This window comes from Ictidomys tridecemlineatus, chromosome 4 (genome assembly GCF_052094955.1).
Source record: "Ictidomys tridecemlineatus isolate mIctTri1 chromosome 4, mIctTri1.hap1, whole genome shotgun sequence".
Taxonomy (NCBI): Eukaryota; Metazoa; Chordata; class Mammalia; order Rodentia; family Sciuridae; genus Ictidomys; species Ictidomys tridecemlineatus.
The window spans coordinates 15,347,038-15,478,209 of record NC_135480.1 but is presented as its reverse complement, the minus strand read 5'-3'; the positions used below and the strand labels follow the sequence as shown (position 1 = coordinate 15,478,209).

Below are 131,172 nucleotides of genomic sequence, written 5' to 3'. Positions count from 1 at the left end.
ATCTTAATGGAGACAGCCCTTGCCCTAAACTAGGTCTCACCTAAACCTCTTCAAGCAATTTTTTTTCTGTTTCCTTATTTTGACATAAAAGGAAAATACAATTTTTCAAAAACATAAAATGGGATTTTCTATTTGCTGTACATTACAATCATTGTTAGAGCAAAGAACAATTGTTTCTTAAGACTAACGCAAATACTGGTGAATTATTGGTCCCACACAACTTCAAATATCGAATTGTGTTTGTCCAATTGTGTCTCAAGGTTTGTTTGGGACTATAGACTCATAGGTACCACACAGCTGGGAAATATCCTAACATTTTAAAAATAAAATTCTAGAAAATAATCAAGAATACTCTATTGCCATAAACTATATTTCTCAGTGATTGATCGGTCAGTATCACCATGTGCTTTAAGCAATTATATTTAGAGAATAAAATTATAAACACAAGATTCTCAGCAATGTTTATTAATATGGGGTATCATTCCTGAATGTCCAGGAAGTGGACCTCAATTCCTTCATATATAAAATAGGATATTTGTTGGATAAGACTGTCATCTATCTATCAGTATTATATACCATCATCTCTTTAATTTCTGAAAATAAATTTGCTATAAATCTGTAAACTTTATCCTGAAATGATCTTTATTTTTACTGTTTGGATTTATATGGTTAATCTTAAGGACACTAATGCAATTTTGAAAAATGTTATCATATCCCTGTAGGTTCAAATGATGTCATAAACACTATCTTCTGTCATGTTACCATTTTCTCAAGGGCATGTTTCCCTTTAACTTTCATAGCCCAGTTAGAAAGCATGAGGATTATAAAATGGCAAAGGGAAACCAGTTTCATAATGAAAGGAATTCATCACCTTTCATCATAATCTGAAATGCTCCTTGGACACCATCTCCTCTCTTACCTCTTTCTATACCTTCACAGTACACTGACTTCTCTAGCTTGCTTGACCTTGCAAAGTTTCAGCTCATTGAAATCATAGGCTAACGAGGGTTTTTCAACAAGTGTTTCACAGTGTATCCCTATGCAAATACTGACTTATGAATCTAGTCATGCCACCAGACTGAACATGGCCATGAATCCAGCCCTTTGTAGAGGTGCCCCAAACGTCTTCCCACACTCTGATCATGACTATCACTCTTTACAATGCTCTCCATCTCCCTATTTTGTAAAAAATATCAGAAAAAGAATCAGGAAACATTTGTTCTAATTCTTCAACTTCAGTTTCATGATAGTAAGGTATAGAAGTACTAATACTCTCTCATAATACATAATATTGTGCACATAAACCTTTCATCTAACAAAGTTAAATACGCAGATCAAAGTACTCCTTCTCCCTGGACTGCACAGTTCTGGAGTAAGTGTAGCTGTTTAAAGAAGTGCCACCAACAAACATGTCTCCTCATGCATTTTATGGAGCTCATACATATGTCCAGTAGATTTCCTGAGGCTCAGAATTGTGTCTAGGCGTCATCAGTTCTCCTGTTTCTCAGCCAGATCTAGTCATTCACTTGTTCAACTGGCATCTGTTTCTTACCTAATATATCCCAGAACTTGAGGATAAAATAAACTGAATCTTCCTTAAATTCTCTCAGTCCCCAAAGTAGCCATCACTTTAAAGTGTGTGTGCTTTGTAGTTACAGCAGAATTATATGCATAGCACTTCTCAGAACATTGGAGGACAACCACTTATTACGCTTGGAAGCACTTAAATACAGGGCACTTCAGCTTTTGTCTATTTTAATATCTGAGGAAGAGCACTTTTGAGAGTGAAAGATGTCACTTATTCTAGGACAACTGGCAAAACCAAAAGCTGCCTTGAGCAAGAGGGACAATTGGCCTCAGTCAAGTGACCATGGGTAGCCCTCATGGCAACCCTATGATGCAGACATCACCGACTCCCATTTACAGGCCAGAAAATCGTGTTGGGTTACTCTGGGTATTATTTATACATGTGACGATTCCTTTGGGAGGAGACCAGACCCTTATAAAACATAAGTTTGTATTTCGTAAGTGGATTAGTGAATTGGGGGACATAGAGGGGAATATAAATAAGAAAAAGCATTGAGTTCAGTGTGGCTTGACTTTGAATAAGTATACGGAAGGGAATGACTAGGACAAGACTGAAAATTGAGATGTCATATGTGGATACCATTCATAGTGTTAATTTCACTGTGGTTTATGGTCCAGTCACCTAAAGCCAATTCTGGTGAATAATTACTGTGCACACAAATCCTCCATCTAACAGAGTTAAATACGAAGATCAAAATACTCCTTTTGAAGCTTCTCCCTGGACTGCACAGTTCTGGAGTAAGTGTAGCTGTTTAAAGAAGTGTCACCAACAAACATTTCTTCTCACTGTACTCTTCACAGACACTCCTAAGTGTCTATTATGAGCTAGCTTTTGAGATGGGGAAACTAAATTCACTTTATATAATATTTAGCTACTTATTCATATATATATCTCACACACATGAGATAAGATGCTGTAAATTAAAGGATTTTTCTACGCAAAAGAGAACGTTTTCTTACCAGCTCAAGAGATTGGAGAATGGGAGTCTAAGGAGTGTTATTTAAGCTGGTCCATAAAGAAAGAGTTTGGACAACCTGAGTCAAGGAGCTGAGACCATCAAGGAATCATGGAGGGCAGAAGGAAGAGAATTGACAGAGATAGAAGGCAGGAAGAGGTAGGGGTCATTTAAGAAATAGCTTTACAGGAGAGTCTGGAGGGTGATTGGGAACAGGGAGGAGAAACTTATGGGATGGCTTATGGAATATAAACTTGAGAGACAAGCAAAGGACTTTGGTAATTGTTAGCTTCTAGGGGTAACTGTGGGACACATCAGGATTCTTAGACCTTAATGATCCCAGGAATCCTCTATAAGGCATACAGGCAAGAAAGTTACCCTAAATTCTTCCTTTGGGAGGAGACCAGACCCTGAGCCAAATGCAAGAGCTTTATGCAGCCCCATTAAGAAAAGCACCTGATCTATGCCATTAAACCTGATTCGATAGCCAGAGGCTTCACAGATTTACCAGCAGAGCGGCTATGTTGCTTTGCTGATGGATATGTGACAGCATTCCAGGGCCCCTGGAGGCATGTTCCCTGGAATCCAGAAGAGATGACATCCTGCTCTCCAAGGAATATATTCCACGATTTCACTTTGGTGCCAGATGATTGAGCTGCACTCCAGCTTCAGCACTAAACCCTCCCACTGGGCACCCTATGCAAATGGCCTAGATATACACTTTAGTTTTTGAACACTTTATGTCTTTCCCCTGTACATTCTTCCTCTTTTTGGTATTCCCTACCTCCTCTGTTTCCCTTTTTAATTTTTGGTCCATATTTCAAAGACAGGTCAGGTCTCCATCCTCCACAGATCTTTCCTCATCTCCCAAGAGAATGTGCTATCCTTCTAGTAAGCTACCATAATATTTTGCCTATGATTCTCTCTCTCTTTTTTTTTTTAAAACTTGAACAAGAATATATTCCTTAAATTTACTTAAAAGACTAGAGCTAGTATATGGTAAAAACATTTGTAATATTTAGAGTTATGTAACATAAAAAATGATAGCTCTCATTTAAATTAGCATAGGTGATTCACTGCAAAGGTAAAAATACATGCAAGAACCTCCCAATGAAGTCAGGTGAAGTGGGGTGATTCAGCATGTGAACATAAAGGATTGCACTTGCAGGAAACGGGGCATGGCTATGGTATGCAAAGGATACATAGCTAATGCTAATCACGGAATGTGGCGCTAGAGAAATCGCACATTTACTTTTAGAGTATATCATTTGCATTAAGACTAAACAGTTTTCAAATACCCACCTGTATATTGTTTCTGACACATCATTTTGGTATTCATGTGACAGCATTTGAAACATGTAGTTACCAGACAGAGTATGTGGCCAAGGGATAAAAGATCTAGATTATTTATCACCAGTGGCCTTAGTTGCATTTTCATCATGATTCATCTACTGTCAACAACTCGTTAATGAAATGAACCAGTCTGAGGGAGTTACAGACTGCAAAATTCACTTAAGTATAAGAATAAGAGCATCTAGGCTGGTTCCACAGTTTAGCTATTGTGAATTGTGCTGCTATAAACATTGATGTTGCTGTGTTCATGTAGTATGCTGCTTTAAGTCCTTTGATTATAAACCAAAGAGTGGGATAGCTGGGTCAAATGGTGATTCCATTCCCCGTTTTCCAAGGAATCGCCATACTACTTTCCAGATTGGCTGCACCAATTCGCAGTCCCATCAACAATGTATGAGTGTGCCATTCTCCCCATATCTTTGCCAACATTTATTGCTGTTTTTATTCTTAATAGCTGCCATTCTAACTGGAGTGAGATGAAATCTTAAGTAGTTTTGATTTCCATTTCTCTAGTTGCTAGAGATGTTGAACATTTTTTAATATATCTGTTGATATTATCTTCTGAGAAGAATCTAGATGCCCTTTATTGGTGAATGGATAAAGAAAATATAGTATATATACACAATAGAATACTATACAGCATTAAAAGAGAATAAAATCATGGCATTTGCAGGTAAATAGATGGAATTGGAAAATATAATGCTAAGTCAAGTTAGCCTATCCCAAAAAACCAAATGCCAAATGTTTTCTCTAATATAAGGGTACTGATTCATAATGGGGTTGAGGGAGAGCATGGGAGGATTTGAAAAACTCTATATAGATCAAAGGGGAGGGAGGTAAGGAGGGAGAATTGTGGTAAGTAAAGACAGTGGAATGAAATGGACATCATTGCCCTAAGTACATGTATGAAGACATGAATGTTGTGACTCTACTTTGTATACAACCAGAGATATGAAAATTAGCAATGTATATGTATAATATGAATTATAATTCTGCTGTAATATTTAACAAATTAGAATAAAAAATAATTTTAAAAAATGAAGTATAGGAATAAGTAACAGAAAAGCTTACCCTGAGCTGCTACCTTTTTGTCTAATGCTGTGTGTACTAGAATATGATGCTAATGCACAGACTTGTAGCATATATGATAGAAAAAATCAACTAAATTAAAGTATATTCTGCTTGGCTTCAGAGAAATTTGTTGTGACTTATATCTGAGTTCAACTTATTAATAGTCTAAAAGAAAATGTTGCCAAGTTCCAGTCTAAAGAATTAGTCTGCAGGTTTGCTAAATATTTTTTTTTAATCTATAATAATCCCCACTTTCAGGATAATCCTAAATACCTTGACATTTCATAGCTGCATATTTTCTAAATTTACATAAATGTACAAAATTGTTTAAAAAAATAATCATACCTGGGCAATATAATCTAACAGTAATGCCTAAAATATAAATATATTACAGTTCTTTAAAATAAAATTGTATTACATAGCTTATTGCTTTGAGATTTTACTCATCTTGCCAAAATAAAAGTTTGCTAAAGCACAAGTATATGGTTTAGCAATTTTCTCTTAAAATGAACTGAGTAAAATATGATAATAATGAGTTTTTCATTATTTACTCTTAAAACAAACTAAGTAAAATATGAGAATAATGGGGAATGTAAGTGAAAGGAAGAGTATCATTCCTGCTTGATTTCCTCATTTAAACATGTGCCAATAGACAGAAATATTTCTGGGAACTCTATATGATTATTATATCTTTCCATATATGTTATGGTTTTAAATAGTTAATAATATGGGTAAAAATGATATCATTTTTAAAAACTTGTCTGATTTTTATTTCTAAAACTACATTAAATATGAGCTTTAACAAATAAGTGTCTTGTAAGGTATACAAACTTTGTTAACCTTTAATTTCACAATAAGAGCTGGGTCACTGGGTAACTTCAGGTAGTAAAAGCACTTTTCAAAGCTGAAGTGAAATGAACTAGTTAGAGAACAGGCATAAAGATATATGACTCTCTTTTAACACATTGTATTTTTCCTGTGACACAAGGTAATTTCTTTTATCTCCCTAAAAACATAAATTGTATGAGATCACACACACACACACACACACACACACACACACACATATATATCCCATATTTTTTATCAAGTATTAAACATAGGTTGAATGAAAAATCATCATCTGATATTTTATAGCTCAAGAACAGGGAAAGTAACAAGTCTTTTATTCAAAGAATATGAACTCACATACCTATCATGTAAGCCTATCTGTTCTTTTTTACTTCAATGTAAACCTGCATACTTGGTTTTGTGAACACAATTTTGAAGAAAATATTAACTTTGAGAATATTACAGTATAATGTACTTCCATTGATAGTCCAAATTAAAATTAAAATAATAAATTTTTCTTCAAGTAATTATCTGGGAAAATGTAAAGAATTCAAAGACCTAAAGAAACATCAGAGCATTCCTTCAGAAACCCTTTTCCATATATTCCATATGGTTCCCCAGCTCCCTAAGTGCATCATAAGGAGAGTATACACAAGTTTCCCTCTCCCTATAGGATAAAGGTTTAGACTGAAAATATAAGGTGACATATACTACTTTATATGCTTACTAACTTCCAAGGCAGCATAGAAATGATTCCCCATCATCCCAAAGGACAATACCCAGTTTATCTTAGGCACATCTCACAAAGAAACAACAGGAATCCAATGAGTTTTTGATTATCTAAAACATATGATAATTATCTAAAGCATAGAATAATATCTGAAGACATGATGCATGTATTACTATTTTTACAAAAACCACCATAGAAATCCAAAAATCAATACATGAGAAAAGTTTCAGGGTAGTGAAGGAGATCATACTTAGGGTTCACAACAGATGTGGTGTTAGGGAGTATACTCTTTTTTATCTTCCTCATCATTCATGTCAGCAATGTCTTAGGGAAAAATGACCCTCATTTCTCTGATCTGTGCGTATTCTAAGGTCCACACACCCAGGTAGCTTTTCCCTGGAGTTCTGCTATTCCTGGATCTCTAGTATTCCTCTGTTTTTGCTCCCTAAATCCTGAAAACCTGCATCTCTGAAGACAAAAGTGTCTCCTGTGCTGACAGCCTGGTTCAGTTCTTCTTCTCTGCTAGACTGGTCCATGGGGAATGTTACCTGTTAACCACCATGAATTATTTCCACTATGTGACCATTTTGAATCTCTTATTTATTCCTCCACTATGTTCCCAAAGTTATAAACTAGTATTGTTTCAGCTTCATACTTCGATGACTTTGTACACTCTACTGTCATCACCAGTGAGACATTGACTCTGAATTACCATGTTAAAAATATCATTGATTTCTTGGGTTATCTTCGCCCATTTGTAAAATTGGCCTATGATATGAAGGAGAGTACTAATCTGTACAGAATTTTAGACTCATCTCCAACATATCACTCCCACCATACTGACTCTATCCTTTACTCATCCATCACTGCATCCATCTAGAACATGGGTTCCACCAAGGGCCACCTGAAGGCCTTCTCCACCCATACATCTCATCTAAAATCTGTGACCTTGTACTATGATTTATTTCTTTTCATTACTTCCAAATGCACACTAGCAGTGCCCCAGACAAAGTGGTGTTGGTATTCTGTACTGTGGTGATCCCTTGAGTAACAAATAAAGATGGACTGGGGTTTGTGGCTTAGTGGTAGAGTGCTTGCCTTGCAGGTGTGAGACCCTGGGTTCGGTCCTCAGCACCACACAAAAAATAAATGAATAAAATAAAGGTATTGTGTCCAACTACAACTAAAAAAATAAATATTTTTAAAAAAAGAACTAAAGATGGTACTTGGGTATGGTGCCTCATGCCTATAATCCCAGTGACTGGATGGGTCAACATAGGAGCATCAAAATTTTGAGACCAGCCTCAGTAACTTGGTGAGAACCACAGCAACTTAGGGAGATATCGTCTCGAAATAGAAAATAAAAAGGACTGAGACTGAGGATATAGCTAAGTGGTAAAGCACCCCTAGTTCAATCCCAGGAGAAAGAAAGAGAGAGAGAGAGAGAGAGAGAGAGAGAGAGAGAGAGAGAGAGAGAGAGAGAGAGAGAGAGAGAAGGAGGGAGAGGGAGGGAAGAAGGGAGGAAGGGAGGAAATAAAGACGTCAAAGATGGCCTGAGGAAATGTTAGATAAAACAAAGTTTTCTTTAATAAAAATATTTGGGGAAATGATTTTAAAAAACATTATCAATTGTCACTGTTATTAACCTGTAGTCTCAGAAATTGATAAAATCAGATAACAAGAAATAATCATTGTTTAAGGTGAGAACCCCAGTCTGGTTTTCTTTTTTTAAGATAGTTTCAAAGAATTTTAATATATTTTAAAATTAATGATGCTGTGACATTAATAAAAAAGGATATGTATGCCAGTGTGTATTTTTTACTTTTTAAGCTTTATCAAAATATATTTCACAAATAAAAAATATGTACATTTAAGATCAAGAACATGATTTGATACATGTATACACAGTGAAGTTATGACCATCACAAGTTAATTAACTACTCTTCACCTCAGTTCCATTTTTGTGTGAGTGTCTGTGTTGTAAAAACTTTTAAAATCTACTCAGCAAATTTCAAAAATTTAATGCAGTATATTTAGTAATAGTCATCATGCTATACATTAGATTCTGAGAACTTATTCATCTTGTGTAACTTAAATTTTGTACTCTTTGAATAACATCTCATAATTCTCCCCATCTTTTCCTAGCCCCTGTAACCACCATTATAAACTTTGTTCTTTGTGATATTGACTCTTATATTTCACCTATATTTAAGAGAATGCTGTATTTGTCTTTTTTGAGTCTGGATTATTTTACATACCTCTAGGACAATCCATGTAGTGGCAAATGGTATGATTTACATTTTAGAAGTCTGAATTTTACATATATATATATATATATATATATATATATATATATATATATATCTACATATTTCAGATGCATGTACATATATATATATATATATATATATATATATAGTGTGTGTGTGTGTGTGTGTGTGTGTGTGTGTATACACAATACTTAGAAAGGGATTGCTGGATGGTAGTTCTATTTTTACATTTTGTTACTTATTTAATTAGTTATGGCACCGGGAATTAAATCCAGAAGTGCAAACTACCACTGAGCTGTACCTCTAGATTATTTCAAATTTTATTGTGAGTCAGGTTCTTTCTAAGTTTCCAGGCTGGCCTTGAACTTGTAAGCCTTCTATCTCAGCCTCAGGAAGTGTCATCATACCTCATTTGATTTTTACTACTTTAAGGAGAATTTGTAACTTATTTCATAATGACTATACTATTTTACACTTCTGTGAACACTGTACAAGCCTTCCCTCTTCTCCACAATTTTGCCAATGCTTATTATTGTTTTGGTGTATGGCAAGAACCATTTTAACAGCTATGATGTGATACCTGACTGTGATTTTAATTTGCATTTCCCTATTTTTAGTAATGTTGAGAGCATTTTTTCCTGTTTCCCATTTATATATCTTATTTTGGAAAAGTGCCAATTTAGGTCTGTTTTAGTAATTTTTTGTTCCTGTGACCAAATACTGACCAAACAACTTGAAGATGGAAAGGTCTATTTTGGCCCACAATTTCTGACTTTTAAGTCCATGGTCGGGGGGGCTCCATTGCTCTAGGCCTGAGGTGCAGTTGAACGCGATAACAGAAGTACTTAGCAAGACAAGATGGCCAGGTCTTGACAGCCAGGGAGCCAACAGGGAGAAAGAAAGGGTCGAGGAGAAGATATAGCCCCCAAGGGAACACCCCTAATGATCTACTTCCTCTACTATGTCTCATCTCTCAATAACATTCAGATTTCTAAATCAAAAAAAATTGGCTAATCCACTACATTACAGCCCTCATGATTTAGTATTTCCTAAATGTCTGACCTCAAAACTTTGAAGCACTGGGACCAAGCCATTCAATCTGAGCCTTTGGGGAACATTCCATATCTTAAGCACAACAAGATTTTTTGTTTATATTTTACTCACATTATTGATTCCAATTGTTAATTTTCTTTGTTCTCCCTGTGTGTGTGTGTATGCTTTTGAAATGTTTGCATTCTTTACACATTTTCATATTAACATCTTATCAGATGTGTTTCTTTCATTCCTTAGGTTGTCTATTCATCTATTCAGTTAGGTATGAGATGTAGATGTGTGTGTGTGTGTGTGTGTGTGTGTGTGTGTATATAAATCCCAGTTATGTGAGGATTTTTTGAAATTAAAATATGTACATAGTTTTAATTTTCACCTTATAATTAATATATATATTTCATATTGATAATATTATTTAAATACTATTTGAACTTAGATATCTCTTTATTTCACCTGTCTGTGTGTGTATTTATATATATATATATATATATATATATATATATATATATATATATATATATATGCACTAATTAAAAAATAAAAATAAGGAGAAAAAGAACTGTAGAATAGAGAAAAGGGAACATGGGCATGGAGGAAGAGAGGAAAAGGGAAAGTCTGGGGGACTTCATTGGAAGAATTTTATTACAAGCTTGTATATTTATGTCAGAATAACCCAAATATTATGTACAACTAGAATGCACTAAAAATGCTTTTTTAAAAAAAATTGTGTCTTCAAACACTGCCACATTCTGAGGATCTAGATATTAGCATATTAATATGATATTAAGAAGGAATGATTCAGCCCATGATTCCAAAGATGACAAGAGTTTCCTCACGGTAGAGACAAGGAAAAGTAGCACCGAGGAAGAGAAGATCACAGGAGGAGGGAAAAATTATGTACCATAGAATAAATTCAAGGTAGTCTAATTAGTATAATTGTAGAATTTCTATCATCAGGTACACTTAATGATTATATTGTGACTTAGATCCGTGGTGTCAACTTTTAATAAAAGGTTACCCAATTCATCAGACCCTAATTAAAATGTCGTCAGCAAATTCCAGATGGACTCGAATTGAGTCTTTGGAGACTGAGGACACGTTCCCTACCTCTATGTAGGAGGATTCTCAAAGGGCTGTTGAGGAAAGGCATGTATAGGCTCCGACCAGGCCATGACTAGCCACCAGAGGACATGGAAAGGAGTGTCACTTTTAGGAACTGACCAAAGTAAACAACTTGGGTGAGGTTCAGAACCAGTTTGGCCTTGGTAACTTCAGCGGCCACTATAAGGCAATGCAGTCTTGCTTGATCTAAATGAATCATTGCTCTCTCTCTCTCTCTCTCTCTCTCTCTCTCTCTCTCTCTCTCTCTCTCTCTCTCTCTCTCGTCAGATTCTACCCCGTGCTATTCTGCGCTCATGTAAATATAAAATTCAATCCGAGTAGTTTCGTCAGACGATGCAGTTTTCACTTGGGTAGCGGAGAAATTTAGAGGACAAAACCGGCCATACTTTCAACTCTCATTGATGTTCTGCTCTGTCTTCCAGACTTCTAGTGTACAAAGTTTCATTTCTTCTCATTTTTCAGGTTTCAGAGGTCATATTATTTCCATAAAATTTTTAATTCTCCTGAGAGAACTGCTATGTGGTAAGATGCCGCTCAATGATCCATTCTATGTAGGAGACTTTAACATGAAAAGCTCTGACGTATCTTAGGCCTATCATTTCACATTTCCATTTCAATTGGCAACTTCTCTCAAATTCTGTATGGATTTGAGGTCTTGAGAATGCATCTTCTCTTTCATTTACTCTTCCTTCTTAGCAGTGATAACAGTACACTGTGCTAGTAAACTCAAATGACCAGTAGTTTTATAACCTGAATGCTTTGAACTAGGTTAAAAGTAGACAATACGTTAGACAAAAATAATTTCAAGATATAAGTAAAATTCCCCCATTTATTTATTGTAGAAAGATTTACTAAGGGTCTCTTTTCATTGAAACAGTTCTATATGCTGGGTTATAGCAGAATGCAAAATAAAACTCTTTTTAGGATATTGCATTGTGGTCAGGAAAAAAAATCAATTCAATTACTTAGGAGATGACTATATAATCAGTGGGGTGGCGGTGATAGAGAAATATGAACAAAGAAAATAAGATGGAAACTGTTGGTTGAAAGTGATTGAGGCACATAAAATAGTTATCAGAATGGGCTTTGGTTAGAAAATGACATGAAAAACACTTGAAGTAGGGGGATGAGCCACGCATGTATCTGGATGTTTCAGGCAGAAGAAACAAATGGTCAGTAATCTTTGATACTACAGCAGAATGTCATGTTGGTGAAATTTTGAGAAAGTCAATAAGGCTGGAACAAAGCAAAAGAGGAATGAGGGTCAGAATATTGCAACTTGCAGAGTAAAGCCATGAATGACTTCATGGCCATTGTAAAAAAAAAATTGATTTGTACTTAAAATAAATTGGGAGTTTCACATGTTTTAAATCCAAGAGTCATATTACCTGTTCCCTCCCTTGTACTTTTAAGTATCCTTCTAGATGCTCTATTGAAATAGACTATAGGAAAATAAGGGTGTAGACAAGTTAGAAGCTATTGACTCCTTGAAAAGATGATGTTGGTTTAGACCAGGGTGGCAGCAGTGCAGGTGGTTAAAAGAGAACAAATTAGGATAGGACTCAAAGATAGGAACACAGGTATTTGCTGGGTTATTCAGAGCTAACAGGAAATAAAGGAAATAGGTTGATTCCCAATTCAAGAAATAAACAAATCTGTTTTGGAAGTGAAGATTGGAAGTCCATCTTTAAGCATGCTAAATTAATCAACTCTTTTTATAGATTGTTAGCACTATACATAAACATGGCTATCTTTGAATCTTAGAATTTTTAACCTGGGAATCATGTGCACAAAATACAAAAAAAAAATTGGGTTTGTGAATATTTTCATATTTGTGTATACATGCAGACCTATATATAAATGTTATACATATGTGTTTACATGTATATAGAGAATTATTATTATTTTTATAATACCCTCAAAAGAGATGCATGATTCCCAAAACTTCAAATCTATTTATTATTTGCAGATAAAGAACTTAGGGAATGTGCACAAGCTTAAAGTTTATTATTTTAGGTGAGAAAGAATGAGAATAAAAATATCAAAATGAAAAGAATGCAGTCATCTTGATACTCTCACTTCAACCAAAATGATTATATTATCCCATATAAGAGAAGATATATGTGCATATGAATTTTCTTAATCTGCTCTGCCACACAATATTGCAACATGAGATGGTCTATTCTTTTCTTACAGAGTCTATAACAGATGTTAACAAATTGGAATCATAGAAAGTCTGTGCTTCCGAAAGGAACAACAACAATAAAACTTATATGTGTTCCTTGAAGGAGATCGACTGTTCCAAAATTACCCATGTAATTAGCACTAGAACTACACCCAAATTACATTTAAACATGATGATCAACTCTTCTCATAGAATGTTAGCACTCTACATAAACTGTCACCAGTCAATGGACTTTGTACTCCTCAGAATGTCACTTCTTTGTCAAATTACAAAAATATGTGCAATCCCATCTGTTCATTTTTGCACCTACTCTCTTTGCCTCTAGGATCATATCCAAAGACAAATATCAAGGACAAATATCAAGGACCTCCCATCTATGTTTATTCTAAGTGGCTATAATTAAAGTTTTTATATTTATGTTTTCAGTCCATTTCAAGTAGTAGGAAATATGGGTCCAATTTCATTCTTTTGCAGGAGTTATACATATATACATATCAAAGAAACTCTTCTTTTCGTGCTGTGTACTCTTGGTCACATTATCAAGAATTAATGGCATTTCTGGGCTCTTAATGATTCTGCTTCTATACAAGTCATGTTCTGTTTTAACGACTATAGCTTTGGAAGAGTTTGAAATCAGGAAGCAGGATACCTCCAGTTTATTTCTTTCTTAAGTTGGATCTAGCTATATGAGATTTTTTAGCTTACATAAACCATGAGATTTTTTTTCCTATTTCCACTAAACATGGCATTGTAACATGGATGAACATATAGAATATTATCTAAGTGAAATAAGTCTGATGGAGAAAAACAAGTTTAACCTTAACTGTGGAATCATAGAGACAGAGAGTAGACTGGTGGCTACCAGAAGCTGGAAAGTATCAAGGTGGTAAGGTGGTCAAAAAGCACAGCATTTCAGCTACAAATAAATAAATAAGTGCTGGAGATCAAATGCACAGCACACTGGCTATACTTACTAATACTGAATTGCATACTTGTAATGTGCTAATATGAATTTTAAAGGTACTCATCACAATAAAAGTAGGCAAACTGTGCGAACCAAAAAAATTACAGGAGTGTAGAAAACAAAATTAATAAATTTGTAAAATTTAGCAGGACTCTCTGAATGACACCAAGACCTGGTTTATATTGCCTCTTTGTAGAAGCCTGACCTTATTTCCTTTCCCCAGATAATTAACTTGCAAAAATTATGCAATTATTATCCTTTCCTTTGGAATAAATAGCTCCTATTATATTTTTTTTCAAGCTTCTGGACTTGATGCATCTTATCCATATAATACTTGAAAATTTCTAACATTTTTAGAGGTAAAAATTGTAAGTTGAGAACTTATTAACAATATCATGTATTGGAATCAGAACTGAAACCCATATAGAACTGTATTTATTCAATTCTGCCTGCACCAGACCTGTCTGTTTTCACCTGGTCTTCCTCATGGCTGTGGGGAGCTCTTAGCTCAAATGGGTGCTGGATCATATAGAATGGCCCCACTCCCATTTCTATGGGCTAAACTCATGTAGCTTGGATAAAACAAAGAACATGACCAGATGTCGTTTTACCCAGCGAGCCAACCTGGAATTGTTTACATGGTGGTGGCTGGATTCCAAAAGTGACAGTCACGAATAGCCTCTTGAGACCTAGGTTTGTAATCTCTGTGGATCTGCCCACAGCAACCTATTGATGAGAATAGGCAACGGAAAATTCAAGAAGTGGAAAAAAAAAAAAGGAAAGCAAAAGAAAGAAAAGAAAAACAGATTCACCTTGGAAATCAAAGAACTCTTTTTTGTTTGTTTGTTTGTTTGTTTGTTTGTTTTGTACCACATAGGTACATAAGTTAGTTATTTTAAAAATATAATGTGATCTCTTTATCATGCACACAGAAGTCAGAGCCATGAATAAAATATCAAGACTTCTTTTTTTTTTTTTCTTTTCTTTTTTTTTTTTTAATTGGTTGTTCAAAACATTACAGAGCTCAAGACATATCATCTTTCATACATTCGACTCAATTGGGTTTTGAACTCCCCAAATACATAATACAGACTCACTTCTGTTACATACTCACATTTTTACATAATGGCATATTAGTGACTGTTGTATTCTGCTACCTTTCCTATCCCCTACTATCCCCCCTCCCCTCCCCTCCCCTCCCAACATCCCTCTCTACCTCCTCTGCTGTTGTTCAATTCTCTCCCCTTTTTTCCCCCCACCCCCTTGCCCCTCATAACCTCTTATTATTTTGTGTATCACTGAAGGTCTCCTACCATTTCCATATGTTTTCCCTTCTCTCTTCCTTTCTCTCCCCCCATTCGTCTTAGTTTACTGTTAGTCTTTTCCTCATGCTCTTCCTTCCTGTTCTATTCTTAGTGGCTCTCTTTATATCAAAGAAGACATTTGACATTTGTTTTTTAGGGCTTGGCTAGCTTCACTTAGCATAATCTGCTCTAATGCCATCCATTTCCCTGCAAATTCTATGATTTTGTCGTTTCTTAGTGCTGCATAATACTCCATTGTGTATAGCTGCCACAATTTTTTTATCCACTCATCTATTGAAGGGCATCTAGGTTGGTTCCACAGTCTAGCTATTGTGAATTGTGCTGCTATAATCATTGATGTGGCCGTATCCGTATAGTGTGCTCTTTTAAGGTCCTCAGGGAATAGTCCAAGAAGGGCAATAGCTGGGTCAAATGGTGGATCCATTCCCAGCTTTCCCAGGAATCTCCATACTGCTTTCCAAATTGGCCTCACCATTTTGCAGTCCCACCAGCAGTGAACAAGTGTGCCCTTTTCCCCACATCCTCGCCAACACTTATTGTTGTTTGACTTCATAATGGCTGCCAATCTTACAGGAGTGAAATGGTATCTTAGGGTGGTTTTGATTTGCATTTCTCTGATTGCTAGAGATGTTGAGCATTTTCTCATGTGCTTGTGGATTGATTGTATGTCCTCCTCTGAGAAGTGTCTGTTCAGGTCCTTGGCCCATTTGTTGATTGGATTATTTGTTATCTTATTGTTTAATTTTTTGAGTTCTTTGTACATTCTGGATATTAGGGCTCTGTCTGAGGTGTGAGGGGTAAAAATTTGTTCCCAGGATGTAGGCTCTCTATTTACCTCTTTTACTGTTTCTCTTGCTGAGAAAAAACTTTTTAGTTTAAGTAGGTCCCATTTGTTTATTCTTGTCATTAACTCTTGGGCTACGGGCGTTCTATTAAGGAATTTGGAGCCCGACCCCACAATATGTAGATCGTAGCCAACTTTTCCTTCTATCAGACGCAGTGTCTCTGTTTTTATATCTAGCTCCTTGATCCATTTTGAGTTAACTTTTGTGGCTGGCGAGAGAAAGGGATTCAATTTCATTTTGTTGCATATGGATTTCCAATTTTCCCAGCACCATTTGTTGAAGATGCTATCCTTCCTCCATTGCATGTTTTTAGCCCCTTTATCAAATATAAGATAGTTGTAACTTTGTGGATTAGTCTCTGTGTCCTCTATTCTGTACCATTGGTCCACCTGCCTGTTTTGGTACCAGTACCATGCTGTTTTTGTTACTATTGCTTTGTAGTACAGTTTGAGCTCTGGTATCGCTATACCTCCAGATTCACACTTCCTGCTTAGAATTGCTTTTGCTATTCTGGGTCTTTTGTTTTTCCATATGAATTTCATGATTGCTTTATCTATTTCTACAAGAAATGTCTTTGGGATTCTGATTGGCATCGCATTAAACCTGTAGAGAACTTTGGGTAATATCGCCATTTTGATGATGTTAGTTCTGCCTATCCATGAACAGGGTACATTTTTCCATCTTCTGAGATCTTCTTCTATCTCTCTCTTTAGGGTTCTGTAGTTTTCATTGTATAAATCTTTCACCTCTTGTTAGGTTGATTCCCAAGTATCTTATTTTCTTTGAGGATATTGTGAATGGAGTGGTTTTCCTTATTTCCATTTCAGAGGTTTTGTTGCTGATATACAGGAATGCCTTTGATTTGTGCGTGTTGATTTTATATCCTGCCACTTTGCTGAATTCATTTATTAAGTCTAGCAGCTTCTTTGTAGATCCTTTTGGGTCTGTTAAGTAAATTATCATGTCATCTGCAAATAGCGATAATTTAATTTCTTCTTTTCCTATTTTTATGCCTTTAATTTCTTTTGTCTAATTGCTCTGGCTAGTACTTCGAGAACTAAATTGAATAGAAGTGGTGATAGAGGACATCCCTGTCTTGTTCCAGATTTTAGAGGGAATGCCTTCAGTTTTTCTCCGTTTAGGATGATGCTAGCCTGAGGTTTAGCATATATAGCTTTTACAATGTTGAGGTAAGTTCCTGATATCCCTAGTTTTTCTAATGTTTTGAACATAAAGGGATGTTGTATTTTGTCAAATGCTTTTTCTGCATCTATCGAGATGATCATATGGTTCTTGTCTTTAAGCCTATTGATGTGGTGAATAGCATGTATTGATTTCCGTATATTGAACCAGCCTTGCATCCCAGGGATGAATCCTACTTGATCATGGTGCACAAGTTTTCTGATATGTTTTTGTATTCGATTCGCCAGAATTTTATTGAGAATTTTTGCATCCAAGTTCATTAGAGATATTGGTCTGTAGTTTTCTTTCTTTGAAGTGTCTTTGTCTGGTTTTGGGATCAGGGTGATGTTGGCCTCATAGAATGAATTTGGAAGAGCTCCTTCTTTTTCTATTTCTTGAAATAGTTTGAAAAGTATTGGTATTAGTTCTTCTTTGAAGGTTTTGTAGAACTCCGCTGTATATCCATCAGGTCCAGGGCTTTTCTTGGTTGGTAGACTTTGGATGGCTTCTTCTATTTCTTCCTTTGTTATTGGTCTGTTTAAATTGTGTGTGTCTTCCTGTCTCAATCTGGGCAAATCATATGCCTTAAGAAATTTATCGATATCCTCGCTATCTTCTATTTTATTAGAATATAGGGTTTCAAAATACTTTCTAATTATCTTCTGTATTTCTGTAGTGTCTGTTGTGGTATTGCCTTTTTCATCCCGTATATTAGTAATTTGAGTTCTCTCTCTTCTTCTTTTTGTTAGCATAGCTAAGGGCTTGTCTATCTTATTTATTTTTTCAAAGAACCAACTTTTAGTTTTATCAATTTTTTCAATGGTTTTTTTTGTTTCAATTTCGTTTATTTCTGCTCTAATTTTAATTATTTCTTGTCTTCTACTACAATTGCTGTTGTTTTGTTCTTCCTTTTCTAGGTTTTTGAGGTGTAGTGTGAGTTCATTTATTTGTTGGTTTTTTCTTTTTTTGATGAAAGAACTCCAGGATATGAATTTCCCTCTTAAAACTGCTTTCATTGTGTCCCATAGATTCCGGTATGTTGTGTCTGTATTATCATTTGACTCTAAGAATTTTTTTATCTCTTCCTTTATGTCTTCTGTAACCCATTGATCATTCAATAACATATTGTTCATTTTCCATGTGGTGTAGGATTTTTCCTTCCTTTTATTATCATTGATTTCCAATTTCATTCCATTATGGTCAGATATGGTGCATGGTATTATCTCCACACTTTTATATTTACTAAGATTTGCCTTATGGCATAATATATGGTCTATTTTTGAGTAGGATCCATGTGCTGCTGAGAAGAACGTGTATCCACTTGATGATGGTTGGTATATTCTATATATGTCAGTTAGGTCTAGGTTATTGATTGTGCTGTTGAGTTCTATAGTTTCTTTATTCAGCTTTTGTCTAGAGGATCTGTCTAATGGCGAGAGCGGTGTGTTGAAGTCACCCGTAATTATTGTGTTATGGTCTATTTGACTCTTGAACTTGAGGAGCGTTTGTTTTATGTAGATTGCAGCTCCATTGTTTGGTGCATACAAATTGATAATTGTTATGTCTTGTTGGTGGATGGTCCCTTTTAACAGTATATAGTGTCCTTCTTTATCCTTCTTAATTAACTTAGGTTTGAAGTTGATTTTATTTGATATGAGTATGGCCACTCCTGCTTGCTTCCGAGGGCCATGTGAGTGGTATGATTTTTCCCAACCTTTTACCTTCAGCCTGTGTATGTCTTTTCCTATCATATGAGTCTCCTGAAGGCAGCATATTGTTGGATTTGTTTTTTTGATCCAGGTTGCTAGCCTATGTCTCTTGATTGGTGAGTTTAGGCCATTAACATTTAAAGTTACAATTGAGATATGATTTGTACTTCCAGTCATGCTTCTTTATTTATTTATTTTAGTTTGGCTAGTTTTACTTTTTTGGTTATTTTCCTCCTCCTTTACTGAGATACCTCTTGTTGTTAGTTTTGGGCACTATTTTTCAATTCCTCTTCTTGTAGTATATTGCTCAGAATGCTTTGCAGTGCTGGTTTTCTTGCTGCAAATTCTTTTAGCTTTTGTTTATCGTGAAATTTTTTAATTTCAAATCTGAAGCTCAATTTTGCTGGATACAGTATTCTTGGTTGAAATCCATTATTTTTCAGCGTTTGAAATACATTGTTCCAGGATCTTCTCGCTTTCAAAGTCTGTGCTGAGAAATCAGTCGTTAACCTAATTGGTTTACCCCTGAATGTAATCTGTCTCTTTTCTCTGGTAGCTTTTAATATTCTCTCCTTGTCCTGTATGTTGGCTATCTTCATAATTATGTGTCTTGGAGTTGGTCTATTATAGTTTTGAATGTTTGGGGTCCTGTAGGCTTCCAGGATTTGGCAATCCATTCCATCTTTCATCTCTGGGAAGTTTTCTACAATTATTTCATTTAATATGCTGTCCATTCCTTTGGTTTGAATCTCTGTGCCTTCTTCTATCCCGATGACTCTCAAATTTGGTTTTTTAATGACATCCCATATCTCTTGAATAGATTGCTCATGGGATTTAAGCATCTTTTCTGTGTTGACTATACTCTTTTCAAGTTGATAAACCTTGTCTTCATTATCTGATGTTCTGACTTCTACTTGATCAAGTCTATTTGTAATATTCTCGTTTGAGTTTTTAATTTGGTTTATAGTCTCCTGCAATTCTAGGATTATAGTTTGATTCTTTTTTAAGATCTCTATCTCCTGGTAGAGCTCGTTCTTTGCCATTTGAATTTGTTTGTTTAATTCATTTTCAAAATATATTTTTATTGCTTGGACTTGCTGTCTCATGTCTTCTCTAATATTCCTTTCCATTTGAGTTAGGTATGCCTTGAGTTCTTTCCCTATCCCTGCTTCTGATGTTTCTATGTCCTCTTGTAGAATTAAGTTGTCTTGCATTGTTTGTACTCCTTTTTTCCCTTGTTTTCTCATGTTGTCCCCGTTGCTTTCCAGCTCTATTTGATTGTCGTGTTTCTACTCTCTTCTATAGATTTGTTTTGGTTCTGTATTACTCTGATGCCTCTCCTTAGTGTTGTTAAACTATGCCTGCTGACGTGGATTCCACTGTGAAGGAAGATCTGACGTCCGAGCTCCAGTGACGACACTACTTTGCTATGACCGGCCCCAGTTCCTTGCCTGGGTATCCTGATGAGGTGGTGTGACTGGACTGTCTCTGTTTGATTTCAGCTCCCAGTCGCGGCAGGCAGGTGGTCTCTAGCCGCCCAGTATCACAGGCCGAGGGCGGGTGATCGGTCACCTGCGGCCGGGTGTTCTCCTACCGCCCAGCTATGTGGGCAGTGGGTGAACTGTCGCCGGCGGGCCTGCAATTTCCAGCTGCCCAGTCTCGAGGGCCTTGCCTCTAGCCTCCTGGTTTCTCCTGCTAGCCTTCTGTAGCCGCAGGGCAGGCCGCACGAATCAGTGGGCCTGGATCTCTGGGGTCCCACAGTTGGCAATTGGGATCCCAGGCACTCTGTCCTTTGGATTTTTCCTGCTTGCCCCTTCCCCAGCTCTAGCTAGACAGGTTCCCTTTTGGCTGCAGATGGGTAGGGGGGGTTGCAGGTCAGGTGCCTCTAGTTCCCCCCTAGTCTTTATGCAGGCTCACTCTGATTCTCCCTCCCCCGGCAAGCCTAGGAGAGAATTTATGCGAGTTCCCGATGTATGGGGGATGGGCTGAGTGCCACACACCTGTTTTGTTGTTGAGATCTGTCGGAGAATGGCGGTGGATATATCAGCTGTTCAAGATGCTGACTGCTGATTCCCTTGGTGGAGTGTCCGCTGTGGGGGATGGGACTGTACCGCTTCCTTCCCCGTCTAAACTCCCGTACTCCAAATATCAAGACTTCTAATGGAGTGTTCTCAAGTTTCACCTAATTTTGTTTATACACTCTAAGACCTAATTGCTTTGGTGTAAAAAAGAAGATATGAAATATTCATTACCAAATATATATTTTGAAATATTCTTATCTGTGGCCTTCCCTAGTGTTTTGAAGATAAAATGTATGCAAACAGAATATCCCCTTTAGGGAGAGTTTTAGACTACTGACCTTAATTCCTCTCTTCAAGGAAAAGTTACATTGGGTACATTCTTTCCTAACTCTACATAGAGTTCTTAAATGTTTTTTTATAATTTTATAAAATGTTTTATATAATTTTATGTCACTTGGAAGAAAATTAAAAACAAAGATCTCCCAAGTAAGATATCTTTCTAAACTTTTTAATAAGTAAAGGGATGCATATTAAGAGACCCATAGCATTGCCTTGGGTAGAAGAAAATAGGAGAAAAGAATTGTACAATTCTGAGTGATCAATGGCTTAATGTTAGGAGCACATTTCTCAATTAAGAAATTTATGGGTAATTATGAGCTTGCTACTCATCAGTTCTGTGACTCAGACTTGCTACTTAAATACTTAAATACTTCAACTGTAACAAGATCATCATAAAATCACTTTCCTTATAGTGTTAAGGGGGAGAAAAACTGGTTAAAAGTAGGACCTGAGTAGTAACTTGCACAGAGTTCCTAATATGAATTTCTAATTGCAGTGTAGCAGCAGGAAGAGTACAATATATCAGTATTCCTATAAATACCATCACACTACTTGGTACATAAGATAAGATCTTTTTGTTGAGTTATGAGTAAAAGCTGAAATTTGCCAAATATATACTGTGCACCAAACATTCAGCTGGGTGGTCTCTTATGAATCTTTGCACAATCAGACAGCTTGCCAGGAAGCTATTCGTAATCTTTGTGAGCTTATTTCTTCTCACTTGTTTAATAAGGGAATGGTCCTGCATCAAACCCATAATAAATGGAAGCACTAATTTTAAAATAGGATCTGACTATAATCCCAATTGTTTTCCAAAGTCACAGATCAAAGTCATATAATTCTAAACAGAACAACAACAACAAAAAGATCAATGTCTACTCCCTAATAATTGATGGCTTAATTGATTAATCGATGCACTGTTTTCTGTTCTTCCCATATTCTGATATTCAGGTTTTCCCCTTTGTGGACATGGAAGTGGGAAACCGCACCGTCCTGACTGAATTCATCTTGCTGGGCCTCTCTGCAGAACCCCGGTGGCAGCTGATTCTATTTGCAATATTTCTGACACTCTATTTGCTAACCTTCTCAGGGAACATGAGCCTGGTCATCTTAATCAGGATAGATTCCAAGCTGCATACACCTATGTACTTTTTCATTGGCAGTCTGTCTCTTTTGGATTTCTGGTACACCTTTGTATATACTCCTAAACTCTTGGCCAACTGTATCTCAGAAGACAGGCGCATTTCCTTGGCTGGATGTGGGGCTCAGTTTTTCTTTTCCTGTTTTGCAGCCTACACTGAGTGCTATCTCCTTGCAGCCATGGCGTATGACCGCCATGTAGCAATTTGCAATCCATTGCTTTATTCATTCGGGTATCATGTCCTCTTCTCTCTGCATGGGTCTTGTTGCTGGCTCTTACATAGGAGGGGTTTTAAATGCCGCAGCCCATACTGCCAATACTTTCCGGCTGAGTTTCTGTGGCAAAAATATCATTGATCACATTTTCTGTGATGTTCTACCCTTGATAAAAATTTCCTGTTCAGATACTAGAGCAGCTGTGATCATTCTGTCCAGTATGGTTGGCTTCACTGTCCTCTCCTGCCTTCTTGCCATCCTCATTTCATATTTCAACATACTCCTGGCCATCCTGAGGATCCGCTCAGCCTCAGGAAGATTTAAAGCATTTTCTACCTGTGGTTCCCACCTGGTCTCGGTCATGCTCTTCTATGGCTCCTTGCTCTTTGTTTATTCGAGGCCTACTTCCAGCAACTCCCAGGAGTCAGACAAAGTGGCTGCCCTGTTCTACACCATCATCAACCCATTGCTCAACCCTCTCATCTACAGCCTGAGAAATAAAGATGTCAAAGAGGCCTTCAAGAAAGCAATAGTGTCCATTCGATCACAGGCATGAAGGTTGTTTTTAACTATTTTATTATAGTTTACAATTTATTGACTATAGGCATTTATTTGTTTGATTGATTTTTTTTCTTTGTTTTGTTTTGTTGTGTGGTATGGGGTATTGAATCCAAGGATTCATACATAAATGACAGGCAAGTGCTATGCCACTGAGCTGTGCTATTATTTTGTAGCTGTGCTACATAAATAGACCCCCTCTTTTATTTATTTTTTTTTTTGAGATAAGTTCTCCTCAGTAAATTGCCTGGAATGACCCTGAACTTGTGATCATTTTGCATCAATCTTCCAAGTAACTGAGATGGCAAGTCATGTGCCACTGCAGCCAAAAGACTTAGAAATACATTAATACACATTTCTATATTTCCTTTGTAATTGACAATTTATACTTGTAACAGTGAAACACTGAACAAAGCCCTCTTTTATGATTATCATTACTTTTGTGATATACATTTTCTAAGTCTGTAATATTGAATAGTTCAAACGTCTGCATCTTTGTCCATTATATTTTTTATAATTTTTTTGCTCTTGATTTTCTTTGGGACATTTTGGAAAGAGAAGAAAATAATTTAAGGATTTTTTTTTTGCATATAGTCTGAGTTTTAAGTTTTAGGCAAGACGATATTATTGATAAGCAAATGATACAAAATGCCAAGATTTCTGGAACTTTACTTCAGATTTACAAATATTAATTTTTTAAGTTGTCCCCTCCAAATTTCCTCCAAAGGACCTCATTGAATACATAGAATATATTTGTGTAAACTTCTTACTTCCAACATTAACATCATACTTGTCAAAGTGTTTAGTGTTATTTAAATTTAATAGAAATTCACAATGAAACATGTATTTTGGGGGATCTGGTATCAATTTAAGAGAGTCGTATCTCTGCAAAGGAAGTGAGTATTCCATAGTACTCTCTCCCTGGGGGTCACAAAATGTAAGCCAAAGAGGGGAAAATAACATCAATCATTGACTGGAACAAAATCAAACCATCAGATTAGCAAGCACCTCACTAGTCCTAGAAACAATGATCATTTTCCTCCAACTGAAAATTTTGTGTAGAAAGTGACATTTCCATATTAATCACATGGCAGGTGTTCAGTTGATGTTTTGTTCAATATACTTGTAACAATGAAATATTGAACAAATGGTTTTAATACCATTGCAATTTAGGGATTCTCAATTATATTTTATATGAGCAGTTTACAGTTTAGAGGTTAGAAATTTATAGCTATTGAGTAAAAAAAATATAGTATTAAGTAAAAAGCATGCTGCTAAGTATTAGAAATGTTTTAAAACAGGTTCTAGAACATCAGTGAAACATGTTTAATTAAATACTTATTAAATTCTTATTTATTTCTGATCTTCCAATGTTTATCTTATTTGCATTCATGTTATTACTAGGGTCTTGGTAATATTATTTAAACACACATCTGGAGTTTAGAAAACTTTCACAGATATAAAATAAACTTAATATACTCTTATGCCAGACCAGGATACAGTGTGTGTGTGTGTGTGTGTGTGTGTGTGTGTGTGTGTGTGTGTGTATGTATAGATAGATAGATTCTTGTTTGAAGTATAGATGTTAGTTGCTTCTCACAAAAGGATTGAGGTAGGTATTTTTATAGGGGTATATAAGTGTGTGTATGTACACATATGTGCATGCATATATTATACACCATTGGAACAGGTTAACATTACTTGGAAATGCACTAAGTAGCAATTTTCTTATTAGTTCAAAATAGTTTACACAGCACAGGCAGAGTTCACATAAATACTTTCTTTTTTTGGTATACTATCTAAATCAAAAATCTTGGAATTATGCCATTGGACCTCATCTCTACTGATTACTGTGCGTTAAAACAAGTACCAATGCACCTTTTTTCCAAGTTATATATTAACATGCATGACAACCAGTGTGTATCAGGCCTTCCTCCTCTGTGTGGAGCTCCTGCATGCTCTAGGTCTACTTGAATAAGTTTCTGTTTCTACAAAATTATTTCCCTACTGCTGAAGTGGATATATACAAGAACATATTTATGCTTTATAAACATGCATTGATTAATATTCTCTTATTTTAAAATATTAAACAAAATTAAATGAAACATTCATATTTCCCTTTACATTTTATCACTAATTGTGTTTATTCTCCAATAAAATTGTACCTTCCCATTAATGTGTATTCATAGACTTTTATTGTTCAAGTTGTTGTACTGCCCCATAAATGTATTTTGTTATAACAACTGTGTTTTCATGCTTGAAATGTCACAACTTGAATGTAGAAGTTCTTGTAACTTTATCACTACAAAATAAAGAGACTTCCTCAGAGTTATGTCATGTCTAACAAAAATCATTATTGTGAGGGACTGGGGTTGTGGCTCAGGGGTAGAGTGCTCACCTAGCACGTCCAAGACTCTGGGTTCAATCCTTACCACCACATAAAAATAAATAAAATAAAGGTATTGTGTACATCTACAATTAAAAAATAAATACTTTAAAAAATCATTATTGTGACTTACTTATTCCTCTATGGAGAAATATATAAAAGAGATATAGATTAGAAGGATCACACCTGCTCCGTCTAGTTTGCATGAACTTAATGGTGAGTGCCTGTGTACCTGTGTGTTAATGCTTCTGGGGGAGAAATGTACATATAAAAATGATTAAGATATTATGTTAACAGAGTGGAAAGTAATAAATGTCATGTAATTCATCATAGCAAAATACTAGCAATTAGTTGAATGTATTTGTACTTAATTCTAGGAATTAATTACAAAGGGAATATTGTATGTGTATCAGACAAACAAATCTTTTATGTCAATCAAAGTGGGCTCTTCTATATTTTTACAAAAGTAGAAAAGTATTTGGGGCTTATAAGTACTTTTTGTTTGTTTTCTTGTCTGATTGTTTGATGGTTCGACTGCTTTAAGTCTCAAGTAACATAATATTCAATTCAAATGCTATATTCCATATCCAAATTTTATCTCCTAAATTGTCCTACTCTTCCTATTTTAAGTCATGTGGAAGCATGACTTAAAATAACTTGTAAAGAATTCTAGATCATGAAAATTTTGTCTTTACTTATCCCCAGAAAGAAATGATTTAGTTTTTATTTATGTAGTTTATTCAGAGCCTCTTTCACATCCTTATTCTTCAGGATTCAATATGGGAAACACCACAAAACGATTGTGTAAAATACAGAATGATGGTGTCCATATCCAAAGAATATCTAGATGCGGGGTGAGTGTAGACGTAGAGGGTGGAGCCATAGTACAAGGTCACTCAGACTAGGAGGGAGGAGCAGGTGGAGAAGGCCCTAAGGTGGCTGGCCCTGGGAGCAGCGGATTCACAGATGGTGGGGCTGATGAAGAAGAGATAGGAGGCCAGGATGAATTCACTGGGAGTCATGACTTGGAGGCCAGGAACAGGACCAACACAGACTGAGAGCCATCCTTCCTGCCACAGGCCAGCTGTGCCATGGTGGGATATTACAGAAGAAGTCAACAGCGGCATTGTCCCTATAGAAAAAAATCCAGGGCAAAACTGTCTTCGCTGATGATGAAGGCTTTGGTAAAGCCAAGAAACCAGGCAGCTATAAAAATGCACATAGCTTTATAGACATGACGTGAGAATAACACAATAGCTTTGAGATGGCTACATAGTCTTCATAAGCTATGGCAGCCAGCAAAGGAGATGCTTCAGGGATGCAGGCCACTGAGATCTTTGGATAGGATAATAAGAGATCTAAGAGAAGCAGATTTCCAGTAAAAAATCAAAAAAATTCATAGGTGGAGCTGGGAGTCATTACAGATCAGCACCTCAGCACCATAAGGGAGGTGTTTCTTGTTACAGTCAAAATGTACATGGCAAAACACATCACAAAGAGGACCAGCCACTTCTCAGGATCCATCATGAAAGCCCAGCAGGATGAACTCAGTCCTGTGTGATACCCTCTCTCCATGACTACAAGGAATGTCACCCAAGAGGAAAAAAACAAGGGTTCAGGTTGAATCATATTGCTAAATACATGAAAAGTATCCTCATTAAATAAAGTCTCAGAAAGGGTGATGAACAAAAATGTGTATTTATTTAGGAAAGTCTAACTGAATGCAAGAGAAAGGTAATAATTAAAAGAATTGATGGTATTTCAAATATAGTGATTATAGTTTATTACATTATGTCAGTGTCTGCTTTGCATTGCTGTGATCAAAATACCTGACAAGAACAACTTAGAGGAGGAAACATTTATTTTAGCTCATAGTTTCAGTGGTTCAGTCCATGGCTGGCCAGCTCCATTGTTCTGGGATGGAAGTGAGGCACAGCATCATGGCATCAGGGCATGATAGAGAATCACTGCTTATGGTGGCCTGGACACCAAGAGAGAAAGGGACCACAGGGGAGAAGAACCCATCTGGGAATTGACTCCATTGATCCATCTTCTCCAGCCACACTCTACCTACATACATTATGACCTCGGCTGTTCATTCTAACTAGGAGGGACTGATCAGATCACAGCTCTCATAATCCAATCATTGCGGCATCCCTGTTTGATACAGGAGCTTTTGGGGGGACACCACATAGCCAAACCATACACTGTCACATATGAATATTTTATAAATATATGGAGATACAACCTACCTTTCACAAAATAGGTTTTATTTAATTATCAACTGACTCTATAAATTAAGTATCACAGTTCTCATTATAGAGTAGAAAATAGGTATGGATCAGTTAATTATTTTCCCCAAAGTAAAGACAGAAATAAATACTGGTATGAATTGAACTGACAGCTATTGGATCAAAAAGTTTGTGACTTTCCTTCCCACCATGGGAACCTCAAAACCTTTGTGTACCTGTTCTTCTATACTATTATCACTTTAGACACGCATCACTTATCCTTAGTTCTCTAAATATAAATTTTTCAACAAGATTATATTTACATGTATCAATGACTCATCACCTAATTTTGAAGTAATAAAAAATTTCATGTTCACTAATGTGAAAATTTTGTCTAATGAGATAATTTAAATAAGGCATAATACTGGTTAAAAGTATATTGTCAACTTTCTACATTATGTATCACAATAATACTTAATGAGCATTTAGTACATGTCAGGCACTCCACTTATTGTTGTAAAGGTGCCTTCTCACTGACCCTTCAAAGTAATCTTGTAAAGTAACTGTGTTTGTTCTAATTTTACAAATGAATTTTTTGAGACACAGAAGTGATTGTGCATACCTTGTTCAAAGTGACAGTTGGCAGCTGGCAAAGGCATGATTCAAAACCAGTTCTCCCTGTGGTCCTCATCTGTACCCAGATCTGCATGTCTGCCTAGAATTACTATTTTTAGACACTCTGTTAGAACTAAGGTATGTGGAAACTAGAAATAGAACCACTAGAAATATGACCCAGCTAGCCCTCTCATCCATATATGTCCAAAATAGTTAAAATCAGCAAATTACAGTAACACAGCCACATCAATATTTATAGCAGCACAATTTGCAATAGCCAAGCTATGGAACCAACCTAGGTGCCCTTCAATAGATGAATGGATAAAGAAAAAATGTGGCATACACACACACACACACACACACACACACACACAACAAAGTATTACTAAGCCATAAAGAAGAACAATTTCATGGCATTGGCCAATAAATGGATGGAACTGGAGACTATCATACTAAATGAAATTATCGAGTCTCAAAAAGTCAAGGTTGAATGTTTTCTCTGACATTTGGAAACTGATCCAAAATAAGGAGGGGATAGATTTGAAGAAAAAAAAAATAGAAGAAAGATCAGTGTGGTAGACAAAGGGAAATGAAAGGAAGGGAGCAGGGATGGGATAGGGAAAGCCAGTGAAATGAATCTGACCTTAAATTCCTGTGTACCTCTATGAATATGCCACAGTGAGTCTCACCATCATGTACCTCCACAAGACACAAATTTAAAAACCCATAAGGAAATAGAAGATCAGTAGAGCAGAGAAAAGGGAATAGAGGTGGGAGGATGAAAGAGGAAGGAAAACACTGAGAACTGAATTAGAACAAATTATATTCTGTGCTTTTATAATTATGTCAATTTGAATTCTATTGTCATGTATAACTAAAAACAACCAATAAAATAAACAAAAAATATTTTTTTAAAAAAAGAATTAAGACATGTGGCCTGTTGTAAACAAATTATATATATATATATATATATATATATATAATTTGTTTTGGTACTGAGGATTGAGGATTAAACTTGGGGGCACCCAACCACTGAGCCACATCCCCAGCCCTATTTTGTATTTTATTTAGAGGCAGGGTCTCCATGAGTTGCTTAGAGCTTCCTCTTTAGTGCTTCGCCCTTGCTGAACACGTGATCCTCCTGCCTCAGGCTCCCAAATCACTGGGATTACAGTTTGTGCACCACCAAGCCTGGCAAAAGGAGAGTATTTTATGGGAGAAAACAAATCTTTGTAAGTAAGTAAATGTGATAGATAATGATGGAATCAGCTACCATTAACTGATAGTAGGAGAGCGATGTCTAAATTATAGAGACCCTGCTCAGGACAGTAAGACAATACTATGTGTTCCATGAGGAGGAGGAGGAAGTGTGTTTCTATACTTGAAGAATGCACAACAGTTACTTTGTGTAGGAGGACATGTCCACCAAGGAAAATTATCAAGTACAGAAATGGAAAATGGAATGTGAACAGTTTGGTAGATCTGCCTGCTATGTTTGAGGAATAATAGAAATGAAGTAATAAAAAATGTTACAATTACTTAACATGATAAAGTTAAAATCACAAGATCACAATAGACTTTTTAGGTCACATGTAGGATGTTTGACTTTTTAGTAATTTTCTTTATGTTATGATCCTTTAACACCTTAGATTCCATTCTAATCCTCAAGAAAATCCTTCTCAGGGCTAGTTAACTCCAAAATATAAAAAATCAGATTGCCAGAGAGCATGTGAACACCTTTCTTATGCACATCAACTAAACCAATGCCCACATCCCAACCACCTCCTTTATCTCTCATTCATATCAAGGCGATATTTCCCCGGCCCTGATCACCCCAGGGCCAAATATATTCTCGCAAACAGAGTGTAAGTTCCTTTTTCTTCTACCCTTACCATTTTTTCTATCAAAAAGAAAAATGTATTTTTATAAAAGTTTCCATGTTTCTGGAACCCATAAAAGTTAATTGTCTATGCTAACATCAGAGACCTAAGAGCAAAAACCTTGAGTGGATGTTTGATGGAGTGAAGAAACATCACCCTGGGCTCACATTTGTGTGGAGAGGGCATTGAGAGGACTATTTTGCAAAGGTGCTGATGAGAGAGAGGGTGTATCAAAGGGTTAGTGGCCCAGTACTACAGACAAAAGTTTGATTACTACAATATTTTACCAAAAAATGGAATACCACTAATTTCCAATTGGGCAACATTGCCCAATTAGATGTGAAATACTTTACATAAAAAAGAATTAAGGAATTTGCATAAACTATCTCTTTAAATCTTCTGACAAATGTATGAGGAGAGTATTGCTGTCTCCTTGTATGCATGAGTAAAATGAGATTAGATAAATTTGAATAAAATTACCAAGGGCTCAATTATAGAAATTTTAGCAATAGAATTGAGACTTAGATCTGTTTTTACATTGTCTTTTATTGTGTACAACATTTTGCAACATAGCTTTTCACTTGTAGAATTGTTCATTCTTCACAACATTGGAATGCAGACAAGACTCTTACAATATGCAATAGTGCTACTAATAAAACTGATACTTATTTCAGTATTTTAAAGTGTGACCTACAGAAAAGCTGCCTTACAAGAACTGGTGTTCCTTAAGAAAAGCAGGTTCCTGATCCCCAATCACAACTTGCCAAGTTTGTTCCACTGGGGTGGAACCAAATGACTCTCATGCAAATAATTTGAGAGCCACTAGTTAATTGAGTGATAATCAAAAGCCTGACACTATTCCTCAGTCTTAATTTGAATTAAGAATTAACCTAAGAAGAGAGAAATCATCCTTATTTTATATATGAGGAAGTTGAGGCTTTACACTGTTGAGCACTGAGAGAAAACTTCCATCTTTGTTAACTGCTTAAAAGTTAAATGCTTCTCCATCTGTTTATGCTTTGAGAAATCAGCTCTGTTTCCTAAGAACTATTTCCTATCCAATGCAGCACATGAGGACAATCTATTGCAGAAACCTTGATAGACACAGGATATTCTGGAAATAACTAGTTGGTCAGGGTATTTTGTACACTGGTTCCTTAGTTTTTTCCTATCCCTGTTTGAAAAGAATACAAATGGCCAGTGGTTACTTGTATCAGGAAATGTATATAGAATATTAAATGAAATGCTATAATGGTTTTAGAGTAAAACACTGCCACTGGAGTCCATCTAGACAATCTGTCCTATTGACTCCTTTATTTTCTGACCTAGGCAGCCCATTCATTCATATATTAGCAAAGATTTACTGTGTGTCTCTTAAACTCCAAGAACTGTCCTTAGCACTGGAGATAGCAATGAGAAAAACAGACAAACCCTCTGGCCTCTTGGCATTTGTGTTTTTGTGGGTTACTATCGCTATTTGACCCTAGTGTCTAGTGGAGCCAAGGAAAGCTGGATGGAGTAGTTTATCAGTACAGATAGTATGGCCAGTGGGATTATTCTCCAGTTTTTTTCTATTTATTCACATGATCCCTAGAACAATCCTATCAAGAGTTACACAATAAAATGTAGACCATTAGGTAAAGTTCCTTAACACAGGGCAACAATCTTAAGCATTAGTATCACTTTAAACTGTGTGGTTGTGTTTTTATTGTAACGGAGGTCCTGTAACACCTGCTATTTCATATGTAGTAAAACAGGATAAAAATTTTCTGCATCCATGGGACAATTTTTCTAAAGAAAAATATCCTGCTCTAAAATATCCCCTATATTGAGAAAGGGTTTTTTGGTTTGGTTCTGTTGTTGTTTTTGTTGTTATTGTTGGTCTGCAGTGTTGGGGATCAAACACAAGGCTTCCTATGTGTTAGCCTAATACTCTGTCACTAAGATTCAAAGCAAGGCCTATGTGCAGGGTCTTCATAGCCATTGTGCAATGAAAAAATTCTTAAAATTACATCAATCATAATACTAATTTTTATTTCATATTGCTAAATGTGAAATTATATACCCTATAGGCTTCAAATATTTGTAATTATATATCATAACTATCGTATATCATATAAATATGAATTTATGCATTCTAAATTATTTCTTGGAAACTATCCTGCTTTATAATCAAAATTTCTTTTGTGAGGTCAACACTGTGAATACTCTGACACGGTGAACTCTACTTTTGCTCTGCTTAGTTTAATATTATGGATTGCTTGCTGTTCTCCATCCAGAGTTCTCAGTGACTCAGACTTTGCTTCTCTCTCTGGTATTATGACATAGGTGACAGATGACCCTCAAGAGCACCTGAGGGACACCTTCTAAGATTGTGGAAAAAGAAATATCATAACCTTCAAACCCATGGAGACCTTACCTTTTCTCACGAGTTCTGAACGTGACCTTTCCTACCTTAGAAATGGAAAAGGGTTTTTATTCCCTGTGTTTAAATTTAGTTATCTCCTCTACACAATTTGACTTTTATCTCAATATCCCATTTTAGTGTTAATATATTCTACAACTGTGTAAATATCTAGCTGTGTTTTTATGTATTTCTCCCTTCTAGAATGAACTTTTGTAATATTATGGTCATCCTTATCACTCTCACTGATAAATCTAAAATAGGCTTGGGGTTCTGAGAATATTTAATAAAACATGAATAAACATTCTCACAGCAACATAATTTCAATTATTGGATAGATTTCATAAGATAAGCATTTTGAGCTCAGAAAACTCCTATCATTTGCAAAAGGGATGCAAGTTTCCTGCTGAGTGTTGATCAAATCCTGGGGGTTTAGCGTGGAGAACACCCTTATTTGGTGTTGGTTGTGGCAATTAAATCTTCTCCATTCCTGGTAAAAAAAAAAAATCTCTCAGCCATGCAGAGGGCAATCACACAGTGACGGAGTCCACCTTTCTGGGCATCACAGGAGACCCTGTCATGCAGCTCACTGATCCTCTTTGGCATGTTCTTTGGAGTGTGTACTCTGTAACCTTGGGAAGAAACAGCACCCTCAGAGATTTGACCTGGAATCAACATTTCTTGTAAATTAAAAATTGGTCCCCTTTATATTTTAGTACCAAAATTCTTACACTTAAAATAGGAAGCAGGAAATTAAACTTCAAATGTTATATGTGATATAGTACAAGAAAATGAAATGGCCACATTCATTCTTTACTGATTTCCTCATTTCGAGAATGAATTCTGTTTTTTCCACCCATTGGTGCAGCATAGCTTGGGATTCACCTTAATGAAGAGGTGCACCAGAGGCAGCCCCAGGGGGATTGGCAGCCTGAGTCTCAAGAGGCTTTTCATACTCCCCTTCTCACACTTTGGAATCCTGTCATCATGCTGTAAATGAGCCTGGGAAATTGGCTCAATAATGAGAAAGGTGGGTGGATTCTCTGTTGCTCAGCTGGTAATAAGCTGACGCAAAGACACAGGCCCATTCTGTATGTCCCAAACCCAACTAGATGATTTATTACTAATGAGTATTTTGTTTTACTCTTGGCATTTTGGTATGCTATTGAGTTGTTTGCATTCTTTACATTTTGGATATTACTATCTTAGCACAAGTATGTTTTAAGATATTTTCTCTCATTCCTTTTCTATTCACTAGATGTGCACTATCTTAGAAGGGCAGAGACTATAACAATACTGGGATTTTCTGAAACTTAAAAGATATACAGTTATAATTTTCACTTCATTGTGCATATGTTTCAGGTGTCAATAATATTTTAACCTACAAATGAGAATCATTTTCAAGATTCAGTGGATTAAAAAATTTGATCAAATTGTGTAGTTTATAGGTGAGGAATGGAAGCCCAGAAATTTCAACTTTAAAAGTATTTATCTCATTCCATAGTTCAAAAAAAAAAAAAAACTAGTCAAATTCGGCTATGTGCATATATGAATGTACCACAATGAATTCCACTTTTATGTATAACTATTAGGCATCAATAAAAATATTACAGACCAATAAAGTAGAGGAAGGACATTGAAATGGAGTAAATAATTATATATATATATATATATTAATGATATATATAATAAATAAACATGTATATATTTGTGAATGTGTCTAAATGAACCCATTATTATGTATAACTATAACACTAATAAAAAAGAAAATTTCCACCAGGCCTACTCTGCTCAAACCATAATTAGCAGAAGTTTATTTTCTCCTATAATGTCCCTTTTAAGCCCTCTGCTAAGAAAACTTAATAATGAACTTCAAAGGAGAAATATTTAAAGGAATTCTGTCACTTATCCAAGAGCACTTGTTGAAAGATATATTCAGAGCTCAGAGGTAAATCACAAGTGATGATAGGATTTTTTACAAAGTGCTTATCTCATTTGTTAGGAAATAAAGAATTATAAAGTCAAAAGAAAAATAGGTATTAAATTGTACAAGGCCCTGAGCTCAATCCCAGCACCACACACATACACACACACACACACACACACACACACACACACACACACACACACACATACACATATGTATTATAACATTACAAGCCAGTTCTGAGGGTGGTAATGGGCCTCCTTGACTTGTTCCTCTCTTGACTTGCTTATAGTTCTTGAGGATGACTTTAGATAATGGTGTGATATAACATGCTGAGATAAGAAGGCTGTAAAGCTGAGTGCAGTGGTGCACGCCTGTAATCCAGGCAGCTCGGGATCCTGAGGCAGGAGGATCTCAAGTTCAAAGCCAGCCTCTGCAAAAGAGAGGCACTAAGGAACTGAGTGAATCTCTAGATAAAATACCAAATAGGGCTGGGAATGTGGCTCAGTGGCCAAGTGTCCCTGAGTTCAATCACTGGTAACCACCCACCAAATAAAAAAAGCAAAGAAGTACTGTACAAAATAGCCCAGGCTCTTCTGACAACTAGAAAAATATCTCTTGATATCAAGATGCGCCCCCTCCCCGCTTTAGCCCAGTGAGTCATGTAGGGATGACATATAAAACCCAAGACTGGCTAATGTGGGGAGTTTCTCATCTGCTATGCAGGGGGTACTTGAAGTATAATCTCTGGGACACTCTGCAGATTTCCAGATCCTTGGGGAATTGCTTGCAAGGAACCCTTGGCTTTTCTTGTCCCCTTTTGACTATCTATAAGAAAGAAACCATTTCATGTAACCTGCAGGATGTGTGTGTGAGTGTGTGGGTATGTTCTGTCTCACTGAACTCAAGACAATTTGGCAACAAGAACATGTGAATATACTTCACAAGAGTGCCACTAGAAAAAAAGTGTATTTTTTTTTCATTTCTGGTCCTCATTTCTTTACTTACTGTGACTCAAAAATAATAGGTTTCCATGAAAATGGATGCAGAATTTAAAAAATGTTGTGCTCATAATCACTGTGAAATTGCAGGAAAAGAATATTTCTCCCAACAATTCAACAAGGGAAAGAGCAATAGTTACATGAAGTAGACAATAGTGAAGATTTAGATTGAAAAATAGACAAAGGAACTTAGAGATTTCAAAAATGCCTATTATCTAAGAGAAGATTCAATGTGAAAATCTTTAATGAGTGAAATAATGATTCCTAAGAGTTAAGATTCTAAGAATGTATTTCTGCATTTATTTAGTTTTATGCATGAATTAATTAAAACTAGAGGAAATTACTTTGTGATACAGCACATGTCTTCATTTAGCAGTCTTTTACGAATACAACATAAAGAAGTTGTACCAATCAATACCTAGGACCTTAACAATGGTAACCAAGTGTACGTGTTTACTAAAGCTGCTATGGCAAAACACCATACACTGGGAGGCAAACAATAGAAATTTGTTTTCATCATTCTGTATGTTGGACATCCACATGCAAGATGCAACAGGATTGGTTACTCTGGAAGCCTCTCTCCTTGGCTTGCGAATGCCAGTTACCTGCAGCAGCCTCACGTGGTCCTTTTCACTGTGTGAACACAGACCTGTTGTCCCCTTGTGCCCAAATGTTCTCCTCCGATAAGAACACACCAAAATAGTTGAATTGGAAACAACCTAACCACTTCATTTGAGCTTGCCTCTTGAAAGGTTCTGCCTTTAAGAACACCCACATTTTGAGGATCTAGACCTAATATGAATTTGGAAGGAGAAATAAAACCAAGTATGAATAGGAGTTTCATGAATGAGACAAGAAGTTGTAGCCTGGTGTGGTGAGCCGTTCCTGCGGACTGTGGTCGCCATTACATGATGGCGCTGGCTCCGTTGTGGTCTGTGAAGGACAACTCCATATCAAAGAGAGTTGGCGTGTTCCCAGCTCCTTATCAGAGAAAGTTGGCGTGTCATTTTCTAGCACCCTGTGAGAAGGGTACACGTGGCAGCTTTGCATTGGGGTTCGAGGTGCTTTATTAAGGCTGGGAGGGGCATCCAATTATTATTCTGGGTAGTAGAAGAATCATTAGAAGAATATCAAGGGCCTGAATAAACTGCTGAAAGAAGATTCCTGAGTCGCGTCTTCCTTGCGGGCAAGGGGGTCGTGACAAGTGGTGCCGAAACCCGGGAAAAAAGAAACAAAGAAACACCCAGGAACCAGAACTTTCAGCAGTCAGGGAGGCGCGCCGGTAAGTCCCAGGTAAGGTGGGACCCGCTGTTAAAAAGCGGAGGCTCCTCTATACATAAAGAGGGAGCATTAAAAGGTACCTGCTCCTCTGTAAAAAGAGAGGGCGTTACATCTCATAACAATTGCACTCTGTATTTTCGTTTTTGTTTTCTGTGTATGTTCGTTTTGTTTTGTGTACTTTCACTTTCGATTTCTGTGTTTTCTTGTGTTGCGTTATGGGTGCTGTGACTTCAAGTCCACTCCTTCTGGCCCTCGATGGCCTTTTACGTTCCAAGGGACTGGAGGTGAAACATCGCACCTTGAAAAAATTTTTACAGAGAGTAGATGTCGCTGCACCGTGGTTTACATTTTCAGGCAGCCTCACTACACCCAGCTGGGATAAATTAGGCAAAGGCCTTGACTTTGCTCGTGAGCAAGACATGCTAGAGGGCGGGGTGATACCCCTCTGGAAGATGGTCCGTAGTTGTCTTACGGATGGCCGATGCCAAAAAACGCTTGTTAAAGGGCAGGAGGTTTTAGAACAATTACATGAGGAAAAATCAGAAACAACAGAGAGTGAAGTGTCTCAGGAAGAGGGGAGTGTGCGGGGCGTGGAGAACGGGAGGAGACTGTATCCAGATCTCAGTGTGCTGCGCACGCCCCCATGCGAAAGTGGGTCAGAGGCAGAAGACGCTGAGGAGGAGGAGATAAGAACGCTGTCTCGGCAGCTAGGGAGTTTAGGTACAGGGAACAGAGATAAGCAAGGGCTCAAGAACGGGCGGCCTCCCGATCCGCCTCCGTATGGCGGGGGTGTTTCAGGACGAAGTTTCCACGCCCAAACAAAGAGGGCTGCCGCTGCTTTCCTCTGTTCCTCAGGGCTGGCATATCATTGCTATTGACATTAAAGACTGTTTCTTTTCTATTCCTTTGCATCCTAAAGACTCAGCGTTTTGCCTTCACCCTTCCCTCGTGTAATCACGAGGAACCAGATCAAAGGTTTGAGTGGGTTGTTTTACCACAGGGAATGTCTAACAGTCCTACGATTTGCCAGATGTATGTAGGGAAGGCACTCGCACCTCTCAGACAACAATATCCTTCCATTAAGATTATTCATTATATGGATGATGTATTATTGGCAGCCAAATTAGAACAGTCAGTTTATGAGGCCTATAAAGACTTGGTGAAGTTGTTAGCTCAGTATGGATTACATATTGCACCTGAGAAGGTTCAAACAGGGGATTCTATTCAGTATTTGGGAGCGACGATTGGATATGACATATTAAAAGCACAAAAAGTTACTATAAGAACTCAAGATCTCCAAACTCTAAATGATTTTCAAAAACTGTTGGGAGATATTAATTGGATAAGAGGTTATTTACATATTCCTAATATCGTGCTCCAGCCTTTGTATGCTATTCTTAAGGGTGATCCAGATCTTACTTCCCCTCGTACCCTCACTAAAGAGGCCAGAGCGGCCCTTATAAAAGTAGAAGAAGCTATACAACATGCCACTCTATGCAGGCTCCAGAGTGATAAACCTTTCCAGTTATGTGTGCTTGCCACTATGCGACAGCCTACTGGAGTACTGTGGCAAGATGGGCCTTTACTATGGATCCACCCACATGTATCCCCAGGAAAATCTTTAAAATACTATCCTGATGCTGTTGCAGCGTTAGCACTTAGAGGGATTCAACAGAACATTCAATTTTTTGGACAAGCACCTTCTTCTCTTATCATACCCTATTCTAAAGTTCAACTTAATGTTTTGTGTGCTACTCTAGACAACTGGGCCATTCTATGTTGCTCGTTTCAAGGGGATATTGATAATCATTACCCTTCTCATCCATTACTCCATTTTGTTAAAGAACATCCTATCGTTTTCCCTAAAGTAACTTCACCCACTCCAATTCCAGGGGCTGTTAATATTTTTACTGATGGCTCTAAGTCTGGAATGGGAGCTTATGTGATTAATGACTCTCCCCCTGTCCAGCATCAATTTGCTCCTGGAAATCCACAATGGGTAAAACTACAAATTGTCATTAAAGTTTTTAAACAGTGTTCTTTTCCTTTCAATCTCATTTCGGACTCCATCTATGTGGTGCAGGCGCTCAAAATTCTGGAGGCTGTAGGAGCTATTAGTGACACCCATGCTGTGTCTGCTTACTTTAATCAGCTTCAACAGCTTATCCGTAGCCGTACTGCCCCCTTCTATCCAATACACATTCGGGCTCACACCTCTCTTCCTGGCCCGTTATCACAGGGTAATGCCTGTGCTGACTCGGCAACTAGAAGCCAGTTGGTATGCTTGGCCTCCTCCTTAAAAGAAGCTAAATTGTTTCACCACAACTTTCATGTCAATGCTATGACGCTGCGTAGACATTTTTCCATCTCCAGAGCAGATGCTCGTCAGATAGTATTACAATGTCCCCATTGTGTCACATTTCTTCATCCTCCTACTTATGGTGTAAACCCACGAGGATTAAAGCCATTGGTCGTCTGGCAAATGGACGTAACTCACGTGCCTGACTTTGGTAACCTCAAATATGTACATGTTTCTATTGACACATACTCTGAAATTATTCATGCTTCTGCTTTATCGGGAGAAAAGGCACGTAATGTTATTACTCATTGCTTAGAGGCATGGGCAACATGGGGTGCACCTACATCCCTTAAGACTGATAATGGACCTGCTTATACTGGCAGACAGTTTACATCTTTTTGTTCTACAATGGGAGTACAACTTGCTCATGGGTTGCCTTACAATCCTCAAGGACAAGACATTGTTAAACGTGCCCACCACACCTTAAAAGAAACCTTAGAAAAACAAAAAGGGGGAATAGGAGTTGACCACACTCCTAAAGAACGCCTGTCCTTAGCTCTTTTTACCATTAATTTTTTGAATTTGGATATTCATGGCCGCTCTGCGGCCTATAGACATGTGTCCCCTCAGCCCTCTGTGACTGGCTATGTTAAGTGGAAGGATGTTCTTACGGGCCAATGGAACGGCCCTGACCCCGTGCTGACATGGGCACGAGGATCTGTATGTGTTTTTCCCCAGGATCGCACGGAGCCGCTGTGGATCCCTGAACGCCTGACAAGAAGAGTCTCGAGATCTACTAACCAGCAGCAGGAGGTGCCACAACAGCCCCATGATGAGGAGCTTCATTCTGATGAGTGCTCTGGCTCTGATGCTGGTGCCAACGGTACAGATGGCACCAATGCAGTGGTGGGCAGTGGCACGGGCATGGCCAATGCCAATGCCAGTTCAAAGTAATTCTAGTGTCCTCCCCACTCTTTTTTCTACCTCATGTGAGATGTCTGCTCCTTGTACCTCTCCTAGAGGGGACATGGAAAATATTTTTAATCAGTCTCAAGTTAATCTCACAGGAGTTTTTTGTTTCAGTCTTGGGAACACTAATTGTATTAGCCTTAAGACCAAAAATTTGACTAACTGGGAGGACCCATTGCGGTCCAGTCAAGTCTCAGGGAGTATTCTCAGTGCTGTATTGAGCCAAGTAGTTTCAGGGAAGCAATCAGGCTCAGGGACCCCCGCGACTAGCTCTGTTTTAAACATAACTACTTTAGCTATTATCTCCGAGGTATTAATCCCAATGCCTCCTTCTTCTAATAGTACTTGCTATGCCACTCATTTCAAGGCCTCTCCCTACTGTACCCCTAATTTTGGTTTTCCCCCGACATTTACGCCTTGTCAGGATCATTCTTGGGAGAAACATCAAGTTGCTAAAGGTTTCTCCTTTTCCCCCCCTCTGAAGAGATATGTTTATAACTTTAACAACAATGCCAACTCCTCTACAGGAACAGGTTGGTCCTGGTTTCAATGGCTAATTTCCAATGAGAAGGGGGCTTCAGCCAATATTTCCGCATTGGCTCAATTACTAGGAGCCAAAAGTTGGCTGGCTAATGTTTCTGGCACTACTAAGGAGAGTGAACGAGGTAATAGGCTTACATCTGTTTCGTTCAACTCTCTGTTACATTATGCCACATTGCCTCCTGCAATGGTCTGTATCCAATCCCCGTTCCTGTTCCTTTTAGCTAATCACACCTCGTCGGGGATGCTGGATTGTTCTCATACTACCTGTTTCTTATCTGAGTGTTGGAATGGTTCTTGGACTGTAGCAGTAATTATGAAAATTCCAACCTTTGTCCCAATACCAGTCACTGCGGATCCAGATAAATTTCCTATTGTAGAGCTACTTAGAGTCCGCAGAGATTTTGGAATCACAGCAGCTATAGTGACAGCCGTGGCGGCATCTGCTGCTGCAGCAGTTACGGCCGGAGTAGCCATGGCCAGTCAAGTACAAACTGCTGCCACTATTAATCAAGTTGTTCAACAAACGTCCACTATACTTGAATCGCAAAATGCGATTAATCAACATATTTTGTCGGGGATTTTAGCTACCAACCAAAGAATAGATTTTCTTCAAGCTCAGGTAGAAGAATTGGCTGACCTAGTACTTTTAGGCTGCATTGACCAACGTGCACATTTATGTATAACCTCTGTCAGATTTAATGATTCCAAAAATGCTTCCCACATCATTGGTGGATATCTGGCCGGAAATTGGTCCATGGAAGCGGAAGACATGATCCAGTCTCAACTAACCCAGATAGCTGTCTTAAATAGTACCCGTGTCGATCCCGTGACTCTGGGTCAATTCACCAATTGGATATCTTCTGCTTTTTCCTTTTTTAAGGAGTGGGTGGGAGTAGGCATTTTTGGTGCACTGTGTTGTTTTGGTATGTTCCTCTGTTTGTGGTTTCTCTGTCGCCTTAAGGCTCGTAATGCTCAAGATAAGGCTATGATCATACAAGCTCTTGCTGCTTTGGAAACTGACAACTCGCCACAGGTCTGGCTTGCGCATCTTAAGCACTAAATCTTTGACATGGTCATTGCACCCCAAGTTATTATAACATTGCACTGGGATTGACATGTCTTTCCTCGTTATTCTCTTAGTGTCAGAAAGCCCTTACACTCTGCCGGTCTTGCTACCATTGCACGCAGATGGGTTTCTACACTAGTGCCTTTGACATGGTCATTGCACCCCAAGTTATTATAACATTACACTGGGTACGACATGTCCTTCTTTTGTCTTTCTCTTAGTGCTGGAAAGCCCTTACACTCTGCGGGTCTTGTTGCCATTGCACGCAGAAGGGTTTCCACACTGGTCTTTATCTGTCACTTTAAAGTCCATGCCTTTCTTTCAGGGTGCTGCCAACTTGTTTGTAGTTGTACCTCTGCATGGCCACAGTTCAACCTCAGCTATTCCCTCTTACTCACCATCGTCACGATACAAGATGCGAGGCAAGGCACTGCACTTGAGTGATCCATTGAGAAGAGGGACCTCAAGGGGAGCATGTCCTATTGCATGCGGGTTTGACGTGTCTCCGCCCCGCCCCACGAAAAAAGGCGTCGGCTGATATGGTGTCAGGTCTGGGAAAGGCGCCCCCTGGGGCTGGCCCATACTATGCAGCCACTTCTGCACAGTGGGATAGGACCTCTACTCTCGCCTGTATTGTCTTAGTGAAACAAAAAGGGGGAGCTGTGGTGAGCCGTTCCTGCGGACTGTGGTCGCCATTACATGATGGCGCTGGCTCCGTTGTGGTCTGTGAAGGACAACTCCATATCAAAGAGAGTTGGCGTGTTCCCAGCTCCTTATCAGAGAAAGTTGGCGTGTCATTTTCTAGCACCCTGTGAGAAGGGTACACGTGGCAGCTTTGCATTGAGGTTCGAGGTGCTTTATTAAGGCTGGGAGGGGCATCCAATTATTATTCCGGGTAGTAGAAGAATCATTAGAAGAATATCAAGGGCATGAATAAACTGCTGAAAGAAGATTCCTGAGTCGCGTCTTCCTTGCGGGCAAGGGGGTCGTGACAGTCTGGAGACAGAGAAGAGGATATGAGAAAGGAAAACATGGACCACAAGAAACACTGACGAAAAGTTCAAAACGTTTAATTTGCAGAATTTCTATTATCAGACACACTTAACAATTATGCTATGATTTAGATGCTTCGCATGGGCTTTAAATAACAAGTTACTCATTTCATCATATACCAATTAAAATCATCCTCAAGTTCCAGAAGGACGTTAATTGATTCTTTGGAGACTTTAGTACATATTCCATACTGCTATATGGGAGAAGTCTCAGAGGAGTTCTGAGAAAATGCATATATTGAGTCCAACAAAAAGGCATGCCTAGACATTTGAGAACAGAGTTTGTCACTTCCAGGAGCTGGCTCTATGACCAAAGGTAAGCACCTCAGATCAAGTGCAGCAAAGCAGTTTGGCCTCTCTGTGACTACAATTAAAAGCTACAATTCAAAGAGGATAGGGTCTAATTTGTCTCTAAATGGATCACTGCTTTGATAAACACAGACACACACACACACACACACACACACACACACACAGAGCTTAATCATATTCTATCCAATGATGCATGCTCACCTGCAATTTTAAAATTGGGTCGGTAGTTTTGTTACACCATGCATAGTCACATAAGCAGTGGAGAACACTCAAGAGGACAATAAATTGCCTTGCTTTTGAAGAAGTTGGCCTTGTGTTTCCCAAACTTCTAGGGAATGGTGTTTCATTTCTTAGTTCTCATTGTCAGAATCCAGAGGTCACATTATTCCTACAGAACTTTTACAGCTTCCCTGAAGAAAACAGGAGGGGATAGCTGTGTGAGCAGACCCCACACAATAAGGCATTCTGTAGAGGAGGCTTTAACGTACCTATTATTTCACATTCCCACATCAATAGGAAATTTTTTTGATAGTCGAAATGGATTTTAGGAAGTGAGAATGAATCTTTTTAATTTAATCTTCTTTCTGAGTAGTGATATGTACACTATGTTGGGAAAGTCCTTCGGTTGGTTGATTTATAACCTGAATGACTTGAACAGCATTAGAATTAGAAAATGCATTAGACAAATTACTTCAAGAAATAAGGGAAATTCTCCATTTACTCATTGGAGAAAGATTTACTAAGAGTCTCTTAATTACTTAGTTACTTAATTGCTGGATTAAAGCAGATAAGTTTATGGAGAACTCTTTAACTTAGGGCTATTGCCTGTGTTTAAGAGAAACAGTGAATTCAACAAACAAAACTTGAGGGAAACAGAAGACCACGAACTGACAAAAACCAAAAGGATGGAGACTGATGGTTGAAATAATTAATAGGAAGGGGTGTGGTCATAAAATGCCATTTGAAGCATTGTAAATGAGAGGAGGAGGTAAATCCTGCAAATACACCAAGAATAATGTTTCAGGCAGAAAAAAATAATCAATAATCATTGATATTGAGGCAGAGATGTCATGTTGGTGGAACTGTGATAAAGTCAGCAATGCTGCAACAGAATTAAGGAGAAATGAATGTTAAGATATTAGAATTTGAACACTAAGCCATGAATCAATTCCTAGCCATTGTAAGAAATTTAATTTTAACTTGGTATAAATTGAGAGTTTTTTGGTATTTTAAATACCACCTACTCCCTTTCTTGTGTTTTAAGTATCATACTGGATGCTACACTGAAACAGAATATGGCAGATACAGGTGATTAAACCAGTGAGAAGCTACTTCAGTACTCTGAATAAAACAATGGTCGTTTAGACCAGCCTGGTAGCAGTGCAGGTGGCAAGAAAGACACAACTCAAGATAGGTAAGGATGCAAGCATTTTTTGTGTTATTAAAGAGCCGAGAGAACACTAAAGTTGTGGGTTGATTCCTAATTTTTGGCTTGACAATCTGAAAAATTAAAATATCAAAATATTGACTCAGAGAATGAACAGATGCACCATGTTTTAGAAACAGACTGGGAATTGAGAATTAAACATGCTAAGCTAATTAGGTCTTCTTATAGAAATGTCAGCACTGGACAGAAACTTTGGGATTTCCAATTGGTAGAAATCATAATCAGAGAATCAAGTGCAGAAAATTCAGATATATGTATTAGAAAGTTTGTGGACACTGAAATATTGTCTGTATATATGTGCGTATACATCTATATCTATATCTATATATACTGTGTTTGTCATGCCCTCAAAGAAGAACATAATCCCAAAAATTTCAGTCATTTTTTTATAAGATAAACAAGTTAAGGATTGCAGTGGTTAGAGAATATTCAAAAGCTTAAAGATTATTTTCTTAGGAAAAGGAAAATAAGAATACAAATACTGAGAAGAAAAGAATAATGCAGAAATCATCTTTTGTATTTTCATCTCTCAGTTGAACCAAAATGATTGTACTGTCCTATGTATGCAAAGATAAATGTGTATATGAAGACTCCTAATCTCCTCCTCTACATAGTATTGGAATGGGAGGCTCCTTTTTTATGATGGATTCTATAAGAGATGTTAAGAAATCTAAATAATAGAATGTTGATGCTTGCAAAAGTATCAAAAAAATTTAGATGCATAAAGTGTGTTGCTGGAAGGAGATGACTGTACTCTCCTAAAATCACCCACGTAATCATCATTAGAGCTACCTCCCTATTAGGATTCCTCAGTCCAAGGCCAATGAACTTTGTACTTCCAAGAATATCATTCCTTTGTCAAATTATATTAAGGTTTGATGTAATCACCTCTCTTTCTATTTTTGTAGCTCTTGTCTATGTCTATATCATATCCAAAAGAGTCACTGCTAAGACAAATATCAAGTATTTGACCTATGTTTTCTTCTAGATATGCATAATTTAGTATCTTATATTTATGCCATTAATCCATTTCGGGTTAATTTTTGTGAGTGGTGTGAAACATGGGACCAATGTCATTCTTTTGCAAGTGGATATTCAGTTTTTCCAATGCCCAACATCAAAGAAATTCTTCCTTCATTGTGTATTTTTGGGTGAGATTTTCAAGGATCAGTTGCACAGATTGATTTCTGGGCTCTCCATCATGTTCCATGGGTCTAGATGTGGGATGATTTTATGCCAGTCGTATGCTCTTTTAATTGCTATGGCTTTGGAAAATAATTTAATCTCAGGAAGTGTGAAGCCTCCATCTTAGCTTGTTGTGGTAGTTGTGATGACCTTGGATACACTGGAGCTTTTGTAGCTCCAAGTGAACTCTAAGGTTATTTTTTCCTATTTCTGTTAAAAATCTCATTGCAACATGGGTGAACATGTAGAACATTATTTCAGTGAAGCCGAGCAGACTAAAGAAGACTGAAGAAGAAAGGAGACCAGGATGGTTGCTGCCAGAAGCTGGGGAATAGAGAAGTGAGGAGACAGAAAGCACAGCCTCTCAGTTGAAGCAGAGTAAGTTTGGGGCTCCAATAGACAACATGATGCTTACAGTTAATAATATCAAATTGCATAATTGGAGTGTGTTAACACTTGATTTTACTTGTTCTCATTACAGAAAAAGTTGGCAAAAATATATGAACCTTAAAAAATTACATAAGATTAGATAACCAAAATAATACATTTCTAGAATGTAGCAAAATTCTGAGTGACACCACCACCTGGCTTAATTGTTTGCTTCTTTGTAAAAACTTGATTATTTTTTGTTTGTTTTTGTTTTTGTTTTCTGTTTTTTGCTTGTTTTGTTTATTCAGCCTCCTGGGATCTCAGTTCTCATAAACCAATCAATCATTATTCAGTTCCCTGTGAAGATAGCAGCCATTATTTTGATAAGTATTGTTTTTTCTTTCCAGCTCTGCACTCTGCATCTGATCTATATAGCACTGAAAATTCTTGGCACGTTCAGAGGTGAATATTGTGGGTTTAGGGCTTGTTAAAAGACTTTCCTAAAGCTGCTAAGTACTGGAATTTGAATTGATATAGTTAGGGTTTGGATGTGAGGTGTCCCCCAGAAGCTCATGGGTGACACAATGCAAGAAGGTTCATAGAAGAAATGCCTGGGTTATGAGAGACTTCACCCAATCAGTGAATTAATCCCCTAATAGTAATTAAGTAAGTGGTAACTGAGGTGGGAGGGTATGGCTACAGGAGGTAGGAATTCAGGGCATGGCTTTGGGGGTATATATTTGTATCTGGTAAGTGGAGAATTCTCTCTGCTTCCTGTCCACCATGGAAGCTTCTTCCCTCTATCACATTCTTCCACTATGATGTTCTGCCTCATCTTCAGCCTTGAGGTATGGGGCCAGCCTTCTATGGACTAAGACCTCAAAATCCTTGAGCCCTCAAATAAATTTTTTCTCCTCTACAATTTTTCTAGTCAGGTCCTTTAGTCACAGAAGCAAAAAAGCTGACTAAAAGAGGCACCCAGTTAGAACTACATTTACTCAATTCTGCCTGTTCCAGACCTGTCTGCCTGCAACTGGACTTCTTCATAAGTTTTTGGTTAGCTCTTTACTCAGTTGGTCACTATATCATATAGAATGGCCTCATGCCCATGCTGGTGACCCAGCTTCATATCAAGATGAATGACAGAATTTGACCACATGCCTCAATATCCAGCAAGCTCTCTCAGGCTTGTTTACTAGGTATAGACAAGTTTCCACAGTGAAAAAGAATCACAAAAGGCCTATTGATATCTGGGGTTATAAGCAAATGATTGACCAAGACATGTAAAACTCCAAAGTTAAATAACAGATTTCGCCCTGTAATCAATAGAGAGCTATGGTATTTTTTTTCTTTATCCTTTGTTTTTTATTGTTTTGCTTTGTGACTTTGGACTTGCTACTTAAAACTTCAGTTTCTTCAACCAAAACAATATCATAATAAAACCACCTGCTTTATAAACTTAAGGTGAGAATTCAATCAATTAAGTAGAGGACCTGAGAGGTAACTGGCAGAGAGTTCCTAATATGAGACTACCAATTGCACTTATAGCAGCAGGAAAAGTGCAGTATATCAGTATTCCTGTAAATACCATCACAATACTTGATACATAAGATGTTTTCTTTTTTTTAATATTTATTTATTTAGTTTTCGGTGGACTTAACATCTTTGTTTGTATGTGGTGCTGAGGATCGAACCCGGGCCGAACGCATGCCAGGCGAGCGTGCTACCGCTTGAGCCACATCCCCAGCCCCAAGATGTTTTCTTAAGTTATGAACAGATGCAATTTTTTTTTCAACTGCAGCCTGTGTACCAAACATTCAGCAGAGTGTTCTCATGTGAATCTTCACATCATCAGACAGCCTGCGAGGAAGCTATTAGTCATCTTTATGAGCTGATTTCTTCTCAATTGTTTGATAAGGGAATGGCCCTGCATTAAACAGGTAATAAACAGAAGCTCTAATTTTAAAACAGTATTATGACTCCAATTCCAATAGTTTCCCAAAGACACAGTCTGAAGTCTTATGATTCTATATAGAGAGAAATCAATTTTCTCAATCCCCTTAAGAGTTATTGACTTAGTTGATATTCTGTTTATTTCTCTATCTCAAATTATCACTAAGTTACATTTCACTTCAATATGATATCCAGGCTTTTCCCTTTGTGGACATGGAAGTGGGAAATCGTACAGTCCTTACTGAATTCATCTTGGTGGGCATCTCAGCAGATCCCCGGTGGCAGCTGATTCTGTTTGTAACATTTCTGACGCTCTATTTGCTAACCATGGCAGGGAATATGACCCTGGTCATCTTAATCAAGATTGATGCCCGGCTGCATACACCTATGTACCATTTGCTTGGCAATCTGTCTTTTTTGGATTTCTGGTACACCTCTGTATATACCCCTAAAATCTTGGCCAACTGTTTCTCAGAAGATAGACGAATTTCCTTGGCTGGATGTGGGGCTCAGTTTTTCTTTTCTTGTGTAGCAGTCTATACCGAGAGCTATCTCCTCGCATCTATGGCATATGACCGCTATGTGGCAATTTGTCACCCACTGCTTTATTCAGGCACCATGTCTTCTTCTGTTTGTAATCGGCTTGTTGTTGGATCCTACATAGGAGGCTTTCTGAATGCCATAGCCCACACTGCCAACACCTTCCGCCTGAGTTTCTGTGGTAACAATGTCATCGACCACTTTTTATGTGATGTTCTACCACTGGTAAAAATGTCCTGCACAGACACTCGGGTCTATGTCATAATCCTTTCCAGTATGGTTGGCTTTGCATTTCTCTCCTGCCTTCTGGCCATCCTCATCTCCTATGCCCACATCCTCCTGGCCATCCTGAGGATGCGCTCAGCCTCAGGTAGGCGCAAGGCATTCTCCACCTGTGCTTCCCACCTGGTCTCTGTCATGTTCTTCTATGGATCCTTGCTCTTTGTATACACAAGAACCAGTGCCAGCTACTCCCTGGAGAGTGACAAAGTGGCTGCCCTGTTCTACACCATCATCAACCCATTGCTCAACCCTGTCATCTATAGCTTCAGAAACAAAGATGTCAAAGAGGCCTTCAGGAAAGCAATACTGGTAACACAACCACAAGCTTGAAAGTCATCTTTTATGCATTTATTTCAATTGACAAGTTGTTGACTTATGGAGATGGTTTGTTTATTTTCTTTATCTTGTTATGTCTTGTTCTTTGGTTCCAGGTATTGAATCCAAGGCCTCACACATGATGGGGCAATTGCTCTACTACTGAGTTATAAGCCCATCCTCTGCCAACATTTTTTTTTTTGACAAGGTTATACTAAGTTTCACAAGATGGCCTGGATGCTCCTGTGTCAGTTTCCTGAATAGCTAAGATGAAGATATATGCCACCACCTATCATAGGCTTATAAATATGTTTGTATGCATTTCTGTAATTCATTTAAACAGAGAAGTTATAATAATGAAATGTTGAGCAAATACTCTTTAGTGACTTTTTTGTGACATGCACTCTAAAGTCTGTATTACTGGATGGAGTCCTGTAATAGAACACTTTGCCTCTTTGCATATTTCATTTTTCATATAATGTACTATGGTTTCCTTTGGGACATTCTGGAAAGTGAGAAAAGGAAGCAAATGTTTTTCTTGGATATAATCTGAGTTTGAAGTTTTGTGAGGAAACATCACAGGATTAGCAAATGATATGAAATGGTTAGATTGCTAGAAATTTGCTGAAGACTTTGCAAATATTTATTTCTATTCAGTTGCCCTCTCAGCATTTCTTTTAAAATCTCTCATTGAACATATAGAACATATTTGTATAAACCTTTTACCTCCTACATTAATGTCATAGCTGCCAGAGTGTTCAGATTTAATGAAAAAACCACTTGGTAAATCCACAGTGAAAGATGTATTTGGGGGATCATATACTAGAGTGTATCTCATGAAGCAAGGAATCCATGATGCTCTCCTGTGGTCACACAACCTCACTAGGGGAAAGTAACAGCCTCAAGTGGAACAAAATTCAAACCAACAAGACCTGGTGATCATTTTCTTCCACCAGAAGGTTTTATGCTGAAACTAACAGCTCTCATAGCAGGAGTTTAGATTATATTTTATTAATACTTTTCAAAACAATGTAATTTAAGGATTATAAATGATACTTTAAAAATGAGAAGCTTATTGCTCTGAGATGAGAATTTTGTTACTGAAAGATTATAGTTATTATGTAAAAAATTATAGCTTTTAATGGAAAATTTGCTGCTCAATATATAAACATGTTGCAAAACACCACATGGTTCATTCATTTTTTATTATATTATTATTTGTATTTGTCTTCCAATGTTTGTCACTAGCTACACTCACATTTTTACTAAGGTCTTGTTAATATTATTTAAACCTCAATCTTCCTATATATAAAATTAGCATGCACCTAGGATAGTCAAAGCCACAGTACCTAGGTATATATTGCTTCTTCTTTTTTAAAATATCATTTTAGTTGTAGATAGATACAATACTTTCATTTATTTCTATGTGATACTAAGGATCGAACCCAGTGCTTCATGTATGCTAAGTAAGTACTCTACAACGAAGCCACAATCCTAGCCCCAATATACTCCTATTTACATCAGGCTCTATAAGAGTATTGAGGAAATAGTAATTCCAGATAGATATGCAGGTCTTGGGACAGATGAGAACCATTGAGAGAACTGGCTTTGAACTGTGTGTCTGCCAGGCTCCAACTCTGGAATCTTGAACAGTCTATGCACAACCATTGCTGTGTCTCAGAAAATTCATTTGTAAAATTGGAATCATCATAGATACTTCAACAGATTGTTTTGAAATCTCAAAGAGCTGAGTCCTTTACAGCTGTACTTGGAAAGTTTAACACACCAAGTAGATTGCCTAACATATTAATTGCTCATTAGATATTTTATAATATACAGTGGAGAAAGTTGACAAGTTACTTTTAACCAGTATGATGTCTTGTTTGAATTGTCTTATTAGATAAAACTGTCAACACAATGTATTTCTTATTACTTCAAAATTGGTTAACGAATCAATGAGAAATGTGAATATGTTCTTGCTGTAAAATGTTATCTTTTCAGAAAAAGATAGGCAACCTCTGAAGTGATGTAGAATAGACATTCAAAGACCATGAGTATAGAGGAAAACCCCCAACATTTTTTATCCAATTGCTGCACATTCAGTTCTTACCTGTACTTACTTCTGAATTTACTTTGGGAAAATTAATCAAAATTAATCAATTGCTCTGGGTCTATTTTCTACACTCCACCTAGAACTGCAATATAAACTTAATAGAGTTGTTGGATAATTCATTAGAAGTTACTTTGCTAGCCGTAGGTTTATATGTATATATCACTAATGACTCTAGGGACAGATTCCTAAGGCTTCCTCCCGAGCGGAGCCTGGAGTCTATAAAAAAAATCCATGTTATCCAATTCATGAAAACTTGCTGGATTTTACCTATGTTACCTAGTTCATTTTTTCACACAAAAGGCACAATCAGACACTGAGCTCTTTTACTCATCTGCCTTCTCACCAAAACTGATTTTATAGCCCGCTTTTGGACGGAAATGTAATTAATAGTTATTTCAAAGACAGTTAGTTACTTCAATATCTGTCACCTTACTATATTATATTAAAATAAATCTCAGGATATATCATATCACAGATAATGGCTTGCTATTAACTAATGTTTTAATGTTTAATGCTTCGGGTAATGAGGCAAAAGGTTTAGTGTGACTGGGGAAAACAATAGCACATCCCAAATGAAATTCCCAATGAAGAACCCACAAGAGCTTCACTTCACCCCTTCTCCAGGGTCAGAACCCTTGCCTCTAACATTTGTAGTTTACAGGGGAATTCTACACTGCAGATCCTGAAAGCTTTGATGTCATCACTAAGCTCATCTTCTAGATCACATTTCTGTAACACATGAGGGTTTTCATGGCCTCGACTATTATGGGAAATGAAATTATTCCCAGAAGAGATCAATTGGATCTGGTTAGGCTTAATTCATAATTATAAAATTGCTAATAATGAATTGAAAGTAGAGAAAGAGGCAGAAGGAGGAGAAATATGTGTCCTGAACCATGTGCATTACTAAATAATGAGGAGGCATTATTTCCACTCATCATAACAATTATCAGATAGAGACATTATATGGATTGAACTGTGATCCTACCAATTCATAGCAAGAATCTCTGAACCAATGAGATTATTTGTAGATAGGGCTTTTTGAAGTAAATAAGGATTAGTTCATCATCTGATAGGAATGCTGTTTTTTTTTAAGAAGAGGAAGAGAAATCTACCTATTACACACAGACACACACACACACACACACAATGGAAGAATGGCTGTTTGCAATCAAGGAAGACAGTCCTCATAAAAACCTAACCATTCTAGTACCTGATCTTGGACTTCCAGACTGCAGAAGTATGAGAACATGAATTTATGTGGATGGAGACACCAGTACATGACATTTTATTATGGTAGCCCTAGCACATGAAGACAACACAATTTGATTATAGATGACAATTATAAAAACAGACACTCAAACAACTTAAACTGATAGTGAAGAACAGAAATGGGCTTTGCACTCAGGGTTGTGTGAAGCTAAACCCCAGGCCCTCTGTGTAGTGCCATAAAAATATGGGAGTATTAGGATCTCTTCATTTATTCAAATCCATGAATCTCCATTATAGAATTTAAGAGTAAACAACAACAACAAAAAAGAAAATGGTTAGTTGGCTCACATAGGTCAAGCATATTCAGTTATGCCTGTTGCTAGGGAAATGGGACACTGGTAACTAGGGAATGTGGTAACATGATTACTTGAATTTTCACCAGTGATGTCATGGCATGGAGTGCAAGTGAAGAGAAAGGCACTGAAAGATAAGTTGGTTGAAGCATTGATGCAAACCATAATAATAATGATTATTTAAAAAAAAACATGAAGCCAGTCACAGTGGTGCATACCTATAATTCCTCAGCTTGAGAGGCTGAGGCAGAAGGATTGCAAGTTCAAAGCCAGCCCCAACAACTTAGTGAGGGCCTAAAGACTTACTGAGACCCTGTCTCAAAAATATTCTTTTAAAAGGGCTAAAATGTGGCTCACTATTTGAGCACTCTTGGGTTCCATCCCTAGAATGAGAAAAAAAATGGTGCATTTTGTTCTGAAATCTATGAACATCTTACATGAAAGAGCATTAAGAAAAACCCAAGTACACCTTCAAAAGAGTTTCTGATCTCCTACATTTGTTCAGGACTACTCCAATGATGGGGTTAGAGCCCTCATAACCCAATCACCTTCCAAAGTCACCACCTATGAACACAGCTGCACTGGAACTAAGCCTTCAACATATGGACTTTCGGGAGACACCCCAGATCCAAGCCATATCATACTAAAATATGGCCACAGCTATCTTAAGAGAATTCCTGAAGTTTGGGCTGGGTAGTAGGATTAGAGATACACATTTAGGACCAAAGTGTGCAGATGAAGACTATCAAGGGGAATGCTGATATGTTCCTCGGGCTTAGATGAGTGGTGGTCTCAGATGCAAGTGTACACAGTTTCATGAGCAGAAACTGATGGATCAAGAAGTTAGCATAACACTGGAAAATTAATATTGGAGAGGTACATCGATGGATCTTTAGGAAAGGACAGTATGAAGACACTTAGGCTCCATGACTAATGTCCAAAAATAGTGTGTACGAATTGCAGAGAAGACATTCATGGGCCAAAAAAATAAAAATTCTATGCCACTAATAATATTTGCATCACGTGACTTACCAAAGTTGCAGGAAACACTTCATTCAAGTACTCCAAGATTCAAAACAGCTAGTTCCAGAATCTTTCAAAACCATTAATCTTTTTTAACTAGTAATGAAGTGTACAAAATGAGACTTAGCCTTTGCTTCCCTAGACTGCTGAGCTTTAATAGTGTGCCCATGACAATGAGCCATGGCAGCAAGGATGCAAACCATATATGGGTGGGAAAAAAAAAGTGTCTCTCTTTTTTTCCTCCACTAGTAACCATCCATTCGATTTCAAACAGAGGCACTACCATGACACTTCTCACCTAACTGGTACAGTGCCCTGAGATTTTTTCTTTGTTTGTTTGTTTTTGTTCCCTAAAACATATAGTTTCCTCATGAGAGCCAGTCTCCTATGATTTTAAGTTATAAGTCATATTTTGTACTTGATCTGACTTATGAATTAAAATCATGAGAGACTTCCAAACTCCTTACCATGATCTAAAACCTTGTGGGTCAAGAGCAAAAATCATAAGCATCATGGATCATGAATATCTGACTAAAAGGAAGACTTAGGGATTGCTGAGACCAAGTGGATTACCTTCTGCGTTTCACAGGTAGGTGAGTTAAATTCTGCTGGCCTATCACGTGAAGGATGTTGTGTTACTCTGGCTCCTCCAAGAAGACACCCAGGTGGAATTAAACAGGCAAAGACTTCATTAGATGAAGTGTCTTTGTCTTCAAGATTAAAGGGAGACCAGCTTCACCCTCAACCAGCTTAGATTACAGAATTGTGTGAGATTATATTTCTATACTGGGACAATTTCAGTTGATTTTCCTTCAAGCACAAATAAATGTGTCTTCTTTATGAGAAAAGCAGTGCCTTGGCTGCCTTCCATCTTCTTCATTCCATAAGATTCTACAAATATTGCCACAGATGTCTGCCCAACAAAGTATTTAGTGACACCTAGTATGTATGTATGTATGTTATATATATATATATATATATATATATATATATATATATATATATATATATATATATATACACTCAGCTTGTCTTTACAGTTATGTAAAGACAACTTGGATTCTGTAGTTTGTAGTTCTGGGAATCTAATTGCTTTGCCGTTTCTTTCACCTCCCTCCCTAGCCCACTGATAGCTGCCCCTGCAGAGCTTTACAAGGATGCTGAGGATGTTCTGTATATAGTTGATACCTTTATTTTACTTATTTATACGTGGTGCTGAGAATCGAACCCAGTGCCTTACATATGCCAGGCAAGTGCATTACTACTGAGCCCCAGCCCCAGCCCCTGGATGATGTTCTTAATAATACATTTCTTAATGCCTGAGTACAATGATGGTTCCTGAAGTCCTAGAATGAGGAAGATGGGGGTTGGGGTTGACGGTTAGACAGTGGTAGGTCCCACTACACATAACACAGCATAAGCACAGTCTCAAAAAAAAAAAAAAAAAAGCTTTCTCAGCTTTACGTAATAATACCTGATTTGTCAACACACAATTCCATTTAATTATCTTGTTAGTTCCTCCACAAGTAAAGAAACCCTGAGGGAGCTCAGCAATCTATAACCCTGGGAATCTAGAAAATGGCATAAAAGACTCTGGAACTTTCAGATTTGAATTCTGTTGAGATGGTGTTGTCACGGAAAATTTTAGGTAAGTTGTTCAATTCAGATGTTATAGACAGAAAATTGTATTTCTTACAAATCTGTTTAATAGCCCTCTATATACTAACCTCCTGAAAGACTGAAAGAAGGGGCCTATTTTGAAATTTTTTTTTATTATTATGATAATAAAAATCGATTTTTATTTGCAACAAATACTTTCTGGTATTAAAAGAACAAGAGAGAAAGCATTAGAGTTATTAAAAAAGACATAAAGAGATTATTTTTTTAGAGGAGTAATAAGGTCAATCATTTAAAAATTAAAATAAAAATAGTGCCTTATCAAAAACCCAATTAGAAGTGGATATTGAATCTATAGACCAGCTATTCTTGACCTAATATTTATTATCTGTTCATTAATCAGCCTCTGTTTGGGGAGATCTCTGACTTTGCTTCTAGCAAATTTGTTCCTTTTTGCCATGGTTCAGTTTCCCGTGTGTGTTTTTCAGAACAGAAGATCCATGGAAGCTTGGATGTGTGGTTTGGTCAAAAAATTTCAGGAAATACAATTATTATCTTCCTGTTTTAATCTCTGAGTTCACACAGAGAAGTAGAATTTCACAGTTTCGGTGACACAAAAAATATCCATTAACCCTACCAAAAAATATAATTGGAAAAAAACCTAAATGAAAATCATACAAGAACCCATGAGAAACTTTGTTAATATCTCAAGAGCAACTGAGGTGACTGAAGTAGCAGAGATCATTAGTTTCAAGAAAAGCTGAAGTTCTTTCAGTTTGATATTCCTTGGGAAAGTTTAAAGGCATACGATATTTTTAAGAAGACCACTGATAATGAAGCTTATCTTTAAACAAAAAAGGGTGACTTTTAATTCTTTTGAATGGAAAATTTATCTTTTGATTATCATAAAAAGTACCCTTTGTTAGAAACATATAATATATCCTGCCAGGTAAATTAATTTCCTTATTCTGATTTAAAAATACAGGATCAGCACAAAAGTCAGTCTTTCTGGGGCTGTATGTAGTGATACAGGGGGAAATGCCAAGGAAATTTGTGCCCTGTCTTTCTTTGTGGGACCCATGGTGAGTCATCAGCATATCTTTGTTTTGTTTTGGTTTTTTCCCAAGCAAAAAAAATTGCATATTTTTCATAAAATTTCAAAGGGACTGGAACCCAGTCAAAGGAGATGGGGCATCCCTTGGCTCCTGATGAATGGTGATACCATTTAGAGGACTTTCCTGCAAAGGCAGCATAGATAGGAAGAGAAGAAAATGCCAACAGAGGCATGCAAGCACATGGAGGCCTCAGTATCAAGCACAAATCTAACCCATTGCTGTGCTTTTCATACAAAGACAATGTTGCTGCTTTACACCTGCATAGCATAATTATTTACATAGGACAGATATGACAATGTATTAAGCACCTGATGTATAATATCTCTTTTAAATCTTCTTGCAATCCTATGAGGAAATTGTTATTACCTCCTTTCATAGACAAGAAAAGTGAGATAGGAGTATTTAAATAAGTGTTGTAAGGTCACAAGTATAGAAATTTTTAACATCAGGACTGAAACATAAATCCGTTATAACTCATCTTTTGAAATTTATAAAATTATGAAACATATCTTTATATGCATTATAAGGCAGGCAAGGCTCCTGTAATATAATAATAATAATAATGGGACTGATATTCAGGTCAGCATTTTTCATTGTGATTTACACACAAATGAAGTTCCAAATACTTGGCCTGTTTTTATATTTAAAAGTAGGTTATATAATAAAAGCAGGTTATATATTTAAAACAGGTTCCTTTGGGGTCACCTACAACATGCTAAATTAGAAACACTGGCTAGGTGATTTTATGTATAAAGAATTTGAGAATCACTTGTTCCTCTAGTATTTACAACATGCCAGGCATGTACTTGCTCTGTGGTTGGGTTGACTGAAAGACAAATGCTTTCTCAGGTCCCTCTGGATTGAGAGACAGCTCTGATTTCCAAGGGTTGCTTCCTATTTCTATCCATCATGATATCTGATGAAAGGCCATCTGTTGCAGACATGGAAAAATACTTATACTTACAGACACACTCCATTTGGGTAAACAAATATTTGCTCAGGCTGAAATTTGGGGACTGGTTGATTTGTTTCTTCCTATCTGGGTCTGCAAAGAACACATTCAATCTGGGCTTGCTGGTGTCAAGGCATGCATGTGGGACATCAAACAAAATTTTGTGGTGGTTTTAGGGTAAAATGACACCATTTGAGGCTACTCAGAGCATTGGTCCTATTGAGTTGTTTCTCTTCTGAATCAAGGCTTCCCATTCATTCATTTAGTAAATATTTATTGTGTGCCTCTTATAGTTGTCAAGTACTCACAGACATGGGGAATATACTGGTGGATGAAGTGGACAAAAATCCTCACTATCAAAGTTTACATCATAGTGAGAGCTCTTGTCTCAGTGTGATCCCAGTGACCCAGTAGTAAAAGTAAATTAAGGGCCATATCATTGCAGATAATTGGAATACAATAATATTCTCTAATTATTTTCTATTTTTCAAATGATTTCTAGAAGAATCTATGAATATTCACGAAGTAAAACATAAAGCTTTGGAGCAGAGTTTTTTGTTGTTGTTTTTTCTTTATTTTTATTTTTGTTTTAATTAGTTACACATGGAGCAGAGTTTTTTAACATATGATAACATCCTTTAAGAACATCTTTAATTCTGTGCTTGGGTTTTCGAATGCCATAAAGACTGGGGGCTTTGATGACTATTTAATATGCAGAAAACCAAGGTAAAAATGTTTTTTATCCATGGTATAATCCTATGCAAAAAAAAAAAAGTCTCAACACTTAAATCTAGGGTCTTGATGGTCATTTGTGCAGTGAAAAAGATCTTTATGAATGAAATCAACTCCACTCAATGATGAATGAAAATACATATTTTCAAGTTTCCCCTATCTTTAGGAAATTTATCTAGAAATTTCAACTTGAATAATTGTCATTTTGTTCTGTTGGAAAGTTTATTGGTAATTGCTCACCTTGTCAGTAAAATCTCATCACCGATGTTAATGCCATTTCTGGTGTTTAACACACTAATATCTTCATGGTGATTCTGTATGTATTATCCACTTTCCTGTAGAATCTACTTCACAAAGTGATCCAGCTTTTACATGTAGAATTTGCATCTCTTACAATAAATTCTACATTATAATTATTATCATATAATAATTACATTATTAAATACTTTGATTTATGTCTTTTATATTTGACTTAGAATAGTTGACAAATTATACATCAATTGTAAATTTCATTTTGAGACCATAAAGGAACACTGAAAAATGTATGTTTTTAAAAGAGATTTTTTTCCAGTATAACAGAATTCTGAACTGTTGCTAAAAACAACATCAACTTAGAAATACAGTCGCTAAAAATAATGTCCATGACTCAATATAGAGACTGGAAAATAATGTCTCAGGCTTTTAGACCCCCAAAACCCACAATGACATCAAACTCGTTTTTATCTGATATAAAGATAGATTTATTTGCTGGTGCTGATTCCAATTTCACCCTGACTCTCCATCTGATTCATTCCCTGGATTTCATAATAAATGTGTCAGCCCCTTTTATTGACTACCTGGGAAGAGAGCATTCTCTGAGATGGTATTAAAAGACATTGTCATTACATCTTAAACCATGGGGACATTGCACCTGTGGGATCTGAACCACCAGTCCATTCCTAGATGGAATATAGGAAAATAATTTTTTTAAGTCTAAATTCATTTACTTCCTAGTGCATTATTATTCCATTATCTGGTTTAGTTTTCATAATATCCTAAGACATTAATTGAAAACCTGTTGGTATTTATTGATTTATTTGATTCCTACAAACCTGTACCTTGTAAAATAAAGTCTTTCAGCCTCATAGCCATGTCTTTGTGTCTAAAACTCCACCTGGAGCTAAAGAAATACATTTTTTTGTAAAAATAAATAACAACCCCATTATGGTTTGGATGTAACATATTCCCTAAAAGCATCTGTGTTATTGCAGGAATCTGCAGAGGTGAAATGATTAGATTATGAGAGCTGTAACCTAATCTATGGATTGACCCATTTGATAGATTAAAAATTCTAAAAGACTAGTAATACTGGGTAGTAACTGTATAGCATGGATGGAAAGATAAGTAACAGGGGTATGTCCTTAAGAGATTGTATCTTTTTGCCCACCTGATTCTCTCCTCTCTCTCTCTCTCTCTCTCTCTCTCTCTCTCTCTCTCTCTCTCTCTCTCTCTCTCTGTCTCTCTCTATGTCTGTGTCTTCTTTTTAGCTGCCACATGGTGAGCAATTTCCTTGATCATGTCCTTCTGCCATGATAATCGGTCTCACCTCATACCCAGAGCAATGGAGTTGACTGAACACAGACTGAACCTCTGAAACCATGAACCAAAACAAACTTGTCCTCCTCTAAGCTGTTCTTTTCAGGTATTTTGATCATAGTAACACAAGGCTGACTAACACAAACCCTCGACATCATTTTGAATTTCCCATTATTAAAAGTATTTCACATATTGAAATTGAACTCAGAAAATTCCTCACTTGCAAAAGGGACGTAAGGTTCCTGCTTCGTGTTGAGCACATCTAAGGGGCTTAGCATGGAGAGTGCCTTCATCTGGTGTTGGTTGTGGCAATTAAATCTTCTCTACTCCATCCCTAGGTGAAAGGTCCCTAAGGCATGGAAAGGAGCAATCACACAGTGACTGAGTTCATCTTGCTGGGCTTCACAACAGACCCTGTGATGCAGGTCCTCCTCTTTGTTGTGTTCCTTGGAGTGTACTCTGCGACCTTGGTAGGAAACACCATCCTCATAGCACTGATCTGTAATGACTCCAGGCTCCACACACCCATGTATTTCTTCATTGGAAATCTGTCTTTCCTGGATCTCTGGTATTCCTCTGTCTACACCCCAAAGATCCTAGTGACCTGCATCTCTGAAGACAAAAGCATCTCTTTTGCTGGCTGCCTGGCTCAGTTCTTTTTCTCAGCTGGGCTGGCCTATAGTGAGTGCTATCTGCTGGCTGCCATGGCTTATGACCGCTATATGGCTATTTCCAACCCCCTGCTTTATGCTCAGGCCATGTCAAGGAGATTGTGCATCTGTTTGGTTCTATATTCCTATACTGGGGGTTTTGTCAATGCAGTAATATTAACCAGCAACACCTTCACCTTGGATTTCTGTGGTGACAATGTCATCGATGACTTTTTCTGTGATGTTCCACCTCTAGTAAAGTTGGCATGTGACGTGAAGGAGAGCTACCAATCAGTACTGTTCTTCCTTCTGACCTCCAATGTCATTACACCTACCCTGCTCATCCTGGCCTCCTATCTTTTCATCATTGCCGCCATCTTGAGGATCCGATCCACCCAGGGCCGCCTCAAGGCCTTCTCCACCTGCTCCTCCCACCTGGCCTCTGTGACCCTGTACTATGGCTCCATCCTCTACATCTATTCTCGCCCAAGTTCCAGCTATTCCCTTGAGAGGGACAAAATGGTTTCTACCTTTTATACTGTGTTGTTCCCCATGTTGAACCCCATGATCTACAGTCTGAGGAATAAGGATGTGAAAGAGGCCCTGAAAAAGCTTTTCAAGTTGGCTCAGTCCGAAGTCTAAATTGATACACTTGTTTTCAGATCACTGCTAAGCTATAAAACACTGCTCCTGGAGAAGAATGGGGAATTGGCTTTTAAAATATTAAATTTCTATTTAATAAAATTTAACATATTTTTATTTGTATTAGTTTCTTTGTTTTGGTTTCATGATTAGACTAGAATTTCTACTATTGATTATACATTCATTTTTAAGTATAATTTTCAAAAAGCAGTATCTGGGTCGAATGCAAAATATAAGTATGTATGTAATACTTCTAGAACACCAAAGTTTAAATTTTACTTTGTTCTCTCTCTCTTAATGTAGATCCAATTATTTCTCCCTACAAAGTATCATGGGTATATAAAGGAAACATAATATGGAATTATGTTGTTGGCTAAATAGTGTTTATTAAGTACTTGCAGAACTTCAATGATAGACAAACAAGGGATGTCAAGATTTTTGATGAAAAGAGAGAAAGAACATTGATGCGTAAGAAAATAAATGCAGATAAAATTAAAGAGAAGAAATCTGAAGCTTATACAAACGACACAATGTTTACAACTATTTCATAATGTTTTCTAATTTTAATGGATTATTTAAATGTGATAATTTCCTCTACTGCAGTCAACTTTCAAAGACAATGTTCTAACCTATGAACTAGATGCTCCATATAAGTAAAACTTAACTGACAGTCCTTTAATTATGCTTTTGGAAATGGTATTAAATAAAATATTAACCAAACCTGTCATGGAACGAATATTGAACTGTAAGCTGTTTTCATAATCAAAATGTTATATGGAAAAATACTAGCACTGGGTCAAGATTTATTGTCCTTTCCACCGAACTTGTAGTTGGAATTTCATCAAAAGCTGTGGCAGAGAATTTCCCCTAAGGAAGTACCCCAAAACATCCTAAGACAGCTTAGTGGGATTCCAAGAGAGAATCACCAATGGGTGGATAGATTTGCAGTATTTATTAGGGAACCTTAAAACAGGAGGGCTGCAGCATGTTCTCTCAAAGGACAGCATCATGGCGGATGTCATACCTAGTTGTGTCCACTGATGAGGATGAGTTATTGAGTTTATATGAGAGATTTGGCTCAGGGTCAGGGTTCCCATGCATTCAGCAAAATATTTGGTCATTCAACGTTTCAGACAACAACCTACACAATTCTGTCAGTGCTAATGATGGTCAAGACCCCCACTCTGTTTCAAGTGTCCTGGGAAAACATGCAACTAGTAGCCACATGGTTAGGCATCCTGTGACTTCTGGCCAGGACAAACGAAAAAGCAGAGAGACCTGGGGACCCTACTGTTAAGGATTTTTTCATTGTTGCTATTGATTTACTTCATTTAGTTTGATGTTCTTCTTTTCTACTAGTGGGGTTCCATGGCTGTGTGACTTAGGGGAGAACTACGAAGTACTCACTCTCCCAGGGAGAGAACACTCTTGAGAAAGATATATGGTCCTAAGGACATGTATTTCTCCATGGATTTAGAAAGGATTTTGTGGGTTACTAGTTGTTGTTGTTTTTTTTTAATCTAAACAACTCCTAAATATTTTGAATAATGTTATATTGATGTAGAGGGAATGAGGTTTACAAATACAGTTTCTGTATACTCAATTAGAGCTGTATGAAGGAATTTAGAGGAAACACGTTACTAAAAATAATTATTTGTAAAATCTGGAGCAAGTGTTCAGGATTCTCGCCGTTCCAAATCTTCTCCTCACCTAGTAATGTTTGTTTATTAAGTTTCCAAGTTAATCTTTATGTTGAGAACTATGAAATTTCCTCTTTTGTTTCACAAAAGCTCCCAATGACAACTAGCAAAATGAGTTTTATAAAAACTAGGACTGCAAAGAAGCAAAATAACATTGTGGAGTATTAAAAACCAAGTACTGCAAGTTAAGAATAGTTCATATCATGAAAAAATAATACTTTGAGTTTTTTTGTTTGATACCCCATTGTTTAAAGTATCATTTGTTGAATTTAAATGAAATACAGAAATGGGTACACACGCGTTTACATGTCAGTTATTTGGAAAATAAAAATATTCGGCCACAAAACAACCTTCATGGTTGTGGTCGTATGATCTGGGTTGCTTTCCTGAAGGCCTCTTTGACGTCTTTGTTTCTCAGGCTGTAGATAAGAGGGTTGAGCAGTGGGTTTAACACAGTGTAAAACAGAGCAGCCACTTTGTCTTTCTCCAGGGAGTAGGTGGAACTGGGTCTTGAATACATGAAAAGCAAGGATCCATAGAAGAGCATGACGGAGACCAGGTGGGAAGCACAGGTGGAGAAGGCCTTGCGCCTTCCTGAGGCTGAACGGATCCTTAGGATGGCCAGGAGGATGTTGAAGTAGGAGATGAGGATGGCGAGGATGCTAGAGAGAACAGTGAAGCCAACCACACCCAGAAGGACTTTTTCATAGACCCGAGTGTCGGTACAGGACATTTTTACCAATGGTGGTGCATCACAAAAAAAATGGTCAATGATATTTTTACCACAGAAACTCAGGCGGAAGGTGTTGGCAGTGTGGGCTATGGCATTCAGAAAGCCTCCTATGTAGGATCCAGCAACAAGGCCAATGCAAACAGAAGCAGACATGGTGCCTGAATAAAGCAGTGGGTTACAAATTGCTGCATGGCGGTCATATGACATGGCTGCCAGGAGATAGCACTCAGTGTAGGCCACAACACAGGAGAAGAACAACTGAGCCCCACATCCAGCCAAGGAAATGCGCTTGTCTTCTGAGACACAATTGGCCAGGATTTTGGGGGTATATACCGAGGTGTACCAGAAATCCAAGAAAGACAGACTGCCAATGAAAAAGTACATAGGTGTATGCAGGCGGGAATCAATCCTAATTAATATAACCAGGGTCATGTTCCCTGACAATGTCACCAAATAAAGCACCAGAAATATTACAAATAGAATTGGCTGCCACCTGGGGTCTGATGAGATGCCCACCAAGATGAATTCAGTCAGGACGGTTCGATTTCCTACTTCCATGTCCACAAAGGGGAAATCCTGAATATTGTTATCAGGGAATAAACATCACTTAGTGATTTTTTGTTTTGAAACAACATAACAAGTATATCCATTGAATCAGCAATTTCTAAGATTTAATTTCCTTTCTTACTGCCTAGAATTTTAGAACTTCAGTCTGACTTGGAAAGACCATTGGGATTGTTACAAAAATTATTTTAAAATTAGGTAATTCACTTACCATCTTTAATCTAAGACAAGTCTCTTATTCTCATAAAAAATTAAAATAAATGAAATTCATGAAAATGATGAATAATTTCCTGGAAGATTGTCTGAGTTAAAAAAATATATAGAAGAAAACACTAAGGTCAAGTTTTAATAGATAGTTGGCACTCAAAACAAATTTCAGTATCCTTCCATAGATCTTGGAAAATTTCTTGTGTGTCAAGGATTGTGTCAAAGTATATTATACTACCCCTCCTACAATTAGTACAAATAGAAAAATAAATACATTTCTGATCATATACCAGTTTCTATTCATAGACCTATACTTAATTTAACTGACTTTATTTTCAGAACAACCTTATGACGTAGGTGGAATTATGCTCTTCATGATATAGTGGAGGAAATTGAAGCATAAAATGTTCAAGTAATCAAATCACAGAGCAAGTCAATAGAAGAGCTGATATTTGAAACCAGAACCTGTTTAATCAATAGTCTATGTTTAGATACCAGCTTATAACTAGAGAGGAGTGAGAAGTTTGAGTATGCTATTGTACAGTAGAGAGATCATAGAAATTGACAATGCACTACATATCTTTAAAAGCCAAAAAAAAAAAGGATTTTGAATGTTTTACCTTAAAGAAATCATGAATGTTTGGGGAGATAGATGTATTTACCCTACCTTAAACATTATACAAAGTATATATGCATGAAAATGTCACATGGTACTTCATAGATATGTATAAGTTCATGTTTTTATATGTCATTTAAAATAAATTTAAGTTTAAAAATTAAAAAATAATAAAAAATGAAAGAAAGAAGAACATCTGCTCTCCACCACTATCATTTCTCTCTCTTATGGGTGAATACTTGTTTTCTCTTGTGTTCCCCTAATTAAGGCAATGCCACAGCCCTCTTCCACCTGAAAACCTCTTACAACTAACTTTCCTCCAGCTGAGGAGTTTTGTATACATAGTTCAGGCATTTTCTGATGTGGTAGATGCTGAACAATAAAAAGGACCCAATTTTGGGTGGCAAGGCATTGAGAAACCATGAATCCTTTAAATTTTATATCCTGAATCTCAAGAGTTCTCAGAGAGAAGCTAAGAAGAGGTGTCTAATTAGTTAATTAATTAGCTACTAATCAGTTACTAATTAGAGTGACTATAGTTTCTAATTAGTTAATAATTAGTTACTAATTAGAGTAACTATATTTCCATATTCAAAATATTTACCTTCCAGAAAAACTAGTCAGTGTTCTAAGCACAAATGCAAACTCAAGTCCTCTACTGCTTCATTTACCCACTGTTCTTATTTCTAGGAAGGAAGGTATGAATGGCCTAATATTTCAAACATAGGCAATGATGCTCAGTGATTTGATTTGATTGATACTATTGTAAACAATTCAGCTTGAAAACCTAAAGACAAGTCCACCTCTTTCACTCTTAGTATATAACCATTGTCTTTCATTAACACTTAGAGTACAGGCACTTTTGTCCCACACCCAAGGTTCCAGAAGTGGGTTTTAACTTACCTTTATGACCCTATAGTCCACCAGTTCTCATCACCTAAGACTTCACTGTTCAGGATCACACTTGTGATTCATCATTCAATAATGATTTCTCATCTCCTCAAAGGCCCACAATTAATTCTATAGTGCTGTGCCGTTACTCATTTGCATGATGAAATTTTTATTCCAAATCTGATCAAGCGTGAGCAGAATTATAGTGGCAGGAATTCATGGTTAGCTTTTGCTACATTTGTTTTTCTGACTTCAAGAAGCAAATAATTATTAGAATAAATTGTCTAGTCTACTGGTCATCAATTTCCCAGAAGATGAACTTAAGGAGACTTAAAAAATGAGAATTGGGCCAAATAACACTCACTGTGGGTTAAGAAGTTAGTGGAAAGAAATTCTATCCCAAGAAAATTAAGTAATCAGGGCTTAGACTAGAGAGAAATTGGTGAGCTAAAGAAACTGAGAGAGGTTAAATAAAGATGGATGGGGAGAGAGTCTTGGAAGAGCCAAAAGAGACACTAGATTACAAAACTCTTCCCAGCAACTCAGGAGGCTGAGGCAGGAGAACTGGAAATTCAAATCCAGCCACAGCAACTTTGTGATGGCCCAAACAACTTAGGGAGACTCTGTCTCAAAATTAAAAAATAAAAATAAAAGGAAGGCTGGGAATGTGGCTCAGGGGTTAAGCACCCCAGGATTTAATCCCTGATAACAAAAAAATAAATAAATAAAATTAAACTTGTGCAAGTCAGAAAGAAGACTTCTTATCCTGTAAGCCAACAGAAATGGAAGCCATGGCCATTATGAAGAATTACTGTGATCAGATATACTAATGTAAAGTTCATTCAAGTTGCAGGCCTGAAATGCATTGAATGGAGTAATTCTTCACTCTTAAGTGGTAACTCTGAAATCCTCATTCCTCTGTCAGTTGTTTATATTAGCCTTCTGATCTTCTGAAGACAGAAAAGAGGCATTAAAATTTCTAGGTAGAATTAGAAAGCAATTTATATGAACTAGAAGCACATCTTGGTAGATGGGATTTGAAGACCATCAGTCTTAATCTCACCTCTGAACAAAAATTTTTATTTCAATAATAATTTTTCCTTAAAATGCTCTCAAAATCTAAAAACAAAATCCTTTTAAAATATGGGTTAGTACCAAAGCTGCTGTATCTCTTTTTTTTTTTTAGAAAACTATAAAACTTAGAAACTACAATATACTGGAAAGAATGTATAAATAAATTTGATGGAACTCTCTGTTAAAAGATGCATTGCCATAGCCATCATTTTGACTTCTGTATGTAATAAAATTATATTACAAAAATTATCACATTATATTTTGGACAAGAGTTCATATGTTTAAAATAAAGAGAGGGAAATTAAATTAAATAATAGATCAAAAAATTATGAGTTGTAGTACCAAACAAAAAAGGTCTTTACTGGTATCAAGAGTGGACTGTTTTTCCCACTTCTTGTGACTTAGAAGGCATGGTGGTTTGCTTTGGCCAATAGGTTGCAGCATAGACTGCTCCATGTGGATTGCAAGGTTGGGTCTCAGTAGCTTTTTTCTTGTTTCACTTCTCACTTCAGAATCCCACCAAATATCTGTGAATAAGCCCTAATTAACTTATTGAATAGTGAGAAATCCGGTCTACACTTTATAGACACATTAAATGACCCCCAGACATGAGAGCAGGGTCATTCCTTGGGATCCATCCCACAAATATATGAGCAAGTCTGCTTGAGGATAGAAAAGTCTGGCATAGGCAGAATTGCAAAACAGAAATGACACACAAGTTCAAGGCCTGATTCCCTTATTAGTAGCTCTATCATTTTGGAAAAGCAGTTTAACAACCTGCCAACCCCCATGTGCTCCCATCCAAAAAGATGAGAAGATCTCAAAGTTATATAGGTAAAATGCACAGCCCATTCTGCACAGCTATTATTTTTCTGAATGAGAGGGAAAATACCTGACTTATATATATAAGTTCTGAGCTTATAAAAAAAATAAGAAGGTTAAATTTCTACAAATAATTTAAGCCCAAATAGTATCATTCAGTAACTAGCTAAAATCCATAAGTTTAATACTTTTGTCACTATTCCCATGTAATTGATACAGGAGTGAAAGTCTTAGAAATGCAAAGTTCATTGCTGTGGGATTGAAGGGGTCTGTAATTTGGTACATATCCCTGATGCTAATCACCTGTGTGAATTGGAAGAGTAATCTTTCATCTCAGGAGCACATTTTGCCCATATGGAAAAAAAAAAAAGGTTGATCATTTTCCCCAGAAGCAGCATTCTATATTCCAATTTATGTTAACATCTTCTAGAGAAACTCAAAGGAAACAATAGATAGCCTCACCTGCTGAAATATCATGTGGCAAAGCAGATTAGCCATGCCTATCTGTGGAAACATGGGACATCATCACCAATTTTGTTGCAGTGACAATACTAGAAAGTGCCAAAGACTACTGTCTTCCTCTTTCCACCTCAAGATTTGCATTCTCATTCTTTTACCACCACCCCCCAAAAAAACAATCCTGTAAGTTTTCATAATTCTCTAGCCACCATGTTCCTTAATTTCTTTATCAGTAAATTATTAATGGCTTTCATATTTATGGAGCCTGGGCCTCTTTGAGAACATGATAAATGTAATGATAATTCTCCCCAATATGTACATGCACAGATATTTAAACATGCAACATTTTAGAGACTTTATCAACTATGAGAAAGCCAACTTTTCATTTCCCAATTTTGATTCTTATGTAAAAATTTCCACCAGTTGAAGATGCTTCAGCTTTATTCCAGTGCTGGCATTCTGTATTAAAAGATGAATAATAGATATGTGCATTTAAGCTTAGCATGTTTAAAGCTGAATTCTTAATGCTCACTTCCAAAAATTAATCTATCTGTGCATTTCCCACAGCCATGATTCAAATTATACCCTACCTATTTCTGAATTTTAAAATTTGTTTTCAACCTAATCTCTTTCTCTCCTATCTACTTTTCGATGTATCACAAAATACTGAAATCCCTTCCTTCAAAATTTACCAGAATTTGCCCATTTCCCACGACTCTTACTGCAACTCCCTCGCCACCATTCAAGCTACCATCATCTTTTGCAAAGAGTATTCCAGCAGCTTTCTAACTAGTGTGCACCCTTGTGCCCTACAGTAGAGTCTCGACACAGCAACCAGCGTGGTCCAATAAATATCACTACTGTATTAGAACCTTGTAAAGATGCTCAGTCTATTTCATGAGAGTGCCATGATGGAGAGTCTGGGCTCCCCCTTTCCTATAAGACCTGATCTTCCGATACCCACCATTCACCCTCTCCTTCACTCTGCTCCAGCCCTGCCAACTCTCCCGCTTTCTGAAACATGCCATCCTGTCCCAGCACTGAAGAGCATTTTATAGTCTATTTCCCAGATATCTTCAAGGTTCATCTATTTAAGCCCGTCTTGAATGTTATTTCTACTAAGGGCCTTTTAAAAAATTTCATGACCACATCCCACCAATGCCCTTCATTCTACCATTCTGCCCAGACTCTGCTCTGGTACTGTCTCTGTTCAACTCTGACATTCTCACTCTTGTCTATTAAATTTGTTGCCTGTTTCTCCTTACCGGAATATCACATGTTCAGGGCATTACATTTCTCTGCTTCTTTACTGCTGTTTTACACTATCAAGAACAGTTTATGGTAACTTGGTGACATTTGATAAATAATTGCAGAGAGAATAACTGGTTTATTCCTGTCTATCTTGACTTTTTTTTTTCCTAAAATGCTATCTACACCTAACCTAGCTTAAAATACTCAGAATGAAAAATCTATCTTAAGTGAATTTTCCTGGCACAGTGAATTGTCTGACAAGAAGAAAAATAAATAAATAAAAGAGAGGATTCATTCCTGAGACCTCAAATCCATTTCAAATTTTAAATAAATTGCTGATATATATATCTGAATGTGAAAAAAAGACACAGAGGATCAGAACCAGTCATGTTGAAGCATCCTACGTAGAACAGCTTGTGGTGAGGCATTTCCCCAGGAGCAGAATGGTCGCTGCTACCTTCCCTGGAGCAAGAACTCTGTGAAACTAATGTCTCTCTGGCACCAGAAAATAAGTTACAGGGACTTAAAATAATGCATTTTACTAGTCTGGACAGCACAAAATATCTGTCAAAGATGTCCAAAAAAGGCACATGCTTTGTCCTCTTGAATTTTTTTCACTGTGTCAATGAATATATGAAGTTCCAGCATAAATATCAGACTGAATTTCAAACTGTATATTAGGACCAGATATATCACTGGATGGAATTGGAATTAGAAGGGGTGTGTGTGTGTGTGTGTGTGTGTGTGTGTGAGAGAGAGAGAGAGAGAGAGAGAAAGAGAGAAAGAGAGGGAGGGAGACCACTCACATCTGCATGCAAGTTTGGCAAAGCAATGATCCTTTGACAGCCCAGCCAAACTCTGTATCCCATTCTAATTATAGCTAAAGTCACAGAAACACCAAACTGCTTAACTTTCCCCATCCCAGGAGCTTACCCTGGGCCAGAAAGGTCAGTTCTTGGAAGTGACACACTTTGCTCTCTCTCTTCTGGTGCTTTGGTGTGCCTCTGTTGGACTCAACATATGTACTTTCTCAATAGCCCTTTGAGACTTCTTCCACGCATCAGCCAGAAATAGGTACCTCCGTCTCCAAAGACACAATTAGAGTACACTTGGAATGTGGGGATAATATGTTAATTGGAATATGATCAAGTGAGCAGTATTTTTAAAAGTTGGCTCCTAATGGTTCTAAGTTATAATATAAGCATCAAATATGTCTGATACAGAATTTCTCCAAATTTTACTACTTATGATGTTTTATTTTTTTTCTTTTTTATTTTTACTTATGATGTTTTAAAATATATCTTATATTTCACTGCTTTTTCCCCGTCACATGCCCCTCTGTTTGTCCAGAGTGCCCTTCCTTGTCTCCTCCATTGGGAATCCACTATCCAACCCTGGTGTTAGGGGTGAAATCGTCTCCCCATAATTCATATGTTGAAGCCTTGACTCCCAGTGCCTCATAATGTGACTGTAGAGATCAGGCCATTAAAAAGATGATTGGGAGGCTGAGGTTGTAGCTCAATGGTAGAACACTTGCCTAGCACATGTGAGGGCCTGGGTTTGATCCTCAGCACTGCATAAAGATAACTAAATAAAGATGTTGTGTCCATCATTACAATGAAATAGTCTCTAATGCTTAATTAATTGATGCATAAAAGAGAGAAAAAATACAAACATTTGTAGATTCTTAGTTACTATCAATCACTACTTTACCCAGTAGAGATTTTGTTCTGAACCTTCCCTTGGATGTAGTTATTTGAAATCTCTTCTGTCTGTCTGTATTTATGTATATGATGTCCCTGTGTTCTTGGTCAGCTTAAGTCCATTTCTATCTTATACAATTAATAGACTGTTAACCTTGATTTTTGATTGGTGGAGACAATATTCTTTTACTGGGAATACATAGTGGCTCTAAGTGATATTTCTTTTCTACTTCATATTTTGCTGATTTGTTCTCTAAGCAACATAAGTGCTTCTGGAGTTGTAAGTTATAGGTCATGATCCTGTTTTCTCAACTATGAGCTATATGAAGTCAAATGTTGATAATGATTCCATAGCCAGCTAAGTTATAGTTTAAAACATTATAGATAAAATCATCTTATGAAATGTCAATTGAAAATTCTAACAGATCTGCCTTCTTTCAAACCTCTCACATTCTCAGCAGTTTTATAGACTCTGTCAAGCTAGCACACACAGCAGTTTTTCCAAATAGTCCACCTTCATTTATTCTTATAAAAATATCTCTTAAGTGCCAAATTAAGAAAACAAACACAGGATATTGTTTATAATTATGAAACAATTTTTCTTTATTTCTGAGAGTACAAGCTAATAATAACAACATGGAGAAAAATCTATTGCTGGTTTATTTGTTTTTGTTTTTGTTTTGTTTTACTTGCCAAGTATTTCTGTTTAAGAAATCTTTGCTCGATTTAACATTTTCCTCAGAGCATTTTTGACATCTTTATTTCTTAAGCTATAGATCAAAGGGTTCAGCATTGGAATCACCACAGTGTAGAACACTGACACCACTTTATCCCGTCCCAGGGCATAGCTAGTACTAGGTCGGGAGTAAATAAAGAGAATGGAACCATAGTAAAGAGTGACAGCGGTCAGGTGAGACCCACAGGTGGAGAAGGCCTTGAGACGGCCCTGGGTGGAGCGGATTTTCAAGATGGCTGCAATGATGAAGAGGTAGGAGGCGAGAATAAGGACCGTGGGGGTGATGACGTTGGAGGCAAGTATAAAGTACAGCACAGCCTGGTAGCTCTCCTTCACATCACAGGCCAGCTTTACTAGTGGGGGCAGATCACAGAAGAAATCATCAATGACATTGTCACCACAGAAGCTCAGAGTAAATGTCTCACTAGTGATGAGAGTGGAATTGACAAAGCCACCAAGGTAGGAAGCTGCAACCAGACTGGCACATAACCTTGGGGACATAGCCTGGGAATACAGTAAGGGGTTGGAGATGGCCACATAGCGGTCATAAGCCATGGCAGCCAAAAGGTAACATTCACTGTAGGCCAGTCCAGCAGAGAAGAAGAACTGGGCCAGGCAGCCAGCAAAGGAGATGCTTTTGTCTTCAGAGACGCAGGTCATCAGGATCTTGGGGGCATAGACAGATGAATACCAGAGATCCAGGAATGACAGGTTTCCAATGAAGAAATACATGGGAGTGTGGAGCTGAGAATCAGCACAGATTAGAGAGATCAAGGTCATATTTCCTAAGAGGCTGAAGATATAAATGATGAGGAAGATGAAGAAAAGCACCTGTTGTACCCCTGGATCTGCTGTGAATCCGAGAAGGATGAACTCCTTCACTCCAGTGAAATTCTTTTCATCCATGGATTTGGGTTTCTAGGGTCTTTTCTGTGAAAAGATTAGTACACTTATCATGGCTTAAGACACCATTATGTTTTCCCCAGAGTTTTTGTCTTTCTAGAACATTGAAAAAGCCAACTGATGCATATATACTTCTTACTATGAAATGGGGGTATTTGCTAAACTGGGTATCCCTCCTTTAGGGAGATGAGAAATCACTTCTCAGTAGCCTGGAGAGGTCAGTTGGTGTATATCACCTTATATTTACAATCTAATTTTCCCTTCTATGTAAGAGGGTGATTTGTGTAGCTTCTTCTTCTTTTTTATTTTTATAGCATTTATTCTTTCCTTTTAACATCATAGGAGATTGAAACTTAGAATGCAGAAACAACTTCTATGTCAGATCAACATTAGCTTTTCCTGTCATTCGATTAGGAACTAGTGATATCTTAACCTAAATAAAAATTACTCTGAAAATAAAGACCTAAAAAATCATTACTGAATTTGAGAGTAACATATTTTTGAAGTGCAAATGACTTCTGAAGTAATTGATGGCAAAATGTGCTGAAGATGTTGCTTTATTTTTTATTTGTGCTTCTAAGGCAATAATGGATTACCAGAATATTAAATTAAAAAAAAAACAGCTATGCTAGCAGTTTCTCTTCTGTGGTTATTGACACCTTGCTATACCCAAGTATTGACAGATCTTACAGTGTTACCTCTTTGTAATTCACAATCAGTTTTAGAAATACCAAACCAAGTTGTGTAGTCTCACTGCAGGTGATCAAGCACATAGCATTGTAGTCTTGGTTGTCCCAGGAAGGTAAGGTCAAATACTGGATGACTGGGAACACAGCTTATTGAGTTGAATTAGGGCAGGTCAAAAGAACTGATTGAAAATTAATTGAATTAGAGTAAGATTTACTAGCCAGTCTGGTTTTTTTCCTACAATGTTATAGGATTACTTAGTTATTTCTCCATCTATCAACCTCATTCAGGACTGTACTCACCTTGAGCTCCTCTGCCTTTTTTAAAAAATAATTTTGGTTTTGACCAACATGTATGAATTGTACATATTTATGGAATTCAGTGTCCTTTCCACATATGTATACAGCATGCACTCATCAAATCCAGCCTTCCTTTATCTGATCCTTCCTTTCCAACTTCTAGTAACCCATACTTTACATCCAGGATGACTTTTTCGGCTTCCACATATGAGCAACAATATGCAGTACTTGTCTTTCTGTATCTGGCTTATTTTCCTTAACATAATGTCTTCAGTTCCATCCATTTAGTTGTAAATGACAGAATTTCAGTCTTCTTTATGGCTAACTAGTAACCTACTAGTGTGTGTGTGTGTGTGGGGGGGGGTATTTTGTTTATCTATTGATGGGCACCTAGGCTGATTCTGTATCTTAGCTATGGTAGATATTGCTACAATAAACACAAGCATGCATATGTCTTATTGGTTTATATTATATGCTGATATAATTTCCTTTGGATGTATACCCAGAAGAGGAATAGGTAAATCATTTGGTAGATTCATTTTTAGTCTTTTAAGAACTTCTGTACTGTTCTTTATAATGGATATGCTAATTTTCTTTCCCATCAGCAGTGTTCAAGCATTAACTTTTCTTCACATTCTCACCAGCATTTATTTTTTGTGTGTAATAGATATTCTAACTAGGGTGAAATTATACATCACTATGGTTTTGATTTGCATTCTCCTAATTTCTAATGATATAGAGCATTTTTTTCCAGTAAAAAAAAAAAAGAAAAAAAAAGATCCCAGAAATGAACCTATGGATCTAGAGTCAAGTGACTATCAACCAAGGTGCCAAAAGGCACATATTGCAGAAAGGGCAGCATCTTCAATAAATGATACTGAGAAAATTGAATATACATACACAGAAGACTGAAACTTGACCCCATCTCTCACCCTGTACAAAAAAAAAAAAAAAAAAACTTGAAATGGATCAAATTTTCATCTAAGACTTGAAACTATGAAATTACAAGAAATAAAAAGGAGAAATACTTCAGGACACTTAAATGAGCAATGATCTTTATGTTATTCAAAGCACAACAAATAAAATTTGAAAAATAGACAATTGGGATTATATCAAACCAAGAAACTTCTACACAACTAAGGAAACAACTATATAAAGATAATAGAAGAAAATATCCACTCTCATCCAACAGAGGGTTAATACCCAGAATACATAAAATTAACAACAATAATAAAATGAATATACAATTTAAACCTGGGCAAATGGTCAGATTTGTATATCTTCTCTTCTGGTTGTATTTGGGGTTATTGGAGGATCATGTGGACTATATGAAAATGGGTATTTGAAAGGAAGGCTTAATTTTTCTTTAGATCTTTGAATTTGTCCTTTTATAATGAATTATATAACAAAGCATAATCTTATTCTAACTTTAATTTGGAACATAATTGAAAATGCATTGTACTTGTAAAGTCCATAAAAGGCAATAGTTACATTTCATTCAACTATTTATCCACAAAACTAAGAACAAACTGCAGAAAGTAGAAAATCAGGGGATAGATTTACCTAGATAACAGGAATTTGAGAACTTCAGCTTACCAGTATGACCTCTAAAAGCAGCCTAAATTGAAGTCAAAATATTAATTATTGAATAATCATTTCAATAGTGTGTGTTAAATGTTCTAAAGATTTAATAGTTCTTTTAAAACTGCTTAAAATGAAAGGCTTGTGGAAGCTTGACAGGCTGAGTAATATACCATACATAGTTCCACAAAGATACTCAAATTCCAATCCCAAGAATCTGAGAATGTTGCTTTATATGGGAAAAGATTCTTCCCATGTGTTGTTAAGACTCTGGAGATATAATCATGTGATAGAGCACTTGTATAACATGTTTGAGGCCCTGGGTTCAACTGATAGCACATCATAAAAAAAAAATAAAAATAATAAAAATTATCTTCCTATAAAAATGTTATCATGGTGGGACCTATATATTATCACCTCCCTTGCAAGAGGAAGTCAGAAGGAGATTTGGCCACTGAAGCAGAGACTGGGATACAACCAGCAGCCAAAGAGTGCCGGAAGCCACAAGAAAACGGAAGAGGCAAGAGATGGACCCTCCACTAAAGATCTGATGGGATCTGGCCATGTAGGCACCTTGATTTTAGCTCAGACATACTGAGTTTAGACTGCTGATCTCCAGAACATCCAGAGAATAAATTCTATTTTTTCTAAACTATCGATTTTGTACTACTCTGTTAGAACAGCATGAGAAATCTCACACAGGAAGTGACAGAATACAGCCTCAGCATTCCCTTTCCCTCAGAGGTAGAAGCAGGACAGGAATGTTGCCAACATGGGAGATGCAACATCCTTCAAAAGTCTCCTGACAACCTACCTGCATCAAGGAAGGGCTTGATTATGACGGCCAGGGTTACAGATTGGTAGGGCTGCTGAATTTCTTCTAGTAGATTCAAAGCTTTAAAAATACAAAAATAAAACAAAATAATTGGTAATTGTGTTAATGTATGACCTGAAAACTGAACTAGAAAAATAAAGAATTGCACTCTTGGAACAGTACATCTATGATAAGACAATTTCTTTCCACTAGAATTTCAGAACCTATATATAACCTTTTACTTAAATATTGATGCTAGGTTTAATCTAAAAAAATCTTATTTATAAGCAAAGAGAACTAAAATAGGTGATATTTTGACTGCCTTCATTCCTCAAGGGTGTAAGGTGCTAAAGACATTTTTAATAGAGCATATTTCCGGAAGCAGCAGGAGCCCACAAATCAGGAGACCTGGGTTCTAAACTTAGTTGGCTGCAGCCAATATTAAATAATATAATCCCCTCCAGAACTCTGATTTCTTACCTACCTTTCTTATTCAGTGGGACTTCATCATATTACAAATGTGAGTCTGCAATTTGAAAACTTGAGGTTAAGACTACATGTCGTGCTCTCCCGATTCCATGATTTTACTCACCTCAGTAATCCAGCCCTCAGATGTTTGCTTGACCTCCCCAGGATTTCCAGTTTCACCTGTGCCATGACTGCCTGAATTTCCATGTGTTCAGTGGGAGAAACCACCTTCTTTTATATATGGATTCACACTAATGGGTAGCTAAAGACTTGTTTTCAAAATTCCATTTGGAAATGAAATGCAAGAAATTTGTTTTCACTAACCTGGCTTGCTTTCAACTACAGTTATTGAAGTATAACGTAAAAATAAATGTGAATGTTTACATATGTTTACATCAATGGTTTTCTGAAAAAAAAAATAGATCAAAGGTGGCTTAGTGTGGAGCCTGAGACTTAGTTTCTTAGAGCTCACACTAAGCCACCTTCCGTATTAACACAAGTGAACTGCATAAATTAAAAAGAAAAAAGTTACATGTAGAGACAGGGGTAAAACCTATTGCACATCCACAAATTCTATCCACTAATGGTACGGACCACAAGTTCGCCTAGAAATTTTCTAGCAACCCATAGATGCAGTTAGTATTGTGCAAAGACAAGTAAGTGAACTGTGCGTTCAGGCAACGCGTTGCCATTCTTGATGCTAACTTTGAATCATTTCTCCCAAGCTTCCTTGCAGAAACAATGAGGAAAACATGGTCTACACAGAATGGGATGGATGGATAGATAGATAGATAGATAGATAGATAGATAGATAGATAGATAGATAGATAGATAGAGACAGACATAGACGAGAGTTTTCTTAAGCTCATTTACTTTCCGATTCATTCATAAAGTTGGCTGCATGCATGTTGGATTCAAGAGGTGCTCAGTAAGTTTCTCTTCACAAATCATTCTACTCATCCATCAACAGCTCTCTTCATCAAAAGAATTTTTTTTTCCCTGCAGAACTAAGGATTGAACCCAGGGGCACTTTATCACTACATCCCTAGCCCTATTTAAGACTAGGTCATGGAAATTGTCCAGACTGACCTTGAACTCATGATCCTCCTGCCTTTTTCTCCAGGGTAGCTGGGATTACAGGTGTATGCCACTGCACCCCACTGGAGGATGTTTTAAGAAGTAGATGCTTCTGGAAATGATTACACCTTAGAACTTGGCCTCTTAATGATCTCTCAATCCTCTCCAGGGTTAATGTACCTGCTGTCTGTGTCATTCCTTTTGCTACTTATTAGACAGTTCATCCATAACATATTAATTATAAGTGTACAGCATGGTCCTATGATCATGGTCATATACACACTTACACTACCTAATATAGAAAAAGAAACATTCTACATTCAAGAAAATATTGACCCTCTGTAGGTTTTCTTCATATGAACTGGTTATGAGCTCTAAAATGGTCTTAGCAAGGTAACAGGAAGGAAAGCAGTGAACCATAGCTACAGAGGGTTTATGAGAAAGAAGCATCCACCAGGCCACACATCTAATTAACCTGTTTCACTGAAATAGAAAATGGAGCTAGAATAGAAGACACCCAGGGACTCTTCCACTTCTTTATTAGATATAATTATAGAAAAGGTGAACTTTATTCTTTTTCAAAATGTACAATTATCTTACATTAAGAATCATTCTTTGTCTATATTGTGATTCTCTGACCTTTTTACTTTTAGCTATTAAATACAGTACTTACTTTCATGAACATAATCATTTCGTCTGAATTTCAGCTGAAGTCAAGAATTTCTCGATTTACCTTAGATCCAAGTGCCTTCTGCTCAGTCATAGAAATCTTCTTTCCAGTGATAAGAATACTGGGAAACCAAATAAGGTTGTGCATCCCTTTGGGATTTGCTGCTAAGAGAAAAAGATCTCCATGTATGATTCTGGTGCCAAGTGACCAATTATAATGCTCAGTAATCTTTCCGAAATGAGGTGGGAAGGGATCATCATAATGTATCTAGTGGATGCAATTTGTTTAAAAAATAAGTGAAAACTTTTATCATGTGAGTTTTATTTATGAATTGGAGATAAAAAGGAACTAGCCGGAACAAAATCATGGGATATCCTATAAACAGAAAATGTTCAGAAATCATTGCAACTGTAATAAAAAATTATAATAGGAAGAATAATTAAAAGACCATAAAATTTTATTTCTAAAATTTTATTCATTATCGTTTTCTTAAAAATCATCCTGTTTTATGAACAATAATATTAAGGGACAGAATTTATTGATAACCCACAGTCATTCAGTTAGAGCAGACTGTGAATATACTCATTTATTCAAATAATCTAGCTGTGCAGTGATTTGGAAGAAATACAACTCTGAGACAAGCTGAGCTTAATAATTGGTAAAAGACAGACTAAAAAGAGACAGCATCAGAGTGAATCCCAGCTCTACAAATCACCAGCTGTGTGACTAACACCAGTGTATTTAAATTTACCAAGCCTCATTTTTCTTATCTCTAAATTGTAAATAATTTGTCTTTCTCATGAAGTAGTATGCATAAAGGTATTTTAACTCATGTCAATTAAAAATATAAAAAAGAAAATAAAAAGACAATTTAAAAATAAAATACAAATTAACATAAATTAAAAATTAAAATTATATAAAATAAATAAGTACACAATTTTTAAAATAAAAGGAAAATAAAATACATATGTAAATTACATATACATATGTTTACATTTAAGTACAGGGACAGATATAGCATTTGCCCTTGTAAAAGTTTACAGCCTCATTAGGGCCAGTTAAATAGTCATACGAATTTAAATTATAAATTATGAATGTCATTGTGGAGAAAATAGGGTGTCATAAGATTGTATTAGAATACAAGATGCTATGTGGGTGATTTACCTACAAAGGTAATATTTTACCTAAGAATTGAGAAATAATCATTGACTAGTCAGATTGGCTAATGCAGGTAGTGATTTCAGGCTGTGGAAGTTCAGAGTAAGGGACCTTGAAGAGATAAACAGAAGAATATTTAAAAAGACAGGAGAGATTACAAGGCCAGATAGCACAGAAGCTGAGTAGACCATGTGAATGATTTTGTCCAACATTCTCTGTGCATTGGGAAGCCATTGGCAGATTTTGCTCAAATTCATGGTGTGGTTAACTGAAATGAAAGTAAAACTCTCTGGGGCTTGTCATATAAAGCCTTTACAGTGTTGAGGTAAATTTCTTTTATATTATTTTGGGGGAATATTTATTCACATAATTTTGCTTAATACATTTTTTTTCTACACAAGGCTCAATTTAAAAGTCTCTAACATTTTCAATAAGAGTAATAACACATTACTCTTATTGAATGTTAATTATAATAAATTATAATTTATAATAAATGATAAATTAACAAAATTTTTGTATTTGCTTTAATAAATCATTTATCAAATGTTAACTTCCAGATTATCTGGAAAATTAAAGATGTGAATTGCTATAAATCTGACATCTCAATTAAATCCTGATGTTTAAAGGCATATAAAATACCCCTCAAATTATTCCAACTACCACTCCAGAAATTTCTGTTTTACTCTTTTCATAAATTTTAAGCTTATGCCCTGCTACACATTTTACCCAAATGTGGGAAAACTGCCTGGAGATACAAAGTACAATAAAATAATTACATGAAAAAAACAAAGTTATTATAGCTGGCAGAAGTAAATTCTTTCTATTCCTAGTTTCTCTAGTGTTTTAAACATGAATGAGTGCTGGATTTTGTCAATGCTTTTTCTGCATTCATTGAGATGCTCATGTGATACTTGACCTTAACTATTGATGCTGTAAATTGCATTTATTGATTTGCACGTGCTGAACCAAGTTTGCCTCGCTGGGATGAGACCCACTTGATCATGAGGTACCATATCCTTAATGTGTTTTTTGAATGTAGTTGGCCAAAACTTTATTAAGGATTTTTGCATTTGAAAAAAATCCAACATGCATTTGTGTCTTTTTATGCTAAAGAAAATAGGGATGGAAGGAACTTACCTCAATATTGAAAGGCTACACATAACAAACCCAAGGCCAACATCATTTCAGAGAAAAACTGAAAACATTTTCCCTAAAATCAGGAACAAGGCAAGGATAACCACTTTCCCACTTCTATTCAAGATAGTTCTTGAAACTCTAACCAGAGTAATCAAGCAAGAGAAGGAAAGTAATGGGATACAAATAGGAAAAGAAGAAGTCAAATTATCTCTGTTTTCTGATGACATGATCTGTATTTAGAAGACCCAGAAAACTCCACCAGAAGATTTCTAGTACTGATAAATGAATTCAGCAAAACAGTAGGCTACAAGATCAACATATAAAAATCACTTTCCTATACTCCAATAATGAATCTGCTGAGAAACAAATCACGAAAAATAATATCCCATTCACAATAACCTAAAAAAATGCTTGGATTAAATCTAACCAAGGAGATGAAAGACCTCTGAGATGGAAACTGCAGAGAATATGGAAAAAAGAAATTTCAAAGATGACTTTAGAAGATGGAAAGACCTCCTAAGTTCTTGGATAGGCAAAATTAATTTTATCAAAATGACCATATTATCAAAAGCATTACACAGATTCAATGCAATCTCCATCAAAATATGAATGGCATTCTTCACAAAATTATAAAAAGCAGTCCCAAAATTCCTTTGGAAGAATCAGAGATTGAGAATAGCCAAAGCAATCCTAAGCAAGAAGAGCTATGCCTCCAGCATCAAAATACCAGATCTCAAATTATACTACAGAGCTACAGTAACAAAACAGCATGTTACTGGCTTCAAGACAGACATGAAGACCAACAGAATAGAAGAGACAGAAACAAATGAACATAGATTTAGTTGTCTGATATTTGAAAAGGTGCAAAATAAATACATTATGGAAAAGTTAACCTTTTTAACAAAAGATGTGAGGGAAACTGTATAAAAGTATGTAGAAGAATGAAACTAGATATCCGCATTTCACCCTCCACAAAAGACAACTCAAGGTGGATCAAAGCCCTAGGAATTAGACCAGAAACTGTACAACTGCTAGAAAAAATGTAGACTCAATACTCCAGCATATTGGTATAGGCAACAACTTCCTTAACAAGACTCCTAAAGCCCAAGAATAAAAACAAGGATCAATAAGTGGGATGGAAAGCATCAAATTTAAAAGCTTCTGCACAACAAAGGTAACAATTAATGAAGAGAGAGCCTACAGAAAGGAGATCTTTGCCAATTGCTCTTCCAACAGGGGATTAAATATTCAGGACACATAAAGAACTCAGAACTTAACACCAGAACCACAAATAACCCGATTAATAAATGGGCAAAAGAACTAAATAGACACTTCTCAAAACAAGAAATACAAATGGACAACAAATATAAGAAAATATATTCAACATCCTTAGAAATCAGAGAAATGCAAAATGAAACTAAACTGAGATTTCATCTCACTCCAATCAGAATGTCAATCAAGAACAGATAATAATAATAATTAAAAAAAATACTAGTGAGCATACGGGTGGAAAGGTACATTTAGACGTTTATGGAGGAACTATAAATTAGTAAAACCACTCTCAAAAGCAGCATGGAGATTCCTCAAAAAGACTAGAAGGGGAACCACAGTGTGACCCAGCTACCCACTTCTTGGTGCTTATCAAAAAGAACTAAACTCAGCATACTATAGGAATACAAACACATCAGAGTTTTTAGCAGCACAATTCACAATAGCCAAGTTATAGAATCAGCCCAGAAGAATGGATTCAGAAAATATGGTGTTTTGCTCAGCTATAAAAAAAATAAAGTAAGTATGACACTGACTGATTAAAAAAAATGGAAATGGAAAATATGATGCTAAGTGAAGAAATCCAGATTCAGAAAGCCAAGGGTCAGATGTTTGCTCTCATATGTGGAAGATAGACCAAAATAAAGGGAGTAAAAGGGCAAATCCCATGAAAATAGTAGGAATATCAGTGGAGCAGAAAAAGGGGGTTGAGGGGGAGGGAAGAGAGACAGGAAATAAATGGAATGGTGGAATAAAATTGACCAAAATATGCTGTGTACATATGTGGGTGTACCACAGTGAATTTCATCTTCATGTATATCCATAAAGTACTAATTTTTAAAAATCTATAAATATAAAGAAGGAAAACCAGGAGAGTAAAAGAAGGGGGAGTGAAAAGGGTGGGAAAGGAGGAGTACTGGGGACTAAATCAGAGCAAATTCTATTCTGTGCATGTATGAGGATAATGTCAAAATGAATTCCAATGTTATGTATAACTACAGAGCTCCCAGGCTGGTTTGCATTTATTTTCTGGGCACAGAGCAAAATTGCAATCCCAATTTAATTTGTAGTTAAAGCCAAGATCATGTGACTGTGTTCTGGCCAATGAGACAAGGACAAGGAAATACAAGATTTCTCTTTCTGTCCATAAAACGCCATAGACATCACCCATCCTCCTGCTTGCCTCTGCCAGGGAGTAGTGGCCATGTAGAGGTGATGTGGCATCAAAAGAGAGAAGCAACCAGGATTTCAGAGTCACTGCTTGGTGGAAGGAGAAAGCTTCCCAGGAACTTGTTTTACAATATGATCTAGTCTACCTCTAGTAATAGTCTGGAGCATTCATTTAAATATCAAACAAATGTTGAGAACCCAAAATCCAAACAGGCTGTTAAAAGCCAAGCAGAAACATAAGCCCCTAAAGGAAAAAAAATATTGGGGAAATAATAATAAAATATTACATACTGCCAAGTACATAGGAAAAAAAATGTTAGAAGGAGTTCTCTTCTGTAGATTTTGTTCAGTTTAGTTGAGAACCTAAAACTCTCTTTAAAAAAATAAAGCCTTTAAAAACAGGGGAGGGAGGTAATCTATAGGATAAAAGCTAAATTTAATGAGGGTCAATATGGAGTAGAATGTGGAAGGCATATTCATTATGTATCCTTCATTCAATGCAGTAGGTTTTTACTATTTTTATTAGCAATAATATAATTCCTATGAAATAGAAATGAAAAAATTGGTTTTGCCAGTATTTTAATTATATGCAATGTAAGTAAATATTGCTTTTGTTATAAGTAATGTTTTAAAATTTTGATTTTCGATATTGTTCTTTTCACAGGTGGACAATCAAAGAAAACATTCTAGCCTCAGCTTAGCAGGGATGATCACCTTCATGGAGAGTTCTTGCCATCTTGTGGTGAGGAAACGCAATTCGCTGTGACTTGGTATCCATGAACTGAGAGACCAGAACCCAGCTTTGCACTGGCCAGCTTCCACCACTCTTAGGATTTTTATTGAATCCACACCCTTTAAGGCATCCATGACCAAACGTCTCTATTTTGTAGCACTTGTTATATTGTAAAATTAATGTGTATTTGGGATTGTATGCTTCCCTATGTTGTCCTAAAACCATAAAACCCAAAACCCCCAGTGTCTCCATCTCCACCCTACCGCAGCCTCCTGTATAACTTTCAAGCAGCCCTTGATAGACACTCATGGCTAGGTAATTATGAATTAATTAATTGACCAATATTCAGATATATAATCATGACAAATGTATATTTACAGTTTTTTTAAAAAAACCAAATCACTGGACAATGTGTAAATTTCTTGAATATTTGCTTTGGTGTGCCTATTAAAATTTTATCTGTGCACATCCTTCCTAATGAATAAAAAATCCTCTGGAAGGAAACACGGAACCAATTAGAAAGAATCACTGTTAGGGAAGTTGAAGGTCTGTGCTGTGATGATTTCTCAGTAATTACTGTGCAATTATTTGCCTATATTATTGACTAATGTATTATGAAAATATATCATTTTTTCAACATAAAAGCATAACAACAAATGATAAATAGCATAAGCATTGCCAACTAGAGACAGAAATTGTCTTTTTTTTTCATAGTTTGTAAAAGAGAGAAAATAAACCTCCACATGCCTTTCATTACAACCCTCATGATATTCTTTTTTATCATTATTTAAACTGGCAGCATTGCATGCTTTTACAATACATAGGATCTTTTGATGTGCAATCTGAAGTGGTTACATCTAACTAATTAACAAGTGCGTCATCTCATCTAGTTATCATTTTGTGGTATTAGCATATAACATCCAATATTTATATTTCTTAACAATAAAATGTGTTGACATTAGAATAGAGTCCCTTTCCTACACAGCAGAGCTCCTGAGAATTGCTATTCTCTGTGATTATGTATAATCTCACCAATACTTCTTCATGTCCCTCAATCACCCCAGGCTCTGATAACACCATTATACTATCTACATACACAAAATCAGCTTTCTAAAGCTCTGGATAAAGACTGAGATCATGCAGCATTCATCTTTTTATGTCTGACTTATTTCACTTAATATAACATCCTTCAGATTGCCCATGTTGTTGCAAGTGCCCAGACTTAATGCTATTTTTGACTCAATAATATTCTATTGTTTATTTACATACTTTCTTTATTCATTCATTCATTGATGGGCAACTAAGTAGATTACATATCTTGGTTGTTGTAAATAAAGCAGCCAAGAAGCAAGGGTGCAGATTTCTCTTTGACAAGTGATTTCATTTCCTTTGGATGTATACTTAGTACTGTAATTGCTGAATCATGCAATAGTTATTTTTTTTTACTTATTTTTGTGGTTCTGGGGATCAAACCTAGGACCTTGTGCATGCTAGACTCTACCACTATAGCCTAATTTTTTCGTTATTAAGGAACCCCCATAGTGTTTCAGATGATGGCTGTACTAATTTACATTCCCATCAACCTCATGTAAGAGTTCAGTTTTTTTGCGTATTCTTACCAAAACTCATATCATTTGTCTTTCAATAATGTTTATCCTAATTGGATTGAGGTAATGTCTTATCATGGTTTAATTTGCATTTTTCTGATGTTTAGAGATGTTGAGTTTTTTTTTTTCATATAGCTCTTAGCCTTTTGCCCATTTTTTAATCAGGTTATTTTATTTTATTTCTATCTAGTTGTTTTTGAGCTCTGAGTATGATAATTTCATTATTTCTATTCAACATTGTATAGGATATCCTAGCCAGAGTATTTAATGAATAAAGAGAAATAAAATGTATCCAAATTGGAAAGGAGTAGGTTAAATTTTTTCTGCTTGCAGACAATATGCTCTTGAATATATAAAACCTCAGATCATCCACCAAAACATTATCACAACTTATGAAAAATTCAGTAACATTTCAGAATACATAAAAGAACCAATTAAAAAATAAAGAAGTATATACTTAAAAAATCAATAGCATTTCTTTACACTGAATAGTAAGCCATATGGAAAAAGAAATCAAGAAAACAATACCATTTGTAGTAACTCAAAAAAAAGCCTAGAAATAAATTTAGCCAAGGAAGTGAAAAATCTTTACAATGAAAGCTACAAAACACTGGTGAATGAAATTGAAGAAGACATCAATATATGGAAAGACCTTTTATGATCATGTAGTGGGAAAATTGATGTTGAAATGTTCATGCTACCCAAAGCAATCTGTAGGTTCAATGTAATCCCTACCAAAATACCAACAGTATGCTTGACAGAAAGAGAAATAAGAATTCTAAAATCTGTATGAAATCATGAAAGATATCAGAGAGTCCAAGCAATCATAATCAGAAAGAGCAAAACAGGGGGCATCACACTACCTGACTTCAAAATATCCTATCAGCTGTAGTCATCAAAATAGTGTCACTGCCATAAAAATAGACAAACCTGTGGAATAGAATAGAGAGTCCATAAATAAATACAGCCTACTGATTGCCAACCAAGGTGCCAAGAGCACACTTTGTGGAAAAGATATTGCTTGCAATAAATAGTTTGACAGAAACTAGGTATCCACATGTAGGAGAATGAAATTAGACGCTTATCTGTCATCATATGTAAAATTCAACTCAAAATCGATTAAAGACTTATAGGTAAGACTCAAAACCATGAAACTACTACAAGAAAACATCGATGTCATGGGTCATGACATTGACTCAGACAAAGATTTTTTTTTTTTTTTTTTTGAGGGGAAAGGGATGAGGGATTGAACCTAGGAGTAATTAACTACTGAGCCACATCCACTGCCCTTTTAAAAATATTATTATTTAGAGACAGGATATTTCCAAGTCAAGTGTGGGTAAAGATTTTTTAATTACAAAGTTATTCAATTAACAAAATCACAGGGAACAAAAGCAAAATTGGGCAAACGAAAAGGGTTCTGTAGAGAAAGGCAACAACACAGTGAAGAGAAAACCTATAGAACAGGAGGAAATATTTGAACGCGAATGCTAGGCTTCTGGCAAGGGGTTAATACCCTCACTTTCTAAACCCAAGCCTTGGTCATACTTCTACTTATTTAAACTCATCCTTGGTTCATTTGTAACTTCCCTCCTACTTAGTTTCAAAGCTTGCTCTTTGGCATAAGATGTGTGTAGAAACATGTAGCAGTTTACAAATATAAGAAATAAAATGTGGTTATGTAAACAAATACATAAACATATTTGCACAGCTAATATCCATTCAGCTTATATCAAATGTTTTTCAGAGGGAAGGCCTAGATAAATCTAAAAAAAGAATGTCAGCTAGCAGAGGGATGCAAGCAGAGAAAAAAAAGAGCAAGTGTCCTTATTCCCCTGAGTGGCCAAAGCTATTTCTCTCCCTCTGTGGCTTCATCAGAAGGTACCAAGAAGCACTGGTGCTCATTTCAAAAAACTCTCCTACTGCCCTATCACAGATTTTGGAAGTTTCACAAGAAAACAACTATCATCTTATTTCCTTTCTTTTCAAAGGGTGGGTCCTTTGGAGAGGACCCTGAATTAATTATAAAATCTTTAATATTCCCTTTCCAACGTGATGGTTACTTGAGACTTGTTTCCTTCCTTCCTTTCTTAATTTACTTTTCTCCTCTCTTTTTCTTCTTTCCTTTCTTTCCTATGAGCGGGTGTCATGCTATTCTAAAAGGAATTAGTGCTTTAAATCCCAGGGAGAATAGGTTCTAGATGAGTTTGTGTTTCTAATTCTGCAAACTTGAGATCAGTTCTCCATTCCTGTTGCCAGTTCCCTCACTTAACAAAGAAAGGGCTTAGTGCAACTCATATCTAGAGTGATTTTTCTAATTAACATTCCTGTTACTCAAAAAAAAAAAAAAAAGCTTTATATGAGTTTGGAGCCTGAGCAAACAGAACTTAACATATCAGAGAAGCTATTACAGCCAAATAGTGACTTAAGTTACTCTTGACAGTGTGAGACTGAGACTCCGAGGCCTAGTAGTTGTTACCGATCTTTTTCCTAACAAGATGTCTTGGGTATTGTTAAGATCCATTGGGTGCTCAGAGACCAGCAACTATCAACATTAATTAATCTACCTTACTCACTCCTAAACAAGTTTCAGAGGATCTAATTAATCAAGGCAATTTTAAATAAGAAAACTTCATGGATGATAATTGTGGTTCAGCTCTGAAAGGTACCTCCAAGGACCTGGCAGATCAGCCAGCACAGAGACACTAGGTCTGAGGATAGGCAGTGCCCTTTGTAAACTGATGAGAGGCGCGGGAGGGCCACTTTTGAGCATTATCCACTCATGGGCTGCTGTCCTGTCTTCTTGGGCTTCAATTTATCACCCTAAAAAGCAAAATAAAACAAACAAAAATATATTCCAATTCAGCAAAACCCAGCAAACTCAGATCATGTTAACTTATAAGAACTGAAAGCCGTAGGAAAGGCTGCAGTGGTTCTTTCAGGACCCCTCTGGGACAGAACGCTAGCTCCTGATCTTGATCAAGTTATTAAAAACTCTTGAGTGTTAGTTTCCTCAAATGTAAAAGTCGACTCAGTAAGAGTCCCTAGAGTATGGAGTTACCCAAGATAATTCATTTAAGTGCCTGGTATACAGGAAGAGTTCAATAAATGCTCATCATCCTCACTGTTTAGCCATCCCACCCAGGGTATTGCACCATCTCTGGACAAGTCCCCAGGCCTCTCGTCATTCTTTCTTTCTGACCAGCTACACAACACCAGCTCTCTGACTGGGTAGCCCTGAACATTTAAAATATCTGGTTTTGGCCCCTTCTTTCTCCAGAAAACATGAAGTCCCACCTCTTCAAACTAATGAGGTCAGAAACTGACTCCCTCTGCTCTCCTACTCACATTCCCGCCCTTTATTTCCCATTTCCCTCATCCAGCTAAGCATCATGCCTTGTCATTGCCTCATGCTCTTGCTGAGACTGTCCCTTCCAATCTAGTGTCCTCCTCACCATTGCTAGACCTGAAATCAATCTTCATCCCCAACCCCAGGAGGGGAAGCTTCCTTAAAGAAACCACTGAATGTCCTCACCCCATGTGACCCTTCCTTCCTTCCTCCTCCTCTCTCTCCCTTCTTACCTTTCTTGTTTCCATCCTCACTCTGTTTCTTTATCAAGCCCTGTATTTGTTTTTTCGTGGCCATTATGACGTCGTGAACTTTATTGTTCTATAAATTGGCTGTGGGATACCTTTTGGTTGTCCCTACTAATAGTCATAATAAATGCCAGCCGAGTTGTATGTTTTATTCTAACTTCAGTAAATAATTCACAAAAACTTCCGTAAATGGCTCACAAAGTTATTATTTTGTTCTGTCAATGCGAAATGAGGGCTAGAGGAACAAGATGTTTTCTGAAGATTTCAAAGAAAATTAGTGATAAAGCTGAATCTAAAAGAGGTCTTCCCGGTAGGGCCCATTAATTGCTTGACTTTATTCACACAAGAATCAATGTTATCCCCATGAAATCAGACAATCTCTAGAAATTTTTTTATCTTCCAAAACTGAACACTTTATACCCCTAGATAATTGTCCCACATTTTCTCATTCTCAATCCCTCATAACCACTACTCTGTTTTCTGTCTCTATGAACTTGACTACTCCTGGTAGCTCATCCAAGTGAAATTATACAGTATTTTTCCTGTTATGTCTGCTGCTGCAGTCCGACTGGGCAAAATAACCGAGAGGTGACAAGCAACTTGAAGGTTAAAACGGGAACTACTTTATTGCGAGTGAACTCAGCGTGAACTGAGCGAGAACTCAAAGTAGCGGGCACCCGAGGTAGCAGGAGCCACTTCTCTGCGGGACAGCAGAGGTACATATACCCAAATAATTACACACAGCTTGACTCAATTAACATCATCTAGATACAGCAGTCAGCCAATAAGGAATCCTCATCATCTTAATGGCTCACTGGCTGCTTCACAAACCACTCCTCCTGGCAAACTGCCTGGTGCCACCTTGACTTGATTTGCAACCCCTACAGTCTGCCTTATCTCACTTCACACATAATTTTAAGGTCAGACTATGTCAATCCATAAAGTCATTCTTTTGAAGGTTGAATAGTATGCCACTTTATGTACAGAGTACATTTTTCTTATTAATTTATTCCTGAATGGCTATTTGCTGTGTTTCTGCCTTTTGATTTTGGTGAATAATGCTATAAATATGTAAGCCAGCTTTTTTTTTTAGATATGCAAAAACATCAAATATTTTATGGTGAGCTAAGAATGAGAATGGTAATTATAAGACAGTTAACAAACATGCACTCATCAAGTGTAATAGAATGCTGTAGCAGGCATTCTAAGAGGAAACAGCAGTGACCAAACAGAGTGTTTCACTGGAGGTACAGCTCCATAGCATGTAGTCTAGCATGCATAAGACCCCAGATCCCAAACCCAGCATTTAAAAAAAGGTGCATTTTAACCACCACTGTGCAAAGTCTAAATATGCCAAAAAATATGGGGACCAATATGGAGCTGCTGCTGGTCACCCTCTGAAGGCACAATCTGGCCAAGGGCAGCCTCCTCAGGTACTCTCCATAAACAGGTCTCAGCCATGCCCCCGTGGTGCCCCAGAAACTAATTACAGCATCCAGTGCTCTTTTTTTAGATTTATTGCAACATTCTACTTTAATGTAAGTCAGCCACCTGAGTACCTGCCCTGTGGACCTACTGTGGATAAGGGACCAGAATGCTGCAGGACAGGTACATGTTCAAATGCCTGGTGAGTTGTGGGTAGGCAGGAATTACAGAATCATTTCCTGGCAGTTCCATGTGGGCTCATAAATTAGTCTTCATCAGATATCTGTACCTGTCAGCAAATATGTCATTTTACTGGTAACTAGCCTATAACTTGACAATCTAACCACTCATAAACATAAAGCAAATTAGACATTCATCTGGTTTTTAAATATATAATATAAAATGTTAGATTGTCTTTGAAACCCATTCTCACCAATAATAAGAAACTTCAACATTCCATCTATCAAAAAGAGAAAATGCAAAACTGTTTTTATCTTTGGAAAGATAGGACGTGTATATATCTTAAAATGTATAACTTATATTTATATAAGTGACGACTCTTTGTGACAACTACTCAGTTCTGCCAGTTTCAGAACAGAGGCTGGAGTTGCTGCTGGAGCTGCAGCAGAGGAATTCCTACAAGGGAGTGTCCCAAGCCCTCCCCAGTTGGGGTTGACTATGGTTTCAGAGAAAGAAGCGCTAAACCTCAGGGTGATCATTAAGAGCACTTAACAGACAGAGTATGTTGTAACATGCCTTGGCAGGCCACAGTGAAGGAGTAGGGTTGAGTTCATGTCAGGTTTCAGGAATTAAAGTCTGGGCCAAGGCTAATTTCTTTCAGTGGTTCAGACAGGAACCTAAACACTTGGGTCAGTGCTTGGGAAAGTTCAGGTCTTCAGGGGAAAACATGCATCTTTTGGGGTTAGAGAATAGTCTAGGCATTCTGTACTTTCAGTCAAGACAAAAGAAAAGTGGAGGAAACTGGGAGATCCCATCATACCCTTATAGCTCCAAAGCATCCACAGACAATCCACAAACCATGGTAATAGTTTCTGTGTTTTTGTTTGACATCTGGATACATTTTTGGTTGCAAATACTGAGACAAAGGAATGTTGAAGGCATTTTAGGCATAAAAGCTAGCATGTGGCTAAATACATTAAAAGCAAAGAATATCCCCTTAATAAAAAATTATTCAATCCAAAAATACTGCTCTCGAGAAACTCTGACAAAAAGATGGCTATATTCTAATAAAACTGGATTTACAGACACTAAAATGTGACTTCTAAATAATTTTTATGAGTCATGAATTATTTTCTTCTGATTTATTTTTTCCAACCATTTAAAAATGCAAAAACCTTCTTAGTGGGCAAACTGTATTTAAGCAAGTGTCAAGCTAAATTTGTTCCATTAAACCATAGTTATCTGATCTGAGTATCAGACCTACCAGCACCTCTGATATTGGACTTCTCAACCTTAAAAACTGTGCATAAAAACTTTATTTTATTTGTAAAATGCCCAGTCTTTGGTATTCTGTTATAGTAGCACAAAATAGACCAAGATAGAAAATTGGTACTAAGAAGCAGGGCTCTTGCTGTAAGAAAAACATGAAAATGTGGAAAGAGTGTAAAACTGGGTAATGGGGAGAGGCAGGAAGAACTTGGAAGAGCAGGCTGGAAACCCCCAGACTGTCATGAACAGAGCGGTAAGGGCAATTCTGTGAGGGCTCGGAAGAGGACAGGTGCAGGAGAGAAAGCCTGCATCTTCTTAGCTATTACTTATTATGGCTGTGATCAGAATATTTAGAAAGGTGAATTGTAAAAGCCATTCTAATGAGTTCTCTTGTACAAATAAGATGAAGGTATTGGAAACTGGAGAGGAGGCCCTGCTTTTACACAGTGGCTGGAATGTTATCTGTGGCCTACGACATTGTGGAAGGCAGAGCTTAGAGCAATTACTTTTTAAAAATGGTTTTGGACACATAACCATGAGTCACAACTCCAGCCCTTTCTATGTTTTATTTTGAGACAGGGTCTTACTAAGTTGCTTAGGGTCTTGCTAAATTGCTGAAGCTGGCTTTGAACTTGTGGTCCTCCTGCCTTTTCCTCCACAGTTGCTGGGATCACAAGTGTGCATCCCCACGCCGACTTACCTTTGTTAATTTTACAGGATTTTCTTCTCAACCATGGTTTCATTATAGTAAATTGTTCTCAGCTTCAGAAGCATCTTTTAGCAATCATCTTACTCTGAAACCCTTCCCCAAAATACAAGAAAACACTGGAATAAATATTTTTTTTTTCTGTTTATAAACAAGAACCAACTTGAAGTCAAACTCACATGGAGAATTCATTAGGGATCTAATATTTCTATCCTCATCTCCTAACTGACTGAGTATATGATTTCAAGAGGAGGCTTCGTGTCTCTTTAAACTCATTTTTTTTCTTTCAAACCGAGAGCATTCGTTGTAAAGGGAAACACAAAATACTACTTAAGTTAAAGCGAGGAGGTTTTGCATTTTTAATTAGTAACTTTAATGGTTACTTCTGATGGTTACCCTACTAATGCCACAGGAAAAATGAAGGGGTATATGGTTTGACTCATTATCATAAGAACCTAAAACATCAGTCAGCATTCATACATGTTCTCCTTATGGGAAATCTCACAGTAAATCTACAATGTCAGGGCTCCCATCAGCACAATGGCTCCTCCTCGGGACGTCAGTGAGATGTGCCTGAAGGAGACCGAGATAGTCTGACCCCTCACGTTTCCTACAGCTCCCGTCAAAATAAAAACTGCCAACTCAACAAGCACGCCTGTGTTGTCAATTGGAATGATGACGCAGAAATTCAGAAGGAGCAGGAAGAAGAAGACCTGCAGCTGGAGGTCACAGTCCCAGCCTGTGGAAGTGAAGTCTGTGCCCTCTGTAGTTTTCATTAGCCAAGGGCAGGTTCCAGTTTCCACTCAGAGGTCTCACAGTTTATTTACAAAACATGCCTTTAAAACCACAAACCTGCAAATAAGTAACAGAAAAGGAGAGAAGTAACTGTTTTGAATCAGTTTTTGTGCTGCTGTGACTAAAGGACCCAACCAGAACACCTGTAGAGAGGGAAAAATGTATGTAAGGGCTCCCAGTTTCAGAGGTCTTAGCCTAGGAACAGCTGGCTCCATTCCTCAGGGCTCAAAATGAGGCAGGAAATCATGGCAGAAGGATGTGGCAGAGGGAAGCAGCTCACATAGTGATCACGAAGCAGAGAGACTCCATTCTCCAGGTACAAAATATATACCCCATAGCCACCCCCCAATGAACCACTTCCTCCAGCCACAGCCAACCTGCCTCCAGTTAACAACCAGTCAATCCCATCATCCCATCAGGGATTAGTTCTCTGATTAGGTTAAGGCTATAACCCGACCATTTCTCCTCTGAAACTTCTAGCATTGTTTCACACGTGAGCTTTGGGGGGATAACTCACATCCAAACCATAAGAGTGAGCAAGATAAGAGTTCAATACACCCCACAAACAAAAGGATGAAAGTGAGAGACAATGGCATTGCAAACTCTTGGTTCTCAAGCCAGGATGGTGGAGATCCATCTACACATGGGGAGAAAATGGAAGTCTACAAACATGAGCAGACTGCTCAAGGTACTAATGACTAGTTACTGGTAGAGTAGATTCTAGAATAGAGACCTAGTAACTCCGACTTGAGTGACTCCTGTCAGAGTCCACCAGTTGAACCCAGACCTGGGGAAGCCATGCTGAGGAGTGGGGTTGGGGCCAGCTGGAGAAGAACTAAGCAGCCGGCTATTTCTAATCCATATGCTATGCTCTTTATAATTACAAATGAAAGCTAAAGACGTGCTCTCCCACTGTTCTGAGCCTTCTTCCTCTGATCTTGGGGTAGTTACCTGTCTTCATTTATTAAATGCAAATAATAATAATAATAATACCTACCTCTGGCTGGGAACTCCAGACCCTGGGCCCCCACCCCTTTGTTCCAGGGCACTTCCTGCAGCCAGGGTGGATTCTTCCTCCTCTCTTGAGTTGCCCCAGTTATTTGCCACTACAGCGACGGCACTCATTCCTAGGCTGATGTTTATGTCTGAGAAAATGTACTTCAAACTTCAGTGAGCAGGAAGAAAGTCAAGACACGGAACCAGCCTGCAGAGCCTCCTCTTCAAAGCAAAGTTCTTCATACAGGAGAGGAAGGATCTATTCAGGGTAGGCTCTGGAAGTAGGTAGAATTAAAAGGAGTTTTAAAGGAATTACTTTAAGAAATTTTTGAGCACATCGAAATGAAAATCATAAGTAAGGAAAGAAGAAGTTGGAGATATAGAATGCACAGTCAAGAGTGTGAGGGTTTGGACAAGCAGCCCGGATTAGTTACCAGTGATGTCAAGCTTCCCCTCCACCACCCCCATTCACCACCACCCTCTGCCCCATACACAGGGAAAGCTCAGGCATCTGGAGGTGTCAGGAGCAGCTGTCTAATGTCATATTCAAGGACTGGCAGCTGTATTCCAGATCACAGGCAGATCAGCAGCCTCAGCAGCAGGAGTCCTGACAGCTGAGGATGGAAAAAGAGTTTTCACCCCATGGAAGTGTTAAGAGGTAAATTGAGGCACAGTAAAATTTTAATGAACTCATTTTAACAAACGGAAATTCATGTGTCAGGAATCATCAAGTTAGAGTTGTTTTTAAACACTGATGAAGAAATCCAGGGGAAGATTTTTTATAGGGTGAATGAGGAAGCAAGGCAAAGAAAATACATGATGGGTTATGATTACATAATTTCCTTCCTTGGCCTATCCAATTGCAAAGTCCCTAGTTTCATGACTGTTAATTGATGATTTCTGACTGGTCGAGCTTAAGTTTCACTTTTCTTTAATATAGACATTTAAAAGCAATAGCACAAGGACTCAAGAATTAATCATATTTGAAAATCATGCAAAAGCAAAGTGTGCTTTCATTGGCTTGACTAGTTTTGTCTGCTCAGGGGACTCTCAAGCTAGGTCTATTTATTTTAATTGAAAACAGCAGGGAGTCTGTTTAATAGAGATATTGCAGCATTTATAGAATTTAGTCTTATATAATCTCAATCCTGGCTAATTCTAGTCGAAATGATGCCTATATAATAGATTTTTCCTCTTAAAGAAAATGTATAAGTATTTTTCTTGGACAGTGAGAGAACTACTGTGGGATTTTTTAACACAATTTAATGAACTTAACCAACTAATGCATTATGAAAATGTTCTTACAACTGTGAATTTTCAACCTTACAAAAATAAGGCAGTTTGCCTTTGAAAACTGTATCAGATCAGCAGAAATGATGTAGTTTCTAGTCTATCCAACTGGAAAATCCCTTGTGGATAGCCCCAGTAATAGGGTTTATCTTTATAGCACAAATTATCAATAAAATGACTTTTAAAAATTCAAAATTTTCAGACAGCTTTGTATTCACAAGTAAAATAATGAAAGCTTCAGACTCTTGAGTGGGAAACAGATCTAGACCACTGCCCTCAACCTGACAGGGTATTAGATGTATCAGACTTGCCTTCAGAGCTTTGGGTCCCTTCCAAGAGAACTCAGCAGAATGTCTGATGGAGCCCAGGAGGTTGCAGTGTTCAGCCTTTGGAGAACTCCAGCCCTAGGCAGCTGAGCTGCTAGTGCCCTCCCACCCCTGCAGGCTCTCACCTGCCACTCCAGTCCATCCAGAATCCAGCACCAGGTTTTATGTGGTGAGTGAGATGGACCAGGCCAAAACCTTTTGATACGTTCAGAGTTTGACTCAAGTCCTTCATCTTCCAGATCTCACAAGTCCTGCTACAAACTCCTTTCCATCATAATATCTCACCCCTGTCTTTACCATGGCAGCGCAATCTCATGGACTACCCACTCCTCCCACTTCTGAATTTTGGGTCACATCTAAGTGGGACCGGTCCAAATGCAGCCCAGTCTTCAAGATAGCTCAAACATGACCTGCTCCACAAAAAGATGTTCTCCCCCCAGCATCTGCGGTTCAAAGCAGCATCTCCTATGTTTCAGATGTGTGGTGACCTTGAAGCCAGAATTAGTCAGGCAATCAGTATAGATGGGCAAATCGAGTCAGGTCAGATGAGTCAGGCCAATTTTAAGTGAGTCCCAGGAAGTGTAGGAGACTCTCCTCTGAGGGATTGAAATGTTAATTCCTTCAGAGCCCTTCTTCCGCCAGGATCCAGTCCCTGTTTTCACCTGCAGCTAAGGTAACCTGTCCCAGGCCCCTCTCTACTAGGAGCTATAAAGTTGTTAATTAATGTGTCCTGGGCTGCTCCTTCCTGCCCTTCCCCCTTCAGCCACCTGGTTCCCATCTTTTAGCCATCCCACCCTGCATTCCTGGGCCTAGTCACCTACTCAGGAAGGAGAAAGATAAGGGGAAGAGGGCCCGAGGGCCGGAGAGCAAAGGAAGACCAGGACACATAAAAAGGGCAGAACATCTCACTTCTTGGGATACCAGGATACCAGCTATGGCCCCGTTCTCCCTCTGGGGAGAAGGCTATGTTACCCCTTTTCAAATAAGCCCTGCTTTATATGCTTGCCTCGGCTGCTTCTCTAATGTTCAAACATGTGAGGAAGCGGAACTCGCCATAACCGGCGGTATCAACCTCACCTATGGAACTTACCAAAGTGATCTTCGATTACGGCAATTTTGTGGAGGACTTCGTACCCCTTTGACCCTAGATAATGAAGGCCATAACTTAGTTAATTCAGCAAGATCATGTAGTGTCCAGGGTGACACTTAGTCTGGCTGCATCTGCTGCTAAATATCAAAATACACCCATACTCTTTGGAAAATAGCAGCCTAACTCAACCCTCACAGGCCCACCACACCTGCTGACCACTCTCTAGCTCTTCTACTCCAACTGAAGACCACCCTACCTCCCAGTCACCAGAGCAGGGGCTGGTACGCAGGAGGCTTCAGGAGGCTACTGAAGCCCATCAGCTTTCTGAGGGTTCAATATCCTCGTCCTAAAATTTTAATGCTGACTGATGTCCACTCTCTTAAAGACTTCATGACATGAGCTAAAGAATGACCAAAAATTCAGTTTACTTTCTTACATATGCCTTTATAAGCTGAACTACATTAATCACACACACACACACACACACAAAAAAAAAAAAAAAGTTCAATATTCTTGGGTAAGCTTGTATCAGGGAAAAGGAATCACTAAAGCAATTAAAGTACTCTAGTTAATAACCTTTTATCAAAATTTCCACTGAGGGATGATCAGATTTGTTCAGGGATTATGTCTTTTAAAATTACCCTTTAAATTAAAGCTTGATTCCAAATTTAAGTCAAACATTTCACTTTGGAACTATATCAGGATAAATTCCAAAAATAATAAGTGGTGCATGATAATACATCATGCACACTAAATAATAAATAGCATTCTGTGTAAGTAAGGTATTGAGCAGGGAGCACTGGCACAAAGAGCAGAAGACAGAATCAAATTGATATTATGTGTGATGTTTCCTAATAACAACATACACGGCAGAGGAGGTAGTTTAATAGGGAAGGGAGAATCTGAGGAGAAGGAAGAATTTAATTGACATCTGTGCCTGTCATTCCCTGCCATCTGGCTTCTTGCAAGTCAATAAACTTTAAGAAATGTCAAGTTTCCTTATCTCTTGACTAAAGATAATCCCCACTTCACAAGAGTTGTCTTAAAATAAAACTTTCTGTGCACAGCTTACAACACCAACAGTTACTTAAGAGTTTTATAACACCTATTTTTAAAGAGCATCTTAAAAGCTCAATTGATATTAACATTTAAAAATTACCATTGTTATGAAGATGGCATTAATAGTAAGGTGATTACATTTTAGTATTTTAAAATTAAAGTGAAATACAAATGTGAAACAGCCATAAGAACACCAAAGTAAACATTTGCCAATTATTCTAATCTATGGTCAGTATTGAAAGATGAAAATAGCAATAAGAACAGCAAATTTTATTATTTTTACTTATTTTTAAAGCATCAAAGAATAGACTAGAAAATTATTTGCAAAAAAATATTAAAAACTCTACTGACTTTTCATTGTTTTGATGATGTAAGGAGTGTCAGAATATTTGATAAGTCAAAAGCTCTGAACTATGAGTTTCTAAAACAGATGTGTTGTAATTCCATCATGTATCCTGGGAAACTAGTTTCCCTTTATAATTAAGTTTCACAATCCAAACTTAGGAATGTTAAAATACAACAGCAATTTAAAATATTTATGAGCCATGAATTTGACAATCTAATGAAAATTCTGGTCTTTCCCTGAGGAATAATTGTTCATAGGCACCAACACACAAAACCTGTTATGTGATTTCACAGCCCTCCAAAACTCAATCTTAGCCTTTGAACGGTTTTTTTCCAAGCCTAAATTCTTAAAGGCAACGCGGTTTGGGGGATGACGGTCCAATGCTGCCATCTAGTGGCCATGTCTAGCAACACCTGAAGCCGAAACAGCCCAAGGAGGGTGTCTCCCTTGCCTTGAACAAGGCTTGCTTTCCCTGAGACCATGAACAGATGCCTGGAGCTAAAGGAGAAGGAGACAAAAATATATTTTATGGGGCTGTGACATTCTCATGCATGGTTACTGTAAAAACAAAGTTTAATACTAATGTTCTGAAATAGAACTAGTATTGAAAACTAGGTTTTTAAAAATTCAGGATACGGAGGGAAAGGGGAAGTGTTGGAGAATGATATTAGACAAATTATATTGTTATGTTATGTGCATGTATCAATATGTAACAACTGATCCCACCATTGTCCATAACTATAATGCACAATTTTTTAAAAATGGAAAAAATTCAGGACATGAGGTCATTTAGGGGGAATCTTTATTAGCAGAGAAATTGGAGAAAGGTAAATTAAACTTCTGAATTTGTCCCTAACACAGTCCTTTTAAAATACAACTAGAAGAAACTGAAGCCTGACAGACGTTCTCAGGTGCAGGTGAGAAGCCTGACAGATGTGCTCAGGTGTGGGTGATAGACTTCTGCTGAGTAACAACTTGGCCAGACGTTATGTGGGAATCTCACCATTAAAAAGCAGTATCTCCTCAGGACAAAAGATGAGAAATAATTCCTCTATTTCTTGTCCAATAAAATTTTATAAATTTTAATTAGAAGCAGATGATGTTGTGTCTTTCTAACATCCACAATGTCGCCCATATAGAATTTATACTAATGGAGATCAATAACAGTAATAATACAAATATCAACTTTCATCTTCTGAATACTCCCCTGTCATTTTTAAACAGATAATGATATAATGTCCTACATGATGTTATCCTCATTTCATAGATGAGCATATTAAATTTATTGGTTTAAATCATCTATAATTTTAGATATAGTTCTTATTTGAATTTTTCAATAAATAGCCCCAGTTGTACAACTGAACATAACCCTGCCACCCACATTTGAAGTTCCTTTCTCCCTCACCGTCTCCCAGCTTGCCAACCACCCACCACATCCTTGAACTAAAAGTATTAAAAATGGACTATTTTAAAACTACTCACATTGGTAAAGACAGAGAGTGTGAAAACAGTCTCTCTCTCTCTCTCTCTCTCTCTCTCTCTCTCTCTCTCTCTCTCTCTCTCTCTCTCTCTCTCCCTCCAAAACGTTTTGCTTAAATTTTTGTCACTTTTCAAGATCCCATTCCAGATGTTCATCTACCCAGCTAGGTTTCTCTTTCCCTTTCCCTTCCCTAGGCCACAGACCATGGCTCTCAGTACGATGACTTGTGCCTCCCCCAGGGGGCAGGGCTGTCCATCATGATCAGAAATAAGCCTCTGAACCAGGAGAGGAAGTCAGTCAGAACACCAAGGCCCTGGGCACAGCTACCAGAGCAGCAAACATTGACCAAACACAGTGGTAATTTTTCTCTCTCTTTTTCTTTGAGGGTTTCAAATTAGTGACAGAGAATTGAGTGGAAACTGTCTCCTAACTATATTCTTCCACTTTTATTCTTTTCCAATGTACTGCTTCAAAGCCAAGCCAATTTGTTCAGATGAATGCAGAACCCAGGAAAGCTATTGCTGCTATTGATGCATAACATATTGCTATTATTGGTATTTTTATATAAATATAAATATGATTTTATATACATATATATATGCACATATATAAAATTTGAATTTCTGGAAACTTTAGCTATGCTTTCAACTTTGGAAAAAGTATCTTAGTTTACCATGTTGAGTTGGCATTATACATAAATTAACAGCCATATTGGTCTAGAAACAGTAAACTTAATTTTTTTCCATTTGTACAGAAGTAACACACTAAATTAAATATGTAAGGTCTTATCTACGTGGATTTGATTACAGAACTAATAGAGTATTCTCTAAATAATGGGGGCGGGGGAAAGTTAGTCCAATAGTTTATTGAAATTATCATGTAGATGTACTTCCCTGGACCCCACCTTTGAAAGAGACACTTGTGTGAGTTTGGCTTAAGTTTGCCTACATGAGATAAATAATCTAAAATACTAAGAACTTAAAGAAGTGATTTAAAAGACTTTATTTTCTCTCTCATAAGACAAATCTAGAGCTAGTCACCAGATATGAGCTGATATGGCTGAAATACAGTTAAGGTATCTAAGTATTTCATATTGGTACAAGATAACTGCTTAAGTCCCAATTATTATGTCTGCATCCCAGGTCACAAAAAAGAGACAGGTGACAGGGGAAATACCTTGAAAATCTGAGGATACATTAAAGAAACTCACAAATTTTCTACTTAAATGTCACTCATTGGTCAGCACTTGATCATATGGCAACAGCCACAAGGAGAGAACATTTGGAAACAGTCTTTTACCTTGGTTGCAACATGCTCAGTTAAAAAGGAATTTCTAGAAGACAAGGAGAATGAAAAATGGAACTCTTCTGGGGTGTTTTATGACACAGAGGTAAATGCCACTTATTTGGCTTCTTTCCTTCTCCACTAGTCTTTATCCTTGGTGACCATACTATCATGTCAGTGTTGGTATAAAAATAAAAACCTTGAAGTTTGCTGCCTTGGGACCTGGTTTAGAATGGTAGCCCCACTACATATTAGTTGCATGATCCTTCTGAACCCCAGGATGTCTTCCACCCTACTATGCTCTGGTTTTTCTTTCCTAGTGCTGGTGCCTGTTGGGTTTGTCTTCATCTGCTAGCCCCTCCCCCTCCACAGAGGAGGGAACTTGCCCTGTGTCACTCACAACTGTAGCTCAGAACACAGAATAACGCCTGGTTAGGGTTAGAGTCATCACATATGAATTTGTTAACATGATAAATTATTTTGGCAATTAAAGTCAATACTTAATAGACTACAATTTATTCCAAAATATTTAGATATTATGATTAGGTTTAAGATCAGTTAAAAATAATATATTACATGAAATATTATTGCAAAAATATTTTATTTTCATGAACATAGAAAAATACTAAAAGAAAATGAGCAATAGATTTAACATAGATTATCTATACAAACAAAATTATACAAGAACATGTGCTTAAAAGTCCTATTGTCTTAGAAGATGGACTATCTAAATTATATATTTCTAAATTCTAAATATACTATATAAACATACATATTTAGGGAAATATTCAAAGTAAATATATTAAAATAGGCACTACCTTTATATATGAATAGTAGAGTTTTATATGTTTTTAACTTCCTTTTGTTCTATTTTCCAAATACTCTACAATGATTTTTGCTACTACCTCTCTACAAATTATGATTCTCATGGATTTTCCTAGGCAACAGTAACAATGAATTTGGGCATGTTAAGTTCAAATATTTTATCCATTAAAAAGAAAAGCAAATATTTCACCATTAAAAAGAAAAGCAAAAGGTAAAATGCATTGGTCAGGGAAATTTACTCTGGAGTCTCTAAGAGGAACCACGGTCTTCCCATCACACTGAGTGGAATCTGTTGCTAGGCTACAGAGAAATCTGCTCTTTGGCAGCATGCTGGGATTTGCTCTGGAAATTGCAAAATATAAATATATTTCCTGAGTGAGATTACAGGGGATGGCAGTTCCTGGCCCATGGCTCTGAATTCAGACAAGGGCCCTGTCTGTGTAAATGCAGGCAGTGGTCTACTCCTTGGAGGGGCTTCCAATAAAATACCAAGGGCCTTAAGAAATGTGGAAAGTACACATTGACTCCCTTTGCTTCTCAGGGAATTTCTGAACACTGGAAGACCTACTAGCCCCTGATGCATTCTGAGGATGGATTTCTGCATTCAGTTTATTTCAGCTGCAAACGGTAACCCCTGGCCTCACCCTGAGGCAACTCACCTTCTGCACCTTGTCTTGGAGCATACGGGGTCTCCTCATCTGCTCAGTGCCAGCCTGGGACTCAGGCTGAACCAGATCTCCCTGGATCCCACAACCAACATGAGAATGCAGTGATGGGTAGACAGCATAAGTGAAGAAGCTGTTTTTGTTTTGTTTTGTTTGTTTGTTTGTTTGATGGTGTGTTTTGTTGTTGTTGTTGTTGTTGTTTTGTTTGTTTATTTGTTTTTGTGGGAGTGGTTTTTAGTATTGCCTGTTGCCTATTTTTCTTACACCAAAGTCATAGAAAAAAAGACTTCAGAAATCAGAATTATGGGTGTAATTTATAGCATTAAACTTAGAGATGAGACATTCTACAGCCAAATACTTGTGCAGGGTTGGGAAAGAGGCAGTGGATAATGGAATGCTCTAGATCTTTCCTCGGGTGCACAGATGCGATCATGAAGCCTTGAGGAAATGCAATCTCCTGAAAATGAACTGGATGTTCTGAGCATGAGATTTGGCCTTCTCTTTTTCTTATTCAGAGAAAGGGGTGACAGAATAAATGGTAGAAGCATGGGTAAGGGATCTGAAATCCTAGGGTCCTGGATAATCCAGAGTCACTTGCTCTGCCTGGAAGCTCTTTTTTTTTCCCCCTGTTTTCCACACTCACTATGAATTTAGGACTTATTCTTTGCAGACAATCCAATCACTGATGGGATTCAATATCAGAAACATGGCAACATAGAATGCTGACTAAGAGAGCCAGGAAAACTTGCTACACATAATTAACAGATGGGGAAGTGACTCCCATCCAGAACAGACAGCATTCATCATATCGGCACAGGGAAGACTGTCTTCCAGCAGCAGAATGGATTCCACAATGGCAGTCAAGAAGTAAAGAAGCTGGGTGTGGTGGGCATGCCTGTGATCCAAGCAACTCAGGAGGCTGAGACAGAAGGATCACAAATTTGAGGCCAGCCTTGGCAACTTAGGGAGACCTAGCCCAAAATAAAAGATACAAAGAGCTTGGCATGTTGCCCAGTGGTTAAATGCCCCTGAGTTGGATCCACTACAAAAAGAGAGAGAGAGAGAGAGAGAGAGAGAGAGAGAGAGAGAGAGAGAGAGAGAGAGAATGAATGAGAAGAAGGAGGAGGAGAGAAGGAAGAGGAAGAAAGGGAAGAATATACAGATGTTATGCCACCAAAAGTTTGCTGAACTTCAGGTTAACTTCACATTTCAAGAACAACAACTTGGGTAATGGGGACATAAGGATTCATTATTCTATTTTATTAATGTATACAATTAAAAGTGCCTTAATATAATACTTTTAAGAGAAAGTGTATTAGACGAAGTATCAGGATATTCAGTGGTGCATAGTAGGGAGATATCTCAAAAATGATAATGGAGAAGAATTGGAAATCAGCAGCTGTCATGAAATACTAAGGTGTTCATGAACCCAAAGCATGGAGCTTACCCACTTCTGAGACACAGCTGCTGTGGGGACACGGCAGTTAACGGAGCTCTGGGGTTCAGTGGAGCCACATGTACCATGAATGACCAGAGGAACCCTATGCAGCCACAAGGGTCCAAAGAACCTCTGCTGCCAAGCACAGACCAAGCCTTGATAATTTTCCTTTTTGAAAAAAAAAAAAGAAAGAAAGAACAAAGTTACCTTGTTTTACTATAAACAGCAAACACATTCATATCTGTGATTATTTATGCCATCTTCCGCTTATTTCTTTCAAAAATAAACAAATAAATATGAATTGAATGGAAGAATTTGTGAGCTATGGTATGTACTGTAGGAATCCATTCAATAACCTCCTGTGGGCACTATTTCTGACCCTCTGGTTTTCTGGCTCATGACTCATTTTTTCCCCTAATCCATCTATCTTCATCTTCATCCAGCTCCCGGCACAGGCTGCTCATCTCCTCTAAACTCAAGCGACTCTCTCATCAGTGCCTGTAAAAAGCCACCTCTAGAATACCTGCAATACTCAAAGCAGCTTCTCCTATCCCTGCTGGAGAAAGCAAGGATTGTGACACTCAGCAGTGGATTCCATCTCTTTGCCTCAGAAAGCCCTAGCACACCCTGCCTCTCATCCCACCCTCCCACGTGGCAGGAGCTTAAGATAAATCCACACCCTGGTTTTCCCTTGCATGACTTCTTGAAGGTGTCTCATCCTGCTTTTATCCCCCACCCTCCCCATTCCCCCACCACACACTCAGGTATAAATCTTGACATAGTCTGAACATAACTGTACATTTTTATGTCATGCCCAACTATCAGGACTAAAGAAATACTGCAGACCCTGGTTTTATCAAATAGACACTTTTCAAGCATAATTTTATCTTCTCTGAAAATAACTGTAATCCTTCTTGAATTCCTCAGCATATTTTCAGATGGTAAAGAGGTGTTAAAAGTACCTTTGAATTCCATTGCCTTACAATTTGGAAACAACAACAAAGGCCAGCATGAAAACAGGCTATAATTTTTCTACATCTTAGTTAACATCTGACTTCTCAATAACTGTGGCCTCTGAGTTTTTAGAATTTTTCTAGTTTTCTCATTCATTTTTTTTCATTTTATGTTTAATTTCTATAGTATGCTATTCCTATTGAATTTCATCTGGAAGAACTAGCCAAAAAAAAGATATCAAATAATAAAATATTAGCTGGGATAGCTTAAAGAGTCAAATACACAGAGAAACACCTGGAACATGTTATCAATATTTGCCTCTTGGTAAAAGAGTCTGATTATAAGGATTTTGTGTATATTTATGTATTTATTTGGTATTGGAGCTTGAGCTTGGGGTGGTTTACCACTGAGCTACATCCCTCAGTCAGTTTTGGAGGGGTTTGTGGGGTTTTTTTTTGGGGGGGGGGGTTGTTTTGTTTTTGTTTTTGTTTTTTGTTTTTTTAAGATGGAGTTTTGCTAAGTTGCTGAAGCTGACCTCAAACTTGCAATCCTCCTGTCTCAGTCTCCTGAGTCCCTGAGATTACAGGCATGTGCCACCATGCCCAGCAGGGATTTTACTTTTATTGTTGTTCTTCTTTTGCTTCTCAATATTTTCTTCCTTTTTTTTTTTTGGAATGATTATGACAATTTATTTTAAGAAAAATAAAGAAAGTCTTCATAAAATAAAATTTTTTTAAATAGATATAAGAAATTCCTTCAGTTAAAAACAATCATTTACAGACCTAAATAATTTGTGCTGTTTGATATTTTCAGTTCTGCACAAAGGGATGGGGAACCTATGTTGCTGCCATGGATGTTCACATTATTCCAACTGCTATAGCTGTATTACCAGCTATGTGGTTCCACCATGCATTGAGTCTTATTGTGTTTCCAGTAATGAGGATGTGTAAAAGAAGTAGAAATATTCTGACTCTTGAGTGCCTAGAAGTTTTGAGCATGTATAGGGACATGATGAGATGGAGCTTGAAATATTAAATAGTAAAATAAAAATCATGTGGAAGGAGAGATGACATCCCCCCTCTCTCTCTAAATTCTGCAAAAGGTTTGGCGCCCAGGTAGTCGAATCGCATCCAGGAGGTTTTTCCTTTGCTCTGTTTTCTTGGATGTGAGTTTAATTCTTGATGAAAAACTTCCCCTTGGTGATGGTCCTGCCCACGGCAGCTTTGACTTCTTTGTTCCTCAGGCTGTAGATGAGTGGGTTCAGCATGGGGATCACGGCCGTGTAGAACACCGACACCACCTTATTGAGGTCCAGGGAAGAAATGGCACTGGGGCGCACGTAGATGAAGAAGAGGGTCCCGTACAGGATGGACACGGCCGTCAGGTGGGACGAGCAGGTGGAGAAGGCTTTGCGCCTGCCCTCGGCCGAGCGGATGCGCAGGATGGCCACGAAGATGTACCAGTAGGAGACGATGATGGTCAGGCTGCTGACCACCAGGACCGCTCCGGCCACAATGAAAACCAGCAGTTTATTGACGCGGATGTCAGCGCAGACGAGGGAGAGGAGGGGGGACATGTCACAGAAGAAGTGGTTGATGACGTTGGAGCCGCAGAAGGGAAGCCGAAAGGCGGCCGTGGTGTGAGTCATGGTGTTCAGGAAGCCGACAGCGTAGGGTCCGGCCACCAGCTGTATGCACAGTCTCTGGGACATGGCGACCGAATACAGTAGGGGGTTACAGATGGCCACGTAGCGGTCATAGGCCATGGAGGCCAAGAGAAGGCACTCGATGGCCACGAAGAAACCAAAGAACCACTGCTGCAGGGCACACCCCAGGAAGGAGATGGCTTTCCGCTCCGAGAAGAAGTCGGTGAGCATCTTGGGACCCACGACCGACGAGAAGCAGATGTCCACGAAGGACAGGTGGCTGAGGAAGAAGTACATGGGGGTGTGCAGGCGCGAGTCCACCCGGATGAGGAGGATCATGCCCAGGTTCCCTGTCATGGTGACCAGGTAGAAAAGCAGAAAGAGCAAGAAAAGGAAGACCTGCAGCTGAGGATGGAACTTTAAGCCTATGAAAATGAACTCGGTGATCCTTGTGCGGTTTTCATCCGCCATCAGTAGGTTTGGGTCTCTGTGGTGAGAAAAGCCAAGAATTTATAAGGCATGCAAGGATCTTAAAACCATAACATGAGGCAGAGGAACATAAATCAGGAATATTGATTTTTAAAGAAAAGTCTAAATAAAATGCTAGCCAATCAAGTGTATGTATCACAGTGCTGAAGAGTAATATGACTTAAAGAGAAAATGAATGTTTAAGAAGTTTGTGGAGCTGGGGATGTGGCTCAAATAGTAGCGCAATCACCTGGCATGCGCCAGGCACTGGATTCCATCCTCAGCACCACCTAAAAATAAAATAAAGATACTGTGTCCCCCTAAAACTAAAATATAAATATTTTAAAAAAGGAAAAAGAAAACTTTCTGTGTTAGAAAACCTATGCAATCATTCACTACCCTTATAGACTAAATGGAAAAGCACAACTCTTTCAATAAAATTTGAAAAAAGTAATTTAATAAAATGATACTGTCAGAAAGCGTTTCAAACTAGAAATAAAAAGAACTATTATTTAATGAAAGGAAATCCCCAGTAAATACATGCGTGCAGTGATAAAACATCAGAATCATTCATCATTTGTTAACAATGGGCACTATCTGTGGACAAAATAATTATCCACATAGAAAAACCTAGAAGAAGGAATGGGAATATAACTCAGTGGTACAAGCAAGGGCCTAGCATGAGCGAGGTCTTGGGTTCAATTCCTAGTACCTGCAAGCAAGCCGAAAAGAAAGAACAAACGAAGAAGAAAACCTAGAAAAAAAATGAGACACGTTTTTTAAAAATAAAAGTTCAAAAATAGTATAATAGATGAATATGAAAAATCAAAAATAATTACATATAAATTATAACAGGAAAAATACAGATAAGATTGAACTGATAAAATAACTGAATAAGTCTAGTAAGAAATCTTCAAGATTTGTGCAAAGCAAAGTATACACTATGCGGGCTGGGGTTGTGGCTCATCGGTAGAGCACCCATCTCTCATGTGCGAGACCCTGGGTTCGATCCTCAGCACCACATAAAGATGTATGAATAAAATAAAGGTATTGTGTCCAACCACAACTAAAAAATAAATATTAAAAATATATATACACATATATATGTATACATATATATATATATATATATATATACACACATTAGGCAACTTTTACTGAAACAAAGAAGTAAGCAACTAAATAATTGGAAAAAATACATGTTGTGGAGTCCATCGTAAAGATTCACTTTCTCCTTTAAAAGTTTTTCTGCTCTCACTGGGAAAGTAAGCACCTGCTTGGACATTCTTCAAGCTGGTCTAACAGATGAAGATCAAGCCAACTGTGAAGTTAGGAGGAAACTGTGTTTATCCCATCCATATGTTGTAGCTACAAACTGTCCCAACAACCCTCTCTTTTGAGAGACTGCTATTTTTTCACACAACTAGTAAAATTTTTTGGATCAAAATTATTTCAGTAGATGAAACATTCTTTTCTGAAGGATCTGTGTCACTGACATAGGGAAACAGGGTGGATTTTCCACAAAGGTAGAGTGTCAGATAGGGAGCTTGAGGATGCATTACTCCACATCTATCTTAACTTTGCAGTTTCCAAGGAAACAGAGCCTCGTATCTGCCTTATTTCTAGCTGAGATTGATTCCTTTGCATTCAGCTCTGCTTTGCTTTGAACCTCTTGAAATGCTTTTTTGATAGAACTTTCACCTAAACTCAACCCCTGTCAATGACTCCATTTTTCTTTTGTTCAGTAAGACACTGACAGTTCTTAGGGTGTGTGGTCTTTCTTATTGCAAAGGACCAATAAAGCCGATTTGGTCAGAAAATAGACTGACTCCTGGTTTTTCTAGGCTGATTGAGTAAGGATATTCACCAAACTATTTCAAAATTGAATATGCAATTCCAATCATAATATAAAAATAAGTTTTAATGAAACAATCCAATTTTAAAATATGGAGAAGTGCTCAAAATTTGCCAAAATGATCTTTTCTGCCCATTTTCTTGTCATTGTTGTTGTTCTACTTAGTTGTACATGACAGCAGAATGCATTTCAATTCAGTGTATACAAATGGAGTGCAACATTTCAATTCTCTGGTTGTACACGGTGTAGAGACGTACTATTCGTGCAATCATACATGTACCTAGGGTAATGATGTCCACTTCATTCCACCATGTTTTCTACCCCTATGCCCCCTCCCCATTCACCCCTTTGTCCAATCCAAAGTTCCTCCATTCTTCCCATGCCACCAGCATCATAGATCAGCATCCACTAATCAGAGAAAACATTTGGCTTTTAGTTTTTTAGGGTTGGCTTACTTTGCTTAGCATAATATTCTCCAACTCCATTAGTTTACTTGCAATTGCCATAATTTTATTCTCTTTTAATGTTGAGTAATATTCCATTGTGTATATATACCACAGTTTCTTTATCCACTCATCTACTGAAGTCATCTAGGTTGTTTCCACAGTTTAGCTATTGTGAATTCAGCTGCTATAAACATTGATGTGGCTTCATCACTATATTATGCTGATTTTAAGTCCTTTGGGTATAAGACTGAGGAGTAGGATAGCTGGGTCAAATGGTGGTTCCATTCTAAGTTTTCTGAGGAATCTCCACATGCTTTCCAAAGTGGTTACACCAATGTGCAGTCCCACCAGCAATGTATGAGTATACCTTTTCCCTCACATCCTCTCCAACATTTATTATTGCTTATATTCTTCATAACTGCCATTATGACTGGGATAAGATGAAATATTAGAGTAGCTTTGATTGCATTTCTTTAATTGCTAAATATATTGAACAGTTTTTCATGTATTTGTTGATCACATGTATATCCTCTTCTGAGCAGTGTCTGTTCAGTTCCTTAGCTCATTTATTGAATGGGTTGTTTGGTTGTTTGGTATTAAGTTCTTTAAGTTCTTTATATATCCTGGAGATGAGTGCTCTATCTGATGTGAATGGGGTAAAACTTTGCTCCCATACTGTAGGCTCTCTCTTCACCTCAATGATTGTTTCCTTTACTGAGAAGAAGCTTTTAAGTTTGAATCCATCCCATTTATTGATTCTTGATTTTATTTATTGCACTTTAGGAGTCTTGTTAAGGAAGTCAAAGCCTAATCTGGTGTGATGAAGACTTGGGCCTACTTTTTCCTCTATTAGGAGTAGGGTCTCTGGTCTAATTCCTAGGATCTTGATCCACTCTGAGTTAACTTTTGTGCATGGTGAGAGATAGAAGTTTAATTTCATTTTGCTACATATGGATTTCCAGTTTTCCCAGCACCGTTTGTTGAAGAGACTATAATTTCTCCAGTGTATGTTTTTGGCACCTTTGTTTAGTATGAGATAACTGTATTCATGCGGGTTGGTCTCTGTGTCTTCAATTCTGTACCATTGGTCTTCATGTCTATTTTGGTGCCAATACCATTCTATCTTTGTCACTATTGCTCGGTAGTATAGTTTAAGGTCTGGTATTGTGATGCCTCCTGCTTCACTTTTTTTTTTCCTAAGCATTGTTTTGACTATTCTGAGTCTCTTACTTTTCTAAATAAATTTCATAATTGCTTTTTCTTGTTCTATGAAGAATGTCATTGGAATTTTAACAGGAATTGTATTAAATCTGTATAACAATTTTGGAAGTATGGCCATTTTTGACAATATTAACTCTGCCTATCCAAGAGCATGGGAAATCTTTCCATCTTCTATGGTCTTCTTCAATTTCCTTCTTTAGTGTTCTGTAGTTTTCATTCTAGAGAACTTTCACCTCTTGTTAGATTCATTCCCAAGTATTTTATATTTTTGAGGCTGTTTTGAATAGGGTAGTTTTTCTAATTTCTCTTTCAGTAAATTCATCACTTATGTATAAAAATGCCTTTGATTTATGGGTATTGATTTTATATAAAATACCCATACTTTCACTCATTATTTTATATAAAATCGATACCCATAAGCCAAAATGATTTTTAAAAAGAAAAACAAAAGAGAGAGTGTTCTATGTCAGATGTCAATATAAATTATGAGGCTGCCCTAATTAAAAGAGTAAGGCATTGTTCACAGAACATAAAAGGAAAAGAATACAAAAGAATAGATAAATCAAGAAAACTAAAAGCTGACCTAAGCATATATACAAGTCCTGTAGAACAAAAATAAATGTTTATTTATGAGCAGTGAATAAATCATTGCTTTGACCTATGTAACTAACCCTGGACAGTGAGACATGGCATCTGGGAATCTTTCAGTGGGAAAGTGCTTGCAGAGGGAAACACCCATTTGTAGTTGACTCCTGTTGATAGGGAGAATTCCTTGCTTGTCATGGAATTTACTAATTCAAAAGCCTTGAATTCAAATACCAACAACCAGAGATAGAAGAAATGGATGTGAGCTGATAAGCCCCAACCAAGCTGTTTTACCCACAAACTTTATCCTTTTTACCTTGAAGAAGGCTTTTCCCAGTGAACTCTTTGACATTTACACCTGTATAATAAATATGCAGACGTTCGTTCATTATTAAGCCAGACTCCATCAGGCTGGTTTACCCACCATGTTCAGCTTCCACTCCTAATTGAGTCTTTGTCTTTATTTTTATAATTTCTAATTTTCCTAATCCAACCTACCACTTGCTTTCAGAGAACTATTTACTCCCCATGCAGGTCTCCACAAAACGAAATGAAAATAAATTAGTCATCAAAAGGTATTACAATATTTGAATGCATTTTAAAACACAAGTGATGTCAAATACCTACCAAACACTACTAAAACTAAAAAAATCTTATCTGTCAACATAAGACAAAAAACAGTAAACAGAATTATTATTTTGTTATGAAATGGTCTTCTTAAATAAAGCATAAAATCATTAAAAAATGAAGGAAGTGTAAAGAATTGTATTATCCCTTATAAATTTAAATGGAAGTACATGCTATGTAAAATTAAGATATTCAGACAGGGAAAAACATTGCAACACCCACCGCAAGGAGTTAAAACCAGAACACACACACACACATACACACACACAAAAAAAATACCACAGACCATTAACAAATCCCATCATAGCAATGAACAAGAACATCCTACCACGAGAGACCTACAAAGTCCAATAAGCATGAAAAATGCTCAATCTTTCTAAAAACAGACACCGAATTAAAACAGCAATATACAATATACAACTTCCACCCATCACATCTACAAAATTTTGAGAAATATGAAAACATGAAGTGCTGAGGAGGCAATGAAAGTCGTGATCAAAGATACATGAGGGTTCGGGGCCTCTGTCTGGCAATTTCCCACTAGCTACATTTAGTTTTTTAAGTGTTTATCTGGTGAGTCAAAAAAATTCCACTAGTCTCCACCTTGAAGACACACACACACACACAGGGGAAAAGCAGGGATGCCCATGTCACCATTGTTTAAAATGATGCAAAACTGGAATCCACATAAATACTCTCTGAAACAATCACAGCAAAATAATCTTGAGTATACTCATTTATTAAACACTGTACCAAACTGACTCTTCAATATAAGGTGATTTTAGACATGCCACCGTAGTCACTTTTTAAATACAGATTTAAGAGAAGAAACTTACAGCATGATGAATACAAAATTACATTTTAAAAATCTCAACATTTTATTTAATGATAATTATTTAAATGTGTGCACAAATAATACAAGAGTGTGGAAGAAACTACAACAAATTAGCAGTCTGAGATTAAAAAGGACCAGGAAATGCATTTGGTGAATAATCAAATGGAATCCTAGCTTTACTACAATTTTTAGATATTTAAGACAAGTGTAAATGTATTACCTTTGTTTTTAAAAAGTAATCCAAAACCACACCAAGAAGAAGAACAATCTAAAGCAATTCCTTAAAGTATTGCAGCAATTACAAAAAGAGCCACAATCGATCAGTCTGGGTGAGGACCAAGAAGAGGCAAAAAAATCTGTGAATCCTTAACAGGTAGGAAGTGTGGGCGGGGGGGATTACAAGCTATGCCTTTAGAGCTTTAGATTTCTAAAATTCTAATATACTAAAAGAACTCTAGCCCCAACCTCGCCCTTTAAGAAAACTGACTCTTCAAGCTGTGTACCCAAAGACCACAGAAATTGTGGCAAATTGAAAATCACTTTCTGCCATATAGCGCTAAAGACTGAGTGTGACTGGCTTCATGATACAGAAGATTTGGGGGTACAGTGAGTGTGAGACTAGGAACAGCAATTGTGCAGTATCTGGGGCTCAGCAGATTCTGCCCAAATTCCTTACCAACATCAGCGTACTTATGTGCACATAAGTCTGGGTAAAGAACGAGGTGATCTGTATCCCACAAAGCAAGCAATCGAGGCTCGGAGTGTGAAGTGTTGATCTAAGTCTCAGGGCTTGTATTTCCTAGAAGGTGGTGTGAGATCAACACTGTCCTGTGTGAATTCAGAGCCTCCAGGCTTTCAACTATACCACTTCTGCAGAAGGGAACTCAGACCTCTCAAGGGCTTCAGGAAGAATGAAGTTCCTGTCCTCAAGATGGCTTCAACTTGATCCTCACCTCTATATGTATGTATATTCAGACAGGGAAAACACAGTACTTCTTGCTGGATTTCAGTGCAATCTCTTAACCAGTTATGGTCTGATTATAATATTGTTCTGTTACTTTTTAAACATCAGTTATAATAGTTTTCTTATAAATCCCCTTAATTCATTTTGAACTTCTCAAAGTGTAAATAGAGAGGCAGAAATGAATGTTAAGTGTCACCTACACTTACTTTCTGATGAGTTCCTTTCTTCTTTGGAGATATCAAAAAGAATTAAATTGATGTGGAGTATAGACCGTACCCGCAGTCAGTCCCTCACCCTTACCGGGTGCCACTGCACAGGGAAGTCAGAGCTTCCAGGAGTTAGTTTTATTCTTAATCTTCCTAAGGAACTAGTGGGAGTCCACTCTGGGGCAAATTAAGTGTCTTATTCATTTGCATTCATTGCAAAGTCCCCAGAAGCAGTTACATCATTTTCATTCTGGGAGAACATGTCCCCAAAGTCTGCTATACCTTGGGAATTTTGTTGTTAAGAAAGAAGTAAATTAAAGTTTTCTTGCTCTCTGGGGTCAACTTATTTGTTTTCCATGTTTCACTGGATACTTTTATTTTTCCTTATCTCCTTCAAAGACAAATAAATAAAGAGAAAACTTTTGTGAAATGATGAGACAACTCTTTGAGGGTTCCCCACAAGAAGTACCATGAAGTTTCTGGAAATGCTTAACTGAAGGGCATTATAATAGAGGATGGACCATGGAGATATCTTAGGCTTCCTGCTCCAAACACTGTGCCCAAATGCTCTGAAACCAAAAGATATAGACAGTGACATTTGCCCAGGTTGGGGCTTACCTACCAATGCTTAGGAGAAGTCACATCAAATATCATTTCCAACCATCTTTAAAAATACTCATCCATCCAATCAGGACTTCTCAGTCACCTCACACGTTTCAGGTATCAATGTCACTGGAAAGATGTTTCTTGACATCAATCATCCTCATGAACACATGTGCACTGTCAGATGCTATTGGATCCTCATCCACCTTCATTGTCACCTTCTTTAGATAAGGAAATACACACATACTCAAACACACGTGCACACATATGCACACACACATGCATGTACATCTGCACACATGTGTGTGCAATACACAAGCATCTTTCTCTTTTTTAAAATTTTTTTGTACCAGGGATTGACCCCCGGGTGTTTAACCACTGAGCCATATAACCAGTCCTTTTTATTCATTCATTTATTTATTTATTTATTTATTTATTTATTTAGAGACAGAATCTCACTAAGTTGCTTAGGGACTCAGTTGCTGAGGCTGGCCTCAAACTAGTCACTGAAATTATAGGCATGTGCCATTGTGTCCGACCTCCATATTCTTTAATAACTTAACATTTGTTTTTCTTCCAAATCTAATATACTTCTTTGCCATTTATTGTAAAGTATTATCTCACAAGTGTATATAGGTTTTTTTTCCTTTCTTCATTCTTGAATGAGGATCTACAATAGATAAACCCATAGAGTATTCATTTAGTAGAATTTTATACAGATTAGATAAAATCTTATCTTTCACACTAAATCTTCATAACATGAACCTCTGAACTTGGGGCTATGTGCAAGATTTCTTCTTAGACTTGAACATATCTACATATTGTCTGGTATCTTGTTAAAATATAAGTTCTGATTCAATTGGTGAAGAGTAAGTCTGCATGGGCTAATAAGTTCCCAGAGGATGCCAAGCCTATACTTTGAGTAGGAAGGATATGATAGGTAAGAGGAAATAAGAACCCCACAGGGCAATGCTGATGCTAGATCTGTTTCCAAGTAGCATTATCTTACTTGGGGAGGAAGCCTTACATAAAACAATAATGTGTACAATGTTCCCCCTGCTCATCACCAGAAAACATATTCTCATGTCTCAAAGTAAGCGTCTGGAGAGCAGACGACTAAATCTGAGTTTTCTGATTGATTCTGATCCTGAATCTTCAGACACACCCATGATTGACAAAATATCTTTCTGCCTTTTTAAGAGTGGGGTAAAATGTCATTTATTTTTTGAAAGACTGCTTGAGTTTAGCCACTCATACTTGATTTACTTCCCAGTGCCAATGTGATAGTTCCTCACATTTTCTAGGGCAGACAGGGAAAACACTGCTTTGGAACATGTGAATAAGTTTTGTCATGTAGATATTTTCTGAGCCCATCCTAACAAGAGAGGTTGAACCAAGAAATACAACATTGATGCTGCATTTTAAAACTTTACCAACAAACAACACTTGAAAGACCATAATTCTTAAGTTCAGTGCTCAGTGAATTATTATCAAATAAAAATACCCATATAACCATCACTCACATCAGAATGGACACTCACCACTTATCCATTCTCTGTTGTTCATATATTTTATAGTACTGCTAGTATTCCATGATACAAATATTGCACAAGTGATTTATTAGTTTACTGCTATATTCTTGGAAATATACCAGGGATCAAATTGCAATTGAACTGTCAGGATGAAATTATACCAGAGAGAGTTTAAAAAAAACAGGAAATATCTTATTCAAAACCACTGCAATAGAAAAATGACATTGAACACAGCTTTTCTGGAATAAAATGTAGAAGAGTTTTTAAACACTGGAGACAGCTAATGAGTACACTGGTGTATTAAGAAGGAGGTCGGTCAACTTGATTAGATCATCCATTTACTAATTGCCAAAACCCAAAATTAGGCTCCTATTTTCTCACAGACACTGGAGGACAGGGCACACTTTCTTAATGATTGATTACATATTCAAGAGACAACTCCAAAGTTCTTGAGAAAGATACTTCTGCATTATATAACTGAGAGGAGGACAGGAAAAGATTCACGCCTCAAAGAGACCAAGAAAGAATGGACAATTTCTAGTTTTCTAAAGTAAATATTCCAAGGAAAGGGAGGTCAAAGATCTCTAGTCAAGAAGTAGCTTGCCGGGCTGGGGATGTGGCAAGCCTGCGGCCCAGGTTTGATCCTCAGCACCACATACAATGTTGTGTCTGCCAAAAACTAAAAAATAAATATTAAAAAAATTCTCTCTCTCTCTCTCTCTCTCTCTCTCTCTCTCTCTCTCTCTCTCTCTCTCTCTCTTTAAAAAAAAAGAAGAAGAAGTAGCTTGCCTAAAGTTTAGTCAAGCTGAGAGTCACCTTAAGGTGATCTTGGTTGATAAGATACATCTCAATTAAAATTGCATGATAATCCAAGTTTTCTAAGCAAATAGTGTCAAACCCCTAAGTAGTGTATGAGAGTCAATAATAATAATTATAGCTACTCGATGAGGATATAATAGTATCTCATTGCCTGTTTAGTTGTAATTTCCCTGATTTCTAGTGAAGTTAACAACTTTGTAATATTAGAGTGCCTAACCTGGTATACTTTTTCAATAGGATGCCTGTCTTTTTTTAAATCACAGTAAAATTCATATAAGTAAGCTAGCTATGTGTATTATAAATATATTCCCACCATGTGGCTTATGTGTTCATGATCTGAATGGTGACTTTCGATGTATCAAAATTAGATTTAACATGGTTCAGGATATCATATCAATATTTTCCTTCAAGTTTAGTGTTTTTGTATTCTGTTTAAAAAAATACATTTCCCTACCTCTAGGCACCACCACAGATCCTAAATACACTCTCTGATAGTGTCTTCTACATTGTTCATGTCCCTGCTGTTCACATCTTGACCTCCACTCCACCCCACCTAGTGTGCTCTTGGTGTGTGCTGAAAGACAGGGGTAAACTCCATTCATTTCCTGCAAACATCCAATGGGTCTAATACCATGTTTTAAAAATCTCTTCATTCCCTGTTACCTTGCCATAAATAAAGTGTTTATGCATAGCATCTGTGTGTACTCTAATTATAAAGATAATGCATCTGTACTCTCTGCAATGCTAACAGGGTCCTTAGTCTATTCTTGATCCTTTCTTGACTACTACATATTCATAAGTCTGTATCCACCTTGATTTTATTCCTCAAGACCAATCTGGATATTTTGGTCATTTATATTTCCATATAAACTTTTCAATCATCTCAGTGTCTTAGGAAACTGTAGGCCTGGACTCATTTGTTATTCTTTCTTTAATCCTTTAGAATATGATTTGACTGCTTCTGCTTCCATGATATGGGTGTTGATGTTTCGTCATGGTCTGTCAATGTGTCATCCCCATGTGACCACCTATGGCCCGTTTTCCTTAACCTATTCTTACAGTCCATTCTTACATACAGAAATACTGGAGATAAAAATTCCATATGTTCTATAAAAGATGTGCTAATTATAACCTTATCCAACAAGCTTTTCCGGATCCCAAGCAATCAGAGCCATCACTCCCTTTGAAATTCAACAGCCTAAGACTGTGTGCCAGGATAAACAGGAGGATTGCAAGTTTGAGGCCCACCTTAGCAACTTAGCAAGGCCCTAAGCAACTTAGAGAGACCCTGTATCAAAATTAAAAATAAATAGGCCTGGGGATGTGGCTTGGTGGTTAAACATCCCTGGGTTCCATTCCGGGTATAGAGAGAAAATAGAAAAAGTGCAATGGAATAACTTTTTATCTTAGGCAACCAAGAATCACCTGTTGAAATGGTAACAAGATTTTTAATAAGCCACAAACATGATAATGTTTTTCAGTACTCATATAGTTCACAGTAAATCGCATCTCCCAACACACCATTAAGTAATCTTTCCCTTATTTCAACCCTCTCCATTCCAAAAACACCCATAATATACAGCAGAAAGGAAAATATCCTGAAAATTAGAAGAAACAGTGATTTAGCAAATTTCAATTCCTCTTCTGGGAAACACAACTTCTCTGTCAGCATTTTGTGTAGGGTCCTTTTGTCCTTCTCTTATCCAAACAATGATAGCAGACTTCATGGAAAGCCACCCAGAAAAACAGATGGTCTTCATCATTCTCAATCCCTACCCTTTTTAAAGACATTTCTGTCACTACTCTTTCTAAAGTATAAAATCTTACATTCTATCTTCATTCTTTGATATTTTGACACAGAAATCTTTATAATCAAATTTATTTTGTTGTTTTTTAATCGCTTGTTTTTCCAACTCTTCTAATTTCTAAATTATATGAATACTTCTACTCCCACTCAATAGGCATAATAATGACTGGCACATAGTGGAAACACAAAATAATATTACACTAATTCACAATTGCAGAGTTCATTGAATCTCATTTCACCTTACATGAATATCATCTATCCCAAATATTTCCCCAAATCATTTGTAAAGACAGCGAGCATTGGATGCAGAAAGCATGATCAATAAACAAAGTAAAAAACAAAAAGAAAGAAAGAAATTCTAGGTTATTAAGGCTTCTTGCAACCTTCAAGTTCTATAGAATAAAATTAAATTTCTCTCAATGAAGGTCTTCAAAGGAAAGGCAAAGTGGGGCTCTTGATGAGTCATCCATCTGTGTCAATCACACATTCCCCTCATTTCTTGCACCAGTTGCTATATTCCAGTAAAGGAACACAGAAGTAGGGTTGAAAAAATATTATACTGGGAGGGGAAAAACATGAAATCAATTATTAAGGTCATAGGAAATAAATTGATCCTTCATGGCTATCAGATTTGTCATCTATAAAATGTTAATTAATGCTCTACCAGAAACACAAAAACCAGTAACGATAGTAATACCTACTTTATGATTTTTTTTAAAAATGCACTTCAGGCTGTATTTTATGTACATAAATCATGAACTTGGGTGGCAGAATCCTGACAAGGTGTTACTATCACTGCAGTGCATATGAAGTAAAAGGTTTTCAAAAAACATTTACTCCAAACATACAGATAGTTTTACAAAGTGTCAGGGTTCCATTATAGCAGAACAATACCATATGTAACCATTTATATTTTAAAGGACTCAAGAAAAATAAAATTTTAAAAAGTTTAAAAATAAATTTAAACACACACACACACACACACACACAAAAGATCCAGCTTGCAGGACTTGGTTCTGAGTACCAGCACTGAAGTACTGTTAATCTCATAGGTTATGATTTTTACATTTATTTATTCAGGTTTTAATAAAGAATATTGATTTCCTAGTCATAAATGTAGGCATTATTTTCTGAATTTGATGATTATACAATCTCCCCCATCTCAGTCTGAATTTCAAAATCTCATTCTTGCTGATGAAAACACTGAAACAATAAAATTTGACCAAAGATTTTATAAGACCTAGCAATAAGACAACAATAAAGAGGGAATGTCATCTTAAAATCTGGACTCCTGTCACCCAGTCCAGTGGTTTGGGCTCCATCCCATGTCACATCTTCCCTGTGGTACAATCGGAACCCTACTCTATGTGCCAATAAGAAGCTTCCTCCTCTCCAACACTCTTCTGAATGAATCTTTGACCTCCTTGTTTCTCAGGCTGTAGATTAGTGGGTTCAGCATGGGAATCACTGCAGTGTAAAACACGGAAATCACTTTATTGATATCCAGAGAGAAACTAGAGCCTGGACGAACATAGATGAAGAAAAGAGTCCCATAAAGGATGGAGACGGCCGTCAGGTGGGAAGAGCAGGTGGAGAAGGCTTTGCGCCTGCCATCAGCAGAGCGGATCCTCAAGATGGCGACCCCAATGTGAATGTAGGACACCAAGATGATCACACCACTGAGGACTCCAAGGGCTCCAGCCACGGCAAAGAGCAAAATTCTATTGACCTGGGTATCCGCACATGCCAAAGAGATGACAGGAAGAAGGTCACAGTAGAAGTGGTTGATGATATTTGGACCACAGTACGGTAGGCAAAAGGCCAAGGTTGTGTGGGTCATGGCACTTACAAATCCCATGGCATAAGGCCCTGCCACCAGCTGCACACAGACACCCTGGGACATGATGAGTGTATACAGCAAGGGCTTACAGATGGCTATATGCCGGTCATATGCCATGGCAGCCAGAAGGAAACATTCTGTCACTACGAACTGAATGAATAACCAAAACTGGGCAGCACAACCCAAGAAAGAGATCACTTTTTTCTCCACAAAGATGTCAGTCAACATCTTGGGACCAGTGATGGAAGAGGAGCAGGCATCCACAAAGGACAAATGGCTGAGAAAAAAGTACATGGGGGTTTGGAGTCGAGAATCCATCCAAATGAGGGTGATCATGCCCAGGTTTCCAAGGAGAGTAACAAGATACACCAGGAGGAAGGTCAGGAAGAGGAGCACCTGGTACTCAAGTGAATCGGTTAAGCCCATGAAAAAAAATTCAGTCACCAAAGTTTGATTCCCAGAGTCCATTTTTTATTTAATCTGCTGAGAAAAAAATAAGACATTTTTATATAATCCATTCTAATTAAAGACTTTTTAGCTTTGCACCTGAATTTTACTTGTTTTTTGTTTTTTCTTTATAAATTTACACAGCATAGGCTGACAGGCAACCATCTGAGTTCTACCCCGGAGGACCTGCTAAGTCTCTGCTAACCATCTCTTTGTCTGAGTATTTACTGAACCTCCCTGGGTACTTCAGTGTCCTCTATAGTCAAAAGATGATTTGGGGGCCTGGGGTGTCGTTCAGTGGTAGAGCACATGCCTAGCATGTGTGAGGCACTGGGTTCGATTATCAGTACCACGTAAAAAAATAAATAGATAGAATAAAAAAGTTATTTTTTTAAAAAAAAAGATGATATTTGTCCAGGCATCCACAAAGGACATGGGGGTTTGGAGTCAAGAATCCATCCAAATGAGGGTGATCATGCCCAGGCATTTTGCAGCTAGAAGTGAAATGTGGAGGCTCTCTAAGGGAGGTCCTCTCACTTTTCCATGTTAATTATCTCAAAACACCCATTTCAGAGAAAAGGACATTCCACAAAATCTATGAATCCAAGCTGGTATCTACACTCACTCCAGATTCACTATATATTGGTATGAATAATGTAACCTCCTTTCAGCTCTTTTAGATTCTATAGAAACAGCCAAATTATACAGAAGATAACTATAGATGTCTCAAGGACAGGAGAGAAGGCTGAAACAAGGGAACAGAGCTTTAGGACAGGATCAAACAGCTCACAGTCTCTCTTTTGGGACACACATTGTAATATACCTCATCCCCTCATGTCACAATACTCATTAATTCAGTGTAAAACTCAGAAATCACTTAATTCAGTTACTCTCCACTGAATATTGAAATCCATCAAAGAAGGGATCAATAGGTCCTTAAGTACTGGGGGGTGTTGTCACCCAATCATTGCTGCCAGGTACTTGGGAGAGACAAATAAATATTTGAAGAAAGAAGGGCTTACCTGGGCATTTATCTGAGAGAAATAAAGACTTATATGCACATAATAACTGTACAGAACTTTTTACAACTGCTTCACTTATATTATCAAAAAACTTGCAATAACCCTACCATCCTGTAACTGTTGAATGGTTACACTGGATATTGCTCAGTGACGACTAAGGTGTAGCAACACCTTAAGTGAATCTCAAAGGAGGTATTTGTGGTGGTGACATAGCATGTCCTGACTGTGGTTATGTTTAAATAAACCTGTGCATGTGATAAAAATGGTGTGGACCTATATACACACATATCAAATGGGCATTATTTTCCAGGTTTTAAATATGCACTACAATTGCTAGAGATGTAGTCATTGGTGAAAATGGACATAGATACTGACCATCTCTGGGTGCTGTCTTTGTGCATCTTGTGAATATTCAAATGACTTCAAACTAAAAATTTTAAACAAAGAAAAAGGAAGGAAAGATCAGGGAGAAGAGGGGTAAGGGAAGACACTGTGACGACAGGAAAGTTGAGGAAGGGTGGCATATATGTGGGGCCTTGAAATTTTCAGTGAAAAGTCATAAAATCTATGAATTAAGCTGGTATCTACACTAATTCCAGATTAAGTATATATAGGTATTTTTGCTCTATATTTTTGCTCTCTAAGATATGAAACCACAGAAGATATTCATGAGATTTGATATGGGACACTATTGAAAATAATGTAACAAATCCCCCACCCCCCAGGTAAAAAAATTTTAAAAGATTGTGTCATCTAAATATATAGATAGTTGGATATACAGATACGGGTATAAGTAAAGGTATAAATATAAACACAGATGCAGATACAGATATAGATAGATTTTTTTACTGTACTGGGGAGTGAACTCAGTCCACTGATTTACATATCAAACCCTTTTCATTTTCTTATCCTGAGACAAGTTGTCATTAAATTGTCCTGGCTGGCCTCTCAAATAGCAGGGACTGTTCCTGTGTGCTACTGTATCCTGCTGGCTAAATGAACATTAATGAAAAGAAAAATTACTGATTTCTTGTAGTATCAGAAGCAACAACGGAGGTTGGATAAGAAAAATCCTGGGGAGATATAATTTAAGATTAATCAGAAAAGCTACATCTGAGGAGTAAAATGTTTCAACATGTCATGTTCTCATGTATCCTATATATAGAAAATAATATCAAGTCCTCCATATTTTTAGTATTTATTTTAAAAGAGAATGGAAAGAAAATATTTTAAGTGACACAATGAACTTAATCCATGGGAAAAGAATACATAGTTGATATTAGAATATACACAGCTTGGGGTGTTTTCATTTGTTCTTTTTAGTTATATATCACAGTAGAATCTATTTTGATATATTTACACAAGCATGAAATTTATCGATATTCTAATTAGGATCCCAGTCTTGTGGAGGTACATGATGGTGAGACTCACTGTGGTGTATTCATATAGGTACACAGGAAAGTTATATCCAATTCATTCCCCTGTTTCTCTGATTTCTATCCCTCCCCCTCCTTGTCATTCCCCTTTGTCTAATACACTGAACTTGTATTCTTCCTCTACACATTTTTACATACAACTAATATTTTTCTGTAAAAAAACAGGTAATGAGCTATATACAAAATTGATATGAAATTGGGGGGGGACTATTAAGCTATTTTTTCCCCAACTTTAGGTAAGTCAAAGATTTCAATAGACAAAAACCATAAGGTCACATGATCATGTGACTTGGTTCATGAGCAGAAGCAGAATGAAGGAAGCATGTTCAGAGGGTGCTTTCCTGTTTGCCTTATGTACGCTGTGCATAGTGAAGAATAGGACCTGGAGATGCCAAGTCCTCTTCAGTCTCACCTTCTATGAGCCCCAAAATCTTCCATCATAAATCTCTATGTCTATGCCAGACCCCAAATTCAACCAAAATGCAGATTGTTAAATCCATAACCCAAAACACCAAAGAAGGCAGACTAAATTCAGAATTGTTCTTCTGATGAGCTTAGTAATGATGTTTTCCATTTTTCTCAATATATTTTTGCACTCCTGAGTTCTCGGATGCAACTTAGAAACCAAGTTCATCTGCCTCTTTGAGGAAGCAAATCCCGCTTTTGTCAAGCTGAATTACAAAATGAACATTATTTCGGCTCAGAAAATGAATTACCCTGAAATGCAGACTTGTCCGTCTTCTGTACTTCTTCAGATGTACAGGAAGATAGTACAGGAAAACAATATCTTCAAAACTAAGCCTTACAGTAGCACCTTTAAGAACAGTTCATTAACTAATGCTGCAAAGCACACATGAGAGATTTTCCAAAGACACCTGACTCAATGGCAGCCAACTCCCCAAGGAAATAGAAGCTCAAGAGATTGGGTCTCATAGGGAAGATATTGACGTTACTTTTTTTAAATTATTTTAAAAATATCTTTTAGTTGTAGTTGGACACAATACCTTTATTTTATTTATTTATTTTTATGTGGTGCTGAGGATTGAGCACAGTGCCTCTCACATGCTAGGTGAGCGTTCTACCACTGAACCACAACGCCAGCCCCTTGACGTTATTTTTTAAGAAAATATTTTTGAGAGTTTTAAATCCACTGCAACTATATATGATAGGACCATCTCCCTTGTAGGCTACCTCTACCTTATAAATTCTAGTTTTAAGCCTTCAACAGCTGCATAATGATGAGCCCTTAGCACCATGCAGATCTGAGAATTCTAGAAGAGAAACTTGCTTTGGAGAAATTGCATGAGAAAGGGAGTTTTATGGCACCCCATGGTAGGTTCAGGAGTGATTAGGTGAATACGCTTTCAAACAACTCCTTAGAAAGTACACAGAGGGTTTGAAAATAGTCCCCCGGAGGTGATGAATCTCAAAGGAAGGCCAAAATATAAGGAAGTAAAGTTAAAATGAATTGGAGTTTTCACAAAGCAACGGGCATCTAGAAATTTAGACATCTTTGACAGATAAATGGTTGTCCACTTTGGCTGTCTAAAAATTTCAAATTTTTAGTTTGAAAATAGAATTGAGCCTAAATTTGATTGTCATTAGGTTAAATAATTTGAACTTTTTTTCCCATTGCACCAGGGATTGAACTCAGGGGTACTTACCATTGAGCCACATCCCTAGCCCTGTTTTGTATTTTATTTAGAGACTGGGTCTCACTGAGTTTCTCAGGGCCTCACTAAGTTCCTGAGGCTGGCTTTGACCCTGCAATCTTCTTGTTTCAGCCTCTCAAGCTGCTGGGATTATAAGCATGTGCCACAGCACCCAGCAAGAATTTGTGTTTTTTGTTTGTAAATAATTTGGAATCTTCCAAGTTGTTTCAGAAAACAGATGATATGCATTCAGATAAAACTGCCATAGGACATTACTATTGCCACTCATGGTGTTTATCATATATGACACTTTCTTCTAAATGCTTTGAGAAATCTCCTTATTGAAACAGCATAAGAACAAGGAGAAGATGAATAGAGACCTGGAATCTCCTACCTCTCCTTACCCAGTTCATTTTTTCTAGCAAAGCAGGATCCTACCTCAGAATCTTTGGTCTTCTTTCTTCTGCTTAAAATATTTTTCTCTCCATGGAGTTACAAAATTTACTTCCTCGTTTCATTCATATTTCTGCTACAATACACCTCAGTAAGGGATTCTCAGAGCCAAGATTGTTTTTCTGAACTATGCTCCCTCTATTTCTACCTAGATTTTGAGGACTCTATCAGAGTACCATTAACCAGATCCTAGCCTCATTAACTTTCTGTCTCATTACCTCGTTCTCTTTTTCTTTGGAGAAATGATAATATATAACAATGAATTTTATTGTGTCCACCCACTTCATAAAAACAAGCATAGAATGTGAAAGCCTTTCTCTCCAGAGAAAGACTTAAAACTAAGTCTACAGGAAATATTTCTACAAAGGCTTTAAATAAATAAATGATTCTAAAAATGTTGCTACAGGAAGAAGAGTCAGGAGATCAATATAACTTCTTTTAGAAGTTTGATAATGAGAAACTCTTCTGAGATTAGAAAGGCACTACTGCTATTTCCTTGAGATGCACTTTTAGGAAACTCAGTCCTGGATTTTGATTTATGAAGGAAAAAGAAGGAGTTGAGCCAATACTGAATTCTGAGTGCCAGATTCTGTTTTCAGAACTGTTCTACATTTTCCTTGACTTCAATGACACTTGGTCCTTGCTTTTGTCCTCCTGTGGCTTCTGTAATATATTTACACCAAGATCATGAGTGACCCAAGAGATTCTGATCTTATCTCAACACACAGACCGTGGGGTTTCACAGGCCCTAGTGAAGTCCTACTCCCATTTCTCCTATGTTTTCAGAGAAGATCTAAGTTTCCTTTTGGCTATTCCAGGCTTTGCTGTCTTTTTTCATTCCTTGCCTGACCTTGGGTCCTCTTAGAGTTCCAGGAAGATGGACACAGGGTTGTGCATGCACATACCATTTACGGAAAAACTTGCAGCCCAAATACAGAATATGCAACAGAAGAGTTCTCTATACTGTGACCTCACCTCTACAGGTCTGAGATGAATTGTTGATTTTTAAATTTATGGAGCTTTTTAAGTCTTTGTTAAGATGGATGGGTGACTTCTAAGTTTCTTACATGCCAGTCTGATGCTACTTTTAAAGCTTTTGTTGACAAAAACAGCAGTCTTTAACAGAAAGTTGCACAAATCTTAGGGACACTGCTCAGTAAATTATTAGATAGTCAACACATGTATGTAGCCTCCAGCCACATAAGAAAATAGAGCATCACCACCATCAGCATCCAATGAATGTATTTTGTGTGTGAAATTCATCTGTTGTTAAATAAACCGGTAGCCTATAAATTTTTATTGCTGATAGTATTTCATTATATGAATATTCCACAGAAGTTTTACCTATTATTTTGTTATTAGGCATTTGAATTTTTTTTACAGATTTTCACCATTGTGAATTTTTCTCAATAAGCATCCTTATTTACATCTTTGGTAAATGTATTTATTTTGGGAATATGCCTGGGAATTTATTTTGGGACTATGCCTGGGAATCACCTCATTTGGTTAAACTGTCAAATATAAATTGCACCAGACAGAGTTAAATAAGCAAAGGAAATTGTCTTTCTTGAAACAATGACAATGGTGGATGTAATGGTTAATCTGATTTTTCAACCTGATTGGATTAAGAGACTCCTGAGATTAAGAAGATACTGGGTGTCTCAATGGGAGTGTTTCTAAGAATGACTGGTGTGTGGAACAGTAGATGGAAGCAGAGTCTCACTCTAAGTGTGGGCAGAACTCTCCAATAGGCTAGAGGGTTGGATGGAACAAAAAGCTGCAAGAACAAGGAAACAGCACCTGACATGATCTTGATTCTTCTCGAACAGGTTCTTGATTGTTGCTGTGATCAACTGAGAATATCACATTCCAGCTCCTTCACTCTTCCAAAGCAGACTCTGCCCAGTGACTCTCCAGGGTGTTTGCAGGCCTTCAATCCTGTACTGGGGATGTATCATTGATTCCTCTGGTTCTGAAGCTTCAGCTTCTTAGACTGAGAAGTTACTGGTTCCACCAGGTCTCCTGCCTGCAGACAGCTATTATTGGACTATGCAGCTCTGGTTATGTAAGCCAATCAAATAAATCAAACAGGAGATTTTATATATTATTTTATATTATTATATATAAACTTCTGTTTGAGATATATATCTATATATCTATATATCTGTATCTATATCTATATCTATATCTATATATATATGTCACCTTCTATGAGCCCAGAAATCTTCCATCATCTATCTCTGTGTCTATGCCAGTCCCCAAATTCAACCAAAATGCAGATTGTTAAATCCATAACCAAAATCACCAAAGAACCCAGATTAAATTCTATATATATAATTTTGGTTCTGTTTCTCCAGAGAACCTTAGTACAGTGGAGTATTAGTAAACTCACTTCTACTGGAACAAAGCTAGACTTTTTAGCTTCTGGAGAGAGCTACTAAAAAGTACTGAAGAATATTGAAGGGGTGGGAGGGTGGTCCATGCAATTAGGCCATCTTCTTGCTACTTTCCAAAAATTGAAGTTAGATTTACATTCTTACATTTTTACAGTACAGACACCAGGATTTAGGGGCCTGAACCCTCTTGATTATGTTCTTCAAGAGACAGCTCTCAGGTCCTTAAGAAAGATATTTCTGGATCATAAAGCTGTCAAGAGAATAGGAGATTTATTTTTTAGACATAGGTATTTATGATTTTAATTTTTTAGTGAATGTCCTAATGAAAATGGTGGTCCAGGGCCATAGTCAGTATGAAAATTGTCTAAAGTTCAGCTGAGGAGCATTGTAAGGCAGTCTTGGGCAATGGGAGATGTGCATGTTAAAATGGAGTGATAATACAGGTTTTTCAAAGGGTAGCAACACATACTAAAACCTAGTGTCCTAAAGGCAATAATTATAATTTTGGTCATTCTGACGAATATGTGATGGTATCTTACTGCATGTTTAATTGTCATTTCTCTGATTTATAGTGAAGTTGAACAACTTTGCAATATTCAAATGGTTAGTTTGGTGTACTTTTCCACTGGATTGTCTGTCATTATTTTTTTAATTACAGTATAATTTACATATCCTAGATATGCAACCTACATGCACTGTAAATATGTTTTTCCACTCTGGGGTTCCATGTTTATGATATTAATGGTAACTTTTGATATATCAAAATTAGGTTTAACACAGTGCAGTTAATCAATATTAACCTTCAAGTTCAGTGAATTCTGTACTCTTTTTAAACCTGTCTTTCTATGAGAAGTTCTTAACACATATAGCAAATACATTCTCTAATATTAAACTCTATATGCTTCATGTTCTTCCTTTCGTATATCAATGTCAATTTCAACTGGAAATAATATTTCTTGTCAGATAGGGTACAAATACAATTATTTTCATATAGACATATTGAACACTCTGCTTTGTAATCCTGTTTTCTTACTATCCTTGACAGAAATAAAGAATTCATGCATGGCATTTATTTATTCTTTAATAATAAAGCTATTAGCATACATTAGCTAATGCATCTATACTCTCTACACTGTCCCATTGGGCCCTTTTTTCTATACTAGATTTGTCTTAACCACTATATATTTATAAATCTATATTCAGAAAAGGAAGACATCCCTCTATGATATTATATAAGATTAGCTTGGCTATTTTAGTCTTTTGTATTTTCATATGAACTTCAGAGTCATCTCACTGTCTTAGGAAGATCCAGGCCTGGACTCATTCAATATTGCTTTTTTAATCCTAAGGAATATGACTTCAACACTTCTACTCCCACTATAGGGACATTATATGTTTCAGCCTGGCCTGGCAATGTGCCACCCCACACAGAAAACAAACCCTTCTTCCTAGTCTGACATTCCCTTCTCATTTATGAAGGTAGTGGAAGTCAAAATTCCATGACTACCATGACGGACATGTTAATTACAATCCTATCCAGATTCCCTTTCCTGATCCCATGCAATCAGAACATCCAATCCCTTTGAAACTCAACAGCACCTGTTCTTCTCTTCTCTCCCTTAGATACCACCATGTATTATCATTCTCTATTTGGGCTTTATTTTCTTTGCTAAACAATACTTCCACTGTGCAAAGATCCTATTTTAATGGTTTCAACAGGCAGTGTCAGAAGTCCTACTATGTATACACTTCTGTGTTCCAAGTTGTTGTGCAAATGAATATGATAATTACACAAATTACCCTATAGTCAATGCAGTTCATGAAAAATGTTTCTGTATTTTTCAAATTAAAATACATTTAAATAAAGAGAAAGTGATGTTCAAGAACACATTTGCAAACACTATCTTTTTCATATGTTCTTCTTTTGCCTCAGATTATTGTCTTTGATAGCTTTACACTCAACTCTTTTAAGTTGAGGAGTTTTATATAATTTTTTAAAAGAGAGAGAGAGAGAATTTTTAATATTTATTTTTTAGTTTTCGGTGGGCACAACATCTTTATTTTATTTTTATGTGGTGCTGAGGATCGAACCCAGTGCCCCGCGCATGCCAGGCGAGAGTGCTACCGCTTGAGCCACATCCCCAGCCCCAAGTTTTATATAATTTTTATGGTTTGGATATTAGGTTTTGATATAAAGTGCTCCCCAAAATGTTTCTGTATTAATGCAGAACTATTCAGAGGTACAATGATCAGATTATGAGAGCTGTAGCCTAATTGAACGACCAACTGGGTGGTAACTGTAGGCAAGTGTGGCATAGCTGGTGGAAGTGGCATGCATGCTCATGTGGTCTCTCTCGCTCGCTCTCTTTCCCAGCTTCCATGATGTTCTGCTTCACCTCCAGGCCCAGAACTATGGAACTGACTGCTTTTGGACTGTACTTTTGAAACCGTGAGCCAAAATAAACTATTCCTCTTCTAAGTTCTTCTTTTCAGAAGAATACTTCCACTTTTCAGGTCTTCTGATCACATTCATAAAGAAGAGCTGACTAAAACCTGAGGTGTCCTGCCAAGGCTTGGAGCTTCTTGTGATGATGCAGGAATATTTGGAGGTGAAATAATTGGATTGTGAGAGCTATAACCTGATCTGTCCATCCCAGTTTGAAAAGACTAGGTGATCAACTGTGGGCAGGTGGGCATGAGTGGAGGAGGTGGGTCACTAGGGGCATGCCCTGGAAGAGTACATCTTCCTTGCAGCCTCTCTCCC

General features: G+C 37.2%; 7 protein-coding genes and 1 pseudogene across 7 annotated transcripts; 4 read left to right on the top strand and 4 right to left on the bottom strand.

Moving 5' to 3' along the window:
* Nucleotides 1-22,509: 22,509 nt before the first annotated feature.
* LOC101954749 (olfactory receptor 9G4-like) lies at nucleotides 22,510-23,452 on the top strand (annotated as a pseudogene).
* Nucleotides 23,453-36,772: 13,320 nt separating this feature from the next.
* Nucleotides 36,773-42,050, top strand: LOC144376621 (uncharacterized). Its single transcript, XM_078044872.1, has 2 exons — nucleotides 36,773-37,191; nucleotides 40,217-42,050. The coding sequence occupies exon 2, from the start codon at nucleotides 40,308-40,310 to the stop codon at nucleotides 42,048-42,050; it is 1,743 nt and encodes a 580-aa protein (XP_077900998.1). The 5' UTR covers nucleotides 36,773-37,191; nucleotides 40,217-40,307.
* Nucleotides 42,051-48,563: 6,513 nt separating this feature from the next.
* On the top strand, nucleotides 48,564-49,526 carry LOC101954464 (olfactory receptor 9G4). Its single transcript, XM_005331686.2, has one exon. The coding sequence runs from the start codon at nucleotides 48,588-48,590 to the stop codon at nucleotides 49,524-49,526; it is 939 nt and encodes a 312-aa protein (XP_005331743.1). The 5' UTR covers nucleotides 48,564-48,587.
* An 11,033-nt stretch (nucleotides 49,527-60,559) lies between these two features.
* LOC101974494 (olfactory receptor 9G19) lies at nucleotides 60,560-61,495 on the top strand. Its single transcript, XM_005331603.1, has one exon. It carries the CDS (start codon nucleotides 60,560-60,562, stop codon nucleotides 61,493-61,495), a length of 936 nt encoding a protein of 311 aa, XP_005331660.1.
* A 2,052-nt stretch (nucleotides 61,496-63,547) lies between these two features.
* LOC101978605 (olfactory receptor 9G4) lies at nucleotides 63,548-64,522 on the bottom strand. The gene has a single exon (XM_005331685.3). It carries the CDS (start codon nucleotides 64,484-64,486, stop codon nucleotides 63,548-63,550), a length of 939 nt encoding a protein of 312 aa, XP_005331742.1. The 5' UTR covers nucleotides 64,487-64,522.
* A 7,640-nt stretch (nucleotides 64,523-72,162) lies between these two features.
* On the bottom strand, nucleotides 72,163-76,670 carry LOC101974216 (olfactory receptor 9G19). The gene is made up of 2 exons (XM_005331602.2): nucleotides 76,536-76,670; nucleotides 72,163-73,181 (listed from the first exon to the last, which is right to left on the bottom strand). The coding sequence occupies exon 2, from the start codon at nucleotides 73,155-73,157 to the stop codon at nucleotides 72,222-72,224; it is 936 nt and encodes a 311-aa protein (XP_005331659.2). The 5' UTR covers nucleotides 73,158-73,181; nucleotides 76,536-76,670; the 3' UTR covers nucleotides 72,163-72,221.
* A 30,050-nt stretch (nucleotides 76,671-106,720) lies between these two features.
* On the bottom strand, nucleotides 106,721-107,665 carry LOC101973933 (olfactory receptor 5G9). Its single transcript, XM_005331601.3, has one exon. The coding sequence runs from the start codon at nucleotides 107,663-107,665 to the stop codon at nucleotides 106,721-106,723; it is 945 nt and encodes a 314-aa protein (XP_005331658.1).
* Nucleotides 107,666-120,525: 12,860 nt separating this feature from the next.
* On the bottom strand, nucleotides 120,526-121,470 carry LOC101978308 (olfactory receptor 5G25). The gene has a single exon (XM_005331684.2). It carries the CDS (start codon nucleotides 121,468-121,470, stop codon nucleotides 120,526-120,528), a length of 945 nt encoding a protein of 314 aa, XP_005331741.1.
* Between the last annotated feature and the right edge of the window lie 9,702 nt (nucleotides 121,471-131,172).

Excerpts from the sequence above, each read along its gene's own strand:
- LOC101954464 (XM_005331686.2), top strand. The coding sequence starts at position 48,588 with ATGGAAGTGGGAAATCGTACAGTCCTTACTGAATTCATCTTGGTGGGC.
- LOC101978308 (XM_005331684.2), bottom strand. The coding sequence starts at position 121,470 with ATGGACTCTGGGAATCAAACTTTGGTGACTGAATTTTTTTTCATGGGC.
- LOC101973933 (XM_005331601.3), bottom strand. The coding sequence starts at position 107,665 with ATGGCGGATGAAAACCGCACAAGGATCACCGAGTTCATTTTCATAGGC.
- LOC144376621 (XM_078044872.1), top strand. The coding sequence starts at position 40,308 with ATGATGAGGAGCTTCATTCTGATGAGTGCTCTGGCTCTGATGCTGGTG.
- LOC101974216 (XM_005331602.2), bottom strand. The coding sequence starts at position 73,157 with ATGGATGAAAAGAATTTCACTGGAGTGAAGGAGTTCATCCTTCTCGGA.
- LOC101978605 (XM_005331685.3), bottom strand. The coding sequence starts at position 64,486 with ATGGAAGTAGGAAATCGAACCGTCCTGACTGAATTCATCTTGGTGGGC.
- LOC101974494 (XM_005331603.1), top strand. The coding sequence starts at position 60,560 with ATGGAAAGGAGCAATCACACAGTGACTGAGTTCATCTTGCTGGGCTTC.